The following is a 107416-nucleotide window of genomic DNA, read 5'->3' as shown; positions in this document are numbered from 1 at the left end:
CTTAGAAGCAAACTGGACTTCATTAAGTTTTATAATGTGTAGCAAAAGGCACTATTCAAAGAGTAAAAAGGCAACCCACAGAATGGGAGAAAAGATTTGCATATCATATATCTCATAAGGGATTAATATCTAAAATTATATAAAGAACTGCTAAAACTCAATAAAAAGACCAAACAACCCAATTCAAAACAAAGTAAAGAACTTGAACAGACATTTCTCCAAAGATATACAAATGGACAACAAGAACAGCAAAAAAAGATACTCAACACCACTAATTTTTAGGGAAATGAAAATCAAATCTACAATGAGGTAACACCTAACATCCATTAGGATAGTTACCATTAAAAAGAAAGAAAAAAACAACAACAAGAAGTGTTAGCAAGGATGTGGATCAAGTGGAACCTTTTGGCACTGTTGGTGAGAATGTCAAAGAGTACAGCCCCTGTGGGAAACAGTATGCAGTTCTTCAAAAAATTAAGAATACAATTACCGTATGATCCAGCAATTCCACTTCTGGGTATATAATCAAAAGGACTGAAAGCAGAGTCTCAGAGAGACATTAGTACACTCATATTTATAGCAGTATGATTTACAATAGCTCAAACATGCAAACAGCCCAAGTGTTCATTGATGGATGAATGAATAAGCAAACGGTGGCATATATGCATAACAAAATTATTATTCAGCCTTTAAAAGGAAGGAAATTATGAATATGCTAAAACACGGAAGACCTCCTAGAGACTGAAAATAGAATGGGGGTTGCCAGGTTTGGGAGGAGGGGAGAAAATGCGGACTTATTTAATGCGTATAGAGTTCAGTCCCTTTAATGGGTATAGAGCTCAGATGGGACAGTTAAGGGGATAGATGATGGTGAACTTAATGCCACAGAACTATACACTTAAAAATGATTAAAATGGCAAATTTTTAAATGCATATTTTACCGCAATTGAACTGAACACTGACAAATCTTTGTGTCATAAGAGAAACTGGGTAAATAAAGAGCTCAGTAAGAAATAGCACACACAGTGCTCTCACCCCAATTCTCAGACTCCTTGGTGACCTTAAGATAACGTTTACCACATAAGATTCCAAGAAGTAATGAACAAACCTTAGTAGGTTGCTTCCATTTAACCTGGCAAGTATTTCTGGTATTATCTACTCTGCAAATTTGGAGTAGGAAATGGCAAGCCATTCCAGTATTCGTGCCTGGAAAATTCCATGGACAGAGGAGACTGGTAGGCTACAGTCCATGGGGTTGCAAAGAGTTGGACACGACTGAGCACACATGCACACAAACACTCTGCAAATTATGATGTTAAAATAGCACCAAGTAGTAGAGCAAATTAAAATAGTGACGCACGGGGACTTCCCTGGTGATCCAGTGGCTGAGACCCCACGGTCCCAATGCTGGGGCCCAGATTCCATCCGTGGTCAGGGGACTCGATCCCACATGCCGCAATTAAGACAGGTGGCACTTGTAAAGAACCCACCTGACACTGCAGGAGATGTAAGAGATGGGATAGATCCCCGGATGGGGAAGATCCTCTGGAGGAGGGCACAGCAACCCACTCCAGTATTCTTGCCTGGATAATCCCGTGGACAGAGAAGCCTGGAGGGTTACAGTCCACAGAGTCGCAAAGAGTCAGACACGACTTAGCGATTAAGCATGCATTCATGCTGCCACTAAAGATCTTGCATGCCATAACTAAGACCCGGTGCAGCCATATAAATAAAAAAGCAAATAAATATTTAAATAAAATAATGATGCAGGAGTTCCCTGGTGGTCCAGTGGTTAGGATGCCACACTTCCATTGCAGGGGGCATAGGTTTGATCCCTGGTCGGGGAACTAAGATCCTGGGTGTCACACAGCCCTCTCTCCCCTGCACCAAAAAAAGAGGTAAAGTAGTGACAATTCAAAATGAAACAGTTCTTGGATGTGCATAACCCTGGCATTAACTGTTAGATGCAGACCTACTTTTAAGTCAAAAATCACTGGGATTCTCATACATACATTCAGCCCAGAGGTAATAGCTTACATTTTGTCAGCTTCTCTTTCCATAGAGAATTGTGGGTTGTTTTAGAAATCTATTTGCAAGATTATAATTGATGAAGAAAAACCTCTTAAAAATGTAGTGGTCACTCTACCATATAATACAATGAAACTGCATATCATTATGTCAGAGTAAGTCTAAAAATTGTATAACATACTGTGTAGTTTAGAGGCTAAGTGTGTACATGATACACTCTTCTAGAGGTTTCCCCCACTGTCCAAAAAAAAAAAGAAAGTTAAAAAAACTTTTTAAATTATAAAATATTAAGTTTACTGAGGAACAGGAAGTAGTTAAAACTGAAATAAACAAGTTTCCCATTTAACCGTTCAGCTCAATTTTATGTTTGACAGGCATTAGGTATACTTTACAAACATAGTTAAAATACAAGTAGACTATTACATATACTGCAACTCTCACTCCCCCCAATTCCCTTCACTTATATGTACTTTGAACATTTGTATTCCAAATTAGTCCTCTTTAAGATTTTTCTTTAAATGGCAAAACATCAGTTTTCAAACCAACCAATACAATTATGCATAAAGAAAATATTAATAATTTTCTACCCTGTGATGATTCAATTTTGTGTCAATTTGACCTTGCTACAGTGCCCAGATATATGGCAAGCACTAGCCTAGATGTTGCCACGAAGGTACATGCAGCTGTGAATAACATCTACAATCAGCTGACATTAGGACTACACTCCATATTGGACTTCCCTGGTTAGGAATCTGCCTGCCAATGCAGGGGTCACGGTTCTATCCCTGCTCAGAGATCTCACGTGCCGAGGGGCAGCTCAGTCTGTACTCCACAACTGCTGGGCCCGAGCTCCACAGCCCAGGACTCACCACTATCGAAGCCCGTGAGCCCTGGAGCCTGTGCTCTGCAACAAGGGAAACCACCGCAATGAGAGGCTCCCACTCATTGAGACTAGAAACAGCCTGCGTACAGGAACAAAGCCAAAAAATAAACAAAAGTTTTTAAAAAGCGCTTAAAAAAAGATTACACTCCATAATATGGGGGGGCCCCATTCAATCAGTCAGAGATCTTAGGAGGGAAAAACTGATTTCCCAGAGAAAGAATTCTGACTTAAGACTAAAACAGAGGGAGTTCCCTGGCAGTCCAGTGTATTCACTGCTTCAAGCTGCATGGCACAGCCAAAGAGAAAAAAAAAGACAACTAAAACCCTGCCTGAGTTTCCAGTCTACTGTCCTGCCTAACTGCCCTACAGGTTTTAGACTTGCCAGCCTCCCAGAGTCATATAAGCATATTCCTTAAAATAAACCATGCATGGGCACACACACTCATCCCACTGGTCCCTCTTTCTCTGGAGAAGCCTAATCCACAACCTTTACAACCATTCTCTACTGACATAAGATTGTGCTTTTTCCTCTAAGCGATGAGTTCATGATATACCTGTAGAAGTCTCCATCTTGTTTCTTATGATAGCATATCATGTATATCTTTCCAGGTCAGCAGACTGAGATATAACTCATTCTTCTCCTGAGTCCGTGGTAAGCTACTGTACAGATTATTATATCAGCAAGGGACATATAGGCATAGGGAGTTTCCAGTTTTTTGCTCTTGGTCCCATGATTTGCATCAAGTTTGCAAGAAACTGATCCATCCATTGCCTTTGTCTTCTATTCCCATACTCTGCTTCAGGGTGGAGCAGCTGTCATCTACCAAAAGCTTACTATCAGATTTTCTCAGCTGTGCCTTTAAAAATAGATAGCCTGGATTCCACGCCCAGTGTGTCTAACATGTGCCCGGATCCAGTGGGATGTGAATTCTCCAAGCATTTAAGGTTCACCAGCAGCCAGCTCCTCCCACTGACCTTCACGTGAACTCGATCACATAAAGGTATGTCATCTGATCTCTTAGGCAGGGGACCAGAGACCACAAGGCTTCCTTTTTTTTTTTTTTTGCCAATTCCGTTTTTTCAATAGACCACTGAATTTATTTCAAATGTTAAAACAGGCACCTAGAAAATATTTTCAAGTAAAAAAATAAATAAGTAATGAACCAGGTTTGCATTTCATCCCCTGGTTGTTTTATCACAACCAGAGGTGTCCGCCTAGCCAACAGTTAACCAAGGATCCTGCCAACACCAGGCGTTAGAAGGACTGCGGGGGTCCTGAAATTTCAAGACCCTGATGGCATCCCACCTGTGTTCCGTAATCTCAAAGCTGCCTTGCCCAGCAAACCCAATGAGCCAAATTCACTGGCCCCTACTGAGCTGCAGACTGGGAGGCCACACATGTCTCCAGGCAATTAGTAAGATGATCTCAACAACTTCTCTAAGCAGAGAGAAATGTCTGCAGCCACCTTCACAAATGCCAGATCTACTCCAACTTCCCGGACGGTTTAAGAGCTTGTCTTTGTTCAAATGTTTCAATGCATCTGAAATAACCACAAATCATTTTTATTATTATATATTACTACAGTTTATTAAATAATGACACAAGGTTTATGCCACATTTTCCAACAATGTTTAAATAAAGAGTTCAAAATATAAAGGCTTATGAAAACTTTTATAGTCTTTATATAGTAATATACACTATTTCTGGTGCATGAATAAATACAGAAAACAGAAGCCGTTCTTTGTATCACAATCAGCCAAACTTAGCCATCAATGATTACACAAATCCACAAGCAAACAAAAAAAATCCACTTTCTTCATTTGGGTTATAAAAGCTAAAAATCCCTTTGCTACATTTAACAATACCCAAGGGGGTGGAGGGAGGGAACTTATAGTCACAGCCCCGGAGACAAGGAGACCAAATCTCCCAGTCCTTCAAGTTCTTCCTTGGTTAGAAGCTTCAACAACTGCATAACTCTTTCAGGGAACAGAAAAAAAAAAAATCAAAACAGGTTAAGACTCGGTTCTATAAGGTATTTATAATAAGTCTGCACTGAAGATATACAGCATTTTTGTCTTAAAAATGTGCTTACCTTTTACAGAGAGGTTTGGTGTTCTTTTCATCCTGGTATGAAAATGAACATATTGGAATAAACTGATATAATGAATAGTGCATGACATTCAATCTTTTCACGGTCTTCAAAATGAACTCACTTCTACTGTTTTAGGAATTATATGTACACTTATAATGTTTTCTACATTAAGGGGAAAAAAACAAAGAGTGGCTCATAAAAAGTCATCCTTTAAACTCAAGGAACCCAAAAGTGAAAGCCTTTCTATAGAAAGCCCTTACATCAATGGAATGTTCTGGTAAGAAGAGAAGTCTCCTCTTTAAACATATGGTTTAGTACAAGGGACAAGGCCTGAAGAGGGTCAGCTCTCTAGTATCACACCCGGAGCTGGTCAGCGAGAACTAGACTTCCATCTGAATCTTGAAGCAATCAACACCTACCTGCCCCTCTGACCTCCTCCTTTCTTGTCTTAGCTCTTACTTTTGGAACAGAAATCCTGCTTCACAAAATCTTATTTTCAAAGTCAGCATTAATATAGAAGGCAAGGTGAGAGAGACCAGGAGAAAAACTGCCCAATCCCCCAAAAACATCTGCGTGCCTTCTGTTCTGCTTCGAAGGAGGAAGCAGTCCAGGGGCTGGACGGACTGGGAACCTGCATATACCACAAAGGTGCCTGTCCTGGAGCCCCAGCAAGTAAGTATTACTGTCCCTCTCACAGGGCTTCCGAGGTGGCGCAGCAGTCAAGACCTGCCTGCCAACACAGGAGACACAAGAGAAATGGGTTCGATCCATGGGTTGGGGGGACCCCCTGGAGGAGGAAATGGCAACCCACTCCAGTATTCTTGCCTGGAAAGTCTCATGGACAGAGGAGCCTGGCGGGATACAGTCCATGGGGTAGTTAAGAGTCGGACACGACTGAACACACTCTAAGGGTAGAACCAAAGTTACCCAAGTGAATGTTGAATATATTTTCTTTCCTAGGGATGTCTCCCAGAAGTATAAAGGTCCTGGGACTCTCTCAGAGTCACTTTTTATTCTGAAAAGAGTAAGATGAAGACGAGAAAGAAGAATGATATCCTGTCTTTAGAAGAAAAGAAGGAAGCTATTATATACCTCTTATCAGACTTTGCTGCTGCTGCTAAGTCACGTCAGTCGCGTCCAACTCTGTGTGACCCCACAGACGGCAGCCCACCGGGCTCCCGTCCCTGGGACCCTCCAGGCAAGAACACTGGAGTGGGCTGCCATTTCCTTCTCCAGTGCATGAAAGTGAAAAGTGAAAGTGAAGTCACTCAGTCGTGTCCGACTCTTCGCGACCCCATGGACTGCAGCCCACCAGGCTCCTCCGTCCATGGTATTTTCCAGGCAAGAGTACTGGAGTGGGGTGCCATTGCCTTCTCCGTATCAGACTCTAGGTATACAAAAATATTGCTTTTCAAATTTCAAGCAAGTATTTTCCATCCAAACTGATAAGGAAGTCCAAGACAGGAAATATTTTAACAAACGTGACCAGAACTAAAGTAAAACCCGGGAAATCTGGAAAAAGCAACTCTTCAATTAACTTGCTACATTTCACTATGGGAAACACAACAGCACGTTAGCCTTTCTTTCACAAGAGTTTTATCACAGGACCTCACCTGGGAGAAGTCCATGATAAAATGACTCTCTTCACACATAGGAACTATTTATTCTGGAATTATGGCTATACAACACCATGATGTAAAGACACTTATCCTACAAGTCTGGTAGTAGGAGCTACTGTTTTCTTCACCTGACCCTCAGTATCAACAGATGTTATTATCCCTATTGTAGGCTGGGAGACAGAAACTTTGCTAATATCACAGAGAAAATTATTGAGTTGGCCAAAAAGTTCGTTCGGATTTTCCCCACACTCTGGCAACCTGAAGAAACGTTTTGGCCAACCCAGTACTACCACCACCTAGGACAGAACCCAAGTTGCTTAAACACACCTCCCACAACACCGACTTTGCTACCTTCCAAGCCAACCTCTCACACCATCATGAGCTTAGATGGTAATACTTTGTAACAATTCCCCACAAAGGTCGAGTGGTCAAAGGCTTAAAAGTCACTTATTATAAGTGAAAGATCCTGCCAAAATAGAAAATTACAAAGCAGTGCAATGTTCCAGGGATCTCTATCCTGCCCTGTTTATACTTGGGGTACACCAGGTCTCCATGTGTGAATTTCTTCAGCGGACACGAAGCCAAAGCCCCCCCAGAAGCTCAGGAACAGTAACACCATCTCAGATGTTCTATCCCACAGTTCCAAAGAGCTTCTTCAGAACAGTCTGGGAGTCTCCGCTATGAGCTGAGGTGCACCAGGAGTTACTCTTCGCCTGAAGGAAACAGTCCACAGTTCCTGACCTTCATGCAAGTTTTCTTTAGCAAGAAACATGCATTTCCTGTTATCTTTGATGTCGAAGGGCACTTGAATGGTAAGGACTAGTGTCTGGATGTTACAGTCGAGGCCGTTAAACATTTGGTGCAGAGCGTCCGACGGGGGACACAGCGATCTGAGCTAACCCAGCCCTCACCTGTTGCTCACACCCCAATCTGTGGCGGGCCAAGCAGTGAGAAGCAGTGGGAAAGACAGGAAGCTTCGCTATTTCAGAGGTGAGCGTTTTCAGAGGATGTCTCATGCAGTCTTGACCTGTCACAAATCCAGTTTCTTCAGCTGCTCATAGGTCACAAAGAACTGCAGGTGTATTAGTTAAGGCTGACATTTTATGCCATCTTAATCCTGACCCACCAAAACAGACCCACAAATAGCACACACTTCCTAACAAACATGTCTGGGCAGACAATGTGCTGTGGGCATGATGAAATATGAGGGGCTCCATCCTCAAACACCCCAGAAGAGCTCCCCGGGAGCCTTCCCAAGATCGGCTTGGAAGAGACAGACCACAGTCGAGGCACACAAATCCCTCGCATCAGCTGCAACAGCTTCTGGGAGTACATCCATACTGCTAGCTTTTCTAACATTGGGGAAGACTGTACAGAATAGTCAAGTCTGTAAGAGAAGGCAGGAACCCTAGAAGTTCTCCTCCAGGGTGGCCGGTAGGCAAGCTTCCATGGGAGGGAAGCACAGATAATGACGAACAGGGGTGGTAAAGCAAGTATACTCAATTAAAAAAATTTTTTTTTTAAGTAGAACAAGGGTGGTAGAAACCAACATCTCCTACTTTACAATTCTTTCATTCCTAATAAACTGTTGTTTCTTTCCTGCCTCTCACTTTGGTGTGATGGACAAACTGCTTATCAGGCAAATAATTCTGGAGCTAATTCCTATCACTGGGCACTCTCAAGCATTCTAAACATAGCTGCCAAACCACATCCTGCCCAAGGGTGGCCAGGGATTTACAGAATAAATAAATAAATCCTTGTCTCTCTCTGAAATCATAAACACACTCAGCTCCTAGAGCAGAGTCTAAATAAAGGTTTTCATTGATATCATTGGCTTTCAAGAACACCATCATTAAACCAAGTTTCACAGAGCCTGGCAGAGAGACTTTATACCTGTGTATAAAGAAACTAAATAGTTAACTTCTTGAATGAGAAGAATTCAAAAGAGAAAAAAAATCTCCTTTTAATTATAGTTAATAACCCGATAGTTTATGCAAACAACATTCTTTCGGTATATCTTTGTTCAGATCTACTACAACAGAAAAGGATACAATAATATTCCAAGGACCAAGTCTCAACCAATTTGGCCAAAACCCTTTATATAGAGCAAAAAACCCTTCATTCTTCCATGTCTGTTAGAAGGGAGGGGAAAAAAAAGTTAGCACCCAACTTTCCAATTATGTCAAATATGCCTCAATAATTAGTAGCCAGACTGAACTGGTCTATTTTTCTTAAAAATAAAGTTCTGTTGGAAGGACTATCTACGAAATCATTGCCCACTGCCTCACTTTGTTCTTTAAAGCTTTCTGCCTAGGTGAGGACTCGGGCTCTGTACCACACCATGCCACACCCAAAGCAAACAGGAGCTGGATGAAGTGAGATTTAATTCCAAACTAGAGTCTACTGCCTCCTTGCCATGTGGACTCACAACAGGTCACAAATTAGAAAGGGAGGCAACAGTGATAAAGGTATAATTCAGGGCACCTTTATTTCATGTTGTTGGATGGACAACATTAAGTATCTTTGCTTCATTAAAGCAGTATTTTGAAGTCTAGGGGTGTGCCAGCATCATGACGGAAACAGCAACCACAGAAGTGGTCCCTCATCTTGGCTGCTGGCAGTCAGTAGCAGAGACAGTCCCAAACTGTCATCTACTCATCAACAGCAGGCCCAGTTATTTACACTGCAAATTAAGGTTACGATTCATGGGTTCCTTTCAGAGATGTCTGAATGAAGGATATTCATTCCAACAGGAAGGCGATATATTCTGGAAGCAGACACAATTCTACTGTCATCGCAGAAAATATGAGTATTTTCTCACCCTTCACAGCAGAGCAGAGACAGAAGAAAAATGAACTTTCATTTCTAAATACTCATTTAAATTTTGTATTTATAAAAGCCCCTGTGTTAGGCAAATACTGTACCATCTCAAGGCTTTAGAGCATCACTCATTGTAGTTATATTAAGCCCTCAAAACTTAGATACTTCTTTGATTAAATAAATATAAATTTAAAAATGTATATATATATGTATACATATATTTGGGGGGCAGTTTCACAGACAGAAGCAATCCACAGAATGTTGAAGACTAAGCAAATGTGCTTATTTAACCAGTGTCCCTCATATTAATATACTATATTCTATGAACAAGGCTGTATTATTATGCTTATACTTATTATAAATATATACAATATTTCTACATGACATTATTCCAGGCACCACGCTAAACATTTCGGCAGTATTTTCGCAATGTTTTTATAATAATCCTGTGACACAGGTGCTATCACCGTGCTACTTGTGAGGAAATGGAGGTGTACACTGTCTGTACACAGACCAGAGTCACAGGATTACAAGTGACAGAACCAGAGGGTCATCGGGCTCTAAACCCTTGTGTTTTTAAATCATGAAGAGAAACTCTTCAGAGGGTAACATGGAAGCCACAGAAAGAACTCACAACAGTGCACAGACGGACAGCCCCACTCACCTGTAACAAGCAGTCCAGGGTGCCTTTGTAGCCGGGGCACTCGCCATCGCGGAGGACTCTCTGATTCATCATACGTGTCCTCACCACATCCACAGGGTTTGAGGCCAGGGCTCCCGCCAGCCCACAGGTGAAGCTTGAGCTATAAAGGAGACCATTAGAGAAGCATATCAAAGGCAGGAAACAGCCGCCCCCCAAATTAGGTTAATGTGTAACAGGTAACAAGACAGAACGCATGCGAGTCAGGACCTTATCTAAGTGCTACACAGACTTCTAAACACCGGCACTGTTTGTCCTGGCTTATTAATTCCAGTCCCGGCTAACAATACCTTTGAGGTTCTGGGCTGTCGTAGAAACAGGAAGGAATACAGAAACATACAAGGAACATCTTCCAAGGATGATCTATTTATCTATCTATCCACCTATAAACAGGCATCAGAGTAATTTTAGCTGTATCATAACTATCCTGTCCTAAGAGATCAGAGACAAAGATTTCCTCACTGTAATATAATGCCCACCGGGGGCCCATGGGACTACTAAACTGATACCTGGACCATAGACCCATTCTGGCATCAACTAACTCAAGAGTCGGGTTTCACGGCTTCGGAGCTACTAACACTTTGAACAGATAAGTCTCTGTTGGGAATGTCTTTGCTGTGCAGTATAAGATGTAAGTGGTTCACTAGCCTCTCCCCAGATGATGGCATTAGCACTCCCCGTCCAGCTGAGGCGTGAGAATCAGAACAGTCTCCAAAGTTGCCAAACGTCATAGAAACAGAGAGTAGATAAGTGACTGCGAGAGCTAGGGGCTGGGGGAAACAGGGGAGAGGTTGGGAAAGGCACACCAACTTTCAGTTTTAAGATGAAGACGGTCATATAAAGCAACTTGTTGTTGTTTAGTCACTCAGTCCTGGTCTGACTCTTTTGCTACCCCAGGCTCCTCTGTCCATGGGGTTTCCCAGGCAAGAGTACTGGAGTGAGTTGTCATTTCCTTCTCCAGGGAATTTTTCTGACCCAGGGATCGAACCAGAGTTTTCCGCATTGGCAGGTGAATTTTTTACCACTGAGTCACCTGGGAAGCCCTATAAAGCAACTATACTCCAAAATAATTAATTTTAAAAATAATAAATGAATAAGGTCTGAGGGTCTAATATATAATATGGTAGCTATGGTTGGTAAGAGTATACATAATTTAAATTTGCTACGAGAGTAGAATAATTTTGTTCTCACACACAAAATGATGGATGTGTTAATTAACTGGATGGGGGTAATCATTTCACAATACACATATGTATCAAATCACATTGTGCACTTTAAATATCTTACAATTTTACTTGCTACTTATACCTCAATAAAGTTGAAAAAAATTTTAAAATATAAAAATAGAAGTAAAAGAATGCTAAACACGATCATAGTTGCGTAATAAAGCACATGTGATATACTTTTGTGGGGCTTTCCCGGTGGCTCAGTGCTAAAGAATCCACCTGCCAATGCAGGAGACTCAGGTTCTATCCCTGGGTTGGGAAGATCCCCTGGAGGAGGGTATGGCAACCCACTCCAGTATTCTCACCTGGAGAATCCCATAGACTGAGGAGCTACAGTCTACATGGTCGTAAAAAGTCGGACATGCCTGAACACAACACAGCAATATATTTTTGTAGATGTACTTACATGTGCATAGAAAAACCTGAAGGTACATATCAAACAGTTAACAATGGCTACCTAGGTAAAAGGTTGAAGGCTTATTATACCTTTTCCTGCTTTACTTCTGTACCATACTTTTCAAATATGAGAATACTTTTATAATACACTTTCTTTAAAATGTCTATAAATTTGTAGTCAATTTCCACTCTAAAGTCATGCATACCTAAAACATTAATTAAAAAAAAAAATCCATAAACATACAGGAAATGGGTGTACACCGTGTCTCCCATCAGGCCTGAGACAATCAGATGCTTCTTGGTGAGGTCATAGACTGGCAGCTCCACGCCGACCACGATAGCAGCCCTCTGAGCAGTAAGGGACACACCCTGGGTGAAAACATCAATAATGAAGATTCAGACATCTCTCCCCCACAAACGATGGCCAATTTTTATACGTCTGCCTGCTGGTGGGTAGAAATGCAGTGACAGAGGGTAAGAAGTCAGAAGCTCCAAAGTCTAATTCTGATTCTGGTACTAACTGTACGACCTTCACCAGGACAAGTCACCGCTCAGCGCCTCCGGTTTCCTTCTACGTACGGAGAGAATGGGACTGGGTCGCCTTTCGGATCATTCTATGAACTGACAGTCCCTAGAATACTAGGAAACAGCATTCCATACCAGCGCCTGATTAACGGTCTTCACAGAAGCCATGACACCATACCACTGAAAAAACCCAACATAACTGTAAGCCCTTCTCCCTAAGAACTTAAAAAAGAAAAAAACAAACAAAAATTCAGCCTTCATAGCATTTCTTCCATGTGAATTACACGAAAGTTACTGTAAAATCATGACACATTCCTGATGTAAAATCATGACATGTTTTCATTTTACAAATTAAGGAAATTAAGCAAGAAGATCCCTTCAAGGGCAGATGTCATTCTTCAGTTACTTCATTATGCCATTTGGATTAGATAAAATAATGGAAATAGGGAAAACAAAACCTTTTTTTTTTTAAAGAAGAAGAACCAAGTCAGCTCACCTTCCACAGTCCTCTCGTGCCCTCTTGCTGGTAAATGTTAATGAAGTTGCCTATCATTCCTCCTTGAAGGGTGCTGCTTTGAGCTTGCATCCGTATCTAAAGATTAAAGACTAACGTGAGAAAGAAACTAGAAAAAAAAAATCTGCTGTTTAATAACCGTTAAAAGAAAAAAAAACTGTACCATATATATTACTATAAAGCTAGCTTAAGTTTATATGGATTGGTTCTTAGGCACTTTGGAATCATCAAAAAGCATCGAGGAAAAGTCCAGAGTATTGCAGGTAGTAGCTCATTAAGTGTCAAAACAAAACTATTGTTATTATTAATAGTCTTTTGAAATGGAAAGAAAGTGGCATATTTTCCTCTAGGTTACTAAGCAGGAAAGACACTCTGAGTGTTAATTCTGAAGACTTCACATAATTAATGAGTATCCAGTGTGCCTGGCAGCATCAAGCATGGGCAAGCACTCTTCTTAAATTAGTTACTCCACGCCACTATTATTTCACTCCAGCCAAACCGAAAGGTATGTGGATGTGCTGGCCAAAGGACAGCATGTGACGCCCTCACACTCTTTTACACTTGAACTTACAAGTGAACTTTACCACAGCCATGGAATTCACATGACCAAGATGTCAACATAAAAATAACGTTTGATGTAGCTCTCCACATTTTTAAAAATAAAGAGGGACTTTTCACTAAAAACTGGTACCTTATTTTGTCTGAGGGAGCACATGCATTTACCTCGAACTCTAAAGGTGATTGCTACTGCCATGGTAACATGCGAAAATAAGACAAAATGCAGTAACTGCCTCTCCGAACATTTAAGAGGTGAATGAGTGTGGAAACTTTTCTCTAGCAATCTAACCCCAGCACGGGGTAAACTTATAGCCTGGTAGCTCTCTTTGCACCCGTGTAACTGTAGCGTCCCTGCCATATACAACTTTGATGTTATCAGAATCTCCTACTAGGCTGAAGACTGAAGGCAGGGTCCTTGCCTTAGTCATCCTTGGATTCTAAGCACACAGGACACCAACTTGTACAAAGAAGAGTGCAATGAATGCTGCTTGTAATTACGGGGGAGAAGGAGAGGGAGGGAAGGAAAGGGAAAACTTGAGAGGGTTCAAACAAGGACTTGCACCTAATTTTGACTTTAATTAGTTAGCCCCAAGGGATTTAAGAAGACTGTATCCTGGTGCTGTCGGCAAGGTCATCTAATAAGGTATGTCTACTTGTGGTTAAGTAAATATTTTCTTTATTATTTCCTGGAGTCAGATTAATGGATAACATAACGCCTTCAGAAAGGGTCACCAATATGCAGCCTCAACAGGTGTAAAACTTGCAGTCCACCTATTTTCAAGAACCAATAAAACACAGGAGATTTTCAGTGACAAATGAAATGCATCCAAGCCTAAACGTTTTTCTCTGGTTAGTCACCAAAACCTCCCAAATCACCACCGTCTCCAAGAACAGGCTGTACTTGTGAGCTCACCTGCATCAGTGGGAAAACCACCGAGTGCAGCTTTCTAAGTCAGAGGCTTCACAGCACTAAACTGTAAACAGATTCACACGTGCACAGTGTGTTATATTCACAAATTTTCATGATCTGAGTGTTGATCTCATGAAGAAAATGCAGAGTGTGCCTATAAGACACAGGGCTGTGGTGGTGGTTTAGTCACGAAGTCGTGTCAGACTCTTGCAGCGCTACGGGCTGCAGCCTGCCAGGTTCCTCTGTCCGTGGAGTTCTCCAGGCAAGAATACTGGAGTGGGTTGCCATTCCCTTCTCCAGGGGATCTTCCCAACCCAGGAATCGAGCCCAGGTCTCCTGTATTGCAGGCAGATTCTTTACCAACTAAGCTATGAGGGAAGCCCAAGATACAGGGCTGCCTACCTTCAAAACGTCCGTTGGATTAGCAATGCTTGAGGATATGACTCCAGAGAGAATCCCACAGACCACATTTATCAGAAGGGTTTCATCTGCAAAGACACATTATTTGACTTTCACATATATAGAACTTTTCATGTGAGTAATGCATATACAAATGAAATTCAAGTACACACCAGTTGTTCACTTAAGAGAATAAAGAAATATATGCTTAACGAAGTAAGTGATTTTAAAAGAATTTGGGATTTTGCTGGCGGAAGAGATTTTGCTCAGGAAAAACTTTTTATTTTTTTTTAATTACTTCTTTTTATTGTGTTTTTTTTTTTTGACTGCACTACTTGGCTTACAGGATCTTAGCTGCCCAACTAGGGACTGACCTGAGTCCTGTGAGTTAAAGTCCTAACTACCAGACCTCCAGGGAGGTCCCATAGCAAAATTTCTTGATACCTAAAAAGGAATGTGAATTATCATGGAAGAGTAACCACGCATCAATTCACTCGTGTGTGTAAATGTAACTATTGTCATTAAGATGAGATAGCACACCACCTGGTAAGAGAAAAGAAGATACCCTATGAGATAACGTGGAGATAAAATTTTCAAGCACACCATATTTATTTGGAATACACTGAAGCACTTTTAAAACATCTTTGCTCCTCACCCAACAGTGACTGGTGCTCACTCCTTTGTAAAAAGAGATAGGAACTTCTATGGATTAAAGCAAAGTCAAGGAATCAACCAGCAATAAAATAAAATCAGAGTTCTTAATACTAAGATATACAGTCTGCTTTCCTGAAAAAATAGGTGATAATTCCTAGGACTTTAGAGAATTTTAAGTAGGCTAGAACTATAACGACATACTCTAGTCTGGATGTTGTGGCGATAACTCATTAAGAACCTTGTAAATTGCTCCTTTTAACTGTTACCCTCCTAAACTCAGCTGATAGCTGACATGCTTTCGGCAGAATTTGTTTAGACTTTATGCCCAAAGTTCTCCTCTGTTCGTAAACCACTTGAGTAAAAAGACAAACAACCCACCTCCTGTCCACAAGTGGAAAAAAGGATTCCCCGCTCACCTTCTGGACGCTCGACAAATAACCGCTTCAAGCTCTGGTAGGTGCCTATCTTGATGGTGCCATAGGAAGCCTGGCGTAACATTGCCGGAGCGATCCTGCCAAACCAAGGGACAAAGAAATTCTTCAAAGTCACTGAAAATCCTCTAGAGGGTGCACACAAGGGACAGAATCATGTTATCTGCCTTCCGCAAACTACACTAAGATGGATTTTTCTTAAAGTTCAAAATTCAGCAAAAACACAGGCAGGTTCGGTCAAATGTGTGCAAGTTATTAGCTCCCTAAGTGATAGTTCAGCCCACTGTATTTATCCTCAGTGAAAATGTACACAAATACGTGAACACAGAGTTCTCTTTTCCTGATCGTGGAGGGCTTTCCTTCCTCAGGACAGGGCCCCTGATGAAATCTGGCCTCTGCCAGCATCCTCCAGGGTTTCTCTGAAGTTCACCGCCCGCCTCCCCAGGGGCCTTATTCCAGTTATTCCCTCTTCCTCCGGGGACCTGCCCTGATCCCAGAACCACCCTGTGGCATTCACACTCACAGGCACTCCTGCCGCACTTACCACTTCCTTCTTAGGCTGCAATGGGGCTTCCCTCCAACTTCTCCATCAATAACCTCCCCCCACCAAAATGGACCCAGGGGACATCTCAATTACTAAATCAAATGACGCTTTTCAATCAGCATCTTATGAAGCCTTGTCGCCTTTGTGGTATTTGCTCCAGCCCACCCTTGACCCTGCTTGCAATCATCTCCTCCCTAAGCCACCTTAAGTTCACCCTCTTCCATTCCTCTTCTTTCTCTGCACATCCTACCTCTGTCCTCTGGGGGGCCAGGGGATTCCGTCCTTCCTCTCTCCCCTCCTGGCTCCACACACTCAGCAGATGAGCTCATCTTCTTGCATGGCTTCAACTGACCAAAGACTGCTGACTCCTAAACTCGTGTTTCCAACCCTGATTCTAGGGTGCATTTCCATCTGCTTCCCAGATTTCTCAACTCACATGCCCTGCACCTACCACCACAGCAAGAGTCCACACCGAGCTAATCACCCCTACTTCCAAACGATCCGCTCTCCTCTTCTGGGTCCTAGACCAAGGAATGGAACCTCCGTCTGCATACTGGCCGGAACTGAAGAGACATTAGCCTGTCTCCTCCTTCCCCACCACCTCCATGGATGAGGTCACACACTATGTGGATGCTCTGCCCTAAACAGTTCCTTCAGGGCAGGAGCTGCTGCTGGACACTACCACCCAGCTCCCTTGCTAGCTGTTTCCAGGAGGATTCAGCAGGTAGAAGGTGGGAGAGAGGGGAGGAGGGGGAGGAAGAAGCAGAGGGATTTCCTCCTCTTCCTTGGTACTAGCAGAGCATCCCTCGACCACTCCTACAGGCTCCTTCAAGGCTGCAGCTCTGGTAGGCTCTGAGAACACTATTCCTTTGTCCTTGTTCCTTTGGTCCTAGCCTGTGTAACCATTTCTCATTTTGCCAGTTTCTAGGTAACCCTTCGATTGTTCCCTTAACCCTTAAGCAGCCCTTTTATTAAAGTGAAAGTGTTAGTCACTCAGTCATGTCCATCTCTTTATGACCCCATGGACTGTAGCCTGCCAGGCTCCTCTGTCCATGGGATTCTCCAGGCAAGAATACTGCAGCGGGTAGCCAATCCCTTCTCCAGATCTTCCCGACTCAGGGATCAAACCCAGATCTCCTTCACTGCAGGCAGGTCCTTTTCCACTGAGCCACCAGGGAAGCCCCTTTCATTAAATCTCCCTTCGTTTAAATCATCCAAATGAATGATCTCCTGCAGGGCCTCTGATAGAGACAGGGTCCCATCTTAATCACTTTCCTATCCAGCGCCTACAGCAGAATGTTCCCTAAACATTGGACTAAAGAGAAGCTGTTCACTGCAATTCTTGTCCATGGAGAATAGGACATCATTTTCATTATAATAAAAAGCTCAGTAATAACCCAGAAGAGGAAAAAAATAAACTACAGAATGTTTCAAAACAAATGTAATTTTTGTACCATTATCTGTATTTGACTATAGTAAAAAGTTTTACCACAACATTCACTACATAAAACACGTAGATAGCCTCCAACTAATAAAAATAAATGGGAAAAAAAAAAATGAGCAGAAGAAAAAAAAAAACGTAGAAAACAAAGTTGAAATGAAAAAAATCAACCATTGCTACTTGCTCTTTTCAAATACACCCTAAACTTGTACTTTTTCTCTGTGAAGTCTCAGTGTGAAGTCTGTCCATTTGAAACGTCTACTTACCCCGAATATAGCGCTTTCAGGCCTTCCTCTCTGCCTATCCTCACTAATGCGTGCAACATTCCTCGATACCTGATTTCTTTAAAGTTTGCATCATTCTTCTGGCCTTGAATCTGGAGCCGTGTCTTGGTTAAATCAATTGGAAAGGTACCTTAAAATTTTTCAGAAGGAAAGGTTTCACTTAATAGAAAGAAATTCCACTAAATAAAGGATACACAGTGACTTATTACTGAGGAAACATTCAGACTAAGAAGCAAAATTAAGAATTTGATACTTTGCAGTCTTCTACTTATTTAAAAAAAAATTAAGAATCAAAAGTTTTTTTAAGAATCAAAAAGTTTTAAGAATCAAAAGAATTAAAATTAAAAATTAAGAATCAAAAGAATCAAAACACTATTTTCTTTTCCATATATTTGCATTTCTGTCCCATCTGTTTCTACATAGGATGTGAAGAGGCTGCACTGCTGTCTAAAGTAGGTACTTGGAATGCTTTATACAAACAGGATATCCATTCTAAACTCTAAGTGACTGGGAATTCCCTGGGAGTCCCAGTGGTTAGGACTTGGCTTTCACTGCTATGTCCCAGCTTCAGCCCCTGGTCGGGGAGCTAAGATCCCGCAAGCTGTGCAGCATGGCCAAAAACTAATCATAATAAAATGATATAAATAAAATAAAAGCTACTATTTTTCACACATGTGAAGGCTAATATTGTGCTGAGTATGAGTGGAGACAAATGCCTTTTCTAAAGGAGTTTCTTACTGTGTGTTTCAGCTTAAAAGTGACCCTTGCTGCTGCTGCTCAGTCACTTCAGCCGTGTCCGACCCTGCGACCCCATGGACCACGGCCCGCCAGGCTCCTCCGTCCATGGGATTCTCCAGGCAAGAACACTGGAGTGGGTTGCCATGTCCTCCTCCAGTGATAAAGTAAGAAGTGAGTGAAGTGAAGTCGCTCAGCCGTGTCCAACCCTGTGACCCCATGGGCCATGGCCTGCCAGGCTCCTCCATCCACCGGATTCTCCAGGCAAGAACACTGGAGTGGGGTGCCATTTCCTTCTCCAGAAGTGACTCTTAATATAAGCTAAAATGTTTAATGTAGTACCTAAGACAGCGTCCATCCAAATACACACACCCGTACACAGTGACTGTGAGTCACTGTGTCAGTGAGTCCAGAGGAAACCGAAGGCAGGGGCGGGTGGGTGAGTGGGCAGAGTCCCAGCCCATCGGCTCCAGGCCCTGCGCTCACCCCAGGGCAGCGTCCCTCCCAGGTCAGCAGTGACCCACCTAGCACCCGGCACGCAGCAGCATCTCAGTCAACGTGGGTTTCACTTTGTTTTGTTTTCCTTTTGGCCACAGCAGGAGGCTTGTGGAATCTTAGCTCCCTGACCAGGGATCAACCCGGGTCCCGCAGGCAGTGAAAGCAGGAAGCCCTAACCACTGGACCGCCAGGGAATTCTCACCAATCACCAACACGTGTTGAATGAATGATTCGAGGAATAAAGAAAGGAGCACACGGGCCATGATGGGAGACGGAGCTGATGAAGTCAGCAGCAGGACACGGACAACGAGCATGATGGGAACACGATGATGCGGTGACGGCTGCTCACCTCTGGCTTGGGAAGATCGTGGGGCCCCCGAACCTCTTTAGAGTCAAATGTGTTCACAGGGACAGAGTGGGAAGGACAACAAGGAGAATGAGGACAGATGTCAGCCAACAATGATTCATGGGGCTTCTGTTAGCAACAGGTTCAACCTTCTCCCCACTGAACTTTGAACCCTAAACTGCTAATAAGCAGTCAGAGTCATTGTTTACGTATTTTTTTTTTTAATATTTATTTGGCTACATCATGTCTTATGACAGTTGCGTCATGCAGGATCTTTCCTTGTGACAAGTGAGCTTAGCTGCCCCATGGCGTATGGGATCTTAGTCCCCAAACCAGGGATCGAACTCATGTCTCCTGCATTGGAAGGTGGATTCTCAACCAATGGACCACCCAGAAAGTCCCTATTTTGTCTTAAAAGATTCCCAAGAGGAGAAAGAAATTTTGAATTCTAAGACGAAGTGTTTGAAAATCTCACATTCTGTGTTTGAACTACATTTACACCAGTCTTCCAATATCCAATATCCAATATCCAATTATCATGACCAAAGTCTAAGCCTGGTGGATGCAGCGGGCAGCTGGCCAGCCTCTGCTCTGGGCTCCTTACTTACCGCACTCCGCTGTGATGGAGGCCAGGCCTCCGTACACGAAGGGCTTCCAGTTCAGGGCCGACATGCTCACCGCTGTCTGTTGTTCACAGAAGCATAGCCTCCAACGGGGTTTTTCCTGGACACAAAAGTAAGACGTTTCAAGGGAACTTCTCACACAGGCAGTTTCTTTTTTAAACTTGTGTTTCACTTGGAGATGGGCTTCCCTGGTAGCTCAGATGGTAACCAAAAAAATCTGCCTGAAATGCAGGTTCAACCCCTGGGTCGGGAAGATCCCCTGGAGGAGGTCACAGAAACCCACTCCAGTATTCCTGCCTGGAGAATCCCATGGGCAGAGGAGCCTGGCAGGCTACAGTCCACGGGGTCGCAAAGAGTCAGATGAGGGTGCCACCAGACGCTCCCGTGGAAAACCCCACAATTCCCAAGGTGATCCTCACCTTATAAAGCGAAGCACCCTATCTCCTAAACCCCAAATCACTTTATACGTGGACTTATGTAATAGGCCATAAATAATCCAAAATAATACCTTGAAATGCGTTATGTGTATAGTGTGATACAACGAAGGCGATTTTCTGGGTGGCCCGTGTTATCTTCAACCTGTTCTTCAACACTCAATAAATAATTGCTAAATTTGCTATTTGCTATTAGCTTGCCACTGTCTTAGTGAGTCCCTCCTGGGAGGCAATGAAGTCCTTCAGATTCACAGAAGTAGAGAAATGCTGCAACCCAGTGAGTGTCTCAAGTTAAAATGGTAATTATTGACCTAAAAGGGCCACAGTATACTTCCAGTGTATAAGTGTGACCTCTCTTCTCTTACCCACAGTGTGTTACCAGCTGTGAGGAGGCCTGGGATGAAGAATCAAGGCAGACTATGGGGTGAGAGCCTCATCACTTCCTTCCTCGTTCATAAAGCCCCAGTTAACCTCTAGGTTTTTCAATTCGCCATCCTCTTCATCAATGAAACATCCAAGACAACCAGTCAGGGGTAGAGCCCATACCTTTCTTCACTAGGCGAAATAAAATGCCCAGCTTTTAGGCCTATTGTGGAAATTAAGTATATTTTTTAAAACCAACACAAAAAAGACACTCACAAAGGTTGCCTTCCATCCTCCTTTGAGTCCACACGCCCTCACTCACCTGCCGCAGCCAGGTCCCCACATTCATTATATGTTCTGCAGCTTCATGGGATTTCAGCTGGCAAATCTGGGCTTGCGCCCACTGAAAGGAGACACGGAAACTAGCCCACTTTTGTGTATATGCTATCGACTTTAATTCTTGTCAGTTTAAAGTAAAATTGTATTTAGTTGACCAAAAAGTTCGTTGGGGTTTCTTGTTAAGATATGGAAAAACCGGAATGACCTTCTGGACCAGTAATTTACTACAGTCATTGGCAAGCAACATGCCCAAGGTTTTTACTTTGTAGGTCCAGGGAGTCTTCCCAGGCCTGTACTTCCCAGGAGACCTCACACAAGTCACCACTAATGTCAGTTCACAAGATGGCCAATTGGCTTGCTTAAACCAAGAGAAAACACAGGAACTCAAAGGGGACCCTGGTAGACTGATAAACTGGCATCTATTCCTCATTTATAGACGTTAACTAAATTCAGAGTGGCTACAGATGGGTAAGATAGAAGGCTCCCTAAACACGGAACTTAAAAATCATCATGTTTTATGTATTTTTATACCAAAGAACAAGCACCGCTCCCAAAAACTCATCTAATATCCTTGAAGTTTAATATTTGTACTTAACTAATTCTTAGCCTTACTGAAGTCATAAGATAATGATTAACACTCTAAGTTACAAACTGTAAAACACTAAATAATAAATCCAATAATCCATGTACTGTCCTCAACCCATTCTTGAATTTTGCTGACTTCAAGTTTATAACCACGTAACAGTGACATGCAGAAGTACTGTAGCTTGCCATTACAAAAGTGTTCAATATAAATGATTTCAGTGGATCCCCCCACAAGAAGTTTGGGATAGGACAGAAAAACAGACCAGGAAAGCCAGTTTCAGGAACGTGCCTTGTCCAAAGCCACATGGCCAAGGGGGCAGAAATGGACCTACGACCCCCAAACTTGAGCCCAAGTTTCCTGTTCTTTCTGCTACTACCTGAGGCTATACATGATCAAAAGGAATGGTGGTGTTTTAATTGAGCAGAAAATACTACTAAGCAGCTCTGAATACTACTGATGAGACACATCATAGAAAGAATAGAAATGTGCTTAATTTAAGAGAAAAGTCTTAACAGAAATATATATACTCAAGTGAAAGTGAAGTCACTTAGACTTGTCCAACTCTTTGAGACCCCATGGACTGTAGCCTCCATCCATGGAATTTTCTAGGCAAGAGTACTGGAGTGGGTTGCTATTTCCTTCTCCAGGGGATTTTCCCGACCCAGGGATTGAACCTGGGTCTCCTGTATTGCAAGCAGACGCTTTTACCATCTGAGCCAACAGGGAAGCTCCTAACAATACTCAGAAGGAAGTCAATTTGAAACAGTCAGTTCAGTCGCTCAGTCGTGTCCAATTCTTTGTGACTCCATGGACTGCAGCACACCAGGCTTCCCTGTCCATCACCAACTCCTGGAGCTTGTTCAAACTCATGTCCGCTGAGTCGGTGATGCCATCCAACCATCTCATCCTCTGTCGTCCCCTTCTCCTCCCAATCTTTCCCAGCATCGGGGTCTTTTCCAGTGAGTCAGTTCTTTGCATCAGGTGGCCAAAGGATTGGAGTTTCAGCTTCAGCATCAGTCCTTCCGATGAATATTCAGGACTGATTTTCTTTAGGATTGACTGGTTTGATCTCCTTGCAGTCCAAGGGACTCTCAAGAGTCTTCTCCAGCACCACAGTTCAAAAGCATCAATTCTTCAGTGCTCAGCTTTCTTTATGGTCCAACTCGCACATCCATACATGACTATTGGAAAAAACCATAGCTTTGACTAGACAGACCTGTCAGCAAAATAAAGAGGAATCAGGTGGAAAGGGAGGTGAGAGGGGGGATCGGGATGGGGAATACATGTAAATCCATGGCTGATTCATGTCAATGTATGACAAAAACCACTACAATACTGTAAAGTAATTAGCCTCCAACTAATAAAAAAAAAAAAAAGACTGTCTCTGCTTTTTAATATGCTGTCTAGGTTGGTCATAGCTTTTCTTCCAAGGAGCAAGTGTCTTTTAATTTCATGGCTGCAGTCACAATCTGCAGAGATTTTGGAGTCCAAGAAAATAAAGTCTGTAACAGTTTCCACTGCTTCCCCATCTATTTGCCATGAAGTGATGGGACCGGATGCCATGATCTTAGTTTTCTGAATGTTGAGCTTTAAGCTTTTTCACTCTCCTCTTTCACCCCCATCAAGAGGCTCTTCAGTTCCTCTTTCACTTTCTGCCGTAAGGGTGGTATCATCTGCGTATCTGAGGTTATTGGTATTTCTCAATCAATTTGAATAGGGATAATTTTTCCAATACACAATATACAGATAGTACTATTTTTTCCAGAGTGTTTTTTACTGAGGCAAAATTCACATACTGCAAACAAAGCACCAGAGCAAACAACTCAGGGGCACTTAGTACCTTCAGAGTTGTACCAGTGCCTCTATCTAGTTCCAAAATATTGCATCACCCTGTGGTCAGTGAATTGGAGGTTCTTTCTTCATAATGAAAGAATTCGGAGATGAAGCAGAGAAATCAAGAAAGTAAAGTGAAAGTTTATTTAAGCAAAGAGGGAGAGTAGGCTTACAGGTGAAGAGCCGCCACCCACAGTTTCTTTGGCAAGCTGGTTACGAGGAGCATACAAGTGAAGGGGCAGAATATTTACTGGAGAAGGACAAGCCTGGGGGTCATATTCCCTGATTTTCATCCCAGCCCCATTTTCCTGAGGGGAAGAAGGATTTTTGTCTTAGGGATTTAGCTCAGATCAGAAGCATCATGGCATCAGTGCAAGATGCGTACTTCTTATATCTAAGACTTTGCTGTTGTTGAGTCGCTCAGTTGTGTCTGACTCTCTGTGACCCCATGGACTGTAGCCTACACCAGGCTCCTCTGTCCATGGGATTCTCCAGGCAAGAATCCTGGAGTGGGTTGCCACTTCCTTCTCCAGGGGATCTTCCCCACCTGGGATTGAACCTGCATTGGCAGACAGATTCTTTACTACTGAGCCGCAGGGAAGCCTTATTGTAAAGGGAGCACAGTGAGCAAAGGATTACATTTGGATGCAGGGGATTCCCATCTTTCCTATATTTCTTTGTCTGCTTTTCCAACCCTTATCACCCAAAATGGTGTCGCTTCCTGTCAGTCTGAAGGTTCCTGCTTTCCTTTATCTGCCTATGGATCCTCGCTGTTTACAAGATGCACTTGGCCCCTGCCCCCATTTCTCTACTCACACCTAACCACCTGCCTACTGCAACTAACAACTCCAAAAGGAAATCATTAACCATTCCCCACCCCTCATGGCCTCTAGGATTATTTTCTTGGCTGTGACACTATATGTGCTGAGTGGAACACGGGACTCCTTTTAGCAGCTCCTAAGGAAATGGCACCCCACTCCAGTACTCTTGCCTGGAAAATCCCATGGACGGAGGAGCCTGGTAGGCTACAGTCCATGGGGTCGCAAAGAGTCAGACATGACTGAGCGACTTCACTTAGCACTTAACCTGTCTGAGGAGCTTCTCAGAAGTACAATACTAAGGGCCCCACCCACTGAATGAGGACCTCAGGGGCATCCCCAAGCATCAATGAGTCAAATAGTGATGGCAAATAACACCTTGGAATACTTATCACTTAAATAACTTAGGTAGTTGATCAGATAGTGACGACACTACAGATAGTTCTTTTGATTCATCTTATTTAGCAGTGATTTTTTTCCTACAGTGTAGTGGAAATGCATACATACAAAATATACACACACACACTCACAAACACAAAAGACATCCTCTAAAATGTCAGCAAAAATGTATGGGAAATGGATTTTACCTGATCTCTAATTAAAAATGTTTTTAAAAAACTGTATCGTATATGACTTCATGCCATCTCACCCATTAAATCTGGCTTCCTGTCAATACTTTGTTTTGCTAGTTTAGTTTTAATGAGATTTGGCGCTTTTTTTTCTGTCGGGCTTTAAGATTAGGTTTTTTAGTTATAATGTTAAAACCCAGAGGTTCTGGGTTATACTCATATGCAAATACTCAACTAGGGTGCCACATTGCAGTGGCGTTGCCTCCCACGGTTTTGAATCACCATGGATGAGGCACACAGCCACCCGTGAGTCCCCATTCAGATGGACCCTCACAATACCTTATCTTCCACAAACCAGAGCCCCTCTGGTATCCCTGGTTAAACTGTACGAAAGTACTTTCTATTCAACTACTAACAAGATGTTTAAAAGTTAACTAAAAGTAGAGTAAAAATAACTTTGAAGCTCTTCTCTTTTCCTCTCCCAAAGCCAGGACTAGATGCCTGACTACCGTGCCTTCCCAGCTTATTGTCTGCAGAATCAAAGAAGGAATAACCCGGCTTAAAGAACAACCCAAGAGCATCAGTAATTGGGCAAGCATCCAAACAAGAGGTTCTGATTAATACTGGAATAGGAGTCTGTAGGTCCAGTAAGCGTACTGGCCAAAGTTAGCTGTAACAGGGCTTCAGCTACCTGGGGCTGAAATCTCTCTTCAGCATTTCAACCATTTCTTTGTTTTGGAGCTCTCTTTGGAGGGATTCTCCTCACACACATTCCTTAACTCGCTAGTTCAATTTTTGGCAAAATCCCAACTCTACTCAAGTGCCAAGACTGAAGGCCAACACAGTCAGGGAGGCTGAAGTGTCCCTTCACAATCACTAGTGTGTGAGCAAGAGTTCAGCCTGAGATTCAGGGAGGGACTCACAACTTGCAAAAATTCCAGCGTCCTTCAGGGGAAGTGGCTGTTGATCACTGATCACTTTGCTCTCTTCTTCGGGCCCTGCTTTCTAGCTCAACTAAAACCCAAAGACCAATTCTCTAAGCTGTGAACACATTACTGACAATGGCCGTCATTATTAATACATGACATGTATTAATGTCAGGCACCGCTCTGTTTTCCACATAAAAGATTTTGGTTAATCTCCATGACCTTATGCAATAGGCATCATCACGTTTCACAACTGAGGACAGCCAGCCTCAGAGAAGGAAAGTGACTTTGCCAAGTCACACAGCTATGGACTCAAAATGAGCTCTCCCTGAGGGAAAGCTGATCTTCCTCTACTTAACTACAAAGCCAAACACTATTTTCCAAAGACTGTTTTAAAAAAACACTGGCGCAACTAATAAGAATACAATAAAAAGCCAGATGGGGGGGTGGGAGGGTAGGAAATCAACATACTCAAAATAAATGTATGATTTTCCTGAGGGGGGTATATAAACATTTCTTAACTATTAACAAACAAAAAAGTGTTTCCTGAGCGGAAATGCCTATATAAATTAAGAATTCCAAAGCATTCTCTCTACACTTAAGATACGTTACGTATCCTATTACATTTTCTATAACTTTAGCATTTATCTTCCCCTTACGGCATCTATACAGCTGCAAAGAGAGGTAATTAAATACAGCAACTGCTGCTGGAACTTCTGAAAGCTTTCCAAGTTTCTCTTATATAATTAACTCTGGGTAAGTTCTTTCAGTATTACAGTGCTCCCTTTTCAGTTCCCAATCTTAAACCGCAATCCAGCCTCTCAACTTCGGTGCGCTCATCAAGCTTTGTTCCCCGCGGGGCTATCTTCCATGGAATTTTTCCTATTTCCCACTCTTTTTAAAGGTACAGGACGAAAAACAAGCTCATCAGATTCACGAAACGTGGGATTTTAAAAGAGTCTTAGGAATCTATCTTATCTCATATGAATTAACTGAGTCACAGAGCTTGGCAGCAGCAAAATCAAGAGCAAAATGTACGCCTTTCAACTTTTCTCGCAACAGAAGCACGAAGCTAGACTCGCGCAGGGCTACGACACGTTCAGCAATTCTTGCGCAGGAACAATGTCATTGCAACCGCTGTACACGAAACTAATCACACCTAAAACTATGCTAAAACCCTTAGCTACACTAACTTTCCGAGCAAATGAATTCCACCAGTCCATGAAAACGTGAGACAAGCTGGCGTGTTCCAGGAGCAACTCAAAGAAGAGAGGGCCCTTTCCCAGAGCACGCAGCTCGCCCGGCCCAGGTTGCACACTCTTGAATGAACCGCAGGTGTGAGCGATGCAGAGGAAGGTGAAACGCACCGCTGCTGCGAGGGCGCACACGCCGGGATGCAAGACGGGCCTCACACCTGATCTCGGCGACGCTGGGAGAGAAATCAACCCCCATGCAGCCGAGTGATGAGAGCCAGGAACCGGCCCTCCTGCAGCATCGGGCCAACCGCAGGCAGCGGCACCACCAGGAGGGGGGCGCACCCCGGGACCTCGCGCCCCACTGAGCCGGAGAGCAGCAGCAGCCCGGGAAAGGCCCCACCCGCGCCGGGGCTCTCCAGGACCCGGCCCCGCTCCCCAGCCCCCTGGCCGCGGCCGACCAGGCAGCGTTGCCGCGTAAGGGCCCGGGAGTCCGGCGCCGGTGCTTCTGGGCGCTGCGGGGCAATGAGGGGGCGGGCCGGAGGAGGGGCGACAGGCGCGGTCGCGGCCGGAAAGCCAGGCACTTACCCGGCGGCTGCGGCCCTGCGCCTCCTCGGTCCCGGGGTCTGCAGCAGACGGAACCGGCGGCCGCGCGGGAGCTGGAAGAGAGGCAGTAGAGAGGCGGGGGCGGCCCAGGGGCCCGCGCGCAGCCCCGCCCCGGCCCCGCCCGCCGGCTCGGCTCCTATTGGCCGCTCCCGGCACAGGCCACGCCCAGGCCGCGTCCCAGGCAGCAGGGGGCCACCAGGGGCTTTGTCTCTGGCAAGGGTGGGAGCTGCCCTGGTCGCGGTGACGCCTCCTACGGCCTAGAGATCGACGCCGCAGTGAAAGAGAAACTTAAGAGCCATGAAGAGCCCTCTGCAATCAGAAGTAAACTTGCTCCCTTTTTATTTAAAACCCGGCTTTTTAATGTGAAAATTTATAAACCAAATGAAGACTTGTACAGTAGACTCTGCACTAAATTTAATGCTAACATTTAACAATACTTGTGTTCTCTTTCACTGTATGGGGGTTTTTTTCCACCCTGAATTATTGGAATGTTGCAAACAACCCTGCTTCACCCCCTAAATACTTCATCATTAGGATAAGCAAGAAATGTATTATTTACCGTTTCAGTCCAACCCAATACACTGTCCATATTTAAATTTCTTTTTTTGTCCCTAAAGGTCACAAACACACACATATTTTTTACTTTTTCAGTTCAAGATCTACCCAGGATTACCCGAGTACTAATACTCTCACTTTTTTTTTTTAAGCTAGCTTGCAGGATCTTTGTTATTCCAATCCTAGATCCAAACCTGGCAGGCCGACCGTGAAAACACCCAGTCCTAACCACTAAGCAACCAGGGAATTCCAGTACTCTGAAAAAAATCTTTCATTACTTTGACAATTTGGAAAGTCCAGGCCAATAGTAGACTCTAAGAGTATGGGGTTATTGAATTGTTTATGATTAGATGCAAGTCAAACTTTTTAGTAAGAGAAGTCAGAGGTGATGCTGTCTATTTCCATCCAGAGACACCGTATCCTGCGTCCATGTCAAGCCTGATCACTTGGTCAGTGGTGGTCTGGCAGTCCTCCACAAAGATCCTCTCTCCCTCTGCAACAGATAATACCTGTATTTTGTTTCTCCTCCTTCCCTTCCCCTTCACAAGTCTCCTCTTCTTTTGAATAACAGCATGAACTCTGGTGTTCCTTAAAATTCAATTTAATCCAGTTATAACCAACTACCAATATTATTTGTGGTGTTTGAATTTTTTGTGACCTGTGAAAGTCCCTTCTCGCACTTTCCTTACATATATCCTGTTATCTTTTTTTTTTTTAATATTTATATATTTGTTTGTGCTGGGTCTCAGTTGCAGACTGTGGGATCTAGTTCCCTGGCCAGGGATAGAACCCAGACCCCCTGCATTGGGATCAGCCAAGTCTTAGTCCCTGGAAACCAGGGAAGTCCCCATCCTATCGATCGATCGATCAATCTTTGAACACCATCTTGCTTTCTGACATAGGACCTGCTAGCTCTCCTTGCATTTTCTCTGCCTGATGCAGAGAAATCTTAGTTCCTTTTAGTAGGAAATAGTACTTGGAAAATTAGATCTTAGTGTCCAGGGTGCTCATTGCTATTGGGATGTTATTTCTTCTAGCCCCTTTCAGTGGACCAAATGTATATATATTCATAGAGCTATAAAACACTAAACAGTATACTCTTTACCCAGATATATTTTAAAATCATGAGTTCATATTGATACCTCCAATTAAAAAGTCAGCATCTCGAGGTTCATTCTAGCCTTCCTCTTTCCATTTTATATTTTTCTTCTCCCACAGTGAAAAACCCTGGTTACTAAGAAAAAGATGTAAAATATGATGTCAAAAACAGTAAACATGGTGGGGAGAGGTAAAAATGCAGGAAAACTCTGGTTCTCATCAGCATCAATGTATTTACTGGTTTATTCTATCCTATAATATAGACAAAAGAGCTGTGACTTCGATACTAACACCAGTAACAAACCTAAGTTTAAGATTTCTTTGCACTTTTTTTAATCTTTGTAAATACATCTCTTCCCAAAGGTGTAAAGCGAGAGGATGGTGATCAAAAGTTACTTGAATTCATCTGCTTTGCAATATTGTTGTGTTATCTGCGTGATACACTGTGATACAGTGTTAGGTTTGTTATTTTTATTTGCATAATTTTAGTTTGCTTTTTTCATCTTTCTTATCTAGCTTTAATTTTTGCATGTATAAAGTGTTCACTTGGTTCAAAATCAAATCTTCCAAACGTTTTCAGAGGAGGAAGCCTCCCTTCCTGTTCCCTGTGCTCTGCTCCCATCACCGCCTATCACTAACCACTGCCATTAGTTTCTAGTTTATTCTCCCACTCCCCCCAAAATTAAGAATATGCATTTGTTTGTTATCTTTTGCTGTAGGGTTATGTTTTGCAAAACAACAAACATATATTACTTCACAGTTTCTGTGCATCAGAAACCCAAGACGGGCTTAGGTAGGTAGTTCTGGCTCCAGGTTTCTCACAAGAATGTATTTACTATGGCACTCTGGACTGCAGTCCTCTCAAGACTGGACTGAGGGGAGATCTGCCTCCAAACTCAACCGGCTGTAGGACTATTCTCTTTCAAGCTCCCTCACAGGGCTGTTGGCATATCTCTGGTCCCCAGTGCCTGTCGGCCAGTGAATTCGTTTCTTGGGGCTGCCTTAATAAATTACCACAAACAATATAGTTTAAAAAAAAACAACAGGGGTTTACTCTTTCACAGTTCTGAAGGCTAGAAGTTCAAAATCAAAGTGTCAGCTGGACCACATTCTCCTGAGGCTTTTTCTATGGAAAGACAGAAATATGGAAAGAATCCTTTCTTGCCTCTCTTCAGGCTTCTAGCACTTACCAGCTATCCTTTGTATTCTTGGCTTGTAACTGCATAACTTCAGTTTCTGCCTCTGTCTTCATCTCGCATTTTTTTATGTGTGTGTATGTCTGCGTCCAAATTTCCTTCTGCTAAGACACCAGCCACTGTATTATGTTGTTTAGTCATTAAGTCGTGTCTGACTCTCTTGCAACCCGGTGAACTATAGCCCACCAGGCTTCTCTCCATGGGATTTCCCAGGCAAGAATACTGGAGTGGGTTGCATGTCCTTCTCCAGGGGATCTTCCCAACTCAGGGATTGAACCTGTGTCTCCTGCATTGGCAGGTGGATTCTTTACCCCTAAGCCCCCAGGGAAGCCCCAAAAGGCACATGCCTGTGTATAAAATCTGCATTTGGGACTTCCCTGATGGTCCAGTGGTTAAGAATCCTCCTTGCAATACAGGGGACACAGGTTCAGTCCCTGGTCAGGGAAGATTCCACATGCATCAGGGCAACGGAGTCCATGCACCACGACTACTGAAGCCCTCACACCACGACTAGAGATTCCCTGCGCTGCAATAGAAGATTCTGCACAACTCAACAAAGGTCGTGAGTGTCACAGCTAAGACCAGACGCAGTCAAATAAATCAATTAATTTAAAAAAAAACCCTGCATTTATTGATGCAAAGCCCTCTTCCAGGAATCTTTATATTCAATGGTTCATTCATGCTGAAAGATATTATTTCTATGTTATAGATGAGGAAATTGAGGCTGCAGGAGGTAACTGGTCTATGCCAGAACCCTCTCTCTCTCATCCCTTTTCCTATTTTTCTTTAGCTCAAGCCCTGGGCTGGGCTTCAACAACCCTACTTCCACGCTCCAACTTGAGTTCTAAGTGAGACCCTGGAGTTTTGTCCACTCGCTGATTTGATGTCAATACAGTTTGGACCTGTTTGAGGTATCACGTGATTCCTGCCATAAAGACAAAGGTAATCCCCAGCCTGTGGGGACAGTCACTGGGATGCTGTTCTTTCTAAGGCAGGGAAAAAAGAACATGACTTCTACCTCCACTGTCATCTCACCAAGTCCTTTCCAGTCTCACGACTGTGTGACACACCCTTTCCTATAGATTCTTTAGATAGCCAAACTCCACTGTTTCCCTGTGCCCCACCAGCCTCTGCTAATATGCACATCATCGTTAGTACTACACACGTAATATTGTTTATATTTAGCATGAAGATCCCTTTCAAGTATAAAGATCCCTTTGTAACGTAAACTAAATTTTTAAAAAGACTGGAATCCCTGGAAAATAAATGGTAGTACTTTCAGCATCTATCAAGAAAATTCACATTGAATTGAGGACCCTCTGAATAACCTTGGGTTCCCCCAAGGGTCTTGATCCACGTGTTGGAAATTATTGCTCTAGGGAATACTAACATGGTGACATCATCATAACCAGTTTAGAAAAAAACAAAGAATAACAGATGAAACAGTAAGTCTAGAAACAAATCTACTAACTACTCAGTGCCAGTCCCTGCTAAACACAACTAATTTTTCACCTATTCTTTGCTTTCACATTTGCCCTATAACGGCCTTTCGTGTGTGTGTTTTATCTGACTACAGTCAAAATACGAGAGGCAGTGCGGAAATGGAGACCTGGATTCTATTCAGCCCTGGCCACAACTGTTTTAGCTCTCTGACCTTGATTAATTAACTTCTCTAAGTCCTCAGCTGCCAAGTACAAACAACACCTAACTTACAGAATGTTAAATGAAGTGACATGCAAAAATGTACTCTGTAAAATGTAAATGATGTAGAAACATCTTCTAAATTCATCTGGTGGGGCTTCCCTAGTGGTCTAGCGGTTGAGAATCCGCCTGCTTATGCAGGGGACACAAGTTTGACTCCTGATCTGGGAAGATCCCACATGCCGCAGAGCACCTAAGCGCCTGAGCCACAACTCCTGAAGCCCGAATGCCTGCCCGGGGCTCCACCACAAGAGGGGCCACCGCAGAGAGAAGCCCGCCGCGCCAACGAAGAGTGGGCCCCGCTCGCCACAACTAGAGGAAGTCCTCTTGCAGCAGTGAGGACTCAGCACAGCCAAAAATAAATAAATACATTCATCTGGCTCTGTCACTTGTGAGCTTAAAATTCTTCCTTGGCTTCCCAGTGTCTTCAAGATCAAGGACAACCTCTTAGCCTAGCAGAGAAGCCCTTTCCCTTGTGGCCCTTAGAGCTTCCAGTCACAGGAATCCTATTCCCCGTCCTCCCCTCTTCACCTGCCTCTCAACCCTGTCCGGCTCAAGTAGCTGGACGCTGTGTTGTAATTCCATCAGGCCCTTTATTCAGTTCAGTTCAGTTGCTCAGTCGTGTCCGACTCTTTGCGACCCCATGAACCGCAGCACGCCAGGCCTCCCTGTCCATCACCAACTCCCGGGGTTACCCAAACTCATGTCCACTGAGTCGGTGATGCCATCTAACCATCTCATCCTCTGTCGTCTCCTTCTTGGGCAGGAGGCCCGTTCTTAGCCCCCGTTGAGAAGAGTACGGTCCTCAAAAATCCAGCACCAGAGTCTGTGACTTGGGCTGTGCCAGACTCCACGAAGAGCTGGGCAGCAAGGACATTCCTCACTCACGTCTTGGTTTTCTTCATCGCCTTGGCAGTCGCACTTGCGCTGCTGTAGTAACAAGGAGGAACAAATGCTTTGGAATCAGCTAGAATTTAATAAACGTGTGTGAAACTACCTTAAACTACAGGAACGACATTGATACATTGTCATGTGACCCTACTTGTCAGGAAGGAGTCTCTTTGGGTTTTTTAGGCGCTTGGTGCCATGCAGCATGAAAGGCCTGAATCAGACCACTTTCAGGGTGGACTTCAGTGATTGGTGGTGGGAGGAGGAGGAAGAGGTTGTATCAGAGACATCTGGTCACCTTGCCCCCTGGCAAAGTGGAGCAGTAATGAGCCACAGCTACTCGTAACAACAACAGCTGGATGGGCAGTGTTCCCAACTGGTATGCTTGGAATGCGCCAGTAAAATGCTTTAACCTTATATCTCACGGCAGTAGTTATTAACCGGCAGATCTGTCCCCCAGGAGACAGGCAATGTCTGGAGATGCTTTTTGATTGCCACAGCTGAGTGATACTATAGGCATCTGTGGGGTAGGGGCCGGCCATGCTGCTAAACACCCTACAATGCCCAGAAAAGGCCTCCCACAACACAGAATTATCAAAAATGGCAATGGTGCTGAGGTTTGAGAAATGATATTCCATGGAAATGTGGCTTTTGGCATATGTTTTTCTTGGTTACAGGCACTCTTTTTTTTTAAGGGGTGGGGGTGGTCATATAGGGTGGCAGGTGGGATCTTAGTTCCCCAACCAGCAATTGAACTGCACCCCCTGTATTGGAAGCGCAGAGTCTTAACCACTGGATCACCAGGGAAGTCCCACAGGTCCTCTTTGGAAAGCCCATCTTTTGTGCAAGTCTCCGAGTGTTTGTATGAATTAGCTACAGCTCCCTGAACGTGCTATTGCTCCCTACACCTCCGGAACCTTGCACGTCGCTAAGTTGCACCTCCCAAGTTCTTCCTCTTGCTACTCTGTTCTCATCCTTCAGGCTTCAGTTTTGGACATCATCTCTGTTATGCCCGATGTCCAAATCCCCGAGCGGGAAGAGAGAAGGCTTCCAAGACAATGCAACTCGCAGGAAGGGAAGTTTATTACTGACTCGAGCCAGGACTCAGAGAGCACCACTGCGTTGGCTGCGGGCGGAGAGTCCTGGCTCGAGTCAGTAATAAACTGACTGACAGGAAGTCTCTCCTGATCCCTGAACACTAGACACAGTAGATGCCCCCATGCACCTCCCTCCTGCTATCAGAACAGTTACTGCACTTCAGTAGAAATAACTTGTGTCCTTGTCCCAGTTCTCCCAACCAGTGTAAAGCGCCTTCTAGCAGGGACCCAGTCTTGCTCACTGCTGTATTTCTAGTCTTCAGCACAGCACATGAAATGGTAGGTAGTGAATATATACACATTTGAAGAGTCTGTATAATTTGGGATCTGGCTGAAAGATAAAAACCTTTTCCAAATGGTCCACCCACCTTCCTCAAGTTGGTTATCAGTTGTGGGCTTTGATCAAAGCTTCCCTAGTTGTGTTTCAGTATTCAGCAGAAAAAATACTTCCACTACAGGGAATCTCATATGAATTCCAGTGAGTTATACCAGGAATCTCAGGTATTTAACTGTTTGCTATTTTCTGTGTTTATTTCCTTTTTAATATCCTTTTAATTTTTATGCCCAGAAATTGCCAAAGTGTGGTTTGTAGGCCAAATCCAGACAGTCGCCTGTTTTCATACAGTCCTAGAGCCAATAGTGGCTGTTACACTTCTTAGTGGTTACCTTTTTCATAGCTATAGCCTCAGTTTTGCCTCCTGGACTGAAAAGAGTAAAATATTTATAATCTGGTCCTTCACAGAAGAAATGTGCTGGTTGATCTCTACTCCAGTCGTTAGCACATTTGTGTTTAAAGGTTTCATTCTCCACAATCTCCACTGTGCTGTGGCTATTGTGCCCTTAGCCTGTTGGGGTTCATTTGGTAAAAGGAGAGGAGCACAGCCCTTAACAGCTGATGGCAGCAGAAGGAACGATCATGAGACCCTCACAAAGACCCCTGCCACCTCAGAGGACAGACCTATACCACAGTCCTCTTGACACAATCCATGCAGCTTACACACTTAAGCAAATTCTATTGCACCGTCACTTTAAAATCATAAATATAAAATTAAACACGTGTCAAATTGAAATCACAAGGTGATCTGTCAGATTGTCTAGAGTATAGCTTCTATTTTTATTACGGACACCGCACATAAATAACAGACACATGCAGATTGTCTTACACTTTAAGGTTGGTACTAAAAATATTAGTACTATGGGTTTGATTTAGTTCACCATTGCTATATTTAATTCTAAACCTTCTTGGGGTTATGTAATCATATAATAAGGTACGCAACTAATAGCAGGTTTATAGCTCAGGTCAGCGGAGTAATCACATAATGAAAAGAATCAGAACATTGATAAGATTATCTCGAAGTGCTGTGAGCTACACGCCAGCTATGTGTTCCTTTTTTATAGAGCAGTTGTGTCTGATTTGTAGCAGGGACTTCAAGTCTAAGTCTTTCTTTTAGTTTCTCTAGCTTCATCCCTGCTCACTGCCCCCCAACAAACCCAATTTGTTTGTGTTCCATTTCAACTTTTAGGGACTGGTTAGGTGGAGAGAGAGAGAAATAGACAGACAAGAGAGAAGCAAGTGACATTTAAAGAGAATAATAGAAACTTCTCAACATCAGTACAGGAAACTAGAAACAATGGAGCAAGGCCTTAAATTTGAGGGAAAACTATTGCCAAACTGTAACATCATATCGAACCAAAAAACTTTTAAAGCTACAGACACAAAAGGTCACAAAGAACTGGCCTCTCATGTATGTGTCTTCAGAGAAGTTAATAGAGGATATATTTCCTCAAAACTAAGGAATAAACTTTTAATAAAGGAAAATATGGGGTCCAAGAAATGGGATCTCTAACACAGGAAAGTGGGGAAGGGACTTCCTAAGATGACCATGAAAGTCAATCTCAGGACAACAGCAACTAGCCTAGATTAGGGCAGGAGTACATAGAGATCCCGGAAATACAGCGCAGAGGAAAACGGAGACTCATGAGTCACCTGACATTTGTGAAAGTGACAGGAGGCTTTAACTTCTAACAGAGAGTCTAGTGATGAATTAGAAACAGGCAGAAGTCCCCCCAAATCTTTTAAATGAAGACAATTCTTTCTTTTCTCTTTTTTTGGAAGCGGGGGAGAGGTGTGCCAGGCAGTATGTGGGATCTTAATTCCCCAGCCAGGGATTGAACCCTCGTCCCCTGCAGTGGAAGCGCAGGGTCCTAACCACAAGACTGCCAGGGAAGGCCTTAAATGTCGACAATTACTAATTCCAGGGAAAACCAGAGGTCAGATTAAAAAAAGGAAACATAATCATAGGAAATCAGTCCTGAATGTTCATTGGAAGGACTGATGCTGAAGCTGAAATTCCAGTACTTTGGCCACCTGATGCGAAGAACTGACTCATTGGAAAAGACCCTGATGCTGGGAAAGATTGAGGGCAGGAGGAGAAGGGGACGACAGAGGGTGAGATGGTTGGATGGCATCACTGACTCAATGGACATGGGTTTGGGTGAACTCCGGGAGTTGGTGATAGACAGGGAAGCCTGGCATGCTGTAGTCCATGGTGTCGCAAAGAGTCGGACACGACTGAGTAACTGAACTGAACTGAACTGAATCATAGTATACTACATGACTCAGCTATGAATAACATTTACAAAGTCAGAATAATTAAAACACTATATATTGGTTTAACCAAAACAGGCGATATAATTGTAATTAGAGGACAGTGAAGAACGCTGTGTGTCTATGTGAGTACCTGTGTGTGAGTGGGTGTGAGGGTGAGTGTGCGTGGGCGTAGAGAGTAACTCTTTAGAAGAAGGAAGTCTATACATATCCAAGCAGAAAAATTAAGAAATGGCAGATAAACCAGCTTATGAGAAATGAAGGCAGTAAATGCCAGAAGAAACAGTTGAAAGAGTTGAAAGTAGTTGCTTCTGGGAAAGAGGGGTCAGTAATGGGCCAGAATGGGGCTGCTCACTATTATTTTTCATGGCAACTCTTGTAGAACAACGTGACTTTAAAAACCGTGACAGTGTACAACTTTGATTTTAAAAATTAAAAAATCTTTTGAACGAAAGAAAGAAATCTACTCCTAGGGTTCATCCATCCTCATTGGCCAACCATTCCCTATCTCCTTCACTGGCTCCTTCTCTTCTACCAGCTCTCTAAGGATGAGAATGCATCTGGGCTCTAGCCTGAGCCTCTTTTCTTCTCATACCAAACCCTCTCTCTAATGATCTCCTCTTGACCACAGGCTCCAAATGCCACCAAAGATCCCGAGTTTGTCTTTCTAGCCCTGCTCTGTTTGCTACCCCAGACTTGTATCTCCAACTCCCGACGGGATACCTTCTCTTGGATGGAAACAGCCACTCAAACCTATCAAATCTACATTAGTGTTCACCAAAGAAAAGAACCAACAGGAGGCAGAGATACAGAAACAGATATATCGATAGCTCAAGAAATCTGTTATAAGGAATTGGCTCACACAGTTAATGAAGACTAAAAAGTCCCAAGATCTGCAGTTAACAAGCTCTAGATCCAAGAAGGGCCGATGCTTCAGTCTGAGCTCAAAGACGGGAAAAGGAAACAGTTAAGCAGTTAAGCAGAAAGAGGTCTCCCTCACTCAGGCTTTCTGTTCTTTTCAAATCTTCAGCTGATTAGGTGAAACCCACCTATGTTGAGAGGGCAATTCTCTTCACTCCGTCGACTGCTTCAGATGTTAGCTGCATCCAGAAACACCCTCATAGACACACCTAGTGCAAAAAAATAAAACAAATATCCGGCACCCCAAGGACTAGTCAAGTTGACACATAAGGTCAATCATCAGAAAATCAAAGAGCTCTCTTAATTTTGTCCCTGAAGCCTGTCCCTTCTTTGGTCTTTCTCTTAGTAAACGTCACTATTGTCTATTCAAGATCTATCCAAAAACCCAGACGTCATCCTTGATTTTTCCTTTGCTCTCAACTGCAGCATCCACTCTGTAAGTCCTGTCACCTCTGTCTTTAAAATGCATCTCGGACTTTCCTGGTGGTCCAGTGGTTAGGAATCTGTGGCTCCCAGTGCAGGGGACACGGGTTCCATCCCTGGTCTGGAAAGACTCCGCATGCCGCAGGGCAGCTAAGCCCATGCACTACAACCACTGAATCTGCACTCTAGAGCCCCAGAGCTGAAACTACTGGGCCTGAGAACCGTAACTACTGATGCCCGCGCACCATGAAGCCCATGCTCTGCAACAAGAGAAGCCACTGCAAAGAGAAACCCACGCACTACAGCTAAAAAGTAGCCCCCGCTTGCTGCAGCTAGAGAAAGCCCAAGCATGCAACGAAGGCCCAGCTCAGTCAAAGATAAATTCATTTTTTAAAAAGTTCTCATCACAAGAAAAAAAAAACTTTAAAAAAGAGATAAAACGTATTTCAAATCTAGTCACTTCTCCCCATCAGCTCTGCCAGCAACCTAGTCAAAGTCACCAAAATGTCTGATCAAGACTTTTGCTTTAACTAGTCCCCCTGCTTCCACTTTGGCTGAACTTACTTATGCTCCAGGCAGTGGCAATAGCTAGGAAGAGAGAACTGTCTCAGTGAGTACACAGTCCAGCAGAGACATGCTTCTAGAACTCTGACCCTTGCGGGAGGAGCACCAAGGCTGGAGCCTTTTCTTTTTCTTTTCTTTTTTTTTTTAGGCTGGAGCCTTTTCATGAATCCTTTCCCAGTGAGAGTTTCTGACCATGCTTCAAGTTTCAGCCACAGTAGCCACCTTTTTTCTCCTACCAACACAGCCGGTGTCTCCTCATTCAGAGTTATCACATTTATTAATTTCTTTGTCCACAAAGATCTCCACTCCCTCTGCTCAGAGCCACTGTTTCTCATCTTTTAAGCCTCTGATCAAATGCCACTTCATTAGAAACGCTTTTCATGACCATCCTTTCTGAGGGAGAAACACCTAATTTTTCTCCATCACCTCATACGTTAATTTCCTTCAGAGCTCTTGTTAAAACTCAAAATTATTTTGCTTAATTTATTGGTCTGTCTGGTTGTCTACTGGGCTTCCAGGTGGCTCAGTGGTAAAGAATCCACCTACCACCAATGCCAGGAGATGCAGGTTCGATCCCTGGGTCAGGAAGATCCCCTGAAGGAGGAAATGGAAACCCACTCCAGTATTATTCTTGGCTGGAAAAAATCCATGGACAGAGGTGCAGGCAGGTTATAGTCCATGGGGTTCCAAAGAGTTGGACATGATTGAGTGACTGAGCATGCAGGGGTTGTCTATTAGCTGGGCTTAGCTAACTACTGCAAAAGATAATTCCGTATCTCAGTGCTGGAACAAAGTGAAGCGTATTGCTTCCTCTCCCATACAACAGTCAGAATGATAATGGGGCTGTGCTCCATAGTGTCATTCAGGAACCCAGGATCCTCCCTTCCCCCAAAGCAACCCTCTTCATAGATGGCATCGAAGATCTCTGTAGAAAAGGAAGAGAGAGAGGGCCCACCTGCTCTTACTGTCTCTGGTCACAGTCTATAGGCAAGAATTAGTCTCAAAGCCTCACTAATAATACCAGGATGCTGGGAAGTGTACATCTAGGAAAACAAACTGGGGAAGGAAATGGCAACCCGCTCCAGTATTCTTGCTGGGAGGATCCCACGGACAGAGGAGCCTGGTGAGCTACAGTTCATGGGGTCACAGAGTGGACATGACTAAAGCAGCTTAGCACAGGAAAACAAAATGGATTTTGGTGAATATCTGGTGAATCTCTGTCCAAATTTGGTGGAATGATCTTCCAGGAAGGAAGGCATTTGATAATCACTAGCCTCTCACTGGAGAAGGAAATGGCAACCCACTCCAGTGTTCTTGCCTGGAGAATCCCAGGGACGGGGTCGCACAGAGTCGGACACGACTGAAGTGACTCAGCAGCAGCAGCAGTAGCCTCTCGTGTCCCCTCTTGCCTCCTTCATCCATCTCCATAGAGCACAGTGATCTGGATCAAGCCTTCCTGCTGCCCAAAAGCCTTTGAAAGCTCCCCACTGTCCTTAGCACAAGCCCCCAAGTCCTTACCCTGGCCTTGGAGGCCAGCATGATGCCGGTTCTTCCAAGGCGCCAAGCTCTTTTCCATCTGCGCAGACTGTCACCTCTGCTTGGACTACTACCTGACCTGCTCCCTCTTTTCACAACCTGACATTAACTCATTTTTTTAAGTTTCAGGTCAAATGTTGCTTTCATCTAAGAGGCCACTGTGATAGTCATAATAATAGCCCCAGAGAACTCCATGACCTAATCCCTGGAAACTGTGACTATGTTAGGTTATATGGCAAAGGAGCATTACGATTACAGATAGAATTAAGGTTGCTAATCAGCTGACTTTTTGGTGGGGAGGTTATCTTGGATTACCCAAGATAATGAATGGGTCCAACATAATCACGTGTATCCTTCTAAGTGAAGGAGGGAAGCAGAAAAGTCAGAGACACAATACGACTGTGGATGTAGGCTGGAGTGACCTGATGAGAAGAACTCAACCTGCCATTGTTGGCTTTGAAGATGAAAAAGAGCCCTAAACCAAGGAATGCGGGCAGCCTCTAGAAGCTGAAAAAGTCAAGGAAACAGATATTTCCCCTGGAGTCATCAGAGGGCATACAGCCCTGACAATCAATTGATTTTTGCCTTGTGAGTTCCATTCCAGACTTCTGACCTCTAGAACAAAAGATAATAACTGTGTATTGTTTTATAGCACCAAGCTTGTGGTAACTCATCATAGCAGCAATACAAGACTCATCCACACTCGCCGACTCCCCTGACCACCCCACCTTCCAGCCCTGTAAGCTGGATTTGCATCTAATCTCTCTCTGCAATAAGCCCTCTGTTCTTCCCTCTCAGGTCTGGATCTCAGGCAGGTCCATGCCTGGGTCTCTGGGGTCTGCTCCTTGGGAAATGACCTTCATTCTCCCAGTCTCCCCATAAACAGTCAGGAATGTGTTGAGGTTTTTCCCCTCCAGTTTCTGCACCTGGTGAGCTGATAGGCTGAACAGGGAGGAGGGGGAACAGAAAACATATGAACACCTCTATGAAAATGGCTGAAAGGATTCACATTCCTGGCTGATTTCTCTCCCTCCACAAAGATGCAGCTTGGGGATTTGGCATCCAACTCAGGAGAACTTGAAAAGTTATTTATCTTTTTTATAAGTCTCAGTTCTCTTAAAAGTAAAATCACAAACTCTCTCCAGAGGGTTTTTGTAAGAATTAAAGGGAATAAATGAAATCATGAGCACAGTGCCCTGCATATAATCAACATCACTGTTGCCCTTGTTATTATGACCATCATTACAAATGACTCAGGTTATATACAAAGGGCCCAGACTTCCCTGGCGGTCCAGTGGTTAAGACTTCATGCTTCCACTGCAGGGGGCACAGGTTCAATCCCTGGTGGGGGAACTAAGATCCTGTAAGCCTTGCAGTGTGGCCAGAAAATTTACAAAAAAAACCCCCCAAAACGTAAAACCAGTATAGCCAACTAGGTAAGAGCCTAAAGTTAAAGCTTCTCATATTTCTTAGTGGTTTTGTCCCCAAGACTTATACTCAGTACTTCCAATTAATTTTTGAATGATACAGTTTCAAAAATACATGGGAACAGAAACCAAAATGGCTTTTTATTTGCTTTTATGGTAAGTTATATCTATGGGACATCATGATAACTAGCTAATGCAACATGCAAAAAAAAAAAAATCAGTGGGCTTTAATTGGAATTATCTGCATTGTTTAAGCCAATTATTTGGCTAAATATTTTACTCTCTAACTTTCTGGGTGCCTTCATGTAGACACTGCCTAAGAAAACTATCAGACTTAAGTGTATCAGAAGCAAGATAAAGGGACCAAATGCAATCTCCAACAGATGGAATAAATGGCTTTTTCCATGAAAAAGAAACTGGGGAATTTTAAGTGATCCAGGCTGCCTGATGCTGAGAGGCAGAGGATAAAGGAGGTTAACAGGTGACCTCCGTGGGGTAATTTTAGCCAGAGCTCCCTGTGGTGTGCTTCTTGGGGCCAGGAGGCAGGTCAGTACACTGGCCTGAAGCCATAGAAATGCCCTAAAATGTTCGAGAACACTCAAAAAATAAATGGAGACAGCAAAGCCAGGACTGACATTGTTCTTACCACGGGAAAGTCAAAACGTTGTACAACCAGTGAGAGTCACGTTTTCGGTTCCTGGAACTTGCCTTTGGGGCAGACGCCCAATTTTTGCTTTTGATAAGGAGCAAAGGACTCTGAACACACACACATGACATCACCATCCTGACCTGGAGGGTCAGGGCAGCGGGCAAAGCCTGAGGCTGGCAGTGTTCAAATCTGAGTGGTGCTAAAGGGACCACAGCCATTCCTGCTCAGGGCTTGCAAATTGGTTAAACTCTAACCCACATCAGGAAATACATTTTGCATCATCACCCAGTACACACTCACATACACACACACCCCTCAGCGAGGCAAACATTTCAGGAAAAAATACTTACTATGACTACAATACACGCCAACATTTATTATCCTATTTTCTTTCATTTTTGTTCATAATCTGCTACATGGAAAACTCAACAGTTTGAAAAACACTGGTTATAAAAGTCAAATCAGGGAATTCCCGGTGGCCCAGTGGTTAGGACTCTGCATTTCCACTGCAGGTTCAACCCCTGATCAGGGAACTAAGATCCCACAAGCTGCATGGTGCAGCCAAAAAAAATTCAAATCAAATCTTACTCTTTCCAAGTTATTCTGTAATTAGAGGGGCCTCTGTGGCCCTCCTTTTCTATCTCTACAGTTAGAGGAGGTAAGTGCTCAGAAGAGGGCGATGCTGTAAGATGCCAACACCTGCCCAGCCTCCTCCATCAGACTGCTGCAAGGACCCAACGAGCTGATTCTGTGACGGTGCCAAGGAAGGGTATGGGGCTCTACAAATAAATTGTGACCTGGCCCTCTGATAACTCATCTTAAGGACTTAACCTGGAAAATTACTCTCCCAGCAGGTGAGTCAAAGGAGAGTTTCTACTTTCACGTCACCTCCCCTCCGCCCCGCCCCTGAGTCCACTCATGGCCTTGTACCTGACTAGGGTTGGATCATCATTTGTTTGTTTTTGTGTGAATTGAACTGTTATCTAAGCCGCCATAAACAGCAAATCCTCAGCAAACAAAGAGCTTCTCACTGCAACCTTTGACATTTGAGAGGGCAAGGCCAAGAGGGTTCTGAGAACTGGGACAGATGTCCAGTAAGTGTTCATTGGAAAGATCGTTTTTTCTCACATGAAGCCTATAGTGAAGTTAAGTCTATGAGCCCAGAGCCCCTGGGTGGGGGTAGGAGGGGTGGGGGGCATCCTGCAGGCAGCATCGACAGTCTTTTCAGCACAGAGGACCACACCTTCCCCCGCATTTGGGATCACTTGTTCACAAACATATTCTGGGTCTCACCCAGATAATCACAATGGTGTGATCACTCACCTAGAGCCAGGCCATCCCAAGGGGTCTGCAAAAAGTTCATTTGAAGTTTTTCTGATTTTTCCTTATCCATGATACCTCCTCATCTTGTCATTCTGCCATAAGTCCTACAAAGGCCTTATCACATTCTGCATTTCAGTATATTTAGGCTTATTTGCGTCTTAGATCTCTAAAAGATTTTTTAAAACTATGCATTTGTAACCTGTATCACTCATTTTCATTTTAGACTGGGAGCAAGGAAATGGCAACCCACTCCTGTACTCTTGCCTGGAAAATTCCGTGGATGGAGGAGCCTGGTGGGCTACAGTCCATCGGGTCACAGAGAGTCAGACATGACTAAGCAACTTCACTTTCACTCTAGTGGTCCTCTGCAACTCTGTACATTTTAAGTGGAAGCAACAGTCCTGTACACGTGCTTTACTTAATAAAAAGAGAACATGTAAGAAATAAAAAAAAAACATATTCTGGGTCTCAATAGAGGTGGTGGTTACACAGCACTGTAAATACGCTAAATGCCACTAAATACACTTTTTAAATGGTTCAGTTCAGTTCAGTTCAGTCGCTCAGTCGTGTCCGACTCTGCAACCCCATGAACCGCAGCACGCCAGGCCTCCCTGTCCATCACCTTAGGTTTAGCTTTCTGTGAATTTCACCCAAACTTTCTTCAATGGAAAAAAAATAAGAATATATACCATCAGAGCAATGAAAATATAGGGGGGGGGGTGGGATTTGTTGCTGTTTTATTGATTTATTCTAAATTTGAAACATACTGCTTCTAAAAGTAAAATCAAGGGAATTCCCCGGCAGTCTAGTGGTTAGGACTCCGCACTTCCACTGCCAAGGGCCCAGGTTCGATCGCTGGTTGGGGAACTAAGATCCTAAAAGGCACTCATGGGTAGTCAAAGTAGAAAACTTGTAGGGCTTTAGCTTCGAGCAAATGAAGGTAGAAAGGCAGATAACTTTTTATAAATAGTAAAAACAGCTCCAACCCCCACCTGCACCCACAAAAAGGCCAGTTTGACAGGGCTTATTAAGTCGCCTAGGACTAGGGATCCAGGCCTTCCACTGGGTACCTGGGAAGCCCCAAACTGGGTAGAGTTCGATTTAAGCGCCACAAAAGAAGGCAACTGAAAGGATCCTGGCCACTCCCTGCTTGCCTAAGGGAAGCCGGTAGCTGCTCTGATAAAAAAGCTCTGATACTGCTGGTAAGATAACTTCTTCCTGCCCCTCCTCTGCTTTGCCAGCCCTCTGTTACAGAAGCTGGAAAACATTAATACTTCCTCTCCCAGGCCTTCTGCAGCTAAGCATGGCCAAGTTACAAGTTCCAACCACCAAGACAAAGCTTGCACTCTTGCGGGGAAGGGAGAGTGTCTGAGGAAGCTTTTACTTCTTTATAAAAGGACCAGCCCCCGAAAAAAGAGTGGCCACAGGACTGCCCTTCTCCATGCTCCCGTCAGTAAGACAGACACGGTACCCGGAGCCATGGCAGTCATCTTACGGTCACAAAGGGACAAGTTCGGAAACAAAAGACCACGTGGCCAAGAGGAGCAGGACAGGAAGACAGAGAGTCAGGGTCCTTATTAGCATTGTTGGGAAGCTATGCCAGTGCCTGCAGCTTCTTACCTCCAGACTTCTTGCTCTACGAGAAAAATACCACTGTTAAGCACACGGCTGTTTTTTTTTTTTTTATTAAGATTTATTTATTTATAGCCGCTCCATGCAGTTTGAAGTGAAAAAGTGAAAGTGTCAGTCGTTCAGTCCTGTCCAACTCTTTGTGACCCCATGGGCTGTAGCCCGCCAGGCTACTCTCTCCGTGGAATTCTCCAGCTAGAATACTGGAGTGGGTAGCCATTCCCTTCTCCAGGGAATGTTCCCGACCCAGGGATGGAACCTGAGTCTCCCACATCACAGGCAGATTCTTCACCATCTGAGCCACCAGGGAAGCCCATGCAGCTTATGGGATCTTAATTTCCTGACCAGGGATCAAACCTGGGCTCCTGAAGTGAAAGCCCCGCGTCCTAACCCCAGGACCACCAGGAAACTCCCCTATGAGCAGATACTGTTACTTGCAGATTTCCTACCTGATAACACTAATGTGCATACTAGTATATATATAGAACTTATAACAAAATAAGTCTTATAGATTTATACTTTCCTTGAGTAAACTTTTCAAAATTGCACATTATTTATTCCACAGATACATCCAGTTGTTCTAACAACTTCTATAATCTCCAGTTCTAACCATCACTTTGGGTTTTGCTGAGAAGACGCATGACAGAGACCCAGCCACTACACAGGTCAGTGCCCAGGCTCAACGGAACCATCGGAAAGGGAACAGTTTATGTCTGATTGTGCATCTTACACAGACACTGCTTGCATCGGCTGTCGGATGTGGTTTCACGCAGTCAGAACTCAAAGAACTGAATTGTCAACGCAGTGAAGCACACTTTATCATTGCTAATGTGAAAGAGAACCATCACAGAACCAATGCGACCCTACATAAAATAATTAGTGTGTGGTTCCCAGAGTGACACAAACCTTCTTAAAGGCTTTAAGACACGCTGCCTGTTTAGAACGCTCACTGTATTTATGAGCTGAAGAGCACATGTTTCGGCAGTCCACATAGCATGAGCTCTAGATGAAGCAGACGCTCAACCAGGGCTGGTTAACTAACAAACTCCTCTGCGGAAGGCAGAACAAGTAGCAGCCACACCTCCGACCCAGGCTTCTGCTGAAACTGACAGGTCCTGTCCGGCTTCTGTCTTCATTACTGTCCTTCCCCCGCAGGTCAAGGCCAGTTCTTACTTAGTGGTTTGAGTCACATGAACCTGCATTCCTTTCAGATTGGATGAAGGCCAGACTTGTCTACTAGCACCACAGAAGGGTTTTAAATTGACAGCAGCCTCTAAATATAAGACCAGGAAAGGGAAAGTGAAGTCGCTCAGTCGTGTCCGACTCTTTGTGACCCCATGGACTGTAGCCTACCAGGCTCCTCCGTCCATGGGATTTTCCAGGCAAGAATACTGGAGTGGGTTGCCATTTCCTTCTCCAGGAGATTTTGCCATCCCAGGGATTGAACCTGGGTCTCCCACATTGCAGGCAGACGCTTCACCATCTGAGCCACCAAGGAAGTGATCAGGAACCCCTGGCCTTAATTTAGATTTTCCAGCAGCCTGGAGAAGATTCTACAGCCAAAGCTACAAGCACCCATACTATCACTGTGACCCTTTCACCTACTTACCTAAAGAGGATAACTAGACCTTGGCTGAAGCACACTGATCTGTCCAAGAGAATGACCTGCATACTTCGACTCAGCATCTCTTTTCCAAATTAAAAAAAAAAAAAAAGTCCTACATAAACAAACAGGATGACCCTTTACCCAAATATATTTCCTTTAATCAGAATTCATAGAAAAATAAAAACTAAGGATGGTGTGTGTGTGTGATGTTCACTGTTCTTTTTCCATTTGAAAAAATGTTGGTGATGACTAGGTGGTTTTCCCAGTTGTGACTATGTGATACGTGGTATGATGTGAGTAATTAGTGTTGGACATGACTGACTAATACACACACACACAGGTAAACTATAATTAGTGACGCCAACCTGGAAATTCACAAGATTAGGCTGACAATTGTTTCCGGGCCTCCATTTTCTGTGAGAATGTCACAAGAATCCCATCAGAGCTTGTCTATAATGAATGTCTCCAAGCTCACATTTTATTATCTGCTCTCACCCACCAACAACACTTTACCTTAAAATGAGACATAACAGCCAACTATCCCACAAGAAGGGATTAGGGAGGAATATTGTCTACAGGTGGTGTTTCCACAGTTAGCCCTGAGAGGATGTAAAGAGACTCTCCAGTAGAGAACAATAAGGTTTCTGATGGCTAATTTGGTCTAATTGTGGTTAGCAAATTTAACTTCCATTGAAGATTTATATTCACTTAATTCTCTGGTCCAGGAAACTAGAATTAAATTTCCAGTCACTAGTGTGTTATTTTGAGTCTTTTTTTAATTAAATTTTTATTGGAGTATATAGTTGCTTTATATTCTGAGTCTTGAGACTTACTTCCCTTTGTATTTAGTAGAGCAGAGAATGAAATAGAACAAGAGAAAATATGCCTAGGGAAAAAGAAAATAACTATAAAACCTGTGGAGAGTGGTAGGTAAAAATGGAAATGTCCTTATTTGACCATGAATCCTGTGGGCGGCTATGGAAAATAAGTATTATTTCCTCATCTTGGTCATTTATATACTCACGTATTCATGTACTGAGCCATCACTAAATGCCATGCTGGGTACAAGGGGGAAAAAATGCCTTTGCCTTTAGAGATTTATGGTCTGGTGAAAGGGGAAAAAAAAAAAAAAAACCTAACAATTACATAATAGTCTGAACCGGATTTTGGAAAGCTTCCTGGGGGAGATGACACTTGAACTGCCCAAGTCCTGAAGCGTGAATGTAGGTTTCCCAGTTGAAAAGCTAAATTAAGACAGCAGTGGTGGGAACAGGGGAGGTGAAGGAGGCAGAGGGCCTAGAACTTGACTGCCCCACCATGCAGGTGGAGGGGAGGGAGCTGAGACAGACACTCGGGTTCCTGGCTCGTGTCCAGCTGGTGGTGCCCCTCAGAGCAGAGACTGGGGAAGAGGGTGGTTAGAGGCAAAGGAGAGGCTTCCGTCTGAGATATGCTGAGCTGCCTGACAGGCTTCACCTGGAAGCGTCTGAGTCAATTTGCTGTGTGGATCTGCGTGTGTGCTACCCGCGTGCTACGTCAGTTCCGCTGTGTCTGACCACCACGCTCCTCTGTCCGTGGGATTCTCCAGGCAAGAATCCTGGAGTGGGTTGCCATTTCCTCCTCCAGGGGATCTTCCCCACCCAGGGATGGAACCTTCTGTCCCCTGAATTGGCAGGCGGGTTCTTTACTGTGAGCGCCGCCTGGGAAGCCCATCTGGAACTAGCACTCAGGAAATAAGTGAGGGCTAGAAACAAACAGAGACTAACTGAAGTTACACAAGCAGCAGGGAAGTCCTTAGTTCTGACTGAGGGCTCCCAGGCACACGGAGATGAGCAGTGGATAAGGACCCAGCTCGGGGCAGCTGACAAGGGCTGGAGAGCTGGCGAGGGGCCAGCGTCCCAGGAGGAAGTGGCCAGCACCTCACCTACCAAAGGACAAATGAGAGGAACTCGGGGGTGGAGGACACTGCCTTATCTTTTTTTTTTGCCCTACCTATTTTTAAAATTATCACTATTTACTTATTTGGCTGCACTGGGTCTTAGCTGCGGCATGCAGGTTCAAACCTAGGCCCCCTGCACTGGGAGCTCAGAGTCTTACCCACTGGGACATCAGGGAAGTCCCATTACCTTATCTTCTCAGAAAGAAGTGAAGGACCAAAGGAAAATAAAAAGATGACCCATAGAGGAAGAAAAAGGCAAGTAATGTGACAGGGACAGATGGGAGTTGAGATCACCTGGAACAGCCCAGGAGCTGAAGACACCGTGTTTAGTTGCTCAGTCGTGTCCGGCTCTTTGTGACCCCATGGACTGCAGCCCACCAGGCTCCTCTGTCCATGGGAATTCTCCAGGCAAGAATACTAGAGTGGGGATGCCATGCCTTCCTCCAGGGGATCTTCCCAATCCAGGGATCAAACCCAGGTCTCCCACATTGCAGGCAGATTCTTTACTGTCTGAGCCACCAGATATCATGGTTCGACAAAAGATGGGAAGCGCGGTGGAGCTGTGGGCCGGTTGGGTCCCTAACCAGCTGGGTGATCTTGTGCCTTTAATCATCTTTCAGCAAACAGGTGAGCCTGGGTCACACGATGATGACACAGGCCCCAGGTCTGCCGGGTTCAAACACAAGTGCGTCAGCTCCCACACTCCTCCAGCTTTTCAGAACCATGCCCCAGGCTTGTCCTAGACCTTTATTCTGCACGTGGTGCCAAGTTCCAGCACAACAGGGCCTCATCTGACCAGAAAGCAAAAGTGACTGACCTAACTGGGGGAGAGTTCAGAGCTGCTCTATCAAAAATTAAGCCTTCTAACAAGCTCAAGTGAGCTATGGAAGGGATCCAGGCCCAGCTGATCGCTTTGGGAGAAACAACTCAAGTGACGGACTCACGGTCCTATGACTCGATACTGGATTTCAGTGGCTCTGTTCACACCATCATTTCCCTCTCTTCTCCCTTGAGTTGGAATGGATGGCCAGTCCTCCAGGACGCCTCTCCTAGTAGCTTGTTCACTATTACATACCAGTGGCTGGGGCCAAGTACATTGTGAAAGAATGACTCTGTCGGGGACTTCCCTGTGGTCCAGTGGCTAAGACTCCATGCTCTCAATGCAAGGGGGTTTGGGTTCGATCCCTGGTCAGGGAGCTAGATTCCACATGCCGCAACTAAGTGTTCGCATGCAGCAACTAAATATCCTGCATGCTGTAATGAAAATCAAAGGTCCCATGTGCCCAGCTAAGACCCGATGCAGCCAAACAAATATTAAAAAAAAAAAAAAAGAATGACTCTATGGATACTATTACTTCACTAATAGCAACGACCTTTAGCCTAGCTTGGTATTTCTCCTGTATTATTTAACTTTTGTAAGCTGAAAGCTTATCTCTCAAATCTACAGTTGATGTCACATCTTTTTAAAATAATTTTATTGATTTTTGGCTGTATTGGGTCTTCGTTGCTGGGAGGGCTTTTCTCTAGTTGCAGGGAGTCGGGGGCTGCTCTCCAGCTGCAGGCTTCTCTATTGCCGTGGCTCCTCTAGCTTCAGAGCACTGCCTCTAGGGCGTGCGGGCCCCAGCAGTCACAGCACAGGGGCTCGAGAGGCGGGCTCAGTGGTTGTGGCCAAGGGCTTAGTTGCTCCAAGGCATGTGGAATCTTTTCCAGCCGGGGATCGAACCCACGTCCCCTGCACTGACAGGCAGATTCCTAACCACTGAGCCACCAGGGAAGCCCTTGCCGTCACATCTCCATGTTTCACTTCACCATCCGTGAGAGCCTCGTCCTATAACAGCTGCTCCATGATGCTTGCTGTTTGACGGAGAATCTAGAATTTTTCCAAAGAGTTTTCTCTCCCTCAACTCCCTCCAGACTCATCCTGACTTGGCACCTGTTTTCCCTCTGACTTTAAACACATTCCTCTAGTAAACGTTCTCATTTCATGACAAACTCAGAACGCTCAAGAAAAAACAGCAAGATTCAGGGAGGGCAATTGACTGGAATTAAGGTTCCCTGGGCTGACATTCTGGATGACTGAAGAACATCCGCTGAGCATAATTCTTCCAAACTGAAAAAGTCCTGAGGCCGAATAACCACTTTGGACTGTAAACGGGATCATGAGAGGCTATTCATTGGGAGGTGACCTTGATAAAGGACAGAGTTACAGCTGACAAAGACAGTAAAATGCAAAAGCTACGAGGAAATTCATCTCACGAGGCTATGCTTTTAAAGATTTCCAGGGAATTAGTAGAAAGCAAAGTGAGAGCATACAGTTTTAAAGGCCTTGATACCAGGAATACAAACGTTGCACCAAGTAAAATGTTGCCTCGAGGGGAACTTTATAGGACAGCTTTGAGTGACTGCATTTACCACCGGGTATCTTAAGTGTGGCCTTTTATAGATACTTTAGAAGTCACCTTGTCTTAGCTGTCTTAGTTTGCATGCCTACATGTTAAGTCGCTTCAGCCGTGTCCGACTCTTGTGTGATGCTATGAACTGTAGCCCGCCAGGCTCCTCTGTCCATAGGTTTCTCCAGGCAAGAATACTGGAGTGGGTTGCCATGCCCTTCACCAGGAGATCTTCCCAACCCAGGGATGGAACCTGCATCTCTTACATTTCCTGCATTACCACTAGCGCCACCTGGGAAGCTCTAGAAGAACACCAGGGGCTTCCCTAGTGGCTCAGTCAGCAAAGAATTTGCCTGCAATGCAGGCGACCAAGACCGCCCAGGTTTGGTCTCTGGGTCAGGAAGATCCCCGGGAAAAGGAATAGAAATTCGCTCCTATATTCTTGCCTGGGAATTCCCGACAGAGGCGCCTGGCAGGCTACAGTCCACGGAGTTCTAAAAGAGTCAGACACAACTCATCAAATAAACAACAGAATACCATGGACTGGGTGGCTTATAAGCAATAAATATTTATTGCTTTTAGTTCTGGAGCCTGGAACTCTGAGATCATGCTGCTGGTGAAGCCATCTTCTGGGTTACAGACTGCCAGCTTCTCTTGTGTTCCCACATGGCAGAAGGAGGGTAACAGAGCTCTGTAGGGTCCCTTTTATAGGGGTGCTCATCCCATTCAGGAGGGCTCCACCCTCGTGACCTGATCAATTCCGACATCCTAACAACATCACATTGATTTTGGGTGTGTGTGTGTGTTTTGTGTGTGCGTATGTGTTTAATTTTTTATTTTATTTTAAACACCATCACATTGAGGTTAGGGTTTCAACACATGAATTTGGAGGGGACACAAACACGTAGTCACTGGAGTAAGGATCGGATTTTCCTAATTTCTGAACTAAACAGATCCGATTATCAGGAATCCAGTTAGGACTTTCCTGGCAGTCCAGTGGTTAAGAATTCGCCTGCCAATGCGGGGGACACCAGTTTGATCCCTGGTTGGGGATGATCCCACAGGCCTTGAGGCAACTAAGCCGAAGCACCAGAACTGCTGAGGCTGAGCTCTACGGCCAACCAGCTGCAGCCACGGAAGCCTGTGTGCACGCTGGAGCCGGCGCTCCGCAACGAGGGAAGTCACTGCAATGAGAAGCCAGCTCTCCACAACCAGAGAAAGCCCATGAGCAGCGACAAAGACCCAGTGCAGCCAAAAACAAATTAATTTAAAAAGTAACAGATCTGTTCACATTGTTATTAATTATAAGATTATATATAGTCAGTTTTAGAATGTTATTTCCACAATTGACCCTTGGACTTGAGGTGTACAAAATGTCTATACATTTAATCCTTGTAACCACCCATGGGAGGTAGGAATCATTACCCCCATTTTCTAGACAGAGAAATTGAGTCTCAGGAGATGGATTTACCAAGCACCCAGATAATCACTTAACTTCCTGCATAGCTTTGCTTTGTGGGAGAGAATGTTCTGGGCAGTGAGTACAAGTTTCCCATCTACTTTGTATTTTTCACTGAACATATATGAAGTGATATTCTGAGTTTTGATAGATGTGGCTCCTGTGAGTTTGTTTTCAAGCCTTACAGAGCAGGAACCACATCAGAGGCCCCTGCTCCAAGCCCCACCCCAGTTCTTCCTCAAAGGCCTGTTAGAACCACACAAATACACACGGAAATGGACTGTGCTCAGGAGCATCAACAACATCAGAGAGGGGTTTCAGAGGGCTTGGGGGTTGGAATCACCCCCATTCCCTTTCCTGGATGATGCAGGATAATGAAATTCTGATCATCAGCCTGGTGTTCAGATGAACTAGAAAGGGCATCCTTCAGTCGATCCACACCAGCGTGGGGCTCTTTCCTCTGTATATCCTCCTCTCTACTTCCTTTCCTTAACTACTGACGTGGTGCCCATTTCCCCATCCAGCATCTTGGCCTCAATCTCGTTGCTTTCTGTCCACCAGACCTCCATCGGCGCCCTCCCATCACCACATCCGAGCGTGTCTCCCTCCTCCGTATCCCCGCACACATCCACCTGTCCCTCTCCACCATCCTGCCATCAGGCCCCCGTCATCTCCTGCCTGTGCTGCGCGCTCCACCCTCGAGGCCCGCCGGGATGGCCTGACCTACTCTCCGCGTCCCATCCGAAGGGCTTCAGGACAGACACCCCGCAGACCTGCCTCGGCTTCGCGCTTCCCTGCTGCTTTCAGAACAAAATGCCAGCGCCCTAACTCAGCGTCGGGGCCTCGGTGATGCGGCTCCGGCTCCAGCCCGCCTTCCGTCGCATCGCGGCCGCGGGGTTCGGCTCCATCCTGCTCAAACCTGCTGCACCTGTGGCTCCCGGTCTCCCGGCTCCGGAATCTTCCGCCCGCCCTCCTCCTCTCCTTTTCTCCGCTAACCCGCCTGTGGTAAAGTTTTTGCCCAAACTGCCCCAATCCTTCCTTTCTTGCTAGCCAGGCCTTCTGCAGCTTCTCCCGGAGACAGGGAGCCGATTTCCACGGCCACTGATTCCGGGCCGGCCTGTGGCTGCCTGGCCCATGGACTGTTCTGGAAGTGTGCTGGTGGGTGGTTCCGGGCCCTGGCCTCCAGAGGCCGCCAGCTTTTGTTCACTCTCTTGAATCCTTACCCAACCAACAGTGAGAACCTGAACTTCATCCCTGGATGTGAATGAACCAGCAGAAGCTGAGGCTTGGGGGTAGGATGTCCTAGGCAGCCTCTGGGGGCCGGATAGAATCAACTCGGGGTTCCAGGGCATTAACTTCAGCCCGACCCCAACATGGATGAGCCCTGACCAGTTGGGAATGGGAAACAGGAGGGAGCCCACCAGACTCATTTTCCCTCCTTCCTCTTTCCGTGGGCAATTCTGAGGAAGCATCCTTACTCTTGGCAAGCCTCTGTCTGAGGAGATTGAGAGTCCCCTGGATTTCAAAGAGCTCAAACTAGTCAATCTTAAAGAAAATCAACCCTGAATACTCATTGGAAGGACTGATGTTGAGGATGAAGCTCCAATACTACGGCCACCTGATGCGAAGAGCCAACTCATTGGAAAAGACTTTGATGCTGGGAAAGGTTGAGGGCAAGAAGAGAAGGGGGAGGCAGAGGATGAGATGGTTGGATGGCATTACTGATTCAGTGGACAACAAACGGGCAAATTCCAAGAAATGGTGAGGGACAGGGAGCCTGGTGTGCTGTAGATCATGGGGTCACAAAGAGTTGGACACGACTGAGCGACTGAACAACAATATCTGAGCAGATGAGCCACTGAACGATCTGCTGTATCCATTCACAGCTCACTGGCTAACAGAGGCCAGGTGGAATGGAACAGGTCTGTCTCAGAGCAAGGAGTCTGCACTTCTTTCTCCTTGCTTCACCCCCCTCACTGCCCCAGGTTTCCACTCCTAATAACCTCCGGTTCTGCTTTTTGCTAAGGCAGTGGCCAGTGTGCACACGTCACATCGAGGAAGCTCAGTTCTAATTCAGATGCCCTGGCTCCCACTCCTCAGAAGCCAGGAATCCCCAGACAGCACTTGGGTTCATTTCCTATTGCCGCTGTAACGAGCTGTCTCAAACTTAGTGGCTTAAAACAACATGAATTTAGGGACTTCCCAGGTGATCCAGTGGTTAAGACTTCTCCTTCCAGTGCAGGGAGTGTGGCTTCCATCCCTGGTCAGGGAGCTAAGATTCTGCATGCCTTTCAGCCAGGACACCAAAACATAAAACAGAAGTAATATTGTAACAAATTCAATAATGACTCTTTGAATGGCCCATATGAAAAAAATCTCTCTATAAAAGAAAGCCAAAAATAAAAAGGTGTCCTCTGACCCTTCTGGAGGTCAGAAGTCTACAGTCAGTTCCACCCAGCTGAAATCGAGGGGTCAGCAGGACTGTGGGTCCTCCTGGTGGCCTGGGGTTCAATCCTGGGTCAGGGAACAAGATTCCACATGCTGCAACTAAAGATCCTGGGTGTCAAAACTAAGACCCAGTTGTTGTTATTTAGTCGCTAAGTCGTGTCCAACTCTTTGCGACCCCACGGCCTGCCAGGCCATGGGATTTCCCAGGCAAGAATACTGGAGTGGGTTACCATTTCCTTCTCCAGGGCGTCTTCCCTCCCGGGATCAAACCCCTGTCTCCTGCACTAGGGATGGATTCTTTACCACTGAGTTCAGTGCTTCCTGTTGCCTGTGTCTGGGGAAGTCCCAAGACCCGGTTCAGCCAAATAAAGAACTAATTGTTTTTTTTAAATGAAGTCTTTGAGAGCTTGTCTTTGCCACAGCATGAAACAGACATTTGGCAATTCCCTAAATAATGTGACCAATCTGGAGTCGGATGCCCTGATTTTATCTAGATAGGATGCTTATCCTACCAGACTCTGCTTCCTTTTGTGCTGGCTAGGCCCACCTGGTTCTGAAGCAATCACTTTCTGTGGTTTCTAATTAGAAATCGGAGCTTAATGCACACAGCAGTATTACACTTAATCTCCTTTTATGACTTATGGGAAATTCATTAGGCACTGAGAAAAGGAATTACTTGCAGATGAGCAACTGTCTACCTCCTGTTTCCTCAATACTTCGTTCTCATAAAATCTTATTCTTGATTCAAACCAATTTAAATATATGTAGAATGGGAGAAAAAAAAATACGCTGACAGACTGGTTTTAAGACATCCACTTAGTTGTAGTGTCAAAAAATATATTCTTTCAGGGACTTGCCTGGTGGTCCAGCAATTAAGAATCTGCCTTGCAATGCAGGGGACACAGGTTTGCTAGATCCCTGGCCCGGAACTAAGATCCCACTTGCTGCAGGGTGACTAAGCCCGAGCACCGCAACTCCTGAGCCCATCACCATAACTAGGGAGTCCGTGTGTTGCAACAAAAGATCCCGCATGACGTAACAAAGATCCCCATGCCACACCTAAGACCCAACATGCCCAAATAAACAAATATTTTTTTTAACAAATATTTTTTTAAAACATTCTTCCAGACCGATGATGTGTGTGCTCTTCCATTCTGTTGATACTCATTAATTTTGTTGATATGCCAGGTACTTTACTGGGCACGGTGCACGCAGCATGGAGCAAATCAAAATCCTTACCCTCTCAGACCTGATATTAACACCATGCTTAGGAAGAGAAAGATAATAAAGGAACACACCGGGAAATAATGTCAGGAGAGAGACACGTCACAAAGAAAAGGGAAGCAGGGTGGAGAGAGAGAGAAAACAACGGTGGGGTGCCACGTTAAGAGGAGCTGGCCCGGCACGTCTGAGAGGAGATCGGATGAGATGAGAGCACACGCCGCACACCTCTGGGAGAAGAGCAAAGGGAAGAAGACATCTAAGAATGTGAGACCTGGGCCACAGGAAGTGCAAAGGTCCTGCGGTAAGTGTGCTTGAGTTGTTTGAGAACACAGCGAGGGGACGGGAGGCTGGAAATGGAGTGATGGGAGATAGTCCGGACGGAATGCTTGTGCCCCTGAAATCCATGTGAAAACCTCACGCCTGGGCTTCCCTGTGGCCCAGTGGTTAAGAATCCGCCTGCCAATGCAGGAGACGTGGGTTCGATCCCTGGTCCGGGAAGATTCCACACGCTGCTGAGCAACTAAAGCGGCAGCTGCGGAGCCTGAGCACCACAACTGCTGCGGCTTGAGAGCGCTGCAATGAGAGAGGGCGCTGCCGCCAGAGCCCCGAGCACCAGAAGGAAGGGCAGCCCCCGCCGGCCACAGCCAGAGAAAGCCCACGAGCAGCACGGAGGGCCCGCACAACCAAAATATATATATATATATATCTCTAACCCCTAATGCGCTGAACTCACCCTCTAAAATCAAAAGAATTAAGATTCCAGAGGAATAAAAACGGGCCTGAGGGGGCTGGGTTAAGCCCACTTCTTCCAGGAGGCTGCTGTGACCTTGGACAACACACAAGGAGACCACACCCGCCCCGTCTGTCTCCGAGGCTGCTTATGAACGTCAGGTGAGGGAACACACAGGAGCGTCACTCTGGACCGTGCCTGACATTGTCATTGGGCTGTGACTCCCTGAAGGTCAGAGCCTGACTTCCGGTCCCGGGGCCTGGCACGCAGCAGGGCCGGTGGCCGGCTGCCGTCCACGGGGCCACAAAGAGTCAGACCCGACTGAGTAGGCTCAGCGCTCGCAGGGCGAGTGTAAACGTGTGAGTGGATGAGGAAGCACTTTCCCGGCTGAGGTTGCTGTGTGAGGGACACGACCACTCAGCTGAGTCTGAGAGGAAGGGTCTGCCTTCCTTTCCTTTAGAGACCAAAGCTGCCGTCATTTCCTTGCAGAATTCAGAGTGAAGTACAGTCCTGACTGGTATGTTGCCCGGAAGTCCTCCTCCTCTCCTCCCCAGCAGCCCCTCGGGAAGCCTTCAAGGGGAAGTGTGAGCCCAGACAACCGGGAAGCCGGGCGGTGTCACTCAGGACCCAGAGAGGAGAAAGGGACCCGCATGGACTAGCAGTAGATGTCTACACAAAAGGAAGTGGGCTTCATGACTTCCCTGGTGGTCCAGTGGCTAAGACTCAGCTCCCGAGGCAGGGGGCCCGGGTTCGATCCCTGGTCAGGGAACTAGATCCTGCACATAGCAACTAAGAGCCCAAGTGCTGCAACTGAAGACCCGTGTACTGCAACTAAGATCAAGAAAAGGAGGTAGGTTTTAATTCCAATAGGAACAGAGCCCTCAGAAGGAGGTCAGCAACCAGAATCCCCTGGAGAGCTCAGCCCTGAGCTCGGAGAGATGAGAGACAAGAGGAGGAGGGCCCGGTGACGGAGGGGAGGGGCGGGATTGGGCTGAGAGGAAGGTCAGCCTCTTGTTTACGGGATGGCACGGACGCTGGAAAATGAGAGGCATGGTTTGGAAGGAAACAGAAGCCACCATTCAACCTGCGCTGGCTCAGGTGTGAAATAAGTTAAATAATACTCACTTCTGGACTTCCTTGGTGGCACAGTGGATAAGAATCCGCCTGTGGAAGGGACACAGGTTCAATCCCTGATCCAGGAAGATCCCACGTGCCTCGGAGCAACGAAGCCCATGTGCCTCAACTACTGGGCCTCAGGGCCGCGACCACTGCAGCCTGTGTTCCCAGAGTCTGTGCTCCACGACAAGAGAGGCCACCACAGCCAGAGAAAGCCTGAGCAAAGCAATGAAGACCCAGTGCAGCCAAAAATCAGTAAACAAATCATAAACTCACATATTATAAGTTAGAAAAAAACTCACCTCTTATTAAAGTCATGCAACTCTTTTCCAAAGGCCTTTCCCTTGCCCCTCCCCCAAAGCCCACCCTGCCTCCCTGACATTCTTCCCAAGGGAGGGGAAGTAACCACATCCTTACGGGGAAGTCCGGGGGCAGGGTCTGGACAGGCAGGCTGGACAAGCGTGGGGCGGCCTGCCCTGCCTTCTCCAGATGGGTCTCCCCTCCAGCTGTTGTCAGCTTCTGTCCGCGCTCACCCACCTCCTTCCAGTTCATGGATCACACCAAACCCACTCTCGGGGCTTCTGATGACTTGCCTTGTTCACTGCCCAGAAAGCTCTCCTCCCAGACCACAGTGAGGCTGGCTCTTTCTCACTGTCCAGGGCTCTGCTCAAATGTTACCTCCTCAGGACACCTTTCTGGACCCACCAGCCTTCAGTCCTGTTATTGAATCCAAGTCCTCCATGTGCCGGAAGCACAGAGAGGCCGTATAAACCAAAATGTCAAAGCTTGGAGCAGAGGAAGTTTTATCGCAGGGCCAAGCCATGTATGGATGTGAGAGCTGGACTATAAAGAAAGCTAAGCGCCAAAGTATTGATGCTTTTGAACTGTGGTGTTGGAAAAGACTCTGGAGAGTCCCTTGGTCTGCAAGGAGATCCAACCAGTCCATCCTGAAGGAAATCAGTCCTGAATATTCATTGGAAGGAATGATGCTGAAGCTGAAACTCCAATACTCTGGCCACCTGATGCGAAGAACTGACTCATTTGAAAAGACCCTGATGCTGGGAAGGATTGAGGGCAGGAGGAGAAGGGGACGACAGAAGACAAGACGGTTGGATGGCATCACCGACTCGATGGACATGAGTTTGAGTAAACTCTGGGAGTTGGGAATGGACAGTGAGGCCTGGGGTACTGCAGTCCATGGGGTCGCAAAGAGTCAGACACAACTGAGCGACTGAACTGAACTGAAGCAAGGACAACAGGTGGCTTGAGGTCAGAAGACCCGAACTCCTTGACAGCTTCAAGGAAGAGTTGTTAAAGGCGAAATGTGGGGTGAGGGCTGAGGGTGCCTGACTTCCTTCTGGTTGGTGGTGAGGTGACCAGGAAGCTCAATCCAACCAGTCTTCTGGTTCCAACAAGTCTGAGGTCTCAGCAGGTAGTTACCATTTTCCACCTGGGTAGGGTCTTAGTCCCCACAAAGCAGCTCAAAGATTTGAATCATATTGTTCTGTGTATCCCTGGAGGACGAACTAGGCCTCAGTTTTACCCCTGAACTGTCCTTTCTTGACCACTTACCCTTTGTTTCTGCATTCTCTCACTTCTCTAATTAGTAACTGCTCCAGTCTGCTCTTTGGAACTCCCAGAAGGCCCTGGAGACTTAAGACTTTCTACAAACAATCAGGGGGCGGGGAGGCCCCTCCCCTGAAGGGTCCTGCTAAGTTTCAGTTCCCTTGTTCTCAGGCACTTTCCATCACATCACTGTTTTTCTCAAGGCTCTTAACACTCTCTGAAACAACCTTATATGTGTGATTGTCTTCGTCACCCCTCTCACTTCTCCGCAGAATGCAGGCTCCACCAAAGCAGGGAGATGTTTGCTCATTGTGGTACCTCCAGAGCCTGGAACACTTTGAAGTCTTTTTTTTTTTTTTTAATTTTTAAAAATGTATTTGGCTGCATTGGGTCTCAGTGGTGGCACTAGATATCTTCACTGTGTCATCTCTCGTTGGGGTCCAGGTTCTCTAGTTGTGGCACACAGCCTCTCTAGTTGTGATGTGAGGGCTTAGCTGCTCCATGGCACATGGACCAGAGATCAAACCCAGGTCCCCTGCATTGCAAGGTGGATTCTTAACCACCGGACTGTCAGGGGAGTCCCACCCTTGGAAGTCTTGACCAATCGTTGATAAATGCACGAAAAGGATAAGATGAGGATTACAGGAGAGGGTGTTCCTAAGCTTTTGGAGGGTGCCAGGCACCTTAACAATGGCATTATTATCACTGTTACTGTCATTCCTCTTTTGCTGCAAGTCTGATCTGTTGGATAAGGCAGTAATGTAGGAAGCACTGATTTCTCTTCTCTGGAGGACAGAGGCAAGACCCAGAAATATTCACCACAAACCTTCCTGAGAAAGCACTGAATACTGGTGAAAGCACTCAGGGCTCCCAGGTTTTGTGCTCAGCAGCTGCGTGACCTTGGGTAAGAGTCTCAACCTCTCTGCACCTGTTGAGAAATCTGAGCAATATAGGGGGTCATTAAATGCTGCATAAGATCTCTTTTAATTTCTAGAAGCATTGTCCTTTATCTCCTCATTTGATTGTTCTTGCCTGCCTTCTGGAGGACAAATGAAAGAACTAAAGACTGGCAGAAACAGAGGGGGCCTGGAGGTTCTAGAATAAATATTAAGTCAGCTTCCAAATTCTTAGGTTGCACGGGTCTCCTCTTCCCTAAGGAGGTAAAGACCCAACAGAGGAACCACAACGCCTCTTCTGCCTTTGATCCAGAGCACAGACTACCTTACTTTGAACACTTATTGTTAGCAGTTTTACACCTGGATGTCCTTTGGTCCTTAAAATAACCTTACAAAGTATGCATTATTGTTCCATCTTTATTACCTCCATTTTACAAGTTAGGGTGGGGTACTCAGAAAGGTCAAAGGTAAAAGGCAACAGGGTTTGTCTCCTCCCCACCCCTTCCTCTCCCCGAGCTGGCCCTGGGGAATTCCCACCCATGGGTCCCAAATCTCTTGATCATCAAAATCGTACAGAACATCTTCAAGAGGGTCCAAAGCCTGCCCAGGTCCTACTTGACCAGCCATCCAGAAATCAGTTTTGTTTTGTTTTTCAAAATCTCTCTGGATCCCAATAACTCAGCTGGATTCCGAAACCACTGCATGATCCTGGCTGCCTCGCAGTTAGAAAGCCTCCAGAGACCTTGCTAGCACTTCCCACCGTTTTCGTTTAGGACGTCATTCCTCTCTCGCCCCGCCCCTCCCTCAGGGCTGCGCTTGCGCCCGCGGCAGCGGTGTCTCCTCAGCGCCCTCTGCTGGACACGCGGTAAAGACCCAAAGTGCAACCAACTCCTTTCAGGGGGATGTGTACCGGGGCTCAGGGTGTGCTACCCAGTCTCTTTGCAATATCACAAAATGTTATGCAGTTCCCTCCCGTGATGTGGCGTGAGTACTACTAATAGCCGTTGATCGAGAAAATGCATAATGATCATATTCTATTTATGAATGAACAAATGAAGAGTTTGCTTTTAGTTAGAATAGTACTGTGCTTAGCCGCTCAGTCGTGCCCGACTCTTTACAACCACATGGACTGTAGCCCCCCAGGCTTCTCTGTCTATGGGGATTCTCCAGGTAAGAATACTGGAGTGGGTTGCCATGTCCTCCTCCAGGGGATCTTCCCGACCCAGGGATCGAACCCAGGTCTCCTGTGTTCCTGGTGGATTCTTTACCATCTGAGCCACCAGGAGTACCATCCACACACATTTGGGCGGGGGGAGGCGAGTACAGACGTGGCTTATTCAGTGGGTTGGAGAACCAATGGGTAAAGAATTGCTTCCCTAGTAGTTGCCCAAACTTGATTCATTTACTCACTCATTTCCCCCAACAAGTATTAGATGCCTAGTAAACACCAAGCACTCTTCTTAGCCCAAAACAAGACCAAAATAATAATAATAACAACAGCAGCAAACTCTCTGCTTGTGGAGTTTATAGTCTAGTGATGGCAACAGGTATTAGGAAAATAAACAATCTTAAGTATCTACTTATAAATGGTATGGATGCTCTAAAGGAAAGAACTAGGTTTTGAGAGCTCCTTATTCTAGGAAGGATGGCCAAGGACATCTTCTCGCTGGAGCTGACTGGAAGCCAAGATCTGAAATTTGAGAAGGAATGAGTCTTGAAAGCCAGGGAGGGGATTCCAGGTGGCTTATGGAGTTCTTTTCTGAGGCTTTCAGAGGAAATCAGGGGCATTCTGAGTAATGGTGTGGGTAGGGGCATGAATTGAGATGAGGTATATATTTCCGTGGATTGCTGTTAAGTCACTTCAGTCGTGTCTGACTCTGTGCAACCCCATTCCTGGGATTCTCCAGGCAAGAACCCTGGAGTGGGTTGCCATTTCCTTCTCCAGTGCATAAAAGTGAAAAGTGAAAGTGAAGTCGCTCAGTCATGTCCGACTCTTAGCGACCCCATGGACTGCAGCCCACCAGGCTCCTTCGTCCATGGGGTTTTCCAGGCAAGAGTACTGGAGTAGGGTGCCACTGCCTTCTCCGATTTCCGTGGATGGTGGGTAGCAAACCTCGAATTTAAACTCCAGTGGTACAGCCTCACTCAGCCTCAATATTCTACATTGCCTTTGGGGCATTGATAAGGAGCTTGGGTTTTATTATCTAAGCATATAGTAGTTTAGTCACTAAGTCATGTTCGACTCTTTGCGACCCCATGGACTGCAGCACACCAGGCCTCCCTGTCCATCGCCAACTACGAAGTTTAGCCCCAATCTAAGTATATACAGTGAGACATCTCTGTAAGCTTTTAAGCAGGGGCTCTGAGTGATCTCTTGTGACTTAACAAGATTGTGGTAAATGGATAATAGGCGATAGGGAGGCAAGAGGAGGATGGAATGGAAGACACATTCAGTTGTTCAGGCAGAGTGAAGGCGCTTGGCAGTGAGGATGGGGGAGAACTTCACAGAGAAGTGGCAGGACTGGGGACAGACGGGGGTGGGGCCCGGGAGAGGAAGCCGCGAAGGGGCAGTCCACGCTCAGGAAGCTGGGCTGTGGAGCAGAGACTGAGCCGGGAGGGGAAGCATGTCTGGGAGAGTGAGGGGAGCTGTTACACTGAGCGTGAGAGGCCGGTGATAACACCCAAGAACAGTCAAGCACAAGACAAAAACTCACAGGCAGCTCAGACTTCATGTGTGTAAAAGTGAGCTCTTCACTGACCTCATCCTGAAATTCAGAGGAGACATCTAGGCTAGACATGGAAATGAATGTGTCGTTTTTAGCTTCATCGGCGCTATTTAGAAATGGGTGCTGCTCCCTGGGGAGAGGAGCGTTCCAAGGACCAAACTTTCAGAAACGCCAGCCTTTTGGAGGCCGGATCTGAGAAGAGAAAGGGGTGAGGTGGGAGAGAGAGAGCGTGCCAGTGCCTGAGGAGAGCCAGTTGGAAGGATGAAACTGCAAAACAAAAGCAGCCCGGGGCTCACTGTCCTCTGAGAAAGGAAGACACCTCCTTCCTGTTTCCTTCCACGAGGGCAGGAATCCGTCCAGACTCAGAAAGGTCAGCGCCCAGTCTAGGCTAGCTCTTATGGCGCTGTAGGCTTGTCTAAGCCCGTCCATCACTCTGTACCAGGAAGTAGGAGGCATGCCCTGAAGTAGAAAGCTGTCTCAACACTTTGCTGTGACTCCTCAGTCTCCTGTTGGGTCAAGGAAGGGTGCACGTGGGCACGGGCAGGGTGCCCGCTCAGGTGCCCGTGCCCGCAGAGGGTGGGGCTGAGGCATTACCTTAGTCAGAGCCTTGCTGTCATTTCCTGTGGTGGTTTTCCTTTTTTTTTATCTTTCCTTGCCACTGCCCCTGATTTCACCCACTTTTCTTTTTACTTTATTATCTTCCTCCAGAAACCATTGTCCCATGATAATAATCATCTCATTGTTAATTAATATGCTTTGGGAAGGGCAAAATTTTTCTCTTTCACAGCCCTTTGGGGGGCTTGAGACTTGCTGACATAAATGTTTAAGAGGCTTTTTTGTCTCCATAGTAAATGGAGGAAAGTAAATCTTCACCCTCAGGTCCAAAAAATCATACAGGGAGATGGAATTCTATGCAGAGACGTCTCCAGCCTCTGGCCTAATGGTCCAGAAATCGGGTAAATAATTCACTGGGGAAGTCTACCTCTTCTTAAAAGTCTATCATGCTCTTAATTTTAAAAGTGTATTTCATTGTAGAACTGGTTTCTCAAATTTTAATGAGCAGATCAATCACCTGGGGATCTTGTTAAAATGCAGCCTCTGATTTGGGAGGTCTGGGGTGGGCACAGAGATGCACCATTTCTAACGAGCTCCCAGGTGATGCTGAGATGGCTGGCAAATGAGCCACATTTTGAATATCAAGGATTTAGCACACAAACAAGCAAAAAAAATAACCAGGATAACACAAATCAACTGTGAACTCCTCTCAAATAGGACATTTTGCTCTCCATTCATACCTCCATGCTGAGATAGCTCAGGACTCCCAGCACCCCCCCCCCATCCCCCCAACATCACCCAAAGAAGTCAGAGAGGGAATAGACTGGGACAGGGAGTGAAGCGCCCCTAGGAGGCAGGAAGCAGTCTGAACTGTGGGTGTGGACGTGAGAGGGTGGTCGGGGAAGGAGTGTGGTCCTGCTGGAGACGGTTGATGCTCTGCCACCTCATCAGGTGAGTCAGAGGCAGGGATCCTCAGGTTCAAAGGAAACGGATGCAGGGCAAGAGGCAGGTGAAATGCTGTGTCAACAAGAGGGACTGATCAGAGCTGGGGTTCCCTTCTCCACCCTCCCGTCCAGGGAGAGGATGGGAGATTCTAGCCTCTTCCTTATACTCTCAGTCCTGCCCGGGAGGACTAAGGGAAAGCCCTGATCTTGATTCAAGACTGTAGGCCTCTCTGCCCGAGACTTTCCCCACTGGGGTGCATGCTGCGTTGTGCTCAGTCGCTCAGCCATGTCCGACTCTTTGAGACCCCAGGGACTGTACCGCCAGGTTCCTCTGTCCATGGGATTCTCCAGGCAAGAATACGGGAGTGGGTTGCCATTCCCTTCTCTAGGGGATCTTCCCAACCCACGCATCAAACCTGGGTCTCGTGCGTTGAAGGCAGATTCTTTACCCCTGAGCCACCAGGGAAGCCCCCTAGAAAAGACTGATCTGAGAAATTGTTATAGAAGTAAAAAGGTCACATGATCAGATTCACCAACAGATGAATTAGACAAAAAGAAAGGAACAGAGGGCAACTTACAGGTTAAAACAAAAAATTAGAAGATCCATCAAATCTTTTTAAAAAGCAAGATTAAACTATTATTTGTAAAGATGCCATTTGGCTGATAAAGCTATAAAAAAATGTAAGAAAGTAATCACTACAAAATCAGGAGAGTGGTTACTTTAAGGAAAAGGCAGGGAGGGGTGAGACAGGATAGGATTAATTTGAGGGCTGTAAAATGGTGATTTTTTTATGTTAGTAAAAATAGTCATAGAATAAAATTCCCCATTTTAACCATTTTTATTTGTACAATTTAGTGTCTTGAAGTAATCCACAATACTGTACAACCAACACCACTATCCATTTCTGTACTTCCATGTGGTCACAAACAGAAACTCTACCATTTCTTATTTAAAATGTATTCATTTAAAATGTATTCCCTCGTGGTCCAGTGGTAAAGACTTTGCCCTTCCACTACAGAAGGCCTGGGTTCAATCCCTGGTTGAGGAACTAATATGCCATGCAGTGCGGCCAAAAAAGAAAAAAAATGTGTTCACTGGAGCTCTTTTATAAAAAGACACTTTGCCACATCTCTGATGTGGTTACGGGGAGTGTTCACAGAGAAAGGCAGGGTAAATGCTTGATGGGTTTGGGGCACAAGGCGCAACTTTGGGAGTGGCTCAAAACTGTTCTAGTTCCTGTCCTGGGAAGTGACCAGGAGGGTGTCTGCAGGGTGGCGAGATTATCATAGGGAGGAGGCCAGGAGCAGGAGAGCCAAGAAAAAAAAGAAAAAATTCCACTACCACAAAAAGCACATATGATACAGTAACATGTATGCATTTCCTAAGTGAACTAGGTGTGGTTTTATACATAGAAAAGGAGAAGGCAATGGCTACCCACTCCAGTACTCTCGCCTGGAAAATCCCTTGGACGGAGGAGCCTGGTGGGCTGCAGTCCATGGGGTCGCTAAGAGTCAGACACGACTGAGCGACTTCACTTTCACTTTTCCTTTCATGCATTGGAGAAGGAAATGGCAACCCGTTCCAGTGTTCTTGCCTGGAGAATCCCAGGGACGGGGGAGCCTGGTGGGCTGCCGTCGATGGGGTCGCACAGAGTCGGACACGACTGAAGTGACTTAGCAGCAGCAGCTTTATGCATAGAAATTAATAAAGTAAAAAGGGAGGGTATTTGCCTGTCTATGTAGGTGGATTCAGGCATGGGCCTACTTAAAAGACAGACTGAACCTATAAAATAACCTCTCAGAGGCCCTTCTGGGAATACAAAGGGGGCTTTGTGGGGCTGGTAACAATCTGTCTATAGATCTGGGTGCTCTGTGAAAAATGATTGGGTTGTACACTTACAAAACAGGCACTTTTCTGAATGTATATTATACTTGAACAAAAACATTTCTAAAAAATTAAAAGTTGCTTCTACTTTTCAGATTCTACATTAGGGAAATTCCCAATCCTTATTTAGGTTGTTTAAGAGAATGCATACTGACATGCAGAACTGGAATCCTAGTCCTTTCTACTCACTGATTATCCAAGGAAAGGAAATTAGACCTGACTCATCAACTCCCCTGTTGCTGACGCAGGAGGGAGACTCTGGTGACTCCACCTGTGTGGTGTTGGGCCTGGGCGCACCCAAGGCCTGGTCCTCAGCCTGGAACCAAAGAACAGCCACGGCTGCTGAGTGCTGAGTTGATTCTAATGAATGGGTCCAAGATGGGAGCTGTAAGAAATGTCACCCACGGCACGCTCTGAGAAGAAACGGAGGGAGGAAGAAGAGAGGAGACTGTAGAGAACGTAAATAAAAGGATATCTACCCCTTGCCTGTTGTAATAATGATCTCTAAGCTATAGGTTCCAATATTCCCACAGAGTATGTACCACCCTACCTTTTACTGACTTAACGGGAAGGAAAGGCTGTGTGCTTAGTCACTCAGCTGTGTCCGACCCTTTGTGACCTCATGGACTGTAACCCACCAGGCTCCTCGGTCCATGCGGATTCTCTAGGCAAGAATACTGGAGTGGGTAGCCCTTCCCTTTTCCAGGTGATCTTCCCTACCCAGGGACGGAACCCAGGTCTCCTGCTTTGCAGGCAGATTCTTTACCAGCTGAGCCGCCAGGGAGGCCCAATGGAGCGGACAGCCAGCACTTCAGTGGAATTCCCCTCAACGCCCTTAGCTCATTAACTCTGAGACTACAGAGGCTCGGGGGCAAGCATCTACCTACTGGGATTGGCTGCAACTAACATCCTTGATTCCTAAAGCTGAAGCAGGTTGCTTGGAAAGAAAAGGATGATGCTTCTTCTTCTTCTTCCTTTTAATATTTATTTATTTGGCTGCACTTGGGATCTTTATTTTATTTTTATTTTTTTTTTTATTTTTAGAAACAGTTTATTTTCCATTTTGGTGGAAGTCTGTTGAAGAACAGCTTACGACCACTCCGTGGTGGTTCCTACCCATTCAGTGGCCTGGGCGGTGGGAGCTGCAGACCAGTCTTCGGTGGAAGGCTGAGCACTCCAGTCTTCCGTGGGGAACTGCTGAATCGGCACGGAAGGCACCTGCACGCCCTCGGACCAGTCTGCCACCTCGGGCTGAGTGGCGGTGAACTCGGGGGCTGGAGCAGTCCACTCTCCCTGAAACTCCTCCTTGGTCACAGCCTTCTCAGCTGCTGCCTGCTCTTCTTTCTCAATCTCTTCAGGATCTCTGTAGAAGTAGAGATCCGGCATGACCTCCCATGGGTGTTCTCGGGAGATGGTGCCACGCATGCGCAGAACTTCCCGGGCAAGCATCCACCACATGAGACCCACTGAGTGCGCTCCCTTTTTAGGATCTCAGAGCAGGATACGTCAACTGAGAAAACAGAAAAGTCAAGTACTGCCTGAAGAGTTAGGAATATTGAAGAGAAAAAAAGGTATTTTTTAAATGTTTTCATCTCTCCTTAAATAAGCTCTCATTCCTTAAAATCATAGTTTTGTAGCAAGTATTACTATCCAACTCCACTCATTGGGCCAGAGACCCTTGTGGTGTTAGCGAAACACTTGCCCCTCGTGTAGCACACTACCTTGCACTTGGGATCTTTAGATGTAACTTAAAGGAAGAAAGTCACCCTGTCATCGTGCTTATTTAACTTATATGCAGAGTACATCATGAGAAACGCTGGGCTGGAAGAAGCACAAGCTGGAATCAAGATTGCCGGGAGAAATATCAATAACCTCAGATATGCATATGACACCACCCTTATGGCAGAAAGTGAAGAAGAACTAAAGAGCCTCTTGATGAAAGTGAAAGAGGAGAGAGGAAAAGTTGGCTTAAAGCTCAACATTCAGAAAACGAAGATCATGGCATCTGGTTCCATCACTTCATGGCAAATAGATGGAGAAACAGTGGAAACAGTGGCAGACTCTATTTTTGGGGGCTCCAAAATCACTGCAGATGGTGACTGCAGCCATGAAATTAAAAGATGCTTACTCCTTGGAAAAAAAGTTATGAGCAACCTAGACAACATATTAAAAAGCAGAGACATTGTGAAGTAATTAGCCTCCAATTAATAATAAAAAAAAAATAAAGAAAAAAAAATAAATAAAAAGCAGAGACATTACTTTGTCAACAAAGGTCCGTCTAGTCAAGGCTGTTTTTCCAGTGGTCATTTATGGATGTGAGAGTTGGACTATAAAGAAAGCTGAGCGCCGAAGAATTGATGCTTTTGAACTGTGGTGTTGGAGAAGACTCTTGAGAGTCTCTTGGACTGCAAGGAGATCCAACCTGTCCATCCTAAAGAAAATCAGTCCTGGGTGTTCATTGGAAGGACTGATGTTGAAGTTGAAACTCCAATACTCTGGCCATGTGATGTGAAGAGCTGACTCATTTGAAAAGATCCTGATGCTGGGAAAGATTGAGGGCAGGAGGAGAAGGGGACGACAGAGGATGAGATGGTTGGATGGCATCACTGACTCAATGGACATGAGTTTGAGTAAACTCCGGGAGTTGGTGATGGACAGGGAGGCCTGGCGTGTGCGCTTCATGGGGTCACAAAGAGTCGGACACGACTGGGCAACTGAACTGAACTGAAAGGGAGAAAGATATGAAAAAGTACAGGACTCAAGATCCCTCATGGAGAAGGCAACGGCACCCCACTCCAGTACTCGGAAAATCCCATGGACAGAGGAGCCTGGTAGGCTGCAGTCCATGGGGTCGCGAAGAGTCGGACACTACTGAGCGACTTCACTTTCACTTTTCACTTTCATGCGTTGGAAGAGGAAAATGGCAACCCACTTCAGTATTCTTGCCTGGAGAATCCCAGGGATGGGGGAGCCTGGTGGGCTGCCGTCGATGGGGTCGCTCAGAGTCGGACACGACTGAAGCAACTTAGCAGCAGCAGCAGCAGCAGCAAGATCCCTCAGGGTCTGTCACTTTACAATTGAGTTTTACTGAAGCACCTTTGGATGATGTTCTGTTTGTATGCTAGCCAAAATAACAGAACAGTGGATGATACAAAGATACAAATTCACTTACAAAAACAGGGAGGGAACTACCATTTGATAAATGCATTGAATAACTTTAGGCACTGTATAGTTGGGTATGTGTGAAATTGTGCAACATAAAATTGACCATTTTAAGCACTTTAAAGTGTACAATACAGTGGCATTAAGGACATTCACATTGTTGTGCAACCATCAACCCCCTCTTTTTTTTTGGGGGGGGGGGGGACATGCCATGAGGCATTTGGGATCTTAATTCTCCAATTAGTGATTGAAACTTTGCCCAGTGCATTGGAAGCTTGGAGCCTTAACCACTGGACCACCAAGGAGGTCCCCAACCCCGTCTATCTTTAAAACTTTTTCATCATCCCAAATTGAAGCTCCATACTCACTAAACAATACCTGCTCATTCCCTCTTACCCCTGGCACCTGTTAACCTCTATTCTACTTTCTGTTTCTATGAATTTGCTAAGTTCCTAAAAAAAAAAAAAAAAGTGGAATCGTGTCGCTTGTCCTTTTGTGACTGGCTTACTTCCCTTGGTATAAGGGTTTCAATTTTCTTTTCTTTTTTTTTAAGGGTTTCAATTTTCAACCATGTTGTATCTATCGTGTGTCAGAACGTCCTTTCTTCTGGAAGCTAAATAATACCCCCATTGTATCTATAGACTGCAGTTTGTTTATCTGTTCATCTGTCCATGGGTACGGGGGCTGTTTCTACTTTTTGGCTACTATGAATAATGCTGCAGTGGACACTGATATACAACTGTCTGTTCAGGTCCCTGCTTTCAATTCTTTTGGATATACATCCAGAAATAAAATCGCTGAATTATACGGTGATTCTGTGCTTCATTTTTTTTTTTTTTTGAGAAGCTACCATACTGACTTCTATGAAGGATGCTGTACTACATGTTCTCACCAGCAATGTACAGGAGTTCTAATTTCTCTGCATCTTCACCAACATATTTTCAGTGTTTTGATAATAGGATGGCCATCCAGTTGGGTGTTAAGTAGATGCTTTCACCTGCTTGATGCCATTCATGCCTTACAACACCCAGAAAGTTACATCCTACATGACAGGAGAGGAAATTCAAGTTCGGACAGGCCTCGTGGGTCAGGTGCCTAGTAAGTGGCTGAGCCAGGATCTGAAAGGACACCTGGCTTCCTCCGAAGCCCATTTTCTTTCCACTGGAACACACTTCCTGCCCCGGGAGACGTGTGCTAACCCCCTCCAGAGCCTAGCCTGCCCCAAGATGTTCCAGCTGAGGGAGCAGCCACCACGGGCCATGTGAGTACTAGTAAAGTCATCCCTGTTTCTGGTTGACAAGAGCCGGTGAGGAAATGTAGCCGCGCCTGGCGTGGGGAGGCACGGCGATGGCCCGTTTGTTCAGGCCAGTCAGTGAGACACAGGAGAAGCGGCGGTGGGTGAAAAGGGGCCTTTTGGGAGCACATCCTGCGGGGAGGAGGGCTATCGGAAGGGGGGAAGCTGGGAATCAGGGAGGTATCTAGGGGGCTGGCAGGGGAGCTGAGAACTCCTCCAGGGCCTCAGGAACAAAGGCAGCGGGGATGTAAGAGACGTGGGTTCGATCCCTGGGTCAGGAAGATCCCTTGAAGGAGGGCATGGCAACCCACTCCAGTATTCTTGTCTGGAGAATCCCCATGGACAGAGGAGCCTGACAGGTTATCGTCCTTAGGGTCGCAAAGAGTTGGACGCGGTCGAAGTGACTTAGCACACACACAGGCACCTTGGCCCACGTCAGCAACATGCCCTGCGGGGACCTCACGTGGTTTGGGCAGGGACCAGAATGCCACTGCGCCTGTCCGGGTGCCAACCCAAATCCACCTTAGCCCACAGCCTGCTCTGCACACCTCCCTCCCTGACAGCGGGCAGGTGCCAGCAAGTTCTATTAGCTGTACCAAAACCAAGGTCTACCTCGGGTCCCTGGGGCTAAGGAAGTTGTAAAGTCAGCTTGGAAATCCATGTTCCTACCTTGCAGTATTTCCTTTGTATTTGTTTTTCCTTTGTTTTCTGGTTAAGTTACTTTTTTTCTTTTAGGCCGAGCTGTGCCGTCTGCAGGATCTTAGTTCCCCAACCAGGCATGGAGCCCCTATTGGGAGCGAGTTGTTGTAACCACTGCACATTCCTTTTTAAAATGTCGATCTTTGTCTTGCTGAAGGAAAGGGGAAGGGATTTCTTCAGACCCGAGCCAAGGTAGCCAGGGAGGGGAGGATGTTCATAGAGGCAGAGAAAGCGTTAGCAGGGTGGCCCCAGTTCCTGGGCTGGGCACAGTCTTTGACATGGAGCGAGTCTGAGTGTGAAACCCAGAAGTGGAAGCTGAAGGGATTAATTTCCTTCTGTAAGCCTGCCCCCGCTACTCTCCATTCAGTGAGGGCTGGTCCTCCTTTAGCCTACCAGCCCTGGGTAATTTATCCACAGTTATCTCCTTTTTGGTGCTCAGTATCACATCATGTCCAGCTCTTTGTGACACCATAGACAATAGCCCACCAGGCTCCTCTGCCCATGGAACTTTCCAGGCAAGAATACTAGAGTGGGTTGCCATTTCCTTGTCCATTTTTTACTTTGAATTAATACTGGTTTTCATTATCAATCATAAAAAGCATCATTATTTTATGTATCATTTAGGAAAAAAATGCTGCCAAGTCCCATGACACCATAAAATGCACCCCAATATCATAAATGTTTTCTAAAAAAGATGCATGCCCAAAAGATAAAACAAAAAATAAATAAAATGTAAAAAAAAGAAAAAAGAAGCAAAAACCTATCTCCATTTCAATAGCAACCAAGCAACCAACCAACCAAAAGAACCCACAAAAAATAAAAAAAAGAAAAAACACAACAAAAATAATCACCTTAGAATTGATAATTTCCTCATGGCTCAGCTGGTAAATAATCCTCCTGCAATGCGGGAGACCTGGGTTCAATCCCTGGGTTGGGAAGATCCCCTGGAGAAGGGAAAGGCTACCCACTTCAGTATTTCTGCCTGGAGAATTCCATGGACTACACAGTCACAGAGTTGGACACGACTGAGTGACTTTCACTTTCTTTCACTTCAGAAATGATAATATGAAGTTTTCAATTTGTCTTCAAGCTGTTTGCCAATCAGTGTTTTCTACTTAAGTTTGCCATAAAATAGAATTAGAGACACTTTTTCCTCTAAGAGGAAGTTAGAATTCACTGAGGTGCCCGTTTAACATTTCTACTGGTTACTGGATAACCAGGGTAAATTTGGAATACTTTACGAAGGGAGATAAAATCCAGATATAGCAGCAGCCGAAAGAACAAAATGACGTAATCACAGCTCAACTGGTTTTAAAGTAAATGAGAATGCCAAAAAGGCTAGTAAACTGTATTCCAGCCATGGGTTTTCTGCCACCATATATGCATATATGTTTGAGTATTCAAATTTCATATATGTATAAACACTGCACATATATATCTAAACAATTCTACCATTCCTACCTTTTCTATTTTTTTTTAATATGGATTATTTTTAAAGTCTTTATTGAGTTTGTTACAATATTGCTTCTGTTTTATGCTGTGGTTTTTTGGCCACCAGGCATGCGGGTTCTTAGCTCCTAGACCAGGGATTAAAGCCTCAACCCCTGAATTGGAAGGTGAAGTCTTAACCAGCTCCAGGAGCGTGCCCCCTTCCTACCTTTTCAATGATAGACTACCCATATTTCAAGGACTGGTGAGGCCGCACCTTTCCCATAAAGACAGAAACGGGCCTCTCTCCTGAATTCCCACTTGGCTTGGACCACCTTTGTAACCTATTAAGTTCTGCTGGTTCCAGTAGCTGTTTGGATATGTGGTAATATAATAGGTTGTCATCTCATCAAAGATGGGGATGGTTTAAAGTACATTTTTAGAAGATTTAAAATGCCACGAACTCTAACCCTAAGTGTTTACTGTGAGTGTCCTGCCTTGTTTCAAAAGGTTTGATGGGGCCTACAGAGGGGTGTGTGGTAGTACATCAACTAAAATACACATGAGAAAAATCCTCAAAATACAAAGTGAGGGAATCAGGACAAAGGGAAAATGAAAGTAGGGAAATTGGGTGTAAGCCGGAACAAATTAGAACATAAAAGCATTCCAGAAGATCCTATTGCTGGAAATGAGCCCACATTTGGCTCTGAGCTTCCTAGAAGTCAAAGTGAAAAGGGAAGCATGAAGAGTTGTAAGACCATGTCCATACACAAAAGACTAGTTGCTCACAAGTCAGACAGCATTAAACCCTGCTTGTGTGTACACAGTGAGTGAGTGCAATCAGTAACCCATCTTCACATTTTCAGATCCCAGCACAGAGCTTGGCATACGGTAGGTCAGGGGCTCTCAAACTTTTGGTCTTTAGATGCTTTTACACCTTTTTTTTTTACAAAAACTCTTTACTTTGAAGTAATTCTAGATTTCCAGAAGAATAGAAAGATAGTACAAAGAGTTCTCATATACCCTTCACCCAACTTTCTCTAATGTGCATATCTCATGTAACCACAATACATTTACCAAAGCTAAGAAACTGAACTGATACAATGCTATTAACTAAACTATTGACTTTGTTTGGATTTCATCAATTTTCCCACTAATATTCTTTTTCTGTTCCAAGATCCAATGTGCATTGAATTTAATTCTGTACACTTTTAATATTACTGAGGAAAACAAACCTGTGGTTACCAAACAGGAGAGGGGAGGAGGGAGGGAACAAATTAGGGACATGGGATTAACAGATACAAACTAAGATGTATAAAATAGATAAGCAACTAGAATATACTGTGTAGCACAGGGAATTATAGTCATTACCTTATAATAATCTATAGCGGAGTATAATCTGCAAAAATACTGAATCACTATGCTATTCACTTGAAACTAAGATGATACTGTAAATCAACTGTATTTCAATTAAAAAAAGTATTGAGGACTCAGTGCTTTTCTTTTTTTTTTTTTTTTTTCCAGTGCTTTTCTTTATGTGGATTATGTCTTTGGATATTTACCATATCAGATGCTTAAATTTTAAACTATGTATTTATTTAAAACAACAATAATAAGCCCACTACCTGTTAAGATGTGCTTCCCTCATGGCTGGGCTTCCCTGGTGTCAGCTGGTAAAGAATCCGCCTGCAATGCGGGAGATCTGGGTTCAACTCCTGGGTTGGGAAGATCCCCTGGAGGAGGGAGCGGCTACCCAATCCAGCATTCTGGCCTGGAGAATCCCATGGACTATTCCATGGGGTTGCAAAGAGTCAGACATGACTAAGTGACTTTCACTCACTCACGCACATGTTAAGATAAATAGCATTTTATGAAAAATAACTATATTTTCCAAAACAAAAGAAGTTAGTGAGAAAATAAGCATTATGTTTTTTTCAAATACCTTCAACAGCTGAGTACATACTTTTGTATTAAATCTATTGCAATATCACACATCATGTAGCCTCTGAAAAACTCTATGGAACATTGTGAAAATATGAGAATGAAAACAGCAACTAACAGCTTGGCATTATTTAGAAAATAGCTTAGGTATAGTAGACTCCTGAAAAGACCTTGGGGACCACACCTTGTGAACACGGGCCGAGCCATGTCCAACACTGTGCGACCCCATGGACTGTAGCCTGCCAGGCTCCTCTGTCCATAGGATTCTCCAGGCAAGAATCCTGGAGTGGGTTGCTGTGCCCTCCTCCTGGGGAACTTCCCGACCCAGGGATCGGACCCAGGTCTCCTGCAGCTCCCACACTGTAGTGGATTCTTTACCACTGAGGCACCAGGGAAGCCTGTGGTACACACAGCATGCATAAAATGAATGTTAATTAAAACGTTCACAGGTGGGGCCTGCCTGGTGGTCCAGTGGTTGGGAATCCGCCTGTCAGTGTGGAGGACACTGGTTTGACCCCTGGCCCGCAGGACAGCTAAGCCGAGCTCTGCAACTACTAAGCGCACATCCTCGAGCCTGTGCACTGCAGCTAGAGAAAAGCCTGAGCACTGCAAGGAAGAACCAGGGCAGCAAAAAGAAAAAGGCTCACAGGTACGGAGCCTTGTTTTTCTTACCCTGGCTAGTTTCTTTCAGACTCGGGCCTCTGGGCAAGGATTAAATGTGAACTTGTATGACAGCTTGTGGCTGAGGCGCCCATAACCACGTTATACTTCCCCCAGCACACCAAGGAGAGGATCTGTTTTCTCTGAACAGGATGCATTCCTTCTACAGCCAAGAAAAGGTCTCTAAGCAACTGGAGACACAAGCAGGTAACCAAGAAAATAAAGGATGAGAGTCACAGATCTGACCTAAGACAGCCCATGTGCTGTGTTGTGCTAAGTTGCTCAGTCGTGTCTGACTCTTTGCCACCCCAGGGACTGTAGCCCGCCAGGCTCCTCTGTCCATGGGATTCTCCAGGTAAGAACACTGGAGTGGGCTGCCATTTCCTCCTCCAGGGGGCCTTCCCCACCCAGGGATCGAACCTGTGTCTCTTATGTCTCCTGCATTGGCAGACAGGATCTTTAGCACTAGCGCCACCTGGGAAGCCTAAGATAACCCATGCCCTATCTCAAAAGCTGACTCCTGCTTTTTTCCACCCTCTTGTCACCCCAGGCTCACACCTAGTAGGTTCACAGCCACTTGGAACAGATTTGTCCCTAAGGATAAAAATACCCACCCCCCTGACTAGTCCCAGCACATGCAGCACAGTCACTCAAGGCCTCCTCCCTCACCACTTTTTACAAAATTATTTATTTATCAAGATTTACTTATTCATTTGGCTGCACCAAGTCTTAGTTGCAGCATGCGGGATCTTGAGCCTTCTTTGTGGCATGCAGGACCTTTAGTTGTGGCATGTGAGATCCATTAATAGTTTCCTGAGCAGGGGTCGGACCCATGCGCATGCTTATTCAAACCAATTCAAATTAAATTCGCAAGTCAAATTCCTGAGATATGGCACCAGATACCCTAACTTCACAGACATCCTATAAGGGACCAAAAGGCAAAGAAATCCTCTAGCCCCAGCCTCTCCCTCTCACTTGGTGCGTTTGGAAGAACCCATTGAACATAGGTGGTGTCACCCCTTCCTATCCACCCCCCTGCCCCCACCCATCTCTAGGGACCTGGCTTACCACTCTCTCCTCTAGGCAATGTGGTTTACAGGCCTCATTTGGGGGTTAAGTGTTAGGAAGCCTTGCACTGATAGAATCTATGACCTCCAACTGGGTCTCTGTCAGCAACAAAGGTGACATTTTGGTCCCAGCTCCCTAACTCCTTGATTTTAGTCTTAACTGATGCTGAACTCCAACGAGGCAGAAGGGCACCATTACCTGTGCCCCTTCAAACACCCAACATGGTTGAATATGTATTAGTAATTCTAGATGCCTGCTAAAAGACAGTTATAGGACTTCCCCCGTGGTGCAGTGGCTAAGAACCCACTTGCCACTGGGGGGGACATGGGTTCGATCCCGGGCCCGGGAATGTCCCACACTGTGGCGCAGCAGAGCCTGGCTCTAGCGCCTGCGAGCGGCAATAGGAGACGCCACCGCAGGGAAGCCCGCGAGGCAACCGCAGAGACGCGCCGGGGGCCTGTCACAACTAGAGCAAGCCCGCACACTGCAACCAAGACCCGGGGCCGCCAAAAGCGCATAAATAAAAGACAGCTATTAAATTAAAGGGAATCTATGAGGGTTATCTCCAGACACTTCTGGTATTCTGTAAAGAAATGATTTTCTTTTTTTTTGGCCATGCCTCACGGCCTGGGGGTCGTGACCAGGGATTGAACCCGTGCCCTTGGCAGTGAGAGGAGTGAGTCCTAACCACTGGACTGCCAGCGAATGCCCACGCATTGATTTTGATTGACTTTTATCTGAGTTAAATGCTGTCAGAGGTATTCTGACCTCCCCTACAGAGAGGGCTGGGACGCTATTGCAATTTGCATGTTTAATCTCTTATCTGCTCCCCTTTTCCTTCAGGGCAAAGACTCTGTGCATGTGGTACACATAGCCGTGACCACATACATGTGCTGAATGAACAAATAAAACGCTAATACTACCTGTCTTCCCCAAAGCTCGGATGCTAATAACTTGTTTTTCCTCCTGGTAAAGAACTGCCTTTGGGAAATGACTTCAACAAATCAGCTTGTAATAGAAGTGAGAGACCTTGACAGAAGGAGAGGAGAAGGCTAAGCTGCCTCTCTCTCTCTTTGTTCTCCTAATGGGGAAGACAGGAAGCAGGGAGGAGGAGAGGGAACAGCCAGGAGCGGGTCTGAGCTACTGGATAAGGGAAGTTGAAGCTGGTGGCTGAGGATACTGTAGACACAGGGACACCCACAGTTGCAGCGCTGGAAGGTCATGCTCTGTTTTTCACTTTTGTCAGTGGCTGTGAGAAGAAACACATTACTAGGAATCTTGGGGCGGGTCTTGGATTTCCTTGGAGGGTACACGCCAACTGTATCTGGGTTTCCTGGGGACAGGAGACCCCAGCAGACATATGTGTTACAGAAACAATAACGTGTGTTAAATTGCTTGAAGAATATTCTGTCCATTCCAGATCATTAAATAATTTTATCTTTGAATCAATCCAGACCTCAGAAAGCTGAGAGGCAGGATCAGCCTGCTAGCAGAATTCAGTTCAGTTCAGTCGCTCAGTCGTGTCCGATTCTTTGCAACCCCATGAATTGCAGCACACCAGGCCTCCCTGTCCATCACCAATTCCCAGAGTCTGCCCAAACCCATGTCCATCAAGTCGGTGATGCCATCCAGCCATCTCATCCTCTGTCGTCCCCTTCTCCTCCTGCCCTCAATCTTTCCCAGCATCAGGGTCTTTGCCAATGAGTCAACTCTTCTCATGAGGTGGCCAAACTACTGGAGTTTCAGCTTCAACATCAGTCCTTCCAATGAACACTCAGGACTGATCTCCTTTTGGATGGACTGGTTGGATCTTCTTGCAGTCCAGGGACTCTGAAGAGTCTTCTCCAACACCACAGTTCAAAAGCATCAATTTTTTGGCGCTCAGCTTTCTTCACAGTCCAACTCTCACATCCATACATGACCACTGGAAAAACCATAGCCTTGACCAGATGGACCTTTGTTGGCAAAGTAACGTCTCTGCTTTTAAATATGCTATCTAGGTTGGTCATAACTTTCCTTCCAAGGAGTAAGCGTCTTTTAATTTCATGCCTGCAATCACTATCTGCAGTGATTTTTGGAGCCGCCAAAAATAAAGTCTGACACTGTTTCCACTGTTTCCCCATCTATTTCCCATGAAGTGATGGAACCAGATGCCATGATCTTAGTTTTCTGAATGTTGAGCTTTAAGCCAACTTTTTCATTCTCCTCCTTCACTTTCATCAAGAGACTTTTTAGTTCCTCTTCACTTTCTGCCAGAAGGTGGTGTCATCTGCATATCTGAGGTTATTGATTTTTTGCCTGGCAATCTTGATTCCAGCTTGTGCTTCTTCCAGCCCAGTGTTTCTCATGATGTACTCTGCATATAAGTTAAATAAGCAGGGTGACAATATACAGCCTTGATGTACTCCTTTTCCTATTTGGAACCAGTCTGTTGTTCCATGTCCAGTTCTAACTGTTGCTTCCTGACCTGCATACAGGTTTCTCAAGAGGCAGGTCAGGTGGTCTGGTATTCCCATCTCTTTAAGAATTTTCCACAGTTTATTGTGATCCACACAGTCAAAGGCTTTGGCTAGCAGAATTACTGCTATGCAATTGAGCTGGAACATTAGGGCTGCACTGAAGGAGACCGTAAGAAACAAGCCACAGCAAATTCCCTGGCGGTCTGGTGGTTAGGACTCCGCGCTTTCACTGCCAGATTGGGTTCAGTCCCTGGTCAGGGAACTAAGATCCCACAGGCCGTGTGATGCGGCAAGACGAACAAACACAAACAACCGTATGTGTAACCCATTACTACACTTTCTGATTTGCTGCAGGGGTATTTACTGACGGGGGCTCCTGGGAGAAACACCTTGTGCTGGACGCTGCTTGATTGCACCAGGGCTCGGTCGCACCACGAGGGCTCTTTCACTGTGGCACGCAGACTCCCTAGTTGTGGTTCGCAGGCTCAGTACTTGCAGCAAGGTGTCTTAGTTGCCCCATGCATGTGGGATCTTCCTTCTCCGACTAGGGATTGAACTCATGTTTCCTGTGTTGCATGGTGGATTCTTAACCACTGGACCACTGGGGAAGTCCCTATTGGACACTTTATTTTTTTTTTTTCTCCCACCCCCCTATTGGACACTTTAAAATAAAAGTTTTCTTCTAGGGACTTCCCTGGTGGTCCAGTGATTAAGACTCCAAGTTCCCTATCAGGGGACCCGGGTTTGATCCCTGGTCAGGGAACTAGATTCCACATGCCACAACTAAGACTTGATGGAGCCAAAAAAAAGGTTTCTTCTAGAAAAAATGATCTTTTAATACAAAATGACAATGAATCTTATAACTAATAACTAATTATATCCACCACCACCCTGTTGGTTGCTAAAAGCTCCTGGGCAAATTTGGAGGCCACCTCTGACACCTGTGCAGAGCTTAGTAACCCTCAGTTTGACAGCATACTTACCTCTGGCTTCATCTTGTCTTACTCTCACTTTCCTTTTGCAACAACTGCCTCCTTCATTTTGAAAGGTGCTGGATGCTACACAGCTCTACAAGCTGCCACCAATAACTTCTCAAGCAGGGCAAAGTGTAAGGAAAAGAAATGAATCCACTCTCCAAGCTATACTATCTCTAATTCCCAAGCCAGCGTGCTTTTCACTTGAAAGAATGGAAAGCTGAAGATAAGCTATCTTCCTCCTGCAATGTGTTGACAAGCCTCCACCCACCCCTCCTTCACTGCTCCCTAATAAGTACTGGCTGCTGTTTTTAGCAAAGTAATTTATGGGGCAGTGTTTTGGATCAAAACCATGCTAGTGTGCATGCACACTCGCATACTCTGCTTATTAAGTGAACTGAAAATCCATTACCTCCCGCTGCAGGATTCAGAAATAGAAAGCCCTTAACGCTTCCAGGTGTGTATGCTTCTTATTTCTGTAGTGCATTTTTGTAACACATTGTCTATAAATAATGTAAGTACTTCCCCCCTACTCTGCTTGTTTTCTTATGTTTGGTATCTATGAGAAAAAGAATGTTTTATAAATTAGAGGTGAAGTTATATAGGAAAACATTCTTGTGATGCATTATAATCCAAGCATCACAGTGAGCACTGAAGTTCCCCTTACCCATGCTTTTCCTCCACCCCGCTGCCTCCCAGGGCTGGCCACCGTTATCAGTGTGCTGCATATCCTTCTAGACTGTCATCTATACTTTTGCAAATACATGCCTGTATCTATAGCAACGTGCTGGCTGTATCATGGGTGTTAAATTTGCTCTCTGCTGTACATGTCCTACTCTTCTACCTCCTGCATTTTTTCCTGAACAGTATGTCTTAGAGCATTTTTCTGCTTCAGAGGAAGAGCTCTTTTCTAGGTTAACTTCTCCAAACAGCCTCTTCTATCCCCTAACTGCTGTTCTTCCACCTTCATCTTTTGTCAATGGCACCGCCAAAAACCTAAACTGCAGGTCATAAAGGGATTCAGAAAAGCGGACTACATGAATATGACCACCTCATAGGGTTGCTATGCTGGAATATAAGACTAAATCTATATTAGTTACTCTCGTTAGTCTTTAAAAAATATTTATTTGGTTGTGCTGGGTCTTAGTTGGTACAGAGATCTAGTTCTCTGACCAGGGATCAAACCACGGCCCCCTGCATTGGAAGTGCAGAGTCTTAGCCGCTGGACCACCAGGAAGTCCCACTATTAGTAATCTTGATCTGAGGTCCATTCTTTGAACAATTATTGATTGGCTGTCTACAAGGCACTGTTCCAGGCACTGGGGATATAGCCATGAGCAAAAAGGGCAATCTCTACCTCTCTGGTGTCTTGAGGGGAGGGAGAAGATTAAAAAATAAATAAAATGGGAGGTGGGAGGGGGGTGCAAGAGGGAAGGGACGTACATATACCTATGACTGATTCATGTTTATGTACGGCAGCAACCAATACAATACTGTAAAGCAACTACCCTCCAACTAAAAATAAATAATTTAAATTAAAAATAAATAAAATAAATAGTATGTTGGTTACAGATAAATGTTACAGAGAAAAATTAGAGAGAATTGAAGAATGGGGGTTTCCAAGAGATCAGATTTAAACACGGATGATGGAAGCCCTGCGGAGAAAGGGACCATCTGAGCCCACTGTGCCTCTAATTTGTACAGACAGTGAGTAGCTTCTTTCTCAGAGAGAGAGAGAAGAGTTAAGTGAGGCACTTCCCACAGTCTTTCTCATCGTTCAGCCCTCCCAAGTTGGCTCAGCCTCCCCAACTTGACTGTTGAGCAATTCTCTTCTGAGGGGTCAGGATGGTCACACTGCAGACAGCACGCCCCCAAACCACTTAGCTGTTTTCTCTTTCTGGCTTCCTTTATCGGGCACTTGCACTTTTAAAAGGAACCAAAGTACTTCTCTTGACTATTATTTTGAAAAATCCTTATTAAAATCTCTTAAGGGAATTCCCTGGCAATCCAGTGGTTAAGACACCTCACTTCCACTGCAAAGGGCACAGTTTCGCTCCCTGGTTGGGGAACTAAGATCCTGCCAAGCCATAAGGCACAGCAAAGAAAAAAAAAACAAAATTCTGATGCCTGTGTCCCACTCACAGAGAACCAAATTTCATTGATCTGGAGAATGGCCTGGGCATTGAGATTTTTAAAAAGTTTTCCAAGCGGTTCTAATGTATAGCCAGGGATGAAAACTACTGTTTTACAGCCCACTGGCTCTAGCGTTTAACAAATGACCAGTTCAGCCAGAAAGTAAGACTAGGATATCCTATAATCAGCCAGTTGCCACTACTACTAATTAGAGACCTTCATTACAGTCTAGAGTTATAAAGATGACAGTGAGGTCTCATACTTTTCTTGAGAGTAGGTAAATCAGCAAGAATTAAGTAAACTGTTCTCCTGAGTTTTGTGAGCTGTTCTCACAAATGATTGAATCCAAGGAGCAGATCATTTGTAGTCTTTTGTAGGGAACCTTTGATGAGTAGTCAAGTTGCACAGAAGCTTTGCGTAACCTGGGGACCTACTGCTTACAACAGGCAACTGAAGGGGGGTGCATCTGAGTCTTGTGGTACTGAGCCCTTAACGTGTGGGATTCCGGTCGTTAAGTGTCAGAACTGAACTGAATTGCTGGACATCCAGCCGGTGTTGGAGAATTGGTTGGTATGCGGAAAAATGGCACACCCGGTCAGAAGTACTGTGTGTGAGGACAGAGGAGAACACAAGGCTGTTTTCCTGAGACACCTTCCCAGAACTGTGACAAGAAAGACTACTTGGAAATATATTTCCTCATCAGTTCAGTTCAGTCTTCAGTCGTGTCCCACTCTTTGTGACCCTGTGGACTGCAGCACGCCAGGCCTCCTTGTCCATCACCAACTCCCCGGGTTTACTCAAACTCATGCCCATTGAGTCAGTGATGCCGTCCAGCCATCTCATCCTCTGTTGTCCCCTTCTCTTCCCACTTTCAATCTTTCCCAGCATCAGGATCTTTTCAAATGAGTCAGTTCTTCGCATCAGGTGACCAAAGTATTGGAGTTTCAGCTTCAACATCAGTCCTTCCCATGAACACCCAGGACTGATCTCCTTTAGGATGGACTGATTGGATCTCCTTGCAGTCCAAGAGACTCTCAAGAGTCTTCTCCAACACCACACTTCAAAAGCATCAATTCTTCGGTGCTCAGTCCACCTCTCACATCCATACATGACCACTGGAAAAACCATAGCCTTGACTACATGGACCTTTGTTGTCAAAGTAATGTCTCTGCTTTTTAGCACGCTGCCTACGCTGATCATAGTTTTTCTTCCAAGGAGCAAGCGTCTTTTAAATTCATGGCTGCAATCACCATGTGCAGTGATTTTGGAGCCCAAGAAAATAAAGTCTCTTACTGTTTCCATTGTTTCCTCATCTATTTGCCATGAAGTGATGGGACCAGATGCCATGATGTTAGTTTTCTGAATGTTCAGTTTTAAGCCAACTTTTTCACTCTCCTCTTTCACTTTCATCAAGAGGCTCTTTAGTTCTTCACTTTCTGCCATAAGGTGGTGTCATCTGCATATCTGAGGTTATTGATATTTCTCCTGGCAATCTTGATTCCAGCTTGTGCTTCATCCAGTCCAGCCTTTCTCATGACGTACTCTGCATATAAGTTAAATAAGCAGGGTGACAATACACAGCCTTGACGTACTACTTTTCCTATTTGGAACCAGTCTGTTGTTCCATTTCTAGTTCTAACTGCTGCTTCTTGACGTGCATAAGGATTTCTCAAGAGACAGGTCAGGTGGTCTGCTATTCCCATCTCTTTCAGAATTTTCCACAGTTTATTGTGATCCACACAGTCAAAGGCTTTGGCATAGTCAATAAAGTAGAAATAGATGTTTTTCTGGAACTCTCTTGCTTTTTCAATGATCCATCGGATGTTGGCAATTTGATCTCTGGTTCCTCTGCCTTTTCTAAAACCAGCTTGAACATCTAGAAGTTCATGGTTCTCGTATTGTTGAAGCCTGGCTTGGAGAATTTTGAGCATTACTTTACTAGCATGTGTGATGATTTCCTCATCACCATAAAGCTACTTGTTACAAATCTAATTCTAGTCATTTTGGGACAGTTTTTGAGAATGGTACCAACATCTCTGACATCTCTATCTATACTAAAGGATACACAATACAGGGTAGGACAAAAATGGGCCAATAAAAAATTATCTATTCATGTTTACTTATATTTCTATAAATATGTTTATACTGTATATGAAATATATGGGTAGAAACATACATATTTTATAATATTTCCATTTTATATCACATGTATTTATATTTTATGCTATATTTCAGTTTACGTATTTAAATTATAGATTTTTATTTATTTATATCATATATAGGACTATATATATTTCTATAATTTTAGTTCTTGGGCTTCTGACTACATTTTTACATATCTGATATTTCAAATAGAATTGCTCTAAAAGCAGTCATAAATTACTATGCCTTAGTATGCTCTAAGAACTCTAAAGAAAAAATTAATTTCTTTTCATTGTTAACATTCCAATGACTCCACCTAAGGCAGTCTTGAAAAGTTACTGTTGCCATGCCAACTGCTTAATGAAGAGGTCTACTATTGTTTTCTTCCCTGTTTGTCTCAACTCTGCAAGAAATTTCAAAAACGATTTAGATCAATTAAATACTGCCTCCAAAACATCCTCTTTTGGATTTTCACTTTTTTTTTCATTGTTGCTCATATCCTAAACATAAGTGTTGGGTTAATTCATTCTAAAAAAGCTTGAATTCTGGTGTCAGAATTCAAAGTATCTGGCTGTATTCATTCCTGTATTCAACCAAAAGGACCCCCTGGAGAGCCAGAAGTCCATAAACCTGGATTTCTCCCCTCTGCTATCCACTGGCTATGTGTCCTTGAGCAAGTCACTCATCTTATCTGTGCCAAGTATAAATACACAGGGAAAGCCAGACTAAAAAGTTTTTAAAAGATCCAAAGCAAAAATGAGAAAAATAAGGACAATGTAACAAATTTTTCCGGAGAAGGCAATGGCACCCCACTCTAGTACTCTTGCCTGGAAAATCCCATGGACAGAGGAGCCTGGTGGGCTGCAGTCCATGGGGTCTCGAAGAGTCGGACACAACTGAGCGACTTCACTTTCACTTTTTACTTTCATGCACTGGAGAAGGAAATGGCAACCCACTCCAGTGTTCTTGCCTGGAGAAACCCAGGGATGGGGGAGCCTGGTGGGCTGCAGTCTGTGGGGTCGTGCAGAGTCGGACAAGACTGAAGTGACTTGGCGGCGGCAGCAGCAGCAACGGATTTTTCACAGAATTAAATGTATTCAGATTAGAGGATTACCCACTACTTAGAGATTATGCCCTTTCATTTATGAAATGGCAATCGTAGGCCACAGTCATGGTTATATTTTTAATGGGTTTATTGGCAAACTTATATTGAGATTCAAATTTCTTGGATATATTTTTTTTTTGGCAGTGCCATGCAACTTTCAGGATTTTAGTTCCTCGAGCAGGGGTTGAACCTGGGCCACAGCAGTGAAAGAGTCCTAACCACTGGACCACCAGGAATTCCTTGTAAATGTTCTTAGTATATAAACTCCCAAAGTTTGGGAAGCACTGCACTATAATATTTTAATTGTAAAAGTAACATACACGTGTTAAAGATTCAAACAGTACTACTAGGTATAAAATTAAAAATAAAACTAACTCTTCTCCACATTAACCCCAACCACAGTCTCCATAGTAATCACTATTAGTAATTTAATATGAAACATCTGAGAAATTGTTACATTTATGCAAACAGGTATATATTCATTTCCTAGAGGGGATAGTGATACTACTACTTTGTAACATGATTTGTCCTAATGATAAGATTTTACTGCTTTCAGGCCCTTTATTTTAAAATCCTAAATTTTCTTTGATCTTCTAAAATTGTATTGGGTTCCTACTAAGTGCTGAATTCCATGACTATTATGGGAAGGGATGGGCAGACAGGCCGGATGCACCAGGAAAGGAAAGATCATGTAGAAAAGAGGAGTAAGATGGCCAACAAATTAGTAATCTGGAAGGGAGGCGAAAATAAGTATGGCAATAACTCTACTATTGATTTATTCATGTTCATTCATTCATTCATAATGAAAAAGGGCTTACACATCTGTGAGGCAAGATGGAGAAACTGAGGGAAAAATCAGCCACTATTTCACAGCCATTAAATTTTCCTCTGACGTAATTCTGTGCTCTATATCCTCCTTCCACTCCCAGGAGGAAATGACAACCCACTCCAGTATTCTCGCCTAAAAATTCCCATGGACAGAGGAGCCTGGTGGGCTACAGTCCATGGGGTCACAAAGAGGTGACTGAGCACACACTCATGCCACCGAACACAGAAATGCCGATATGCCTACGACTGAGACTGCTTCTTCTTTCAACTCCTTATCAATTTTCCAACCAGTGTGACGAATATATTTCCTGATCACTCTGGGAGCTGAGCATTCTGTGATCAGGTTCTGGAAATAAGACAAAAGAAGTGACCTGTGCAACTGCTGAGTCAGGCCCTAGACGGAAGGAATAGACCCTCCAATTTGTTTATCCCTCTCTTACAGGAATGTGGATACGGATGATGTTGTTACCTGAATGGGTATCGGTGAGGAGGGTGGATGAACCTCTGGAATGAGATAAAGGTGGATAAAGAAGACTTCAGTTTACCTGTAAAATTTTTCTTAAAAAAACTTTAAGCAAATATGAAAAATGTTAGCTACTATTCATTGTGGTTATGTGGGTACCTGAATATATATTTTTAAAAATTCTTTGTGTATCTCCATGCTTTCCAATTTTTAGATGTATAGTTTAAAAATAAATTATATTAAAAAATATAATACATTCATCAGTTGGACTATTTATAATAATTTTAGATGACATTTTGATAAATAGCTACTGATATGGGGAAATATTCATAATAAATAAAAAATACTTGAACAATTTTCTGATAGACCTAACAGAGATTAAGAATGGGAAAGCTGGAGTTACCCACTTAGCTCACTGATTAGCCCAATAATCTTTTACTAGATATTTTCAAAAATCCAGTCTAAAAATAATTAAAAGTAGTTTCAACCAGGAGATCTTTGAATTGGCTTGTTAACAGATCTCTTCTCTTAGAGCAGGCCTAAAACAAAAGAGACTTATGCTCTAAGTCTGATAGAGAAGTTGCTTTAACATCAGTAGGATTCCACCCACACACCCCTCTTCTTATAAATCTACAAACTGACTGAGAATATTAACATGTCACTAATAGCTGTAAGTGGCTTCTTCTGTGGTTTATAAATACTCTATAATGTGTATTATTATTTTATAATCAGAACAAAGTTCTATTTTTCAAAGCAAAAAAAGATATCCAAACGCCTAAAAATATCTTAAATTTTAGTGATCATTTTACATTAATCAAAAACACCAATGGATTATGGCTGAGTCCCTTTGCTGTTCACCTGAAACTCTCACAACATTGTTAATCGACTGTGCTCCAACACAAAATAAAAACTTAAAAACAAAAACAATAGAAGTTACACTAGTTATGTTGCTTGGTTTCACTTAAGAGGACAGGAATCTGTACTCTCAGCTAGGCCTAGATGTTGCTAGGAGCTGGCCTTGGTATTCTCCTGTTGAGCATAAAGAATCTTCACAAAACAGAAGGCGACAAGAACCCTGTCCAAAAGGGTGCCAGAGTCAAAAATAAGTGTTCACCAAATTTTGGGACACGTACCACTAAAATTGAACAGTTGATGCTGCCAAGAAATATATTTGAAGAGAAAATTTGCCTAAATCAAAGGATTTCAAACCTCTTGGGCCTAGACCCACATGAAAAAATACATGTTATGTTGAGACCCAATACATATATACATGTATAAATTTAACACAAAAGTTCCATGAAACAATGTTCCAATGAAACATCTTTACTACACGTGATTCTATTTTCTTTTGTATCTTATTTAATTTTTAATAAAGTTGGTCACTACTCACTAAATTGTTTCTCAATTCTCAGTTTGAAAAACACTGTGATACCAGGTTTTGGACATATGCAAAATCCAATTAATTAACTGAAATGGAATTAGCCATAATCTAATTAAGAGAAATGAAGAAGGGCTTCCCTGGTGGTCCAGTGGTTAAGAATCCGCCCTGCAATGCAGGGGATATTGGTTCCATCCCTGGTGCCACATGCCGTGGAGCAATTAAGCCCATGCACCACAAATAATTGAGCTTGTGAGCTACAGCTACTGAGCCCACATCCCACAACTACTGAAGCCCGCACACCTAGGGCCGACGCTTCCCCACAAGAAGAGCCATCGCAATGAGAAGCCCATGAACCAAAACTACAGAGTAGCCCCCGATCGCTGCAACTAGAGAAGGCCTGTGCACAGCCATGAAGACCCAGCACAGCCAAAAATAAACAAGTGATTTATAAAAAGAGAGAGAGAGATGAAGAAAGCTTCATCTCATCCATTCATTCATCAAGAACTATCAAGTGAGGCTCTGTTCTGAGAGCTGGGGTTGCAAAATGATGTCCCCCACCTCATAGAGCTTTCACTATAGAACTCTGTTGCCCAGTAAGGTTACTAGCCATGGATACTTACATTTAAATCAATTAAAGTGAAACAGAAGTAAACATTCTGTTGCATAGTCACACTAGCTGCAGTTCAAGTGCACTTGTGGTCTAGTGGCTGTGGTGTTGGACACAGCAGATAGAGAACATTTCCACTGTCACATAAAGTTCTTTGGGACAGTTCCGCCCTAAAGCAAAGAAACATAAGCTAGGATGTACTCCTGTGGCCATTCCTCTCTACTGGCTGCCTGCAAGATGGATGTGATGGCTGGAGTTCCAGCACCTATTGTAGATCATATGGATGATGGAGAAGAAAGGAAGAGACTGGATCTGCGATGCCTATGAAGCCACCATGGCTTCATAATTCCAGTCTGACTGTACCCCTCAACAATGAAAAAATGTTGCCTGCCACATCAGTAATCAAAGGATGTTGCAGTCACCAAGCCACTACAGCCACCTTGGACAGTGAACCCGGAGTCAACTCAGAATGAAGACAAACCGCTGTCAAGCCCTCAGCCACTGCAGCAGCAGCACCCCCCTGTCCCCCCAACCACCTTCCCACCCAATGATATACCCTGTGAAGACCCAGGATGAGAAAACAGGACACTGGCCCCAGATAGCTGAGGTATGTATTAAAGGAATGATTTCAGTGAACCCAGACTCTTGCATCTTCCCATACAAAGAAAAGCTCTACTTTCCTTAACTTGAGATACTTGGTTATCTTTAGCTAACACTAATCTTTTGATGTTCCCACTACCTGGTCTTTGTTGTAAGATGTCCTATCTATCCTGGCTCCTGTTTATTTAACTTATATGCAGAGTACATCACGTGAAATGCCTGGCTGGATAAAGCACAAGCTGGAATCAAGATTGCCAGGAGAAATATCAATAACCTCAGATATGCAGATGACACCACCCTTATGGCAGAAAGCAAAGAGGAACTAAAGAGCCTCTTAATGAAAGTGAAAGAGGAGAGTGAAAAAGCTGGCTTAAAACTCAACATTCAAAAAACTAAGATCATGGCATCTGGTCCCATCACTTCATGGCAAATAGATGGGGAAATACTGGAAACACTAACAGACTTAATTTTCTTAGGCTCCAAAATCATTGCAAATGGTGACTGCAGTCATGAAATTAAAAGACGCTGGCTCCTTGGAAGAAAAGCTATGACCAACCTAGACCACATATTAAAAAGCAGAGACATTACTTTGCTGACAAAGGTTCGCCTAGTCAAAGTTATGGTTTTTCTAGTAGTCATGTATGAATGTGACAGTTGGACTATAAAGGATGAGTGCCAAAGAATTGATGCTTTTGAAGTGTGGTGTTGGAGAAGACTCTTGAGAGTCCCTTGGACTGTAAGAAGACCAAATCAGTCAATCCTAAAGGAAATCAGTCCTGAATATTCATTGGAAGGACCGGTGCTGAAGCTGAAGCTCCAATACTTTGGCCAGCTGATGGGAAGAACTGACTCACTGGAAAAGACCCTGATGCTGGGAAAGATTAAAGGCAGGAGGAGAAGGGGAATGTGAGCTTTCCCATAAAAAGAAAAGCTCTACTTTCCTTGAGATACTTGGTTATTTTTAGCTAACACTAACCTTTTGATGTTCCCACTAACTGGTCTTTGTTGCAAGAACTCCTATCTATCCTGGCTCCTGCTTATTTAACTCACATGCAGAGTACATCATGTGAAATGCTGGGAGGATGAGATGGTTGAATGGCATCACCGACTCGATGGACATGAGTTTGAGCAAACTCCAGGAACTGGTGATGGACAGGGAAGCCTGGTGTGCTTCAGGCCATGGGGTTGCAAAGAATTGGACACAACTGAGCAACTGAACAGAACTGATCCTGGCTCCTCCCTTACTTCTTTGGAGCAGATTGTCAGAGCTATATGAGAGGTTGTGTCCCAGGCTTAAGTTCTCAGTTTAGTTGGCCAAGTAAAACCTAATTCTTAGCTTTCAGGTTCTACATTTTTTTTTCCAGCCAATACCCTTGACTTTTTTTTTAAATAAAGAGAAAATAAACTCTCATGTGTTTAAGCCATGTAGTCAATCCCTAAAAAGTGAGGACCCTCGTGAGCTGCTTTTTTCATGTGAGTACTTGTGTGAAGAGATCAAAAGACACTGTCTTTGAAATCTCTTTAATTGCAAGAGATGCCAAACTGTAAAATTTGGGACAATCTTAGATTTGTTAGAAATCACTGCTGTAAGGAATGAAATGCAATAAAAAAAAACATTCAAATGATGCCTAAGTAAAAGCCAATTAGCTGGAATAAAAGTCAAATCCTCGAAGTTTTGTCAGTGGGTTCTAAGTGGTGCCTAATCTTCTCGCAACTATTGGTATCATTGGTGTTCTAAGCAGATATTGTCAAGGTACAACATAGATTTTGTAGACCATAAGAGGGAGCTTAGAAAATATTCTGAAATTTAAATCAGATTTTCCAAAGGTTTTTAGAATTATCTAGTCACAGAATTATCATTACCTACCAAATATGACCCTGAGATTGAAATCTTTTATGGACACAAGTTGAATTCTTTCAGGAACCCACTATGACTGTTGTGAGTTAATAGAAGGTTTTTAGCACAGTACGTGCGCTCAGTTGCTCAGTAGTGTCAGACTCTGTGACCCTGAGGACTGCCAAGGATTTTTCTATCCATGGGATTTTTCCAGCAAAAATACTGAAATGGGTTACCATTTCCTGCCCTAGGGGATCTTCCCAACTCAGGAATCTACCCTGTGTCTCCTGCATTGGCAAGCAGATTCTTGACCACTGAGTCAGCTGGGAATTCTTTAAATACAGTATACATCGACTAAATCCTCCAAATATTTCCAAATAAAATAGGGTTAATGGAATAGTTTCAGGAGTATTTTGAAAAGTAATAAAATTTGGAAACAATTATGCACCCAAGTTCAACCAATATTTACTGATAAATTATTGATGATGCTAGTCATTTTTCATTATTTTAACTTCCCAAAACTCTTTAACTCACAAAAATTGCATTCTATACTTAGACTTAGGGAGTCTGACTTTCCCAAAGCCACAGGACAAGTACCAGATAAACCCAAGACTTCAGGCTAGGGTGCTTTGATTCTAATCTCTTCAGTACTCTTTTTCACTGCGGCTGTCTTACAAAACTTGGCGGGCGCGGGGGGGGGGGGGGGGGGGGGGGGCGTAGTTTTTAATTGAACATAAAACCAGAAAGGAGTAGAGGGAAAAATGTTTGATGGTACTGTATGAGTGATGGGAATGGTTCTGAATAATTTGAAAAGTTAAAGTTGAGGAAAATAATTAACTTGTGATATACCTGGGATAATAATGTTCCATTCACACATCTCAGAAATAATCAAGAGGTTTCAGCGATCCTTAGTGGATCATTTATCCGTTTGTTTTCAAATCCCCTTCATTCCAGTTTTAGCCTTTTTTCAGGTATCCGCAGGGTTCCCTGGGGGTGTCCAGTACAGCCCCAGGATCCCTTTTCCAGGCTCCTTTTCATTTTGACTCCTCCATTACTGACTTGTGCCCTACTCTTTCTCAACAGTTGCCCTCCCTTATTCTATGGAATGCTTTATTGCTGCATATGGGGAAATTTGTTAATATGTTATAACTGCCTAATTTTTTATTTATCAGAATGAAATTTTCTGTGAGGATAGAACTGGATTTAACTTGTTCACAATTGGGACCTCAGTGCTAGGGACACAGCAGAGCAAATATATTTGTGGAATGGAAGAACCTCTCCGATTTCATACTCATTTGCCTTTAAACCAAAGATGTCACTAAACCGGTCATTTTTTTTTTTCTCAGTACCGAGTAATTGAGTCTAAAGTCCAAATAAAATTTGGGCAGGTGGAAAGCGCCTTCTTTGTATGTTTAACCTAGCTCCTGGGTTATTATTTTAACTACACTTTATTTTTATTTTTTAAATTAATTTACTTCAACTACACTTTAAAGTGACAACACATCCTTTTTTTCAAACAAAGGACCTAATTCTAGACTAAGCGCAAAACAGAAACTGCCTTAGAAACCACAAGCTTTCAAATACGGGACCAAACTGAGAGATAGGAAAGCTGGGCAAACTTCCTTGACAGCTTCCTTCCTTCCCAAGCCCCTTTCCAGACTCTACGCCCCCCACTATCATTCCCAGGGGGCAGGCAGGCCGAGGTGGGTCCCACAGACCGGACTTGGCTCCGCCCCACAAAGGAATCAGGAAACTCGAAGTGGGGCGGCCTTAGGACAAGCGCTGAAAAGTTCTCTGAGGTCCTCAGAGATCACAGGGGCTGGTCACAAGCCAAGTCCTCTGCCCTCATCGTCAAGGGAACCCTCCGTAAACACAAAGTCCTTCACAGCAGCTGACGCTTTCAGTTCCCAGAAACAGCGGGAGCTTGCGCGGCACCAGGCCTGGAGCGGAAACTTGAGGAGATTTCATCTAAGCCCCACCCGGGCGGCACCTACCAGGGCCGACCCTGGGGTGTCGCGAGCGGCCGGGCCCCAGGCGCCGCCTCCACCACTCAGGACCGGGGAGCGTCTTCCTCCTCCCACCCCCGCGCGCTCCTCACCTACCATTCCTCTCCCTTGCGCCGTCCGGCATTTTCCCTCCGCCCCACCCCCTCCTCTGCCTTCCCCTTTCCCAGGGCCGCCGGGCGGGCCCGGGGTGGAACGCGCGGCCCGGTACCCCGATGCCAAGTCCCCGGATGCGGCCCTCCCCTCCCCCACGGCCCGCACTGCGGCCCCGCCCCTCGCGCAGCTCTGCGTGACGCGTCACCCCTCGCGGCGCTTCCGGAGGCGCCGCGCGCGATGACGTAGAGGGACGTGCCCTCTATATGAGGTCGGGGAGCGGCAGACTCGGCCTTTTCCGCCCGCTCCCCCCTCCCCCCGAGCGCCGCTCCGGCCGCACTGCGCTCGCTCTGAGCTTCGGGCTCCTGCTAAGCCAGCGCCGCTGTCGCCTCCCTCCAGTCGCCATCATGATCATCTACCGGGACCTCATTAGCCGTGAGTCGGGACTGCACTGCTCCTCACAAGGCGCGCAGGGCACGCGGCGGCATATGGGTGGAGACGGGGGGCCGGTCGCCGCCTCTGCCGCCGCTGTCGTGGGTCTGAGGAGGGGCGCTGCTTGGGGGCGCGCGCCGGGGCCCGGGGCGCCCGGGGAGGGGCGGCGCGGCGCGGGAAATGGCGCCCGCTCGGGCCGCGGGCGCCTCGTGACGGGTGGATCTGTGTCCCCGAGCAGATGACGAGATGTTCTCCGACATCTACAAGATCCGGGAGGTCGCGGACGGGCTGTGTCTGGAGGTGGAGGGGAAGGTGAGTCGGCCGGGCAGGGGCCACGGCCCCGTCCGCGGCACAGGGGGGGAGACGAGGGCGGGCGGGCTCGGATTTCCGCCGCTCCCCCGCCCGAGGTTGTGCAATCCTCTCCGTTGCCTCCTGGCGGAGGAGACTCTCTTTCCGGGCTCGGGTTTTTCTAGAAAACTGGAGGCGGAGCTGAGCCTGGAAATAGGTCCGCCGCTTCGACGCCCATCCTCCCTCCCAGGCTGTCCGGGACAGACAGGTTGTCTCCGGTTTGGGCGACCCAAGCGTTTTATCGTTTGCCCGGTTTTTCTTTGCTCAGCAACCCGACAGCCCATGCAAAACTTCCACCGGGTTGTAAAATGACCCCTTTTTCGTTTGGGCCAACGAAGAGTTGTGGAACTGAGATGTTTCAGGGGAAAGAAGGGCATAGATTTTTTTCTCCCCCCATATTGTTCATGGTTTTGAACGAGAATTAAGTGTTGAAGGATGACGGATGAGAGGGCTGCCAGCATAGATTCTTCGATGCGTTTATGGTAAGGTCGAGGTTGTGTTAGCGACTAAACTTTTCTTAATGCAGATGGTCAGTAGGACAGAGGGTAACATCGATGACTCGCTCATTGGTGGAAATGCCTCCGCTGAAGGCCCCGAGGGCGAAGGTACCGAAAGCACAGTAATCACTGGTGTCGACATTGTCATGAACCATCACTTGCAGGAAACCAGCTTCACAAAAGAAGCCTACAAGAAGTACATCAAAGACTACATGAAGTCGTAAGTGATACTGACACACCCAACTGATGTCTGAAAATCCTATAGGATTTAGGGGTTGGCTTCCTTTGAGATTTTTTAACAGCAGGCGTGCTTGTCAAAGGCTTTTTTCCTATTGATGAGCACAGAAGGGGGACTGCTTTTTTATAAATATGAGGATACTGGCGGGTGCAGTGTGGTTTTACTTTTTTTTAGAATAGTCCTTTGGTACAGAATAAGCTGAGGTGAAATTCAAAGTTAGGAACAGCCTTAAAACATCCCTCGTATGAGTTAGTAATCTCCGTGATATTTTGGTGGTTTCAGTTTGGAACTTTTACTGAATGGAAACTTTGCTCAGAACTGATGAATGTGTCAATATGTTGTTTTAGAATCAAAGGGAAACTTGAAGAACAGAGACCAGAAAGAGTAAAACCTTTTATGACAGGGGCTGCAGAACAAATCAAGCACATCCTTGCTAATTTCAAAAACTATCAGGTAAATAACTTTAAAATATTTGGATCAAAGGATTGTATAATTTTAACTGAGCAAAACATGAGTTACTTGATGAGCCTCTGATGTAATTAAGTTGGAGTTATTTTTCTGTGTTTCGAGCAGTTTAAATACTTTACAGATTTTACTTCAGCAGTGTGGGCTGTAGCGAGTTGCCTTCTCTGCTCCCAAGCAAGAGTGTTTCCAGATCTTGTCTTCTGCTTCCAAAATCTTACTCGACTCAATATTTCCCAGTTCTTTGGAATTACTTGTTTACTCCGAACTAGTCTTCTGGTTTTCTTTTTACAATACCAGTGTGTCTTGTTGCCACTGAAGCTCTTTCTGATCTGAGCTTGTCCTGTGGAGAAACTCCAGTGACTTTCTTTTACTGAACACAACCTGGTTTTCACACATCCTCTGGCCATATACTTCTCATGGCATGTGCTCTTCTCATTGGTGGCCTTGTGTTCTCTTGTGCTTGACTTTGTAAACAGCCTTGTTTGTAGGGTTTAGACTGAGATGTGTGGGGTTAGCTTTCCAGGGAGCGCAGTGTCCCTGGATTGCTCTGAACTCCTAACATTTGGTTATTAGTACTTTGCATGAACTGAAGTTTGATTAGTGAGCATTTTCCTCATCAGAACTCATTAGTTGCTGACTAAATAGTGCCTTGATTAGATATTGGTGTTCTGAATCCTTCGATTTATTGTGTTTTGATACAGTGCATTCCTGTATAATCTAATTCTGGGTATTTGTTTGCTTCCTAAGTTCTTTATTGGTGAAAACATGAATCCAGATGGCATGGTTGCTCTGCTGGACTACCGTGAGGATGGTGTAACCCCATATATGATTTTCTTTAAGGATGGTTTAGAGATGGAAAAATGTGTAAGTATAAAGAAGTGGGTTGAAATCAGTCATGTAAAAATAGAGGTATTACAACCTTTAACAAATAAACCACTTAATGATAATATTGGCAGCTAGTTGGAAAGGCCATGATGTTACTAGCTTTTAGTAAATACAATTTAGAGCAGGCTGCTGACCTGATAGGCTAGTTGCTTCAGTAAAATTAAATGAATGTCTGCTGGGCAAGGAACTGCTAAAGGAGAAATCAAGCCACTCATTTATCTTGGCTTTCAGCAGCTTCCATGTAAATTAGCAGTAAGATAAATTTAAGGCTACACTAGGGAATTCCCTGGTGGTCCAGTGGTTAGGACTCTGGGCTGCCACTGCCAAGGGCCGGGGTTTAGCACTGGGTTGGGAAAGTAAAACAAGCTGCTTGGTGCAAAAACAATCTACCCTAAACAGGGTCGGGGCAGCAGTGACCACAAATGTCAAAGGACAGTACAGATGTCTTGCCAAAGGGATTAGTCAAAGAATGTGTGAGGTTTTTGTTGGAACAGGGTGGGTGGGCCTTCTGAGAATGCTTCTCTGACTTGGTAAGGATGGTTGTGCATCCACTGATAGACCTTGAACAGTCGGCAGTTGTTCCTTTGGTTTGCACTAGGATGCAAAAGCAACATCCCCGCGCTTTCTGTCTGTCTGTGTGTGTGACAGCTCGGATTGAATAGGGGAGTACATCTGAAGCCTAGAAATGTGAGCTACTTTCATGCCAGAAAGGGGTGTTAATGGGCTCTTCCTTGTTTTCCCAGTAACAAAGTTGGCAGTTACTTTGGATCAATCACCTGTCGTCATAACTGGCTGGCCACTGCTTTTCATCCACACAACACCAGGACTTAGACAGATGGGACTGATGTCATCTCGAGCTCTTCATTTGTTTTGAACGTTGATTTATTTGGAGCGGAGGCATTGTTTTTGAGAAAAACGTGTCATGTAGGTTGTCTAAAAATAAAACGCATTTAAACTCATTGGAAAGAATGCCTCTTAGTTTAATATGTCATGTCTAAATCCATCCTTGTAGCCTTCCTGGAGCAGCTAGAGTCTGGTTGTAGCCTACCACTAGAAAGCACCTTCAGATAACGTCTACAGTGAAACCACTTCCGGGACTTGGAATATACAAGAATCAGAAGTAACTGAGTGGAGTAAAGGGAAAGACCATGCTCATGACAGTGCCAACCAACACTTGAAGTGGATTGCTTACACATTTCATCACCTACAAACGGAAGTGGTTAATCTGGAAGTTTACAAAAGAATAAAGAGAGACTAACACAGTTGGAAGCAAAGTACTGTCTGAGCTTATTTTAGAGCTGAGTTCTAGAGAAATCTAGACATCTGGAATACTTCTGTCAAACTCCTTGGAACAGGGATGACAGACTGGCTCGCCCACCACCTGTTTTGTGGCTAAGGTGGTGCTTACATTTTTTAAGTGGTTCACAATAGCTTATGGGACATGAAAAAATAAAGTTTGTGTCCAGTTTTACTAGGGCACTACCATGCCCTGTATTGGCTGGTACTGCCTGGTTCTGACATTGCAAGAACAGATCAGTGACAGATCTAAGGGTCTCCTGAGAGCCCTGAGGTACCCATGTGGCCCTTTATAGGAAAGATTTATGGGCCATTGTTTGAAAAGATGAAGTTTATAAATGGACTGTGGAGTAGTTGGTGGGCAGAGAGAGAAACAAATGCTCTATCTGTAAAAAGGTGTGGGTATCAATATGAAAATGCATCTATTTGACAGACCTGAAGCAGTTACTGTCTGCTAAGGTTTCCACTACAGATGCAAGAAAAACATCCTCGCGCTTTCTGCCTGTCTTGATTGTGGCAGCCCAGATTGAATGGGGGAATACAGGGCGAAACTTGGAACCTTACAACCAAGTGACATCCAGAGCCCGTGGTACGGTGCAGAGCCTCAGACAGGTTGGTAGTGCCCCCTGGTGACAGTCCAAATAATTGTTTGGAAACTGCAGTCATGCTTAGGGCAGTTCTAAGCATTCTGTTGTTAAGTAGTGTAGATAACATGCCAGTGATATAGGAGGCCACTTACCTCTGAAATGTACTAATGGGAGACTTTTCAGGCAGGGGTCAGTGCTATGAAGGTGACAATCATAGTGGGAGAAGTAACATAAGCTGTGAGCTTGCATGGAAAAGGCTGGAAGAATGAATAGCAATATAGAGACTATAGGAAGTGAAGAGTCCAAGTCGTTGCCTAAGAAGGCTTATTTTGGATCGTTCTCTAGTTGGTGTCATCTGGGTCAAGATAGTGTGCAAGAATAACAGGTGGTAGGTACTTACTGTACACATCAGAAGGCATGTGTTTTGTGTCACGTCTAGGAAGCGGAAGCTGAAAAGGAAGGAGATTATGTGGGTATCTGGGAGCGAAGCATGCCAGGCAAAAGAGCAGCATGTTGAAGTAGAGTGTGGTTGACAGGTTCAGGGGACAAAGTGGCCAGGATGCTGGGCCCAAGACAGCAGGAGGACCTGAGCTACAGAAGTGCACAGGAAAAGAAACCAAATCACACAGAAGCCCCAAGAGGGGAAGGGTGTGTGTGGAAGGGTGATGTGATCTGATCTAAAGGGTCATTTTGGGTGCTGGGAGGCCAGGTAAAAGCAAAGAGAACAGTGATGTATAATAGGAAAGACAGTAATTGAGATAAGCACAGATGCTCATATCTCAAAGCTATGGCAGCTTGATATAGAGATGTTGAGTGTAGTTCTGGGGTGCATGCTGTCTATTGAGGGCTACTGCAAAAGAAATGCTGAATGCTGTTTTCAATTGTGACCTTTTTTTTCCTAGAGAAGGAGAAATTTTCTCTGGATTTTGTTCGATTTCTGAAATCAGGTACTAGTGTGGCTACGTCTTTTCTAAAAGCAAAGTTGTCTAGAAGGATGTCTGCTGGGACAAATGTATGACATTTGAAGCTAACACACTGAATGAGGTGACCTAGACGGGATGGACTCAGCCCTCCAATGCAGAGATTGGTCAACATGATGAACCTACAGAGTGATTAAGAGGGAACTGCCTTTGATGTAGGAAAACCAAGGGAGAGGCCGCCTGGAGGCCCAGTGGACAGCATTTTAGGAAGGAGCAGGTCCACAGGGTTACCTGTTGTAAATGGGTCAAGTAAGATGAGGACTGAGAATGGTAGATTTGGCAGGGGTTGGGTTTCAGTTGTAGGAAAGAAAACAAGATTGGCTCAAGAGAACATCAAACTCAGGCAGCACGGTGCCCATGAGATGTAATAATTCGAGCAGTACATGTTTTTATTACATGTGTGTCTGCTTAAGCTATAGATATGTAAGTAACTCATTTGAGCCATTAGACATGATTTTCTTAAAATCTAATTAGGGGACTTCTCTGGTGGTCCAGTGGCTAAGACTTCACTCCCAATGCAAGGGGCCTGGATTTGATCCCTGGTCAGGGAACTTGATCCCATAAGTGATGTCTTCTGCTACTGTGAGGGCATGTTTTCAACTACCAGCAAATTCTAACTTACTGTTTGAGAGCTTGTACTGTTTGAGAGCTTCCCTGGTGGCCCAGACGTCTTACGGTAGTTCGAATGCCACAACTAAAGATCCCACATGCTGAAACTTAAGACCCAGAGTAGCCATATAAATATTAAAAAAAAAGAAAACTAGGTCACTGGTAAATGTTGCATTGATGTAAATTCCATCTGAACTGCAGGGTTTAGGGTTTAACCAATAACTACAACTACACTGGCAAAACTGCAAGAAGAGCAGCAAAAATCTCAACCAACTTGAAAAAAGTCCTGATAACAAAGCCTCCTTGTAAAGTTCTGACCATCTGCGTGCATGTGCTTGGAGCTGCGACCTGGGCTAGCAGCCAGAACCCTCTCAGTAATGGAATTTAAACCAGGGTACTTGAATTAACTGACACGACGTCTTACTGACTGGTGACTTGCATTTAGGTCATACCATACAACTCTTAGTTCTATGAGAAAAGTCTGGCTAATGACCCCCTCGTAGGCCACAAGCCTTTTCTTGCAAAAGCTCATTTTGTGGCAATTGGTGCCAGTTAACCACAGACTTTGTCCATAAGAACTGAGGGCCCAACTTGCTGGTTTGGGGCTAGATTTACGACCGTCTGGGGCTGTGAACGATACTTAAAAATCACCGCACTGAAAAAGTTTTCTTTGGATACTGTATAAAAATGTGCACTACTTGGGATATTTGGTTCTTTCTATAGCCTTTAATATTAATATTATTCCAAAGGAAAAGTCCTTGACTAAAGGACTTTAACATACACAAGAAAAAGATGCTATGCACTTTTCATTGAATTAAAGCAGCTGCTGTGACAGCCATCTTGATAGATGTTGCAGATAAAGTTTAAAATGATTATAATGCTGGTAGTTTATATTTATCCCACTGAAGTCCTTCAGGTCCATCCTTTGGTTCAGTGGTGGTTTGGTGGACTGCATGCCTGTTGGCTGTCCAAAACAGATTTCCGATACTGTGGGGGCATGTTTTCAACTACCAGCAAATTCCAATTTATTTTTTGAGAGCTTGTACACTGGGCTTCCCTGGTGTCTCAGATGGTAAAGAATTGGCCTGCAATGCGGGAGACCTGGGTTCAATCCCTGGGTCGGGAAGATCCCCTGGAGTAGGAAATGGCAACCCACTCCAGTATACTTACCTGAAGAATCCCCACGGACAGAGGAGCCTGGCGGGCTTCAGTCCATGGAGTCACAAAAAGTCAGACACAACTGAGTGACGTGGATTTGTGCTGCTAAAAATCACTGAAAGCCTCAAGTGGATGTGGTTTTAGCAGGAGTCCATACAATTCAGTGAGAAAAATGCCAACTATGAGCCTGGGGGAGGGGTTGGGCTTTTTTCCAAAGTAACTGCTTGCTCAAAAATTTTTCCTTCAGTGACCTCCCCACTCCTGCCCCAGGGCACACCTGACATCTGTTTTCCTTTATGTATGCGTGGTGCTCTTTTCTGAGCTTTGAGGTAGAGTAGGGAGGGGGAGTACCATAAGCTGTGCTTTTGCATATATGACTCACAATTTAGGAGAAATGAGAATTCATACCAGGCGACTCACTTGTGTATGTTGAAGTCCTTCACTCCAGGACTTTTCCTTTGGAGTAGTGCAGTGTTAAAGGTTATAGAGAGAAACAAATATCCAAAGGAGTAGCTCACTGGGAGAGGGCCAAGGCCACAATCACTCGTCAAAAGATTACGGTATTGTAACTTCCCTGGTGGTTCAGTGGTTAAGACTACTTCCAATGCAGGGAGCAAGGGTTTGATCCCTGGTTGGGGAACTAAAATCCCATATGCTGTGCAGTGTGGCCAAGACAATTAAAAAAAAAAAATTGCACTATTTATTAAAAAAATAAAATTAGAGCTACCTTATGATCCAGCAATATCACTCCTGGTCATATATCTAGAGAAAACAAACTTGGAAAGATATATGCACCCCAATGCAGCACTATTTACAATAGCGAAGACATGGAAGGAACCTAAATGTCCATCCGTGGGTGAATGGACAAAGATGCCATAATGTATGTATATGTGTGTGTATCTATACATACACGGTGGAATATTAGTTATAAAAAGAATGCAATGCCATTTGCAGCAACATGAATGGACCTAGAGATTATCACACTGAATGAACTAATAGCCAAATACCATGACATTGCTTATATGTGGAATCTTTAAAAATGGCGTAAATGAAGTTATTTTCAAAACAGTCACAGGTGCAAAGAACAAACTTGCAGCTACCAGTGGGGAAAGGCCAGGAGGGATAAATCAGGAGATTGGGATTGACAGAAAATAGGTACTAGGAACCTACTGTATAGCACAGAGAAGTCTACTCAATATTCTAATTACCTACATTGGGACAGAATCTAAAAGAGTGGTGGTGCTTTAATCACCAAGTTGCGTCTGACTCTTGCGACCCCATGGACTAGCCCGCCAGGCTCCTCTCCATGGGATTCTCCAGGCAAGAATACTGGAATGGGTTGCCACTTCCTTCCCCAGGGGATCTTCCCGACCCGGGAATCGAACCTGGGTCTCCTTCACTGTAGGTAGATTCTTTACCAACTGCGCTACAAGGGAAGCCATGTGTATAACTGGCTCACTCTGCTGTAGAGCAGAAACAATGCTGTAAATCGACTATAATAGAAACTGGCAGCTTCCCTGATGGCTGAGTTGGTAAAGAATCCGCCTGCGACGCAGGAGACCCTGGTCCAATTCCCGGGTCGGGAAGATCTGATGGAGAAGGGATAGGCTCACCCATTCCAGTATTCTTGGGTTTCCCTTGTGGCTCAGTTGGTGAAGAATCCGCCTGCAATGCGGTAGGCCTGGGTTGGGAAGATCCCCTGGAGAAGGGAAAGGCTACCCGGTCCATTATTCTGGCCTGGAGAATACAGTCCATGGGGTCACAAAGAGTCAGACATGACTGAGCAACTTTCACTTTCTAATAGAAATTAATTTAAAACAAAATTTTTTTTTAAGTCTGCAGTATTTTAAATAGCCTCATAGAGCAACTAGACATTACTTAGTCCCGAGTTTGTGTCATTTAGTTTGACACCAGAAGTCTAGTTGTGTACTTGGCAATTTTCCTCATGTTTAAAGGCAGCGGGAGAACCCTAGCTTATTATCAAACGAAGTTTGCCTACGGTCTTGACAACAGCACAGGGTTATCAAATTACTCCACCAAGTGCATAATCTACTATTCCCTGAGCAGCTGGTAGAAATACGGCAGGTCACAGAGAAAGCTGGTGTTTTGTGGACATCTATTCAAGCAGTCCTAAACGTGCAGTTTCCTTCTTGAGTAATTTGGAAGTCTCCCTCAAGGACCGCCAATTTATAGTTTGAGTCAGATATCTAAACTAATATTCAACCTAGGGGGGAAAACTGGCAGGTGAAAGGGTGACAGTTATTGCACATGAAGTTAAAAGGAAAATATACCTCTTGACTACCTCACAGAGGAGGAATAGTGTATATCAGCAGATGGCAAGTACAAAATTGGAAGCCGAGTCAACAACTCTTGGTGTGATGGGTTATAATATCTTTCTCCATCACCTTGCAAGCACCCCATCCTGTGTAGCCTCCACTGTACTGACGCCACATGGATGGATTCTGTCAGGTGGAACAAGGGCTGGGTGGCAGTACCCTTGGTTGTTGCTATAATAGCAGGATGGCAAGTACCAACTGCTGGCATCTATTAAAAGCAAAAGTGACTAAGCTTTTGAAAGTTGGTTAAGTAATGTGCCACCTGTTCTCTGCTCCACAGACAAGGGAGGAGGAGGGTTGAGTGTGAATGTGGGAGCAGCAGAGAGTTTAGCATCCCAAGAGCATCCTGGAGGCTTGTGTTTCTGAGGGAGTTATTAAGCCCTATGGTTTATGGAGCGGAGAGTTGTGCAAAACCCCTTCCAGCTATTGCTGAGCTTCCTCTCTCAATATCCTGTGGGACGTGTCAAATGCCCTAGCTATTTCTTGGTGAGTTTGAGATTGATGTGTACACTCTGATAAATTTAAAATGGATAACCAACAAAGACCTACCGTAGAGCACAGGAAACTCTGCTCAATGTCATGTGGCAGCCTGGATGGGCTGGGGAGAATGGATAGATGGATATGTGTGGCTGAGTTGCTCTGCTGGGCACCTGAAACTGTCACAACATTGTTAACTGGCTATTCCCAGGTGGTTCAGTGGTAAAGAGTCCACCTGAAGGAGATGGAGATGAAGAGTCCACCTGAGTTCGATCCCTGGGTAGGGAAGATCCCCTGGAGGAAGGCACAGCAACTTACTCCAGTATTCTTGCCTGGAGAATCCCCATGGACAGAGGGCTACAGTCTGTGGGGTCGCAAAAGAGTTGGACACGACTTAGCAACTGAGCACACATGAACATGCTCCAATATAAAATAAAAAGCAAAAAAAATCCTGTGGTAATTTTGCTGGATATTCTGTCCTATCCCCTCAGGGTGCCTGTGCCTGAAGCCTTTTCCTACACCCCCTCCCCATCTGCCTGCATTCATGCCTCCGGGGGATGGGAGAGGTGTGTGCTCTGTTGGAAGCTGGTAACCAGGCAGGTGGAGCAGGGTAAGATGGCCATAAGTGGAGGGGGCTTATTGGTCCCAATGAATTTTGTTCTCTTGTGCAGATAGTAGGCAGCTGCTGCTGCTGCTGCTAAGTCGCTTCAGTCGTGTCCGACTCTGTGCGACCCCACAGACAGCAGCCCACCAGGCTCCCCCGTCCCTGGGATTCTCCAGGTAAGGGTACTGGAGTGGGTTGCCATTGCCTTCTTCAGTAGGCAGCTGGCCAATATATAATCAGATTCACTCATGTATACTATAAGTTCAAATGTGAACTTTGACCAGATGGAGTCTGACATTTGGCTCTTCTCCAAGATGTGAGAAAAGCTGTGGACTCTTACAAAGAACCTGAGGGTTTTAGGGCTGAGCAGAGTCTTACCATTCCAGACCAACTTCTGTTTTTTTCTCAGTCATAGCTAAGGCTGTGAGAATGACCCATTTGATGGAATGACCGATAGGGAATTCCCACAGGGTTATTCACCAAGAGGGTGTGTCCAAATTGCCAGCTGGGTCACCATATTTTTGGGGGTAAGGACACTTAAGACCTATCTTCTTAACAAATTTAATCTATTCAATAAAGTGTTATCTATAGTAAAAGAAACAAAAACAAAAACCCTGCTAGCTGGGGACTGCATTCACTCTTTCTACTTTGCGTCTGGGGCTTCCCAGGTGGCTCTAGTGGTGAAGAACCCACCTGCCAATGCAGGAAATATAAGATGCGGGTTTGATCCCTGGTTGGGAAGATCCCTGGAGAAGGGAATGGCAACCCAGTCCAGTATTCTGGAGAATCCCATGGACAGAGGAGCCTGCTGGGCTACGGTCCATTGAGTTGCAGAGTCGGACATGACAGAAGCAATTTAGCATGCACGCATGCACTTTACATCTAGGTGTAGAACTTGGGAAGATGCTAATGGAAAGTTGTTTTTTTAAGGAAGCCACCCACCATTTCCTTCAATATAAATGTATAATGAAATTCTGTACAAAACCCTTCATAGCTGGGCCACTTGCTTACCTGTTCAAGCTTCCCTTCCTCTCTGTACTATCCACCCTCCGCTGCGAGGGGGAGCGCAGGTGGCGTGATTCTGACCCTCTGCACTGAAGTCTTCTTTTCTCGAAGACTGCACTGCATTTTATCTTGGAAGAGTTTATTGATTCCTCCAACCATTCCATCCACCCTCAGTGCTCCAGTGTGGTAACTGTCCTCCACTTTACTGAAGTCACTGAATCCCTTGTCTCTGCATCACTGTTATTCCTGAAATCAAGGGCGGGGGGGGGGGGGTTTTGTCAGTCTCCCTTCTTTGCCGGTGGCATTCCGTCCAGATTTGCTGATGGAGTAAATAGTGAGCTTTCACCAGTCCCTGAGTGTTCTGAGCCACATGTCCCTGTGTGGCTCCTGTTTTCAAATGCAGTCTCTAAGTTTGGAAAAGTGGATAACCAGACCAGAATGTGTGGTCTGTAGGAGAGCAGTATCTTCTTCCTGAAGTGCTTTCGTCACAAGCCACTGGTCCCAGCAGTCCCTAATGGAGTCAAAGGTGAAGGTACCTAATTGCAAAGAATGCAAAATGCTTCTCTTCTGTCTTAATGGTGAAATATTTCTTTTTCAGAGCACCTCACATGTGTAAATGCTTAGCTTCCCCTAGTGTCTAGAATTAACGGTTATGCTCTTTGTATTGGCTACAGCATGACGGGCTTTTTCTTATCCCATTCTGGATTCCCAAGTTATGTCCCACGTGTGATTCCACAGTGGGAGATGTGCATTTTGCTGAGTCTTGAAAACTGTAGCACCCTTGTCTAATCCCTGCTTCAGAATTACCTGGTATGATTTTTTGAAATACAGATGAAAGTCTTTGCATGCCACATTATGGACAGAGGAGTTTCTACATATTAAGTTGGAAACTGAAAAGAATCTTACCCTATTTTCAAGCTAACAAGTTAGCCTACCACAGTTCCATGTACATTTTATGAAAAGACTTCCCTGGTGGTCCAGCAGCTAAGACTCTGCACTCACAATGCAAGGGCCCAGGTTTGATCCCTGGTCAGGAACTAGATTTCACATGCTGCAAATAAGAGTTTGCATGCTGTAACTAAGATTCAGCATAGCCAAGTAAATAAATAAAATACTTAAAAAGACACAAGACCTCTAGGTCAGAGATAACAGTTTACCACTCACAGCAAAAACAGTGGCCAGAGCAGCACCTTGCACTGGGTCCCATCCCCCACCCCCAACAGAGTGATGTGGTGAGGTCCAGATGGTCCCAGCACTTGCAGTGGGGTGCACCACAGCAGAAATTAGGAGCTTACAAGGCTACGAACATATCGCCCCATCCTTCCCTGTGGATAAGCACATTACTCACATACCTGGAATGTAGGCAAATCTCTGCAGGAAATGGGAAGATATCTCTAGTTTAAGGTATCTCTGAGGAGCTACATCTTCAAATCTCTTTAGAGGGATACGCTGTCTCTAGATTCCGAGGATGTCTATTATTTAAATATGTTCTTTGCAAATTTGAAGATAATTCAGAGAAATGGAAAGCTATCTTATGCTCTTGGAGATTGGAAGAATTAATTGTGTTAAAATGGCCATACTACCCAAAATAGCTTTCCATTTCTCTGAATTATCTTCAAATTTGCAAAGTAA

General features: G+C 44.9%; 3 protein-coding genes, 1 long non-coding RNA gene and 3 other non-coding genes across 11 annotated transcripts; 4 read left to right on the top strand and 3 right to left on the bottom strand.

Annotated features, from left to right (window-relative positions):
• Positions 1–4471: 4471 nt before the first annotated feature.
• On the bottom strand, positions 4472–93893 carry SLC25A30 (solute carrier family 25 member 30). 5 transcript variants are annotated; one of them, XR_006338959.1, is made up of 11 exons: positions 20213–20327; positions 18008–18155; positions 15742–15836; positions 14675–14760; positions 12787–12882; positions 12010–12134; positions 10108–10246; positions 8675–8755; positions 7535–7695; positions 5005–5036; positions 4763–4888 (listed from the first exon to the last, which is right to left on the bottom strand). XR_006338959.1 is itself a non-coding variant. In XM_043892320.1 (10 exons), exons 1-10 carry the CDS (start codon positions 93874–93876, stop codon positions 4807–4809), a joined length of 921 nt encoding a protein of 306 aa, XP_043748255.1. In that variant the 5' UTR covers positions 93877–93893; the 3' UTR covers positions 4472–4806. The 5 variants fall into 5 exon arrangements, 3 of the variants coding, with proteins under 3 accessions (XP_043748255.1, XP_043748258.1, XP_043748257.1); XM_043892320.1 differs by lacking the exons at positions 7535–7695; positions 8675–8755 and adding an exon at positions 93874–93893 and having other exon boundaries at positions 4472–4888; XR_006338958.1 differs by having other exon boundaries at positions 4763–5036.
• LOC122686951 lies at positions 28085–31642 on the top strand. Its single transcript, XR_006338960.1, has 3 exons — positions 28085–28215; positions 31160–31305; positions 31534–31642. It is a non-coding gene; the product is annotated as an uncharacterized LOC122686951 (long non-coding RNA).
• On the bottom strand, positions 68028–68543 carry LOC122686950 (40S ribosomal protein SA-like). Its single transcript, XM_043892325.1, has one exon. The coding sequence runs from the start codon at positions 68446–68448 to the stop codon at positions 68080–68082; it is 369 nt and encodes a 122-aa protein (XP_043748260.1). The 5' UTR covers positions 68449–68543; the 3' UTR covers positions 68028–68079.
• LOC122687134 lies at positions 68620–68789 on the bottom strand. The gene has a single exon (XR_006339035.1). It is a non-coding gene; the product is annotated as a small nucleolar RNA SNORA62/SNORA6 family (small nucleolar RNA).
• An 82-nt stretch (positions 93894–93975) lies between the features above and the next one.
• On the top strand, positions 93976–97691 carry TPT1 (tumor protein, translationally-controlled 1). The gene is made up of 6 exons (XM_043892324.1): positions 93976–94302; positions 94538–94611; positions 95174–95364; positions 95730–95835; positions 96595–96711; positions 97476–97691. Exons 1-6 carry the CDS (start codon positions 94134–94136, stop codon positions 97476–97478), a joined length of 660 nt encoding a protein of 219 aa, XP_043748259.1. The 5' UTR covers positions 93976–94133; the 3' UTR covers positions 97479–97691.
• LOC122687144 lies at positions 97275–97406 on the top strand. Its single transcript, XR_006339044.1, has one exon. It is a non-coding gene; the product is annotated as a small nucleolar RNA SNORA31 (small nucleolar RNA).
• Positions 97692–98444: 753 nt separating the features above from the next.
• On the top strand, positions 98445–98574 carry LOC122687145. Its single transcript, XR_006339045.1, has one exon. It is a non-coding gene; the product is annotated as a small nucleolar RNA SNORA31 (small nucleolar RNA).
• Positions 98575–107416: the final 8842 nt, after the last annotated feature.

This window comes from Cervus elaphus, chromosome 30 (assembly GCF_910594005.1).
Source record: "Cervus elaphus chromosome 30, mCerEla1.1, whole genome shotgun sequence".
In the NCBI taxonomy this organism is placed as follows: domain Eukaryota; kingdom Metazoa; phylum Chordata; class Mammalia; order Artiodactyla; family Cervidae; genus Cervus; species Cervus elaphus.
The sequence above is the reverse complement of the archived record's forward strand: the minus strand, read 5'-3'. Positions and strand labels throughout refer to the sequence as shown.

What these genes read in the sequence shown, in the direction of transcription:
- TPT1 (XM_043892324.1), top strand. Translation starts at nt 94,134, where the DNA reads ATGAGGTCGGGGAGCGGCAGACTCGGCCTTTTCCGCCCGCTCCCCCCT. An exon ending in CTACCGGGACCTCATTAGCC is followed by an intron (nt 94,303 to 94,537) that starts GTGAGTCGGGAC and finishes GTCCCCGAGCAG; the next exon opens with ATGACGAGATGTTCTCCGAC. An exon ending in CTAATTTCAAAAACTATCAG is followed by an intron (nt 95,836 to 96,594) that starts GTAAATAACTTT and finishes TTGCTTCCTAAG; the next exon opens with TTCTTTATTGGTGAAAACAT.
- LOC122686950 (XM_043892325.1), bottom strand. Translation starts at nt 68,448, where the DNA reads ATGTGGTGGATGCTTGCCCGGGAAGTTCTGCGCATGCGTGGCACCATC.
- SLC25A30 (XM_043892320.1), bottom strand. An exon ending in CTGAAAGCGCTATATTCGGG is followed by an intron (nt 15,837 to 18,007) that starts GTAAGTAGACGT and finishes TTGGTTTGGCAG; the next exon opens with GATCGCTCCGGCAATGTTAC. An exon ending in ACGGTGTACACCCATTTCCT is followed by an intron (nt 10,247 to 12,009) that starts GTATGTTTATGG and finishes TCTCCTTTATAG; the next exon opens with CTCAAGCTTCACCTGTGGGC.